The sequence below is a fragment of the Schistocerca americana genome, chromosome 11, assembly GCF_021461395.2.
Source record: "Schistocerca americana isolate TAMUIC-IGC-003095 chromosome 11, iqSchAmer2.1, whole genome shotgun sequence".
In the NCBI taxonomy this organism is placed as follows: domain Eukaryota; kingdom Metazoa; phylum Arthropoda; class Insecta; order Orthoptera; family Acrididae; genus Schistocerca; species Schistocerca americana.
The window spans coordinates 171520214-171664392 of NC_060129.1; the positions used below are offsets into that span (position 1 = coordinate 171520214).

At 43.4% G+C, this 144179-nt stretch overlaps 1 protein-coding gene and 1 non-coding gene across 2 annotated transcripts; one reads left to right on the forward strand and one right to left on the reverse strand.

Moving 5' to 3' along the window:
- Nucleotides 1-1554: 1554 nt before the first annotated feature.
- Nucleotides 1555-110791, forward strand: LOC124553484. The gene is made up of 4 exons (XM_047127340.1): nucleotides 1555-1704; nucleotides 55947-56544; nucleotides 66624-66794; nucleotides 110407-110791. The coding sequence occupies exons 2-4, from the start codon at nucleotides 55958-55960 to the stop codon at nucleotides 110789-110791; spliced, it is 1143 nt and encodes a 380-aa protein (XP_046983296.1). The 5' UTR covers nucleotides 1555-1704; nucleotides 55947-55957.
- On the reverse strand, nucleotides 67228-67302 carry Trnas-cga. The gene has a single exon. It is a non-coding gene; the product is annotated as a tRNA-Ser (tRNA).
- Nucleotides 110792-144179: the final 33388 nt, after the last annotated feature.

Genomic DNA, 144179 nt, shown 5'->3' on the forward strand with positions numbered 1-144179 from the left:
GGTGGCCTGCTCCTCTCGTAGTTCCTCCTGCACCTGTTGTTGTGGCGCGCGCTCGGTCATCGGCTGACCTTGCTGCTCCGCCTCGTCCGAGCTGGCGTCGCTAATCTGCCTTTTGCCTTTTATCTGCGTTTCCTGCCGGCTGGCCCGTAGCGGGGACAGGGACCGGTTCACCCTCGCCCGAGGGGGAGGGCTGCGCGGCCGCCGCCGTTGTCTCCGCCCCGGCTGGGCTGCCGCTGCCCGCGTTCTCCTGCTGTGGCGCGTCCGCGTCCCTAATCGGGGGAAATTCGGCAGCGAAATTCTGTGCTCTCGCAGCGTATGTATCTTCTCGGGGCAGCTGTAGTGGTCTTTTTCGCGGGCATTCATTTCTCATATGTCCTGTAGCGTGACAGATGGAGCAGGTCTGCGGCTGTCCGGTATACGAAACGAAACCCCTGTGCCCGCAAACGTTAATGAAAGACGGGATATGTTTTCTGAGGTCCATTTTTACCGTTCGGACGCCCGAGTCCACCTGTATTCGGTAAGCGCTCCCCCATTTTTCTCTTGTTAGTCCAAAAACATTCCCATAAAGCCTACAGCTCTTAATGATTTCTTCGTCCGGTACTTCAAACGGTAAATTGTAGATTTTGACGTTACGGATCCCGTAGCCAGAAGGCTGCATCTGAACGTTGCTTAGTGACCCATCTCGGTGTTTAAATTTCCAAGTTCCCCCATTTGTATTCACCAGTCTGTGAATTTCTGCGGGATTTCCTATTTTTATAAACAGAGCGTACAGAATAAAGTCCAGCTGAATTCCAAGAATGTCCTCTATCGGCACTTTTACGTCATCAACTATCCAATTGTGGATGTCGAAAGCAGTCGGCTTCTCCAAATTCCTATCAAACGTGCACTGGATCGTGTCTTCACGATTGAGCGTCGCCATGATTTTCCGATTTTTAAACGTTAAAGGTACAAAGTTTTATACTCGCCAAGGCGAAGTAGCTGCAGCTCGGCGTCCACCTCAGGCGGCGGGCGCGGTGCGGGGTCGGTCTCGTGGCCGGCCGGCGACGGCGGGGCGGCCGGGAAATCCTCTGCTACCTGGGACGCAGCTGCTCACGCTAACCACGGGACCACGGCGCTCCTGGGCTCCCACTCTCCTTGATGTTGCCTATCTTGCGCATGGACTACACAGTTTGTATATTTTGCTTATTTTTTTCATAGTTCCATACAACTTCTGCCTGTTTTCTCGATTGATTTGTGTTCAGTTTTTCAAGGCCTATCCACTGTGCCGACTTATAACTAAATCTGAGGGGGGTGCGATGGGGAGGTTCCCTTGTGAGAGGTACTCAAGTGGCCACAGCAGTGTCACAATGAACGTAGAACTGAATTACATTACGTTAAAAGTACATTCAGAAACATGTTACTTTATTTTTTTCAGCTTGTCCGCAATAACAAAATTAGGGCGACAGTCTTCGTATTACATTCGCATGTTCTGCGTGCGGCCCCTGGAACGCGCTGCCCGCTGTGTGAGGCCCCCGTAGCAGGCTGCAGTTGGTACCTGCCGGCCTCGCAGCCGTTGGCAGCACTGACTGCGTGCCACAGCCCTGCCGCTTCAGGCGTCTGTCGCATTTGTAGCGAGTCGTGTCCAGTGTGACGTTCTGTGTTGGGGTTTCGTGCTGCTGTTTCTGCGCCGAGAATTTCTTCTGCTACACCCACAGCCTTAATAAGGTAAGGACGACTGTTTTCATGCGTTCCCGTAGTGTTGAAGTATTTTCTTTGTTTTCTTTTGGTTTGTTTTTGCAAAGTTATGGTAGCTGCAAGGTTTCATTTAGGTTCACTATGGAGACTATCGCGTATAAAGCAAACCGCGTTCGGTTATTACGCTCTCAAAATACTAACGAATTTCGTATTACAAACCTTGTTATTTTAAAGTCCTACCGACATTCCTATTAATTCTGCTGTTCTACGGACTTTAGGCTTGAGAGAAAAGCGTAGGCTCGGACGAGATTTCTACTCGTATTCGCGCCATTTTGTTGAATTTTTTTCCCCGAAATACAGGTTCGTATTTGTACACATGTGATCCATAAAAGAATTATTCTGCGTGTTAGGAATAACACAACAGAATGACGGAACACTGCTTCTGCAAGTAGATAAGATGCTATGGCAACTTCGACTATTGACGAATCAAACAATTACTTTACGTCAGGATAGTCCGTAGACCGTGGTACAGTCTGATCCTATTCCTAATGGTTTGCAATCAAACCAAGCTAGACGCATTTTGACAGTTCCATAGTGGAGCATTGAATCCGGTATTTCCCGAAGCAGTCAGCTCCACGAAAACTGCCGAATTTAGTACAACTAATCTGTTAGCTTGTTTCCCCCAGTCCTGCATTAGCAATCGTCAGCACGTTAAGTCACGCAAATGTGTTTTAGTACAGAGCACTGTTCCATTGAATTTCGATATCTTCACTTTTCTAGAGTAATGTTTTTGGTGACAAGGTAGTCTGTTGGGTAGTCAGTAAGACTGATAAAGTTATCGTCCATTTCGTCTTTGTTCTATATGTGTAAGTGCAGAAATGAATGAATTCTTACGTTGACCTAAAATTGATCCTCTTGCTAGAAAAGTTGTCAAAATTCCCGGCGTTAGGGACTTAGTATTCACTTCTGTTAATAATCGTGCATCTCCAGGCAGTGACTGTGCCGTACACTTACCAAAAAAGTAGTCTGTTTTCTGCTAAGTGGGTATCTGGATGTGGGAAGCAGTGCCCCACGTAAAGGACCAGTACTGAAACACTTTGGCAGTAAAACCAGCCATCCTCAGAATCTTTTCTGATACGTGTTTGTCATTGCTCAGAACGATATCAAGATACAGAGTATCAGCTACAAATCTCACTGCAGAACTCAACTATTATACATATTCTTGATGGAACAGTCCATAGCTGTACTTTCGGTTCATAGCGTGCACGCTGGACACTACGAACAGGCAGTTCACCTGTGGACTGTTCCATCAAAAAATAAGCTGGGAGAAACTGAAGATTCACATACATGTTCCTGTCAAAGCAAACGGATGCTGCTGAGTAATACTTTATTAGGACAAATAAAGAATTATTCAACTGTTGCGGCTTTAAGAAGAACGCATTGTTAAATCTGTAGTTGCCTACAGTATAAAGTGTGTTGCTGTTGCGTAGAGGAAGGAATACACAGTTTATATCACGGCAAGCGGATCTCTTGACATTAATACGTGAAGAGTAATTTCATCGTCTTTTGCGTAAGTAAATGAAAAATGGCAATGCAGGTGTTTGTAGACAAACTTTCACAAAGAAGGGCTAAGTTTTCTTTACACAAAATAGTAAATATTTTTATAGTTAATACTTCATGTCTAAAGATTCATCTATTCAGTAGGAGCTGTCATTCAGGAGGGTCGACAGAAGCGTCCGATCCCACGCGTCGGCTTTGAGCCGTGACGTAAGGGTGTTGTCGTGTGTGACGTCATGACGGCGCGGAGTTTGGTTTGTGTGTGGCGTGTTTGTAGATGTCGTCGTGTTGTGGTTTGTTGTGCTCTCTGATGGTATGTTCAGGGTTTTCGTTCGTGTGGTGTAATGGGCTCAGTTTGCTTTTACTCATTATCCAGAATTGTTAGTGTGTCAGCTGTGTTTGTAGTGGAATTCGTTTCAGTGAGTTAACGATTTTGTGTGAAGGTTAATTTAGTGTTCGCTGTACGTCGTGTGGTAATTTTAGTAAAATTAATCGGTTGTTTTTGTTCAGGAATGGATATGACGGATAAAATTAAGTGCGCAGGTCAAGGGAAGTGTTCGATCCCGATGTGTGGCTGTGTACGTTGGTATCAGGAGATGTTTTTGAGCTATATAGGCCAAAGGAAGTGTTTGATCCTAATTTATGGGATCGGGAGCTGCTGTTGAGCTATACAGGTCAAGGGAAGTGTCCGATTCGAGATGATACTGTTTAGTGGTATTTGGGGAGTTTTGTGATGTCTGTTTTTTCGTCTTTTTGTGTTGCTTTGTATGGGGGTGGGTGTCTAAATTAGTTTATATTGTTTCCCCCCCCCCCCCCACCCAAAACACCCCATTTCCCGCACTTGTCCCGTTAGTGTCATTACGCTTCTTGTGGAAAGTGTGCGTGTTAGTTTTTAGCTGTATTTTCGTCCTCACAATGTGTACATAGCGACTTTATATGTGCCATATTGGAATCGTGTTTTATGGTCGTTTCCGCCATATTTGTGACGTCATGGGTCAAAGCAGACGGGCGGGATCGGACGCTTCCGTATTTCCATAATTTTCTTTTCTTTTAAATGTTGGTTAGATATCTGCCGGATTTTTAATGCTATTTGGCAAATGACCAAATATTTTTGTGGCAACATAATTCACACCTTTTTGTGACAAAGTGAGATTTAATCCAGAGTAGTGAAGATCATCGTTTCTTCTAGTGTTGTAGCTATGCACTTCGCTGTTACTTTTGAATTGGGGTGGGTCATTAATGACAAATTTCATAAATGAATATATGTACATCGAAGGTACTGAGAATATCTCAAGTTCATCAAATAAACGTCCACAAGGTGATCTTCGGTGGGCTCCAGCTGTTAGCCTGATCACACCTTTCTGTGCTATGAATACTTTTCCTCTTAGTGACGAATTGCCCCCAAATACGATACCATGTGTAAGCAGTGAATGAAAATAGGCATAGTAGGCTAATTTAATGATGTTCATCACCAATATTTTGCAATAACCCCAGTAGCGTAAGTAGCTCAACCTAATCATTTCAGCAGATAATTGATGTTTCTTCAAATTCAATTTCTCATCAATGTACACATCCAGAAATTTTGAATACCCTGCCCTAGCAACAGACTTGCGTTCATAGCCTATATTTATGAGGGTTGATATGCCATTTACTGCACAGAATTATATTCACTGTTTCTTCTCAAAATTTAATAAGTGTCCACTTGCAGAGAACCACTTAGTAATTTTGTGAAAGACATTATTTACAATTTCCTTGGGTGTGTTACTGTATTTGTATCATTAGCAAAAAGAACTAGCTTTGCATCTTCATGAATATAGAGTGGCGAGTCATTAATGTATATTAAGACCAATAAGGAAACAGACTGAACTCTGTGGGACACCGTTCTTGATACCTCCCCAGTTAAAGGACTCTCCTGGTTTTCGCAGACCATTTGTACTGTTAATTTCAGCCTTCTGCTTTCTTTAAGTTAAATATGAATTAAACCATTTGTGCACTGTCCCACTCATGCCACAATCCTTAAGCTTGTCTAGAAGAAATTCACGATTCAGACCATCAAAAGCCTTTGAGAGGTCACAAAATATTCCAATGGATGAAGTTTGGTTATTCAGTGCATTTAATATTTGATCAGTGAAAGCACATATATAGCATTTTCTGTTGAAAAGTCTTTCTGAAAACCAAATTGACATTTGATTAGTACTTCATTTTTACAGATACGTGATGCTACTCCTGAATACATTACTTTTTCAAGAATTTTGGATAAAGCTATGAGAGATGGGGTTGGGTGGTAGTTGCTAGCATCAGACCTATCCCCTTTTTTGTGCAGTTGCTGAACAACAGCGTGTTTCAGTCTATCTGGAAAAATACATGTGTGGCTGAGAATCCTACTTATTTGTTGTGAACAAGCTTTCAGTACTCTGTAGCACAGCAAGAGCTGTAGGTTGGTATGGAATAAGGTGGTATGGTTGTGAGACGGGTAAGACAATGAACATGAATGCGAAATAAAGGGTGGGGCTACGGGGTTCGTATGTAGCATGTACTTCATCATAAGAGCAAACCAGATGTAAACAAACGCAAGCGCGGTGACTGGTCAGCAGCCGTGGCTCTCTTACCACTGGTGGTGTTCCGCTCTTGGAAGTAGGTCCAACTTAAGTGTTTGATAGCTCATTAGTATGTCAGTGTGGAAGAACCTTTCAGACATTCTGACGTATTAACAGCCATCAACGTCTGTCTTAATCGTACTTTACCTCTGTAACTTTTATCTTAAAAATTGTGTACAGTCACAGTGTCTCTGTAACCAGTACTTGTGCTCTGATTGTCTCGCTGTTCGTACGTACCGCGAAAATGGACGACACTGCTTCCTGCTTCGTAGTGAAACACGCGCCTGGAACACCGTTAATGGCGAGAAACAAGTCGTTAATGTTCTTCACAAGATTACAGACAATAATCAGCTTTTGACTTTTTCGAGTAGGACTATGTATCAGAAATAAGGGAGGTGTTAACTACATGCGTGGCGTGATAGACAGGGTCGTAGACTGACCATCGTGTGTGCCGGCGGGCGGCGGTTCTGCGCTCCACGTGGTGCGTAATTTTCTTTGTTTGGTTTGAATACCTAAAGCATTTAAATATGAAACTCATCACATCTACATATACATCTATATGGTTACTCTGCAATTCACACTTAAGTGCCTGGCAGAGGGAGGGTTCATCCAACCATTTTCATACTACTTCTTTACCATTCCACTCTCGAATGGCGCGTGGGAGAAAGGAACACCTATATCTTTCCGTTCGAGCTCTGATTTCTCTTATTTTACTATCATGATCATTTCTTCCTACGTAGTTGGGTGTCGACAAGATATTTACACATTCGGGAGAGAAAGTTGGAGATTGAAATTTCGTAAACAGATCTCTCCTCAATCAAGACTGCCTTTGATTCAGTAACTCTCAGCCCAACTCGCGTGTCATATCAGTTACACTCTCACCCCTATTTCGCGATAACACGAAATGAGCTGCCCTCCCTTGAACTTCTTCGATGTCCTCCGTCAATCTTACCTGGTAAGGATCCCCTACCGCGCAGCAATATTCCAGCAGAGGATGGACAAGTGTGATGTAGGCTGTCTCTTTAGTGATCTGCCAACAAAGCGCAGTCTTTTGTTTCGCCTTCCCCACAATATTATCTATGTGATCTTTCCAATTTAAGTTGCTCGTAATTGTAATTCCTAGGTATTTAGTCGAATTAACAGCACTAAGATTTGTGCGATTTATCGTATACCCAAAATTACTCGGATTTCTTTTAGTACCCATGTGGATGACCTCCCACTTTTCTTTTGCTTAGTGCCAATTGCCACTTTTCGCACCATACAGAAATTCTCTCTAGGTCATTTTGTAGTTGGAGTTGATCGTCTAATGACTTCACTAGACTGTAAATTACAGCGTCATCTGTAAACAATCTAAGGGGGCTGCCCAGATTGTCTCCTAGATCATTTATGTAAATCAGGAACAGCAGAGGGCCTATGACACTACCTTGCGGAACGCCTGATATCACTTTGTTCTACTCGATGATTTACCGTCTATCGCCACGAACTGTGACCTCTCTCGGAGAGGAAATCACGAATCCAATCACACAACTGAGATGATACTCCATATGCACGCAATTTGATTAATACTCGCTTGTGAGGAACGGTATCAAAAGCCTTCTGGAAATCTAGGAATATGGAATCGATCTGAGATCCCTTGTCGACAGCATTCATTACTTCATCGGGATAAAGAGCCAGCTGTGTTGCACAAGAACGATATTTTCTGAAGCCGTGTTGGTTATGTATCAATAAGTCATTTTCTTCAAGGTGATTAATAATGTTTAAGTACAGTATGTGCTCCAGAATCCTCCTGCAGATTGAGGTCAGTGATATGGGTCTGTAATTAAATGGATTACTCCTATTTCCTTTGAGTATTGGTGTGACCTGTGCTACTTTCCAGTCTTTAGGAACAGACCTTTCGTCAAGTGAGCGGTTGTATGTGATTGCCAAGAAGGCGGTATTGTATCTGCATACTCTGAAAGGAACCTGATTGGTATACCATCTGAACCGGAAGAATTGCCTTTCTTAAGAGATTCGAGTTGTGTCGCAACACCTAAGATACCTACTTCTATGCCACTCATGCTAACAGCTGCTGTGGTTTTTCAGTGGCACCGTCGTCGGTAACATTTCCATCGCTATCGCGCAGTGACGGTGTTCACTGTTTTTTGCCACTGGTGTACTTTACACACGACCAGAATGTCTTTGGGTTTTCTACCATACTTTGAGACAATATTTCATTGTGGAAACTATTAAAAGCATCTCGCATAGACGTCCGCACTAAATTTCGAGCTTCCGTGAAACTTGGCCAGTTTTGGGGATTTTGCGTTCTTCTGAATTTGGCATGCTTTTTTCGTTGTTTCTGCAACAGTGTTCTGATGTGTTTTGCGTACCGTGATGGATCAGTCCCGTCTCTTATTAACTTAGATGGTATGAATCTATTGCTGTCGATACTGTATCTTTGAATTTGAGCCATATCTGGTCTACACTTACATAATTAGCTTGGGAGGAATGGAGAATCTCTCTTAGGAAGGCATCAAGCGAATTTTTATCTGCTGTTTTAAATAGATATATTTTGCGTTTATTTTTAGTGGTTTTGGTTGATATGGTTTTGAGCCATATATGGCAATTAACTTGTGCATCACCAATTTTAAGAAAAATGCACATCCCGTAGTTTACAATTACGTATCAAGCGAAAATTTCTGGTGATCATTGCAAGTATACATTCTTAATTACAGATATATTATAAAAGATTGCAAAAGATGGTTGAAGATAAAACATTACGTGATTAAATTTTTCGGAGAAAAATTAAAAAGTACTGTTTGAATATGCCCATTGTTTTGTAGGACAGATGTGGTATCACATGAGCCAGAGTGATAAATGTCGCAGAAAGATGGAAGACAATTTTGATGGCGTCGAGCACGCTGTACAAATGGATTATTTTTAGAGTTGTGGTCGTAACACTGCAGTCTCAACCCGACAGAATTGATATGGAGCAGAGTTAAGGGATTTGTCGCGAGGAATAACAAGACACTACGCTGTCAAACGTACTGCAACTAATGCGCGAAGCTTTGTGACGCGCCACTGCCTAACGATGGCGAACTGCAGAACAGCACGTCACGACAGAGGAGGAGGAGGAAATGTGGACATTTGCACACCACGAAACTCTGTGATACATTTTAGGGTACATAGGTATTGCGAAACGGAGACGTCCTTCGCAACTGTGCAGTCCAGGCATGCAGTAAGAGCATTGGACAGTGTCTCCAGTACTTGGAGCTGGAACAACGGTTCTGCTCGCTTGGTCGGCTGTGTTCCTGTGAAGACAAAAAAAGGAAATGGCGGAAGACCAGACTTCATGTGGGCCGTCAAGACTGGTTAAAAAAAAAAAGAAACTTATCACACTGTTACCCCGTGAGTTGACGACATTTGCACGTGACCGTTATAATTGTTTATGCATCAAAAAAAGTAATCATTTGTCATTGCTGCTACTGGATATGAGGCCCTAAATTCCGTATTATGAAACAGCACCGTCTCAAGGCAACGGTACATGGAAGCTTTGTAAAAACACGTCACTTTCTTTCGGATGTGTTATAATCAGACGTCATGTAAGGAAGTATCGGCTGCTAAATCCTTCATTACATTCAGTTTACGGTGCGGGGGCTGATATTCCAGCGGTTGATTGTGAGGCACCGGTTGTAAGCGTTGAGTTACAGAGCAGAGGGTAGCTATGGAGGTGACTTCGCATCCTACCATCTCACCTTCACGTTTGTAAAGGTTCTGGGACTTCTTTATTACGTTAATTGCAGTTAGTTCTTAAATCTTCGATATTGTGTACATATAGTAGTTCCCTTTCTCTGGAGGTGTGCGTATCAGTTCTGGGTTGTCATTGTCAATTTACAAATCTACGTTTTAAGTGTGAAACTCGCAAATGGTAATAAATATTCACACGTTTATCATCTGGCAAAGCAAATTGCCATTCAAAATAAAAAGCATAGAACTGACTGACACATTTGCAACAGATTAAAAAGGTAGCGTAGTCTCAGCTATACATAAAATCTAGCCGTATGTGAAGTGTACAAAAGACAATTTACGGGCTAAGTTTTAGAGGCCACTTCTTTCCCAGACAAAAATCTCCCATTAAAGTACCTCTTGAACCACTTACATTACGCTTTTCTTCATTTTATTATACCAAATGCTACAGATAGTGACGTGTTTTCGGGAGATGCTAGCTGTGTTGTTTCGAAACGGCTTTACTTACTGGACGCAAGGTGAGTGAGCTGATGGTTTACCTCACTAGTTAGAATGGCTGCCCCCCGCCCCTTTTTTTCTGACTCCAACTCTACACGTCAGTTTTCAGATTTTTTTAAAAAAAGTAACTTTTCTTGAGAAACGTTAATGAGCGGGTTATTGGATTCTGTGCTGGCTGGCTTAAGATTCTTTTTGCTTGTAAGTCAGTAAGTGGTCTCACTTTTGATGTTAACGAAGGCGTATTAGCAAAAGCAGTTGGCACAACTTTTTCAGTATGTTTCAGAGCTAATTCTTGCCAACGTTTTAATCCCTCACTTATCCACAGCCTGGTCCACATGAATGCAAAACTTCTGGCGTCAGAATGACGTCACGTTTTCAGAAACTCCTGAGAACTGTAGGTTGCCCTTAACACAGCTGCAAGATCACACCACATCGCTATGTCTGCGGAAGACGAAATATTAATACTAACCTCATAGTTTTTTCAGATGATCCTGTTATCTATGATGTATTGTCTGAAAGAAGCAGCATATTCACTCAGATCTTGATAAGATTTCAAAGCGGTTGAAAGACGGCAACTTGATTTAAATGTTCATAAATGTAAAACTGTGCCTCCAGAAAATTAAAAATAGTATTCCAAGACTATATCATGGAGTCACTGTTGGCATCGGCCGACACATAAAAAGTACCTGGTATGAAATGGAATTTATGGGTAAAGCAGGTGACAGACTTCAGTTTACTGGTAGAATACTGGTGGAGAGCAGTCAGCCTACAAAGGACTTTGCTTACAAATCACTCGTACCATCGGTTCTAGAATATTGCTCAAGTGTGTGGGACTAGTACCAAATACGACTAACAAGGGATACTGAACATATACAGAGAAGGGCAGCACGAATTGTCATGGATTTGTTTGACGCGTAGGAGTGTAACGGAAGTACGCAAGGAACTGAACTTCCAGACTGTTTAAAGACACACCCAGACTATCCCGAGGAAGTCTATTAACAAAGTTTCAAGAACCGGCTTTAGATGGTGGTGATGCTAGGAATATACTTACAACCCTCTACGTACCGCTCACATAGGGATTGTGAGGATAAGATTACAATAAGTACTAAGCGTACAAACGCATTCAGTCATTCTTCCCGCGCTCCATACGTGAATGGAACAGGAAGAAACCCTGACAACTGGTACTGTGGGACGCACTCTCTGCCACGGTCGTTTGCAGAGCATATAGACGTAGATGCAGATGCAAATGTAGAAGATGCTGTTTAGCATCGAATTATCACAGCGTCTTCCGTAGTTTCGGGCAATTCTCGTTGTCATTTTCTTTTTTCATCGCAGTGTATCTTAATTTTCGTTTCATCACAGGCACAGGAATTCTGCTGTAGATTTCTTCTGCACTTTCTCGACCTGGCCTATTCATCCACAGTTGTTCCTACGTGTACTTCGGTCGATTCCAAGTTGAGCTCCCATTTTCTCTTTCAAAATTACCTAATGTTGTTTCTCATTTCAGCTCGCAAGTACTGTGGATTCCTATAAAATGTTAAAGATTCCATTTTAAGTGGACTGCCTGTAGGTATTTGTTATGATTTGCCTAAGGGTTCTGTGCATGTACTGTATTTGCAACATCGAGCGTTTCCTTACCTGTGCTTTCCAGTTCCAAAACTCCTGCTGTTTATTCGCTCCCAAGTGTCTCGATAATGTCCGTACTGGCTTACATACAGGATGGCGCACGAAATGTGTTACCATTTTGTTTTTGAATATAAACTTTATTGTCAATACAATCGGAAAGGAACATTTACTACAATGAGGAGCCGTCCATGGAGATTTGTTCTAAATGAGCACATGCTCAATATGTCTGCCATTGGGGGGCCAATTTTGTCCGTGATTGAAGCGAGCTGGAAACCTGAGTGAAATGATCCGCACGTCGAAATGCTCGTGTAAAAACTCCAATAGTCCAGACCTCAATCTATGTGACTCTTTTCTTTGGGGGTTCCTAAAGGAAAAAATTTCCCCGAAACGTCCACTTGATTTAATGGAGCTCAGAAGACTTATTCTTCAAGCTTGCAGTGAAATTACGGAAGACATGTGCCGTAGGGTAATCACTAACTTCAGTATTCGTTTGAAGGAAGGTCGGAAACGAAATGGTGGGCATATTGAGTATGCGCCGAGTTAGAACAAATCTCCATGGACGACTCTTGATTACAGTATATGTTCCTTTCAGATCGTATTGACAGTAAAGTTCATATTCAAAAACAAAATGGTAACACATTTCGTGCGCCACCCTGTATGTTGCCAGTGAACATCGGCATTTGTTTCAGTAGATTAAAGAATTCCCTATGATCACAATCAGTCACATCCCCCATGCTCCTGTTCTAGCCACCTGGCAACCAGCCTTTCCCGCTCACTCTTTTCTGTTCGCCTTCTATCCCACTCAACCGGTTTCCTACCTCTCCAAGTGCCGCGAGGTTTGAGGCGCCGTGTCACGGATTGCGCGGCCCCTCCCGCCGGAGGTTCGAGTCCCCCCACGGGCTCGGGTGTGTGTGTGTTGTTCTTTGCATAAGTTAGTTTACATTAGTTTAAGTAGTGTGTAAGTCTAGAGACCGATGACCTTAGCTTCTTCAAATTGCGCTGTGTCGTCCTTCATTTTGATTGCTAAGTTCTGAACGTTTCTTCCGTATCATCATCAATTTCTGAGCTCAGTGATTCTACTGTAGTCATTGAGGTGCCATATTCGGCAACGGAATCTCAGTTTAGGTCCTCCTTTGACGCCAGCAAGTCTGCAGTCTGCCTTTAACTCTTCGCTATGTGCTCATTCTTTTTATCAGCGTGGCCAAATTGTCCAATCATGTTCTGCTCAGAGCTACATGCACTGCTGCCCTCTGTTCACTTATCGTTGCTTCAGCCTCGCCCGCACTCACGCTCAGTAAGTTGTGCACTCGACCCCAAACACTGCTAGCTGTGAGTGGAACAGGCTGTGCACGTCCTAAATCTAAACATCTCCGCTGCACCACTGAAGTCTGCCTCACTCATTTGTCTCGCATCGGAGGAACCTACTGTTTCATTTTGCACATTTTCGTCGCTAAAAGTGGGGAGAATATGTCCCTACACTTCTCTGTACCTTCGAAGTCTCTTTTCTAGGCATTTCGTCTACTCACCACCTTTTTTCTTTTCTCCTCGTACTGCTTTTGGAGCGACTACACGTAATTATTTTCGAATAACGCAAATGAAAATCTTATACAGAAAAAACACTATCTGAAACAGATTCACTTAAATAACATGATAAATTTTTACCAAGTTCATCACACTGGCTAAACAAGAGTATTCATCACAAGCAACCTAATAGAATGAAAATGAGCTTCACACGCAATTCCCAGCGCAAAATCGTCACACGAGCATTAATTACATTTAAAAAACTCCCCAATGAAAAGGATTAAGACGAAAAGCTCCCGGAGTACCATAAACACACTTCACACAAAATTCAAAACAGACAACAAAGACGACACTGTTTCATAAAGCAAGCAACAACGCTGATCAACCACAATGAAGTATTTGTGAGAGATCTGTAGAAAATAAAATTTACGTGTTAGTACACCCTAACAATGTCACAGCATCAACATAAGATCCCTGGGGTGACCGAAATCCTGTGCAAAAGGGTCTCGCCATTATGAAGGCTACCTGTTCTCCGCAAAATTCAGATTTAATGGCAAAGTCGGTGTTCCGAATGAAACCTGTTCCTGACTTCAAATACCAACAGCCACCAGGCAAACAGAGGTTATTTTCGTTTTCGTTTCATTGAGCACGCACCAGACACACAAACTTAGATTGTGGCTGAAATTCGTTCAAGTACTGGAAAAATAGCCGAGAAAACCACCACCTGTCAGGCTGTTGTATGAGCTAAGGAATGAAATATCCTCGTACTGGATACACAAGACAACATATTACAATTTTATTGATCGCTATTAAGGGAGGATAAGAACTGAATGATTTTAGCGATCTTGACTAGGAAGCAGAGTGGTGCTGTGAGGTGGTATGTAAAGAGCCACTCGACGTTTACGTCTGAATTAAAACACACGAAAATATTAAATGGTGCTTAAACTTCGGCATAGGGCACGTGTCTCTCGAATGCAGCCTCCAAATGCGGAACCCAGTCTGCTAAATATGGGGTAGGATTTACTTGGTGCAGACACTGACCATCCATACATTATATAGTTTTGAAGAATGCTTGCTTATTCTGCTTTTAAGTACACTGGGACAGAGAGCAACTACTTTAGACAGTCAACTTTTGAGGACAAAGGCCCGTTGCAAGAATTCACTATAAATCCAATAATTAGACAGTACAGTTACTGAATAAGAGCACCTCTACTCTGTACTTGACAAAGAATTTTATGTTCGGTTTTGGCCTCTAATATGAGACACACAACACGTGTGGGGAATGAAGTGGTTCTAGCACTACACATTCCACCCTCCAAAGGGACTTCACAGTTGAAAATATTCTTTCCACAACAATATTTGTGTATAGTACGGCAGGAGCAAAACTCACAAGCGTTTCTATATTTTTTACATGAAGTACCTGTACTTTTAAGTGTGTGGAATATATCACACAGTCTCTTAACTGTTTCCAAATTAGCTTTTTCCAATTCCTCAAGTTTCTGGGATACAATGTTGTTCACGCATCCTATCTCGTCTGAAATGTTGCACATGAGTCTACTGCCTTAAGAATTATCAGAAAATTTAAAAGTTCAGCCCAAGAAACAGTATTTTTTTTTTTTTTTTTTTTTTTTTTGCGTTCTCCAATGAAATGATTTCAGAGGTTGAAGTGGAGAAATCTACTTTTCCAAACAAGTCACAAAAGTGTCGAAGTGTCTTGGAATTGGTAAAAGGCTCGTATTTTGACCGACTGAAAGTACCTTCCTTTTCAAAGTTAATTGAAATGGTATTGATTATTTCATGAAGCCAAGCTGAAACCGTGGTTATTTCCAACTTTTGGATTGAATTTAAAAACATTTTCAATGGGCATTGTGTGAAATGAAGCCAAAGAAGTGATTGTTGGTTTTCGAAAATTTGACAAACTGCCTATTGGCTTCTGTCTCGGGTTCTTCGGCCGACGTTCATCTAATGATTTTTCTGACGTTTCGCCAGCACGAGTGGCTGGCATTGTCAAAGCTTCACCCTCCATTGCCGGTGGTGAACTGGAGGCGAGCTCGCGGCCGCAGACTATATGTAGCTGGCGCGCCAACGTCCGAGGTCTTCTCCGCGGTCATTTCCGGTGCGGTTCTCCTCTTGCTACCTGCGACGGTCGTTCGCTGCAGTACGGGAAGCCAGGATCAGTTTACCTTAAGGCTTTCCTCTTTCTTGTTGAAATTGTTCGCGTGTTTTTGTATTTCTACAGCGCGTGTGATAGTGCTTCTCTACAGCCAGAACTTCCGTGTCGGGGAATTTTATTACGTGGTCGGTCTCATTCAGTGCGTGCTCTGCCACGGCCGATTTCTCCACCTGCCCCAACCTGCAATGTCGCTTATGCTCTTTGATCCTGGTGTTAATTGATCGTCCAGTCATTCCGACATCCATTGTGCTTTCGTATTTTTTATCGCTCCGTCACGTCTCCTCGTTTGTGATTTGCTGATGCAATTTTTTTTAGCACTCTACAACGCTGCATCGCTTTGTTGGGCTGTTCTCGTGTTACTATTTGTCTATGATGAGAGCCCGGTGTGTCGACAAAGCAACGAGTCAGCGATCTGTGAGACGCGCCGTGTTCTGTGCGGCTTGCGCTTCAGTCGTATATTATGTGAGGGAAGGATGAATGTCGGTGATTCTGACGCCGTCACTTACCAGCTTCTTCATTTCACGTTCAAATTACACGATTAAAGTGCAGTGTAGATTTCTATGTGCAGGCACTAATGGCGGCAGAACCTAGATTTAATTTGTGCCATTTCCAGTGCAACAGTTGCGAGAATCGAGATAGATTTGTTGTTAGTTTCCGTCAGAGGGCTGAATCACGTCAAAATTATAACATTTGTGGGGGCATTTGCTAATTATGTTTGACAGAAACCTACAGTAAACATTATTTCGTTTAGCCAGAGACTGTTACAGAAGCCTTACCCGTTATTGATGGTAAGTCACAGTTTCGGAATCGTGGGTGGCCACTGACGTCGCATTTACAGACACTTCGGCGTGACAAAGTACTGAAGACGACCCGTCTTGAAGAGTTCAGAAATGCCATGTGTCAGTTAGACTGCACATCGTCGTAAAACGCAAATTTGAATACCAAAACCATAAAATTGACAATTTTATCTCCGGAAACAGGTAGGTCAACACGACTGTTCAGTGTGCTCCCCTCATCCACTGCCAGCAAAGAACGCGTGACGTCACGGACAAGTGACTGTCGTCACACGTGAGGGACACGATGATTTGATAAAAGTTGCGCGAATTTTATGTATAAAAAGCAACCCGGAATCGGTGCTCTAAATGCCCTTCACTTTCGTGACATGGAACTATGTGTGGTGGTTTTCGTATTTATACTCGCCTATCACAAAATATACAACGCAATTGATGCACGCCGTATTAAAGACCTGTTCAAAGCGTATCGTATGTAGCGAGATAAGATTTGCTGAATTGTATAAAACTGTGGCGTTCACGGATGAACAGCAGCGGCAGCCAAAACAGTTTCCTAAGAAGGCCTCCATTTAATCGCGATTGTGTGGAATCAGCTCTTTAGGTCACACATAGATATCCAATAATAAGGGAGTAAGGTCACTCGTGACTTGGGAATGTGTACAGTGTTTCCGGGTGCTTTCAATTCATTGGGTGTTCTGTCCACCAGTAAAATGTGATAGCCGCATAAAATTTCACATTGTGGTGTCTCACATGGTACTTGGGCCGGCAGTAAACGTGACTCAGCGTGGAGACGGCGGCGAGCTGTCGCCCTGACACGTGGCTGAGGGTAGCCGTGCCCTACCACTGGCTGCTTGTAGTCTCAAGTTGAGCCACTCTGAGGTCCATCGTGGGCTGTGACTGCTGTATGGCAGCGAAACTTGGTGTGCTAATGCGCCCTTGCGGAACCGATTTACACTGGAAAGAAATGTTCCCATATCTAATGCATTGGGAACGGAACGTGCACAGGAAGGGACAAACAAGTGAGAAAGGCAGAATGTCGATATTGTTAACCGCCACTTGCTGAACTTGTTCAGTATGAGCACCGGAGACTTCCGCGAGGTGTTGCACAGTGACAGATTCGCACCTGGTATTGGAATTGATTTCCTCCGGCGCCAACTGGTTTCACGTTAACGCATTAGCATGTCTAGTGTTTCGCTGCGTTACCATACTCACAGACCACAGTCGACTTGGGTCAGTAGCTTCATTTTACTTACAAGCACCCGCTACTTGAATGTCTCAGACGGAGAAAAAAAAGGTTCGTGAAATTTTCGCTGTCGCCTTGGTGGCCCATGTGGTCATAAACCATTTAGTAGTTAATCAGTGAAGAAATCTGCAGTTTTCTCAGACTTCCGTCGTGTGTTTCACTTTTCTCAAAGCATCAAGGCTCTGCAAGTACCCGTATTTCCAGTACAGGCGGCTGCCTAAACTGGAGCAGCTCGCAGCTGCTGATAGCGGGCGTCGACATTGACCCGTGGCGTAATGGTGTGCTGCGTGACGTCACACACACTCACGGATACAACAGAACGCGTGGCTGCTATATTATTTTCTGTAAAGAGTGTTGTGGAGGAAAAGTGATCCGTTGCTTGGCCAGAGTTCTGGTACAGGTTGTCAGGTTACAGTATGGTTGTCACTCAGCGGAGCGAGAGAAGTGGAATGCTACAGTAACAATTTTTGTGTGGCACGTATTTCACGCATGTTAGCTTTCGAAGAGTGTCGTATGTCCGTTTTGGTGACGCACAGTTGGAATCGGCAGGTTCAGTGCTGGACACCGCTTGTCCCTAGTGTGGAGGCAGGTTTACACCTGTGCAACTTTGCGTGTGCGAGAGACGCACGCAGCCTGTGCAGCCAGCCGGCCAGCCGCGCACGCCTCCTGACACGTGAGCACGGCGCCCGTCGGCAGCCCCCACTCTCCGGACGAGTGCAGACCGCGCTCTCCCGCCCGCGGTGTTTTTCTGTCTGTTTTTTGTACTGCGTCTCACGGTTACGTTGCTGTGTTTCGCGCCCTTTCAAATTTTAGCAAGCCCATTGGCCGAGTGGTCTAAAAAGATACAAAATGGCTCTGAAGATCATCGTGCATACATACCTGTGGCGCGAGTTCTCGGTAACATCCAGTATGGCCTCTATTTTGTGTAATCAGTGATCGAGTGGTCTTCTGCTAATATTTCAAGTTCATTTGAGTCAGCCACAGTGCAATGAAACCCTATTTTAATCGCTAGATTTTCGAAAATAAACATTAAGAGAAACAGGGCTGTAGTACAATTATAAACATTGACTTAAATATAGGAGACAACCGCAATTACGATACACACACACAGTTTAATTACACAAACCCGTGACCAGTTTCAGATTTTCAAGCATCCATTGCTAAGTGCTTTTGCAAGCTGATCAGTACTTGCGTTAACCGCCTACGGCCAATCCAGCGATGCGAAATTTCGTCGTTTAGGTAGCAACAAACATCGATGCTCCCTGAAGGAATGAGTAGTCCAAACAACCACAACTGCAACATATCGAGGTAAGATGTACCCGGCACAGTTGTCTCACGGTATTAAAACGGCCCATTCAGCTTCGCCTGTCACACAGCACAGGATACATTAACCCTCGGCGAATCTCCTTCATGCGCCGAAATTACCTGAGGTTTTTCAGTACGGCACACTCTCACATTGCGGAGATAAACTTTTTCAGTAAAGTGTTAGTTGCTTTGTCGCTGAATATCAGCGTGGGGGCGAAATGTCCATCCTCAATTGATCCCTGCAATGTGGCGCAAATGTGGAGGCGCCGGCCGTAACAGTCCGCTTTTAATTGTTGTAAGGGATCCAGACGGTACGGTTTGGAGTGTAACCGCCGACGCACTGTCTTCCACATACTTTGCTGCCGTGTTCAGAGTTCGTGGCTTTTGCGTGCTGTTGACTTGTGTGGACTGCGTACAGAAATCTCGTTCATCCCACCCACCCACCCCCCCACCCCTTACACGGTTTTTTGCACCTGCCACATTTGGTCAAATACCTCGCATGTTACAACACAGGAAAAGTCTTCCCTTGCCTTGTCGGCATTTTGGCAAGGCGCTGAATTCGTAATGGCATGCAATCATATTCGTACATCTAATACTGCGGAAAAATTCGAAATCTGGAAACGAGTGAATCGTTCATAGTAGCCCTCTGTCTCGCCTTTTACCCGTCGTCCTTAGTTTCTGCACCAGTACGGTGCTGAGCAGCCCAACTCATGATCTCGATCCCCTTGCTCATTTTACACAAGGCCAAGAATTCTTTAAATTCTTAGTCAGTCTGGTTGACAACATTGCATTTACGAATTATTTGAATAACGTACGTAATATCTGTACACGTAATGTGCCTCCAGGAACACCCGCGAAATGTTAACCATCAAAGTATTTCTGTGCCCGTACAATTAATCACTGCATCGCCTAATATTTAATTCACCGAATCTGGTACTTTCTGAACACGCTTGGTTACACTTCACGTGCTGACTTTAATCCCAGTACATACACTGTGTACCTTAGTGTCGGGAATCTTTCCGTAAGCAATGAAAGATAATGTACGTAAATGATGAGTATATGCCTACTTCTACTGAACCCATATTACTCCTCTGTGGTACACAAGTTAATTGTGTACGTACATGTAAACGATGCAGTTCCGCGTGTAACTGACGTATACAAAGACGCGGGTATCGTTAATACGTCGAGTGTAAGTGTTTGAATTCTAAAATTGGATGTAGAAGTTCGTTATGTGGAGAGCCAAGTACGGAAACCACTGCATCAGTGGCTTTATTCTTCTTTCAAAATAATGCTGAGAAACTTATACACAAATGCGTTTTAAACGCGTAAATACCTAGTGTATGGTGAGCTGTCAGTGTTGCTGTTCATTAACTTGTAATTCACGCCCTACCTACCCTTAGTTCACTTACAGTATCACTGAAGCGTCGTTCCTTTCCGTACGTAAAACTGCGATTACAAGTTACGAAATGGCACAATAGGTGAAGTAACGCCCTCTATAAAGCACTGCAGCACCTTTGCTTGTCTCTGAGTTGCACACCAGATACAATGAATTTTCGTCTCTCTTTTATTGACGATTAAAATGCGTAATACTTGGGCAAATCTGCTGATAGCAAATGTCGTTCTGCTTACTGTTTATCAAAATATGTCCCCGACCTTCATGCCTTCTTTCTTCTGTCGTGTAAATTTTGCCAACTCCAAGGAAACAAGATGACCGGCAAGTCAAGGATTTTTGTCTCCTTATCTGTGAGTTTCAAACACCTGTTTCTCTTTCTTTTTCTCCTACAAAAATTAGTATTGCGTATTTCTTTATACTTACCGCGTGTACAAATTATTTCCTCTTTTTTACTTATTTACTTAAAAATATGCGAATAATCGTTACCACCTAGATGGACGTAAAACATGAAAAATATATCTATGGACGGTTAGTCTCTAAATTGGCTAAAAGAGAATTACTACCATCTTTGTAGCCTCTTTCATGTAGGTGCTTTAAAAATATATTCATTACATGATGAACGGTGCAGTTTTTTATAAACTCACGCAAAGATTTATTAACGTGACTTTTCTCGACCGAAATATTTCAGACAGGACTAAAGAAAACGATGGCGTCCACTCTTGGCAGTTTTTGTGTGGTGATCCACAGTGCGGACCTTACTGTAGTTAGTTTCTTACTGTGCTTAGTTTGAAGCGTCAGAAATTAAACTTGGTATTTGAACCTAAAGTAATTGCAGCTTGCGGGGATGACGTCATATAGCGATATTTTGCGCGGTTAGATTGTAAGAATTCGTATATTTAACTAAGGGATTTCGAGGGATTTTTTTACTTGCTCTTTCTTCAGTACAAAGCCACTAAATGTGGCACCAGTGCTCCGGTAGTGTAAAACGGAATACGGCGACCGGTCAGTCTCCTCTGCATCAACGAATCAGAGCGCAGACAACAGCCACTTACTGGGAACTGTCGAAAGTGAGCAGCGCAAATATATAAGGGTTACTGCAGAAAACAGCCGCCGTAAAATAAGTTCTGGCCATCGTAGTCGGCGCAGCACAACGGAACAGACAGGGAAAATTTAGGTTCCTCTTCCGCCCACGAATGGCGCGTGGGTAGGGTGATCCTCGGTAAGGCGTCTTTATTGGCCGCAGTTTCTCGATTTTTCTCGTCGTCGTCGTCATTTCGCTGCAAGCCTGGAAGCTTCGAGGAGACGCGCTGGCGCTGCGGAACAGCGGCTTGTGGGCAGGAAGCGGGCGTCCGCGCAGTGCAGACAACTGCGGGTCGCCAGTCCAGGGTCAGCGGGTGACGTCACGCGGCGAGGCTGGTGGAAACCGGCTGCAGTGAGAAACACAGTGGTAGGAAGGGGTGGGGGCAGCAGCGAGACTGACGTCACGGCGCAGCGAAGAACGGCTTCGGTGAACAAAAAGTGCCTCCCTCCATATTCCGCAAAGTCGTGTGAGGTTTGAATCTGTAGGTGGTTACTTAGTTTTACTGCATGCCCCATCAAGACATTAATTTTGTGGTGCTTATGTTTAGATTTGATTCATAGATGAGAAGTGTGTTGGAAAAGAGCACTACAACGTATTACGGTTATGCACATGAGGGTATACAGGTACATTCATGGCGGTGCATTTTGTGTGGTTCATATCGTTTGAAAGATGTTTCACGCTGATACGGAAAACACTGGGGCGTGAAATGTGTACGCCACAGGAAGTTTTCAGGCAGAAGAACGTTTCCTTCAGCTTGTATAAATCATACAGAAGTGTACGTGTTGGCATAATTTGACAACAGTAATTGTATAAATTTTTCGTTCCTGTTTAGATATATAGTAAAAGTTGTCTGTGGACTGGCGCGGACACACACACACACTCACACACACACGAGTGGTCCTACAAGAGTTTAGTTTCTACCGACTGAGCTGCGGAGCCATGGAAACAGAATGAGGTGGCGGTGTTGGCCGGGAGGTTTGCTCCCGGGGTTGCTCGGCCGGTAGGAGAAAGCCGTCCCGTTTCACTCGACTTGGCCCACCTGCTCGGCGGTGAGATGAGCCGAAGTTACGGGGGCGGCGCAAACAACCAGACCCCGAGAGAAGGAAATTAGCGACTCTGTCGGGAATCGAACCTGGGACGCTAACCACGGACTGCGGACACTGCTGCACCGACCGTGAACACGAGTCGGTCTGGGATACGCTGTGTGGGGCTCACCGCCTCTCTTTCCTGCTAGAAGCAGTCAGTGTTCCGAAATTCTTCCGTTCATTACCGCCTTAACAACGTCGCGTTTTGTCTCTCTGGGGGGGGGGGGGGAGGAGCCCAGGGGGGGGGGGGGATGTGAAGATGTTCTACAAAACAAAAATCTACTCGCATTTTGACCTAGAACATGCGAATTTCTTCTCAGATGGGTCTCTGATAAGAGCCGTGCTGTCCGTTCAACGGAAAGAAAGATTGTGTTTTGCGGCATCGAATATCCGCTGACAAGCTTCGGGGTCACGTTCAAATCGCCTACTTTCAAAAAGAAATTCATAGCTCAGATCCTCAATAACAGAATTGCGGAATTGTATACAAAGAAAGATGGGTTAAACGAGAAAGCTTACTTGTTGTATCTTGAAATATTGATGCACTATTCGAAGTCTTAAAATTATCGAATAGATGATTTTTGGGCACTGGCCAATGATTTCATTGGTAAACAGAAAGAAGAAACACGCTGCAAGTCATGCGAAAAAGCGTCAAATTTGTGTAAGGGTGTTATCAGAGGTAACCAACAAGGATGTTCGAATAATAAAGTTGTAAACCCACGTTCTGTGAACGTGTTATTAGTAAAACTTATAATATTTCCAACAGCTAAGACCCAGTTACTGTCCAAAGGGCTGAAATTCAATATCGCACCTGCGATTAAAGAACCACACGTGGTAGACAATTTCATAGCAGGCCTTAAATTAGGTTTGGAGTGTACCAAAACGCCAAAGAATGTTCAAACGCGGTTAGGCTAAGAATTCTGTGAAATCTTAGGAAATGAATTGTCTGTCGCTCAATCAAAGCATTACGTTATAGAACCGTGAAAAGTTTTAATCGTAAACTGGAGAATAATGGCGCCCTAGTTACGAAAGCTGATAACGGGAACTCGTTAATTATAGCTTGCGTATTTCGGTTACTTCGGCCGGCTTTAAACATCTAAAATGTTGTAATGTACTGATTAAGAGGTATAACCTGACACGCAGTAAGGAAAGTATCACATAATCATCTTGTGGTGCAGCTCTTCTTGTCGTCTCCGTGCTTGCTAAGAAAATGGGATGAGAAATTCCGCCTTATGCAAGACACCTTTCTTCTTTGTTTCACACATGCATGTTTCAGCACTTTTGTGCTATCGTCAGTGGGTTCTATATCTCCTTTTAACTGTAAATTTGTTCTTGACATATTAACATTTGTGTCGTTTACAACATTATGTAAAAGTTGCATTTATAACTTAATTGGCGAAAAGTGGGTGTAATCATGAGTAACATGCGTTACATGATATTATTGTCCACTTATTTTGGCAGCTGTTCTGCTACACAATATACAACTTGTCATCTGCAAACAGCAAAACGTAATTTATTTTAAATGCGAACATTTTTAGGTCAGGCTTTACCGTGACTGTTGCTGACATTAAATGAAACAAGTTCACTGTTACCAGTCACCGTTTTATTTATTTCCACGACGCGTTTCGAAGGTTTAAACCTCCATCATCGGGTGGATTTACATTAGTAAGTATTACATTTGTGTGTTGTGTTACGATTTTTTGTTTGTTATGCATTTACGAACGGAAATAAGACTGTATCGCGTTTTCTTTCCGTAACTTACAGTTTTGAAGTTGTGGTGCGTTTCCCTGTATTGTTGGCGAAGTAAATAGGCTTACTTCTGTGCCTTTGTTCGCGTGGCAATGCAGTTTGTCAAAACATGGGCGGAGTTTTCGCTGCCATTACGTGTTGTTGTGGCTGTGTGGCGTTCATTTGTTTCGTAGTGTGTTGTGCTGGGTGAGGCGCGCGAGCTTCAATTACATTTGGCGTGTGTGTGTGTGTGTGTGTGTGTGTGTGTGTGTGTGTGTGTGTGTGTGTGTGTTACTTGTATAGTTCTTCTATTGTACCGAAGAGGGTTTTGTTGCACAGTGATGTGTATTCATTGAGTACTTCACTTCTTTGGGCTCTTGATTTTTGGATGTGGTAGTTTTCCTCTGTAGCTAATTTTTGGTGTAGGCTGCTGCTAGTTTTTAGGATGTGAAGGTCAGTTGTTGGGTAGTGGTTGTGTGCTACCAGGTGGTCTGCAAATGTTGAGTGTGTGCTATTGCTTTTCAGTGCTCTGAGGTGTTCATTATATCTGGTTCTGAAGGTCCTGCATGTTTGGCCCACATACACAGATTGACAGCAGTTGCAAGTAAGTTGGTAGATGCCGGACTGGCTGTATTTGTCAGTGTTGGTGACATTTCTTCCGAGTCTGCTCTGTATTGTGTTGTTGGTTCTGTATGCTATGTTGAGTCCTTGTTTCTTTAGTATATTACCCACCCTGTGTGTGACCTTGTTGTTGCAAGTCATTATGTGCCATTTGTTGCTTACTGCCTGCTGATTTGTTGTGTGATGTGTGTGTTTGATGGTTATGTGCTGTTTGTTTCTGTATTTTCTGGTTTATTTTGTCTACTCTCTTTGCGTCATATCCATTCTCCTTTGCAATTTGCTTTATCGTGTTCAGTTCTTGTGTGTAGTCATGCTTGATTGTGGGTATTTTGTTCAGCCTGTGAAGTAAATATCTGAAGCTGGCTTGTTTGTGAGGTATGGGGTGATTGGATTGGTTATGAATAATGGTGCTGGTGGGTGTGGGTTTTCTGTAGATTGTGAATTCATGTTTGTTGTTTCTCTTGTGTATAGTGAGATCTAAGAAATGAAGTTTTTCATCTGTTTGTGTTTCTATGGTGAATTGTATTTGTGGGTGGATGGAGTTTATCATGAAGTTCTTTTATGCGAAACAGTGGTTCATCTATTAAGCAAATTATGTCATCTATGTATCTGTACCAATATATTATTTTGTACTGTTTTGGTATTACTATTTTGTCAAAAATTTGTTTTTCCATCTGACTGAGGAAAATGTCAGGTAGGAGGCCGCTGATTGGGGATCCCATGGGTAGTCCATCTTGTTGAGAGTAAAATCTGTCTTTGAATGTGAGGTAGTTTTGTTCTGTGATGAGCCGGAGTATGGCTAATATTTCTTGTATGTTTGTTGTGGGTATGTTTCCTTGCAGTTGGAGGTTTCTTTCTATTATGTTGATGGTTTCTTCTGTTGGGGTGTGTGTGTACATTGAAAGTATATCAAATGAAACCAATGTTGCTGTGTTTGGTATGTTTTCACTTCTTACTTTGTCTAAGACTTCTGTTGTCAGTGTATTTGTATATTGTCTGTAGCAGAGTGTGTTTGGTGAAGTGGTATTTTGTGGCTTTATTGAAGTTTATTAAGACATATGGGTATTCTGGGTTTGTGAACTTAAGGCAATGATTTTAGGGTGGGGGCCTTGGGATTTTACTGTATCATTTTTTAAATCTGTGTTTCTGTGAAAATTGTTTCTATGTTTCTCAGGGTTTTCTGTAACTCACTTTGGTATCGGTTTGTTGGGTCACTGGTTAATTCTGTGATGTTGTTGCTTTGGATGAGTTCTAATATTTTGTAAATGTATTCCTGTTTGTTTATGACTACTATTGAATTACCTTTGTCAGATTTTGTGATGATGGCATTTTCTTGTGTTAATTTATTCTGTAGTTTTCTGTAGGTTTTTTCTTCAGGAGTCCTAGTGTTTTCTTTTATGGTGGTTTTGTTCTCTTTGATTATGTTTATTTCCTCAGCAATTAGTTCTCTTGTTAGGTTTGCATTGAATACAGGTGTGTTTAGTCTTTCTTGTTGCTTTATGATGTTTTCAGCTTCTGTTATGATATTTTCTACTGTCCTGTGTGACACCACTGTGTTAATGTTATGTTTGGGACCCTTTTCAAGTAGGCTGCTTTCTTGTTCAGATAATTTTATGTCTGTTAGATTAATCACTCCTTTGTGAAAGGTGTGTTTGTTGTATCGGTGGTGGGAATGGTGGGTGTTTGTGTGATTTAACATTTTTGTGTGTTTCTTTTGTTGGATTGTCTGTTTCCTGCCTATTATGGTATCTGTGTATGCTCTAACCCTGTACATTAGTTCATCAAAAAATGGTGGGTGTGTTATGTGATTAGCTAGTTCTATATGCAATCTGTATAATTCAATATTCAGAGTCAGTTTTTTGGAATACAGAGACCGGATTTCTTGCTTTATTCACATGATTTCTGCTTTACGTTTTGTCTGCTGTGCTGCTGGTGACATGTTGTTTACAGTTATTGTTATATAGTTAGGTACAATTTTAGAAGCCAAACATAGTTTATTGAACTTAATGTTGAGTATGGTTTTATGAAATCTGATGGTTGTTCTGATATATGTTGAAGAGCTGCGATGGAAATACCTGGCTTGGTGTAGAAATAATCATCTTGTGGTGCAGTTCTTCTTGTGGTCTCCGTGATTGCTAAGAAAATGGGATGTATCACAGCTGGAAACTTGGCGTGTCTCGAGGTGACGCAACTCACAGTTCTGAAATACATGGTCGTCATTCACCCAGTACTTCAGAATGATGGCAGTTAGCGACCCGGAACCAACTTCAGACAACATTTCAAACACTTGAGATAATTTCCCCTAATGTCACCCCGCCCCACACACATACACACACGCACATAAACATGCGCGCGCACTGGGAGATTGGCATGTCGGACATTTAGTCGCGCGAGAGACTTCCTTTTGTGTAAAAAGGAGTGTCAACTAGCCACACTGTAATCCAACTGTGTTTCAGAATGAGAGCACTTGTCCACATCGAACACACGTTAAGAATAATTTCAAACCGTTCCCAAACTCCTCTCATACATGCGTAACGTAGGATATCACACGCGTTAACTCATTTATAAAGCAGCCAGTCGCCGGGTGCTGTTTCGTGTGTCGGCATTGCGTGTCCTGTAATCCACTCGCGAATCAGAACCCGTGACGTCATCCCGACATGATTGTGGCGATGAAACGCAGCACTCGCGTTCATTTCAGTTTGTTGTTGTGGTCTTAAGTCCTGTGACTGGTTTGATGCAGCTCTCCATGCTACCGTATCCTGTGCAAGCTTCATCATCTCCCAGTACCTACTGCAGCCTACATCCTTCTGAATCTGCTCAGTGTATTCATCTCTTGGTCTCCCTCTACGATTTTTATTCTCCACGCTGCCCACCAATACTAAATTTGTGATCCCTTGATGCCTCAGAACATGTCCTACCAACCGATCCCTTCTTCTGGTCAAGTTGTACCACAAACTCCTCTTCTCCCCAAATCTATTCAATACCTCCTCATTAGTTATGTGATCTTCCCATCTAATCTTCAGCATTCTTCTGTAGCACCACATTTCGAAAGCTTCTATTCTTGACTAAACTATGTATCGTCCATGTTTCACTTCCATACATGGCTACACTCCATACAAATACTTTCAGAAACGACTTCCTGACATTTAAATCTGTACTTGATGTTAACAAATTTCTTTTCTTCAGAAACGCTTTCCTCTCTACTTCGACATTCATCAGTTATTTTTCTCCCCAAATCGCAAAACTCCTTTACTACTTTGTCTCATTTCCTAATCTAATTCCCTCAGCATCACCCGACTTATTCGACTACATTCCATTATCCTCGTTTTGCTTTTGTTGATGTTCATCTTATATCCTCCTTTCAAGACACTGTCCATTCCATTCAACTGCTCTTCCAAGGCCTTTGCTGTCTCTGACAGATTTACTATGTCATCGGCGAACCTCAAAGATTTTGTTTATTCTCCATGGATTTTAATACCCACTCCGAATTTTCCTTTTCTTTCCTTTACTGCTTGCTCAATATACAGATTGAATAACATCGAGGAGAGGCTACAACCCTGTCTCACTCCGTTCCCAACCACTTTCATGCCCCTCGACTATAAGAGCCATCTGATTTCTGTATAAATTGTAAATAGCCTTTCGCTCCCTGTATTTTACCCCTGCCACATTTAGAATTTGAGAGAGAGTATACCAGCCAGCATTGTCAAAGACTTTCTCTAAGTCTACAAATGTTAGAAACGTAGGTTTGCCTTTTCTTAATCTAGCTTCTAAAATAAGTCGTAAGGTCAGTATTGCCTCACGTGTTCCAACATTTCTACGGAATCCAAACTGATCTTCCCCGAGGTCGGCCTCTACCAGTTTTTCCATTCGTCTGTAAAGAATTCGCGTTAGTATTTTGCAGCTGTGACTTAAACCTGATAGTTCGGTAATTTTCACATCAATTAACACCTGCTTTCTTTGGAATTGGAATTATTATATTCTTCTTGAAGTCTGACGGTATTTCGCCTGTCTCATACATCTTGCTCGCCAGATGGTAGAGTTTTGTCAAGACTGGCTCTCCCAAGGCCGTCAATAGTTCAAATGGAATGTTGTCTACTCCCGGGGCCTTGTTTCAACTTAGGTCTTTCAGTGCTCTGTCAAACTCTTCACGCAGTATTGTATCTCCCATTTCGTCTTCATCTACATTCTCTTCTATTTCCAGAATATTGTCCTTAAGTACGTATAGACCCTCTATATATTCCTTCCACCTTCCTGCTTTCACCTCTTTGCTTAGAACTGGGTTTTCATCTGAGCTCTTGATGTTCATACAAGTGGTTTTCTTCTCTCCAAAGGTCTCTTTAACTGTCCTGTAGCCAGTATCTATCTTACCCCTCGTGAGATAAGCCTCTAAATCGTTACATTTGTCCTCTAGCCATCCCTGCTTAGCCATTTTGCACTTCCTGTCGATCTCATTTTTGAGACATTTGTATTCCTTTTTGCCTGCTTCATTTACTGCATTTTATATTTTCTCCTTTCATCAATTAAATTCAATATTTCTTCTGTTACCCAAGGATTTCCACTAACCCTCGTCTTTTTACCTGCTTGGTCCTCTGATGCCTTCACTACTTCATCCCTGAGAGCTACCCATTCTTCTTGTACTGTATATCTTTCCCCCATCCCTGTCAATTGTTCCCTCCCCCCCAGGGGGTCCACAACTCTTTCGTGGATACGTGCGTGGCGAGCACGGGGCCCCGAGCCATTGCAGCCTTCTTTCTCTCCCGGGCTGCATTTCCTTTCCCTTCCCCTCCTTTCCCCTCCATACCCCTTTCCCCTCGCCCTCTCCTCTCCCTCTATTGGTGTCCTTGCTTATGTTGGCCCCCGCTATCCTCCTGGTTCTGTTGGTTTTACACTCTGGCTTTGTTGCGTAATCATCTCCTCCTTTTGGCATTCCTTGGTCCCCCTCTGGGGTTTGACCTCCATTCCAAAATTTCTCTTCCGTAGTGTGAGCCATTTGGGGAAGAGCACCTTACCTAGTGTCTCCGACGTGTGCCCTCCTAGTATATTCCACCTTTTCTTCTACGTCGTTGTCTGATGCTAGGGTGCATAGCCAGCACGGTAGCCAGCCCGTGTGGTGGGGTCGCTATGTACCCTTTTGGTTGAGCCCCCTGAACACACAGGGATCACACTTCTGATACCTGAGCTGTGACCTCCTCATGCATGCCTTGGAGTGGTTGCTCGTCATCCTGGAGCATCGGAACTCCCGGCAATGGCCGCCGTGCCAGACGGCCCTTGCTGTGGCTGGGTGGCGCCCGTGAGGAGAGCCCCTGATCGGAGTGGGTGGTATCAGGGCGGACGCTATGCAGATGAAACGCATAAGGGTCCAAACCTCTGGCCGCTCTTCTGCGGCAGTCTCTCTGCGTGGTACTGATTCCTCAAGTGCTGCTTCTCTTGCCCCTTTGGCCTTCCCTTCCGTGGCTACCCCCTGGGAGGAGGGTCAGGCCCGTCGTCTAGGGGCAAAACCTTTCCCCCGTTATCTAGTTTGCACCAGGACTGATGGAGATACTTTCACCAGTGTCAAACCTTTATTCTTTGTGGAACACATTGAAGACAAGTTCGGCGAAGTGGACTCCCTGAGCAAGATGCGGTCGGGTTCATTACTGATAAAAACTGCTTCGGCTGCCCAATCTGCGGCCCTTCGTGCCTGTACCCATCTTGGCACAATTCCCGTGTCCATTACCCCTCACCAGTCTCTAAATATGGTACAAGGTGTGATTTTTCACAGAGACCTCATCCTTCAAACTGATGAGGAACTTCGGGACAATCTCGGACGGCGGGGTGTTCACTTTGTTCGGCGTGTTCAGAAGGGTCCTAAAGATAATCGTATTGATACTGGTGCCTTTATCCTGGCCTTTGAAGGGGATACCCTTCCTGAGAAAGTTAAGATTATGGTCTATCGCTGTGATGTGAAGCCGTACATCCCACCTCCTATGCGGTGTTTTAAGTGCTTGCGTTTTGGCCACATGTCTTCTCGCTGTACCCAGGACCCTCTCTGTGGTGACTGTGGACGTCCACTCCATGAGGGGAGTCCCTGTGTTCCCCCTCCTGTATGTGTAAATTGTCATGGTAGTCATTTTCCACGTTCAGCAGATTGCCCAGTCTATAAGAAAGAAAAAAAGATACAGGAGTATAAGTCTCTTGATCGTTTAAGCTACACGGAGGCCCGTAAGAAATATGCACGATTGCACCCTGTGTCCATGACATCTAGTTACGCCTTGGTTACATCTTCCTCCCTTCCTCCCCCTTCCTTACCCCCGTCCCGGACCCCTCTCCTTCCCCCCTCCCCTGCGGCTCCCACACCCTCTCCTCTGGGCGCCGCTCCCCCTCCTCAGCCGGAGAAGTGTCCCACTCCTTCGGCGTCTGCCGGTCAAGGGCGCCTCTCCCGGGATGCCCCTTCCCGGCACCTTCCAGGTCAAAGGTCTGCTGCAGCGCGGCGACCGCGAGAGCCGCGGTCTATCGGCCCCCAGGTCGCCCGGTCTCTTTCTGTTCCTGATCTTGCTGCAGCTGGCTCCATTATGCCGCACAGCCCTCCTCGATCTTAGCCTGAAAAGAAGAAGAAACATAAGTCCCGGGACAAAGAGCCTCTGGTGTCACCAGAGGTCCCTTCACCGGCTTCACAACCGGATTCTGACCTGGCCCAGATTCCATTCATAACCAGCTGCTTCAACATCTCAGTGCTCCACAACGGCACCATCTTCTTCGGGTGTTTAACCGTATCTGGCTCCAGGGTGACTTCCCTCCTCAGTGGAGGGATAGCATTGTGGTTCCTGTCCTTAAGCCTGGTCAGAACCCCCTATCTGTTGACAGCTATCGGCCAATTAGTTTGACCAATGTTGGTTGTAAGTTACTTGAACGGCTGGTAGCCCGTCGGCTCACTTGGGTCCTCGAATCTCGGGATCTATTGTCCCCTTACCAGTGTGGCTTTCGAGAGGGACGATTTCCAATCGATCATTTGCTTCGCTTGGAATCCGCAGTTCGGCAGGCTTTTTCCCAGCGCCGCCATTTGGTTGCAGTGTTTTTTGACCTTCGCAAGGCCTATGACACGGCCTGGCGCCATCACATCTTACTAACCCTTCATCAGTGGGGTCTTCGGGGCCCACTCCCGATTTTTATCCGCCAGTTCCTGATCCATCGGTCATTCAGAGTTCGAGTTGGTACTGCTTTTAGTTCTCCACGGACCCAGGAGACGGGCATCCCACAGGGTTCGGTCTTGAGTGTCCTTCTTTTCCTCATTGCTATCGATGGACTTGTGGCCTCTGTCGGTCCCTTGGTCGCCCCTGCCCTGTATGTGGATGATTTCTGCATTTGGGTTAGTTCCTCCTCGATGCCATCTGCAGAACGGCAGCTCCAGGTGGCTATACGGCGTGCCTCTGCATGGACCCTTTCCCACGGGTTTCAATTCTCTCCTTTAAAATCGCGGGTGGTCCACTTCTGTCGCCGTACTACGGTCCACCCTGATCCAGAGCTCTATCTCGCTGCACAAAGATTGCCTGTGGTTCCACAGTTTCGTTTCCTAGGTCTTCTTTTCGACAACAAGCTCACTTGGCTGCCCCATATCAGACTCCTGAAGGTAGGATGTTTCCGTAAACTCAATGTCCTTCGCTTTCTTGCCCATTCCTCCTGGGGTGCGGACCGTTCCCTCCTCCTCCGTCTTTATCGTGCTCTAGTTCTGTCACGTTTGGACTATGGTTGTCAAGTTTATGGTTCAGCTGCTCCTTCCACGCTGCACGTGCTGGATCCAGTCCACCATCGTGGTATCCGTTTGGCCACCGGTGCCTTCCCTACTAGCCCTGTTGATAGTCTCCTGGTTGAAGCTGGGATCCCCCTTCTTTCTGTTCGGCGGTCCCAGCTTCTGGTGTCTTATGCCCTTACTATCCGTTCTTCTCCCGCTCATCCTTCCTATTCTATCCTATTCCCAGACCATGGACGTCGCCCGCCTGACTCCCGCCCTCGGGCGGGTTTACCGGTTGGGCTGCGCCTTGCGTCTCTTACCCGTGATTTTCGGCTTCCTTCTTTGTCCTGTCTTCCTCGCTCCCTCCCCTCCACCCCTCCTTGGTTAGTTCCTCGGCCTCGAATTCGGATGGATCTCCGCCGCGGTCCGAAAGATTCCATCCCCCCGGTGGTGTTCCGTTCCTTTTTCCGCCAAATTTTATGGGAGTTTCGGGATGCTGTTGTTTTTTACACTGATGGCTCTAAATCTGCTGATCATGTTGGGTATGCCTTCACGTCCTTTGTTGGAACGGAAAATCATCTACTGCCACCCTCATGTGGGGTGTTTACTGCGGAATTGATGGCAATTTCCCGGGCCCTTACCTTTATTAAACAATCCCAACACAACCGCGTTTTGTTATGTACGGACTCGATGAGTGGCCTTCTTGCTATTGACCGGTGTTTTTCGCGCCATCTCTTGGTCTCTGCCATCCATGACCATCTCGCTGATCTTCACCGTGCTGCTTGTTCCATTGACTTCCTATGGGTCCCGGGCCATGTGGGTATCCCGGGTAATGAGCTCGCTGATCGTTTGGCTGGGGGAGCAGTTACTTACCCCCCGTTTTCTGTAACCCCTCCTGCAGCGGATTTACGGCTTCACATCAAATCCCACTTTGCACAGTCATGGGCCAATTCTTGGGAGGCTACTCCACTGTCTAATAAACTTCGTGCCATTAAGGTGAATACAGGCCCATGGCGTTCTTCCTTTAGCCTCTCCCGCAAGGACTCGACCACGCTGTGTCGTCTCCGCATTGGCCATACCAGGCTGACCCATGGTTTCCTTTTGCGTGATGAGCCACCCCCGCAATGTGGTTGTGGAGCCTTCCAGTCAGTGGCCCACATTTTGGTTGAATGCCCCCTTCTTTTGGCTCTGCGTGCTAAGTACAGACTCCCCCACACTTTACCTTTGATGTTGGCTGACGATTCCCGGATGGTCTCTCTGGTTCTAGGTTTCCTCCGGGAGAGTGGTTTTTATTCTCAGTTTTAAAGTTTTTAATCTCCCTCTGGTGTTGGGGCAGGGCGGTGAGTGTTTGGGTGTCTCCCACTGTAGGCAGTGTTCAGAGATTCCCGATTCACCTCCCTGACCGGAATCTTCTTTCCTTTCCCTTTTACTCTGTTTTTACCCCTTCTTTTTAAGGCTTGGTTAGTTTTTCTATTCCCATACGTACTTTCTGCATTATAGCAGTTGTACCTTTTAAGTCACAGGTGGTCTTGCCTATGCTGTTTCAGCATAGTGTTGGGTTCGTTCTCTTGCCAACTTCCCTCATTTGTTTTTACTAATGACAACGTGACTGCCCTTTTACGTTTCCCCTTTATCCGTTTTATTTTTCTGACTATCCTGAGATGTCCCGTTAGCAGAATGGAGTCTATTTGAAACAAGGGACTGATGACCTTGCTGTTTGGTCCCTTTAACCTCAAACAACCAACCAATTGTTCCCTTACGCTCTCCCTGAAACTCTGTACAACGTCTGGTTTAGTCAGTTTATCCAGGTCGCATCTCCTTAAATTCCCACCTTTTTGCGGTTTCTTCAGTTTTTAATCTACAGTTCATAACCAATAGCTTGCGGTCAGAGTCCATATCTGCTCCTGGAAATGTCTTACAATTTAAAACATGGTTCCTAAATCTCTGTCTTACCATTATATAATCTATCTGATACCTTCTATTATCTCCAGGATTCTTCTATGTATACAACCTTCTTCATTTCGGTATTTTCACAATTTTATGGAACTAACGCTGTGGTGAGCGAGAGACCTGCTGCGCTCCCCTGCACCTCGGTTAGACTGAGGCGAAGGCTGGATTAGCAGCAGGCGGATTCTCGAAGTTTTGTCGTGATGTTTTGCTTCGTGAAATCAAATATTGCATACTTCTCTTTTCATCTGTGATGTCACGTCTCCTGCTTTGAGATTAGCTGATGAAAGGGAAGCTATCAGACACAACACTTTTTTTTGTACTATGCAACGCTGCAGTGCTTTGTTTGGCTGTTCTTGTGTTAAAAATTTGCGTGATAAGTCCATGGCGTGCTGACAAAGCAAAGCACAAGGGATCTCTCCGATACGCCTCGAGTTCTGTGTGGCTTTTTGTGCAAAAAATTTGCCGCAGTCGTGCTTGGGCGTTAATAGCATCCTTTGTTACGAAAGAATGGACGACTGACACTGTCACTTACAAACTTCTTTACTTGAGGTTCAAATGACACGATTAAAGAGTAGTGTAAATTTTCACGTCCAGTCTACAACGACGGTAGAATTTTGTCATTTCCAGTGCAATAACGGCAAGATTAGGCGTAGACTACTCTGTTATTAGTTTTCCTGAAGGGACTGCTCCCCACATCCAATCGTGGCAATATTCAGAACATGGTACCTCTACTTCAGCAGAAGCACCTTCCTCCGGGTTTTGTGCGTAAAACGTGCTTGGTGGTGCGTAGAGCTGGCCGCATCTTCGTCGTAAGTAGTTACAGAGTACACAGCAGGCAGGCACCGCATTCTGCATATTTTCTGTATCAATTTTTAAAGGACTGGAATGTGGAAGAGAGAGTCGGAAACACGTTCTCCACAGTTCTTCGACAACGGGATTGAGGATAATAGCAAACCACCTTCTCAGAATTTAGTACCTTGAGACTATAGGGATCAATAAAATCGTGCCTTACGCAGAAGGCATTTCTCCTGCAAAAACATACGGCAGTTTGTGACCTATGACACAAGATTCACACGGTATTCTTAACTTACTTTTCTTCGGTTTGTTGCAAAATACTGTGTTTCGCACAACGCCACCATCAGGTATCCCGTCATTGGTTCCAAAGCGTCCATAGTGAACTCGTAATTTGCGTTTACTGTTGCAAGCAGCACCATGTTGCAGTAGCCATTGTAGTTACCACTCTCCAGGAGGAGGGACGATTAATGCGCACGTGTTCGCCGTCGATATGATCAAGACATTTCGGAACTCTTTTGCATTGTAAATCCATCCATCCTGAGACCTTGGGAACTGTAACATAGGAAGGAAAAACACAGCTACATAGAACGTCAACCTTTTTTTTTTTTTTAATTTACAACCTACCTCCATGTGTTCATTTATCAAAGCATAGAAAACTGCGGCACAAGTATCTGGCATAATTTTCGAGAGACCCAGTTGTGAAATAGCAACACAGTGGTGCAGATGACGGTATGTAGGGCCAGTAGCTAAGTACCTTAATGTTGGCGCTGATTTCTCATGCGGTGCCGCAGCTCTCCCCATCTGTGTCGCCCGTCTTTGTAGTAAAGGGCTCACGAAGGGGGAGCAAGTGCTGGTAAGTTTCTCCATCCATTCTTAGGTAATTGTCGATATCACCACACTCTAAAACTGGCAACATTTCTGGATGAGAGACTATCCTCTCTTCTTTGCAGCCATTCCTTCGTCGAAAATGTTGGTGTCCTCCTCCTCTTCTTGCTCAAGCAGCCGTATAGTTTCAGAGCCGGAACTGCGCACAGCGACAGCGAAACGACGTCGTCGTCCACCCTGTCCCGCTCCACACAGCAGACTGACAGTCGGTTCTGCCACCGAAAATCCGCGCGTTTTCTGCCGGGAGAAAGTGTCCTGTGGGACAGCGCTTCGTACCAACAATTTGCCCGCGGCGGGAAATGCGCGCACTCCCGCCTACGCCCTGACAGCTTCCCCTGCCGGCAAACCGCGCATTTTCCCCCGCGGTAAAACGCCGTGTCGCATAGCGCCGACGGGGAAACTGCCCGGGACGCTGAGCGCAGAGACGTGCTGTGGGCGGAAGGGAGGGAGGGAGTGGGAGCCGCTCCACGCCCTCAGGAGTGGAGGGACGGCAGTCGGGCTGGCAGAGGCCGAACCACGCAGTGGGGTGGCGAGTGCCAGTTTCTTCAGCTCTTCCAGGCGAATTGCGCTGCTGGACTCACGGATAGTAATATTCCCGTGTCACGACAGGGTGGCGAGCGAGAATGTTACCGGATCGCTGCTGAGTGGCTGTTTCTGAGACACTCGCCACTGGCCAATCTCTATTCTCAGAGTGCGTGTGTCCGTGACGTCCACAAATGCGCCAATACTTTGTCAGTTGATTTTGATTCATATATTCTGCTAGGAAAACATTATCTCATCTCTTCTTCAGTAGCGTTCGTATATGAGCAACTTACTTTCTGGAGTTCAGGTTTAAGAGTGCCGTTGGCGGCTGCTCCACAGGTGGTACAGGGCAGCGCGAGGCACACACAGACTGTTTCTGCAGCGTCGTGGCGTGTCCCCAGTCCAGACCAAATGCTGCCGAAGCTGCCGACGCAGGCTGCTTGTAACACTGCAACCGGTTGTACGTAGCGTGTGCAATCATACCAAATTTGGTATATTACGTACTATGCCCCAAAAGAGCAAATAGTCCTGTCCCGGAAAAGCCACGTATAACACTTCTGTCAAATACACCTACTGTCATACCGTAACCTCAAAACTGGACGCAGTTCGTATAATGAAATTATTTTTATTCAAGCAGTTATAGTATAAAGCAACGGAGCAGTGTTACCCTCTGACAGGAATTTTGTTATGTTGACCGTGTTGTACCTAACGGAGGTGGTTTATCGGAAGTGAAACACAAAATTACGTAAATATTTAAACAGTAACAAACAATATCTTACCGATCTACACTGTTCAAAGAATAAAGAAAACGGTCGCCAGCCTAATTAGGCAAGAGAACGATTGACATTCTTGTTCAACAAAATAGGTGTGAGTAACTTCACTGGACCAACACAACCTATACTTCGCCACACGTGACTGCAATGAACTCTGGCACCTGAATACAGCATGTTCACGTTAAGGCTGGAGCTACCAAATCAGAACAAACTATTTGCATAAATATAACACATAACAAAACACACTATTACCTTGAAGACTTGGTCAAATTGAATGCTCTCAATATCGTTACTACTAATATTCACTGTAGAATCGTAAATTGGACACAGATTTAATATTACTTTTCAAACAAATTCCTATCTGACATGAAATATGGATATGGTCCACAGCAAATTTAGTTACTGTGCGTAGATTTAGTCTTTCGCTACTAAGCACCTTTCTACTTAAAATGAAAATTAAATGGAATTAACTAACAGATTACTCCTCACTGTCTTTTGAATAAAGAAATTGTTTTCATAGATAGTGGTCTTTCTATGAATCGTTATCTAGCATGGGCACAATAGACAAACTGTTGCTCCTGTTACACCATTAACGGTCACTTTTAATACACAAGAGGAACCCAGTATTGTACAGAATTTCACTTGAATAGCAAGAGTAGTAGAAACTACTTTGAGCGGAGAGGGGCCCTTAATCATGACCACTGTAGCAGAGCATACTAAACACAATTTCAATACACTAAAGAAACAAGGCCTTAACAAGTATGAACACGTAACCTTCAATAGTATTAGTTCTCAACTCTTACTGCAGTAGAACACAACTCGATGTGGTTATAAGACAATAGCTCGCCTTTGGTTGATTTTCAACAGACTGCACTGTCATCATTTACTAAGCAAACTTCATAAGCCGCAGTTTTGAGGACTTTCACTTTAGAAGTTGGCAATAAAATTTTGATAAGCAGTTTTAATAGAGAAATTACTTTCAGCAAGCATTATTTACTATGTTACTCAGTTGTGCTAAAACACAGAGCTTTAATGTTCTTTCAATAAAGACACTCCGTAATCACTTTAACATGGGAAGGACCCTAAGAGGTTGTGTGACTACGGATAAAAAAATCAAGGTAGGTATAAGAGAGTATAAGTTACCTTGTATTTGTCCGCACTAAAACATCCAGTGAGCTGATCCTTCACCATACACTTCTACTATTCCTTGGTTCCTTTTCAGTGGCTGCGCAATGTGGTGGCGATTGCATGTAGGTAGGTGGATTTGCAGGTAGAACTGCTGGACTCTGTCATTTCTTGGTGGAGATGATACATATCAATTCAAAATTAGCTCCAGCTCTTTATGCATCCATCCATCCGAGGCATTGGAAAGCGCCACGGAAAGCCTCTCTCGGTACCAGCAGAATACACAACTTTTACATGAGCAGTTGACAGTTTGGTAGCTCGGCCCCGACTGACTCTTGGTTCCACCTTTCTGTCCATGCCCACCACGTTTAGCGCGTGCTACGGAGTTCCGTTCCCGAGGGGAACCACAACACCTTTTACATATGAAATAACTTAAGAACCCTAAATGAAGGTCAGTAGTTTACATAACAGCAAACAAACGTTTAAAAAAACAGAACATTAGCATATATTGACATTTCTACAAAAAATTATTTAAACAAAATTACAATTATATACATTAAGTTTCGTCTCCCTCCGAATGAGACAAAGAATTTAAATGATAGATACACTACATTGCATAGAATCAAACCATGACATCAGAGTTTTTACAAAGAAAGGACTATACAGTTTTGTCATCGATTCAATCAAACATCATTTACAGAAACTCGACGATCTGACATTAAATAAAACAAAAGGCAAAATGAATCAGTAGAGCATTAGAGCTATGGTGTTAGATGCTGCATATCGGCGGGCACACTTCTCTGTACGACATGCAGCCCGTCTTGTTCTCTCTAGTGTGTTAACTTTATTCGCAAAAACGTGATACCTCTTTTCGGTAGTTATATGCAGACATCAGTTTAAATACGTACAAGCAGAGACGAATTTCAAAACTATCGACATGTGCTGTGTTTTACCTGTAAGGAAGACGCAGTTTTCACATCGTTTAAGTGACATCAGAAGACATCAATGTGTACGACACCGCCCTGCTAGCGTCATTCACGAGTGCAGTTTGCTGCTGAGCTCGGAATGGAAATGAAAGAAAATTACAGGTTGCCTTAGAAACGTCCTTCCTTCTGTGCAAGGAATGACAGCTGAAACTACCGCTCGCGAAGCAGACAGCGTAATTTCGAAGTAGAGACAAATCGCTATCAAAGTACAAGTGGGCCACGTCACACGTATGCGCTTGTTCGCGCCCTGACAAGACTGCTGTGGGACATCTTAACCCAATAGTCTCCGTCTCCGTCAGTGCACGATAGTTCCAACTGCATATTCCAGTGTATTCAACTAGATCCGTAATCGAGCTAATGTAACGCCTAGATACTCTGAAACAAATAGAACTCGATGGTTACAATGGCTGTGTCAATACCATCTCTGTATCACATTACACTGCCCTTGGGAGATGCATACACTCTCGTCTCACGATTACAGCTGCGTAAATAAAGCGAAATGGATTCGCATTTCACGAATCTGGATTTACGTGAGCCGTTTGTGGCACATGGAAGTTTGTGCGGGATTTGGGTTCGAGTCCCGCTCCGGCAAAACGTTTCATGTTTCGCAAATAGCGGACGTCAATTCGGATTCGCGAAATTTGAATAAATTTCACAATAAATGTAAAACTCTTTCCAAGCTAGATGAACCACAGATCGATGGTAACGTTTCTACTGAGCTTATGTTTCTCACACGCAAACAGATTGTCTATCGGAAAAACATCACAAATTGCAATTTTGTAAGTTTTTTTTAGTGTGTCAGATGTGACGCTTGCATATCTTCCGTATAAAGGAGGTAACAGAATGAACCGTGAACGCTGCAGGGTAGCGTATACTGTTGTAAAACTTGCTGACATTTTAATTTTGTGACGCACGACAGATGAAGCTTGCGTATCTGGACATGTTTAAAGTTGTGTCGTAAGGCGTGGGCGGCTAGCTCAGCTGGCAAGAGTGAAGGTTCCGCGCTGGAAGCCTCTTTCGGGGCACAAACGACACAACTCGGGTGCGGCTGGCGTCCTGTTGACAGACAGGCGCGGAAGTAAACACTGTGTCCGCAAGCCTGGACACTGGGGAGACACACAACACAGCCGCCGGGAGAGAGCGGTCTGCCGCCAGGGAGCGGCCGTCCGCCGGTGGAGACATCTGCGTCCGCTGCGGCCAGCCCGGGCTGCACAGAGGCCGGGACTTCCCCGAGCAGCTGACGCAATGCGGCCACACCCGCGGTAAACCACTGGCAGTAGTGGGTGAAGGAGGGGGGTGGGGGTGGGGGGGGGGGGGGGAAGGGGAATGTGCGGCAGGCAAGGCGGCGCGCCGGCGGAGCGCAGAAAGGCCCTGGTGCTGAAAGTACCCTCCACCACACACCGTAAAGCGGCTGGAAGTAGGTTACTTTCTCCTTTTGGATCACACCCCAGCTGTGCCGTGGGATTAGAATTTTCTCAGGTACTTGGCAAAGTGAGTTATGACATGGAAGTTGTATGCTCTGGATTTTCCGCAATTTTGTGATTAAACTGCCCTTAATCCACTCACTCGGCTCGTACTGCTTCAGAGAGCAATTTCCAATTATTTTACACCTTGTCCATAATTCCTTCACGTCCATCGTATCGAAATTAAATGATGCCTATTCATTGTCTTAAGATACTAATACCTCGTTATTTACTATATCCATCATACATATTCTCCTAGGCTTCGTGAAGCATGTATTAGCTTCAGTAAGCATCGTCCCTACGTTGAAATAGAGATCATCAATTCCTGTCCTTATAGTTGCAATATCTATAAAGTCAGGTCACTTTGTAGTTTCATCGTCTAAAACATTCCCAATGTGTGTGGGTTCCCGAAATAGCGGCTCAAGACAGTTCTCAGAAAAAGCGCAGTAGCACTTTCTCTTGCGATTCCACTTGGTTTTCTATCACATGGTCGCATCTTTCGATATCTGCTATTTTGACGTTTGTGCGATTATTAAAGGCGGAACTACGGACCAATATTCGTCAGTGAAACAGTTTTGGGAAAGGACGTTTAGTATTTTGGGCTTTTCTCTGCAATCCAAGGTTTTGAGGTTTTCTGAGGAATTGGAAGAGAAGTTAAACGTAATGGACAGTGCCGTGGAAGGAAGATACAAGATCAACAACAAAAGCGATACAATGTAGCCAGATCATATTAGGCGATCCTGAGGAAATTAGATTATGAAAAGAGACGCTGAAAGTAGTAGGTGACCTTTCCTAGTTATGCTTAACTGATGGTAGACAAAGTAGAGAAGATATAAAATGCACACTGGTAAGGGTGAGAAAAGCGTTTCCGAAGAAGAGAAATGTTTAAAATTCGAATATAAATTTAAATATTAAGAAGTCTTTCCTGACAGTATTAGTGTGTAGCCTTTTCTGGAAGTGAAATGTCGACGATAAAACGTTCAGACAGGAAAGGAACAAAGGTTTTAGATTGCAGTGCTGCAGAAGAATGCACAAGAATTGATGTGTAATCACGTAAGTAATGAGATACTGAATAGAATTGCCGCGCAAAGAAATTTGTGACACAACCTGACTAGAAGAAGGCATCAGTTGACAGGACACATTCTCAGACAGCAAGGGATCCCCAATTTAGTAGTGGAGGGAAGTGTAAAACAGGGGGGTTGGGGTGGACAGATGGTTTCGACCTATTTATTCACTTAAAGCGGGACTAAAACTTCCTGGTACCAGTACATCCTGTCAAGTTGGTAGACAGGATTTGCCTTCTAAATTCGTTGAATGCTGCACATAAGGCTCTCCTTACTCTAATTTAGTTCTGCTGTGGGGTTTTGGCCGCGCGTAGTTTTGCAGTGGAGCCGTGTTTGCCTCCTAACGCTGGTGCGGAACCTCGGCGGGTGTCGGCCCTCCGTCACCACTCTGGCCGGCGCACCCGTGCCGGAAGCGTGTCGCACAGTGCTGCCGAACTCTGCCCACTGGTGCTCAAGACAGCCGCTGGTCATATTTTCATGCTGACCCCCCACATAACCTGCCGGCCTCTGTATGCGTATTTACAGCCGTACTGAGTGATGCTGAAGGGTACAGTTACCAGTTTGATCTCTTGCTTCAGACGTTGTTCTACAGTGCAGTGATACTTTAGAGGTGATTAATCTTCTACTTGTTGAATATTCTACTTTGGTAAAGTAATTAGTCAGCATCAAGCCACGTCCGATGGATCCCGTACAACCACTCACACGAAGAAACATACGTAGCTAAAGACGGGAAAGTCGCACGGGTCACACCAATACTCAAGAAAGGAAATGGGAGTAATGCGATGAAAAACAGCCTCACATCACTGGAATCATTCTGCAGAATAATTTTGAAAATGAGTTACCTCAAAGAAAGCGATTTGTTCAGAATAAATTTCTTGTAAAGCACAACTAGCTCTTTTTTTCACACCAAATAACGAGCGTTGTCGACAGAGGATCTCAAATCTATTCCATATTTATGAATTTCGAGAAAGCTCTTGACAGCGGTCCTCACATGCAACTTGTAATCGAACTGCGTGTCGCCGGCCGCTGTGGCCGATCGGTTCTAGGCACTTCAGTCCGGAACCGCGTTGCTGCTACGGTCGCAGGTTCGAATCCTGCATCGGGCACGGATGTGTGTGATGGCCTTAGGTTAGTTAGGTTTAAGTAGTTCTAAGTCTAGGGCACTGATGACCTCCGATGTTAAGTCCCATAGTGCTCAGAGGCATTTGAACCATTTGAAACGGCGTGTCCAGGGAGTGCCTTCCCAGTTGTGCGACTGGATTCGTCATTTCCTCGCAGAAAGGTCGCAGTTCGTAGTCATTCGAGGAAAGTCATCGAGTAAAACAGAAGGTACATCTATTGTGCTCCGAGGAAGTGTTGAAGGTCCTCTGCCGTTCCTGACGTACGTAATAGCTTTACTAGATAATCTGAGCAGCCATTTTAGACTGTATAAAATTATCACATTTACCGTCTGGTAAGGTCAGCAGAACATGGAAACCAAATGCAAAATGATTTGGAGACGGCAACTTGTTTGTACGGATACTGGCAACTGATCCTACATAATGACGTGTTAAGCTTTATGCAAAACCGGCTGAAATTACCATTACGGACAACTTAAATTGGAAAGAACACATAGAAAATGTTGTTGTGAAGGCGAACCAAAGAGCGCATTTTATTGGCAGAACACTTAGTAGATACAATAGAGCTACTGGAGAGACGGCCGACACCACGCTTGTACCAAGTTACTAAATTACTAAATTGGTGATCCCTTGACGTCTCCTCGTTCGGAATGTTTGCTGTGGTGAAGGGATGCTTACCAGATGCGATTGACGGAGAACATCGAAAAAGTCCAAAGGAGGACAGTTTGTTTTCTTTTATTACTAAGTAGGGGAGAAAGTGTCACGGATATGACACGCGAGTTGCGATGACAATAAGTGAAAGGCCATTTAGTCGGGGCGAGATCTTTTCATGAAATTTAGTCACCAGTTTTGTCCTGCCAATACAAGAATACTTTGCTGCATAGTGAAATGACCATCTCAATAAAACAAGAGAATTAAAGTTGTCGTCTTGAAGTGTGCATTTTTCTCGCGCGCTCTTGGGAAAGTATAACGGGAAAGAATTAGTCGCAGGGTAATTCGATGAACCTTCTGCCAGGCTCTTAAGAGTGAATCGCGCCGTAATCATGTACACGGTGAAAATGTTGTGTGGCATAAATTATATGAATGACTCATCTGGAAAACTTTGTTGCATATTGCATGGTAAAATGTAAGTAAGTTCTTGATGCGAAATTGGACGAGAAGCGTATCTATATTTTAGGGGTATCTTCGATGTACATCACCTGCGGAAGTACGCAGTCTTACCTGTCGGCTCAGAATTAATTGGGGTGAAAGTCTGTCTACTTGATATGAGAATAAGGAGCTGATTTTTTATCTTTTTATTAATCAAATTTGTATTTGATGTTTATTATCTTTATAGCAGTTTACCGTCGGCTGAGAACGAGTGGTAGCAAAGCTAAACACTCGAACCAACAACGATAGTGAATAATAATGAAAAATGCAAAAATAATTCTCAGGCCCGTCCTGTGTGGCCGCGGTCCAGCAGATACCGCCACGTTCTTACACACCACGGCGGGGCGCGGATTTCTGAGCAGGAAAGCAACTGCTGGGAGAGAACCCACGACCCCTTACGCCGGTCCAGTAGTCAGGACTCTGTAGAGGACACGGCAGTCAAATACTGTCTCGACACGAGCAGAGGTCACTGGGAAGGTCTTGAAAAAAGTGTAGTAATTGGTGTGGTAGGGTCTGTTCTCACAGTATGAGATGCAATACCCACTCTTTACATGACGAATAGTACAGTGTTTCCAGCTGATGCCAAAGTTTATGAACGTGGCTTTTCTGGAACGAAATTTTTCAGGCAGGACTATACAAAAGTACTATGACGTCAACAGTTTTGTGCGGTGATCCACAGTGTTGGCCTTACACTGAAGCGGCGGAAATTAAACTTGGTATTTGACCCTAAAGTAACTGCAGCTTACGTGGATGACGTTTTGGTATTCGGTTATTTTGCGCCGTTGTATTGTAAGAAATTGCGCAGGTATATCGAGTGTTCGGTGGCCTTTTTTGCTTTGGACGTAAGTTTCAATACAAAGTGAGCAAATGTGGCACCAAAGCGCCGATAGTATGAAACCGGATACGACGACTGCTCAGTGTGTTCTGCCTCAGCCAATCACAGCACAGATGACACACTGTTATTACGAACTGTTAAATATTACTACCGCTTACTGCAAAAACTGCTGCTGCAAAATAAACATTTCGACCGTCGTACTTTGCGCAGTACATAGGAGCAGACAGAAAATTTTAAGCTCTTGCATGGACACCAGGGCAGCAGGCAGTCAACTGAAACGCTATAAGATGAATGGCCAGATCATGCGAATTAATTACGTTATGTACTTGTGACCTATGAGCTTCTCGGTTAAGACTGAAATCAAAATAACTACGGAAAATACAGGCGATGACGTAGGGAGAAGCCGGCCGGAGTGGCCGTGCGGTTCTAGGCGCTGCAGTCTGGAACCGAGCAACCGCTACGGTCGCAGGTTCGAATCCTGCCTCGGGCATGGATGTGTGTGATGTCCTTAGGTTAGTAAGGTTTAACTAGTTCCAAGTTCTAGGCGACTGATGACGTCAGAAGTTAAGTCGCATGGTGCTCGGAGCCATTTTTGAACGTAGGGAGAAGCGAGCGACGGAGTTGTTCATTCGTTAGGCAGCGTTCTGTCGCAGTAAGCGTTGCGTGTGCTCGCTTCTGGGAGAAGGGAATGAAACGCTGCCACGAAGCGCCAAGGTCGTGGCGTTGCTGGCGGCGGAGGGGTCACGTGACCTGAGAGCCGCTGCCCCGGGCCGGCCCGGCCCGCCGGTTGTGGGACAGCGAGGCGGCGCTCAGTCGCTTTCCTACGGGAGGGCGGGCGAGTGTGCGTGTGGGCGCAGGAGCAGGTGGGGACGACGCGCAGTCGCCCCGTGCTGTCTGAAGGGTGCGAGATTTGTTTGCAAAAAATGTTGCAACTATTGCCGGTACTGATAGTTGAATTCAGTATAAAGAGCCGCAAAGTACAGACAGCTGTTACAATTGACAGTATGTACTCAGTTTAATCTCAAAACAAAAAAATTTTTTCGTTGTAGTGATCTGAAAAGGCAGCAACACAACTAATTTAGGTACAATAAACTCAGCTTGCTACTAAGTGACAGAATAGAAATGAAAGAAAATTACTTGTTCCCTCAGACACGGCCTCTCGCGAAACAAATTTTATTGCACGCAACTTCCTGGCAGATTAAAACTGTGTGCCGGGCCGAGAGTCGAGAACTCGGGTCATTTGCCTTTCGCGGGCAAGTGCTCTGCTGCGGAAGTAGAGCTATGAGGAGGTGTTTTGAGTTGTGCTTCGGTAGCTCAGGTAAGCCGGCACGGTAGCTCAGCGTGTTCGGTCAGAGAGGTGTTTGGCCTCTGTAATAAAAAAACTGAGTCCAAGGATCAACAAACGAACCTGACCGAATGTCAAGTGACGTAGTGACGTACACAACGATCAACAACGAACAAAATGCAAAAAAACAAGTGGTAGAGCACTTGCTCGCGAAAGGCAAAGGTCGGGAGTTCGAGCCTCGGTCGGGCACCCAGTTTTAATCTTCCAAGAAGTTCAATATCAGTGCACACTCCGCTGCAGAGCGAAAATTTCACTCTGGAAATTTTATTCCATGTTCAGAAGTGAAACTGTGACTGAAAGTACTCTTGTGAAGTAAGTAGGATACTTCGGACTCCGTCTTGACAAAATAAAATTCGTTTATATCGACAAGCCTACATCAAACTAGAAATGGCCCACGTCGTCTGTACAAGCCTCTTACAAATAGTTACGTAGGTGAACCTATTTCGTTAAATAAGGCTCCTCAAACGACTTCTGAAGGCAACAAAAATTTTATTCTCAGTATTTCACTCTGTTATCCGCGTAAACTGCTCGCTAAGAGGTACAAACTTGTGTTTAAAGCCCTCTTACAGCGAGACAAGTATTACGCTGAACGAGACAGATACGGAGATTGCCATCGCATCTCGTGGAGCCCAAACAACCCACGATACGTTCGTCCATTGTCTGGGAATGACAGCACTTGGGAACTTGCAACAAAGTTTCAACAGAGACAGTGGCGCATTTGTAAAGTAATAGATTACACGTGTAGTATAAGTGCGAGTTTGTAGTCTCGACAGAATCGGGCGTGGCGTGGGGTTTATACTGGATGTGACTTGTGAGACCTCTGCACTGTACCTCATGCCGCTGTAGGACTTTCAGCAAACTTTAACACCTAAGTCTGTATGTACGTGCCGGCAAGCCGCGTGGCAGTGTGTGGCAGAGGGTACCACTGACTGCTCCCATCCGCCTTGGCTGTGCCGCTCGCGAGTGGTACGTGGCTGGCGTCGTCGTCGGTAAGCCCGTGTGTAGGCTGCAGTTTCTCGAATTTTCTCGTCTCGCTCATTTCGCCGCAGGCCTGAAAGCGTCGAGGAGACGCGCTTGCACTGCGGCACTGCGGTTTGTCGGCAGGAAGCGGGCGTCCGCGCGGTGGGTGCAGATAAGTGCGTGTCGCCAGTCCAGGGTCGGCAGCGGCGGGAGGTGACGTCACGCTGGCGATAGTCGGCGGGGGTGGGCGGGAAGCCAGCGAGGCGCAGAGTAGAATGGCCTCGGTGCACGAAATACCCTCCACCACACACCGTAAAGTGGCCTTAGGTTTGAAGATGCAGGTGGTAACTTACTGCTGCTACATTATGCATCGCAATATTAGTTTTTAATACTTCATGTTTAGATTTGATTGCTACGGCTAAGGGGCGATGTAACGAATTAACAGTTATGCAGATGAGAGTATACCGGTACATTCGTAACAGGAAACACTGGGACCACTTAAAATTTACCGTTTACGGGTGGAACAACAGTTTCCTTCAGATCGTATAAATAATACAATTGTTGACATGCTGGCGTACTTTGACAACACAAATTGTACGGTTTTGTGGTGAATGTGGTTCGTCGATTGGCGGTCGGCGTCCTCCTTCCTGCTCCACGCTTCCGCAGTGCGTTCCTGCCGCCACCGAGTCCGCGACACTCGCACCAGAGCCCCGCTGGTGCCAGCCCGCCCGTTGCTGAGGAAGGGCCGTCTTTAGGCCTAGGCGCGACACGACGCTACAGCGCGACGCGCACGAATCACGCGTGGCGCGCAGGTCGAGACGCGTGCACGTGTTTTGCACGCGCCGGCTGACGGCGCTCCACGCTGACAGAAACGAAGCGCGCGCACACTGTAATCTTTCTCAAACGATTTTACAGAAACTACTCGGTAACATTATTTCATTTTTTACTTGCTTGTTGCGTTATATGGCAGCTTCGTGGCCAAGTGCCCATCATCTCGCTAATTGTCATACTTATTTCGATATACACATTATAGTAAGACGCTACGCAAACTTCGAAAAGCCTGCAATGAAAAATAAGGGTCGCTATGATTTTGCGTTTGGTTAAACCATATGTTGTTGCGTTTGAAATTTAGCCAACATGCTGAATTTTTGTTTAGACTTGGGAGGAGGTCTCTATCTGCCTCCGATCTCGAGAAAACGGATCCTATGTAGCGCGCTCACTTCCAGTCTCACGCCCGCGAGAATGAAATACGCGCAACATCTCTCGTATCTCCTAAACCGCTCGAGACATCGAAACGAAAGGTTGGCGAATGATAGCGCACAAGGAGAATATTTTGCTAATTCGTAAACACAGGGAACTCTATCTTTGGCGATATATCAGTACTTATACTTCCCTTCTTATTTTTTTGACTCCATTGGTACTAATTTCTTGAGTTATCGACAGCTAGCGAAACAAGATTTTCGTAGTTTTTGTTGCTGTTGTGGTCTTCAGTCCTGAGACTGGTTTGATGCAGCTCTCCATGCTACTCTATCCTGTGCAAGTTTCTTCATCTCCCACTACCTACTGCAGCCTACATCCTTCTGAATCTGCTTAGTGTATTCATCTCTTCGTCTCCCTCTACGATTTTTACCCTCCACGCTGCCCTCCAATACTAAATTGGTGATCCCTTGATGTCTCAGAACATGCCCTACCAACCGGTCCCTTCTTCTAATCAAGTTCTACCGCAAACTCCTCTTCTCCTCAATCCTATTCAGCACCTCCTCATTAGTCATGTGATCTACCCATCTAATCTTCAGCATTCTTCTGTAGCACCACATTTCGAAAGCTTCTTTTCTCTTCTTGTCTAAACTATTTATCGTCCGTGTTTCACTCCCATACATGGCTACACTCCACACAAATACTTTGAGAAACGACTTCCTGACACTTAAATCTATACTCGATGTCAACAAATTTCTATTCTTCAGAAACGCTTTCCTTGCCATTGCCAGTCTACATTTTATATTCTCTCTACTTCGACCATCATCAGTTATTTTGCTCCCCAAAGAGCAAAACTCCTTTACTACTTCTAAGTGTCTCATTTCCTAATCTAATTCCCTCAGCATCACCTGACTTGAATCGACTACACTCCATCATCCTCGTTTTGCTTTTGTTGATGTTCATCTTATACCCTCCTTTCAAGACACTGTCCATTCCGTTCAACTGCTCTTCCAAGTCCTTTGCTGTCTCTGACAGAATTGCAATGTCATCGGTGAACCAGGAGAACAGTTTGTGCCGAACATGCGTGTAAAAGTCGACGGTTTGCGAAACTGTTAGCGCGTTACGGAGATGATAGATAAACTCCAGTGGAAGACTCTGCAGGAGAGACGGTCAGTAGCTCGGTACGGGCTTTTGTTTAAGTTCGAGAACATACCTTCACCGAAGAGTCCAGCAGTATATTGCTCCCTCGTACGTCTCGTGAAGAGACCGTGAGGATAAAATCAGAGAGATTAGAGCCCACACAGAAGCATACCGACAATCCTTCTTTCCACGAACAATACGAGACTGGAATAGAAGGGAGAACCGATAGAGGTACTCAGGGTACCCTCCGCCACACACCGTCAGGTGGCTTGCGGAGTATGGATGTAGATGTAGAAAGAATTTTCTACGCGTAACATTTTTTTCTGTTACGCAAATTAGCCATGTGGAAAACAAGGAGTAAAATTCTACAGAACGAAAGCAACATTCATTTAACGCTAAGTGTGTGTGTGTGTGTGGGGGGGGGGGGGGGGGGGTCAGCGTAAACACCACTAGTCCTGCACATTTGTTTTTTTTCCTTTTTTTAGTCCAAAGTGAGTTTGTGAAAACGTGCCTTCACATTTTTGAGGAAATAAAATTACTATTTCCGCTGGATGGGCAACTAGTTTAAATGTTAAGTCATTTTCTATTACTTTCAAAAAATACATTTTCATTAAAACTTAATCTCCCTTTGTACTGGTTAAAGAAATCTACGCCAATTGGCATTTTTATACATAGACCAGCGATTATAAGGAAGTCATGGAGTACACGATTTATTTTCAATCGCAACAGAACTTCCTGTTTAACAGGTTTTCAACTTTTCCTGTAGCTACAATTATCTGCAGCCCCGTTACTGGCATTATTACAACTTCATTTCTATTTGGCAACGATCCTAACAAACTTTTACCCACAGCACGTAAACCACTGCCACTATCTGCCAAGCACTGCACTTCTTCGTTCCACACTTGCAGACTGATTACTGGCTGACTCAACACCTTCCCTTCATTGCTGGTGTCAGAACCCTGCTCCAAAAAATCGTTCACAACCTCTCTTCTATCGAAATCTTCCCTGTTTCCAGAAATTACACAGATTTTTGCAGAATTACCCACATCACTTTTCTCCCCCATACTATTTATTCTGTTCACTAATGACAGCTCAAAAATTTTTTCCGGCGTTTCGCCATTCTCCGTGTTCTCCTTCCCCACCGCCCCAATCTCTCTCTCTCTCTCTCTCTCTCTCTCTCTCTCTCTTTCTTTCATGATTAGTTGGCTGACCGCCATTTTGGTCACAATTTTCCTGCCTCTCCCTTATAGCCTCACAAATGTCATTTATAGACAATAGTATTTCTTCTATACTGACATCACCAATCTCTTATAATTCTGCAGCTTCTGTACTTATTCCTTCCCCAGAACATGACTAGACTTCAACTTGGTTGCTAAGGACGTTCTCCGCTAATTCATCACCCGTTTCGTCAGCAATACAGTGCTTATTTTATGTCTGTCCAAAAAATCTCCTAGATATCCGTTAAATGTACAGATGTGTATATAGCTCGTTTCGTCCGTTGTTACTACCTTCTTCTGCTCCTCACTCACAGTCCCAGCCTGTTTAGTTCTAACACGTACAAAGGGTTTTGCTAGCGGGTTCAAATTACTACTTCCCATCTTGTAAACGCTAGCCCTTTCACAGACGGCATTTAGTTTAACGGATTCTGTACCATTTCTTAAGTTTACCACCATTTGCTGTCACCTTGGCGCATCATCATCCTCTCGCACCGGAGAATACGGCCGATAATTGAGCACCTGCTCCCCATTATTTCGCCTATCATTTGTTGGGTAGCGCCACCTCCTGCTGTTTCCGGGGTTCACACCAATTCTGTTAACGTTTGCATTCTGCCGCGGTTCTGCATTATTTGGTGGTCTGATGTTACGATTTGCATGCTCCTCCTCATGGAACAACTTGTCAACTCTCTCCAAACAGCAATGAATTTATAAACGTCATCCCTAGGCGCTGCAATAATTTTGTTTCGCCAGTTCATGGGCAATTTACCTTCCAGGCCCATAACAATTTCTTCTGTCTCGGCTTTGTTGTTTAAATATGAAAAGTTTGTCGTCCATTTTAACGCAAACTTTCTTAAGCTTTCCTTCCTAGGATTAAACGTTTCCCTAGCCCAGAAGCTATTTAGCAACTTCATTTGTTTTTGCTTGCCCCAAAATTCTTTAAAAAACGCCTCTTTAAATATATATAGAATATCGTACTGTTTAGTAGCAATAACCCCCCAAATTCTAGCCTCTTCCTAGAATTGAGAGGTAATGAACCCTATTTTTTGTCTGTCTGGCCACAAACTAGGTAGAACTCCTTCGAAGTCATTCCAAAATTCTTTTGGATGTACATTTTCTGTTGAATCAAAACTGCCTGTTAGCGACATATGATATTTCAGATAATGCTGCTACAAAACTACACCCACTACTGTTTGTTCCATATCTGAGGTTAGTTTCAACTTGGCATAATCTACTGCTGTGCTCACCAGACTTATTTTCAACCTCTTCTACCTGGTTAGTTAGCTGAAGAACATTTTCTTCTGTCTCGCCCATTCAGTCGGACACACTTCTTACTTCAGTCATACATTTGGCATATTCAGAACTGATTTTACTGCCTAACAGTTTGTGATCTTAAAACACACACACACACACACACACACACACACACACACACATTACCGCCGTTATTTTGACCTAGTTTCTGCACTCTATCTTTTATCACATCTGCCCTTTGTTTGTTTCCAATAGCAACTTTTTTCAAGGCATCTGTTAATTCTTTTTCTACAGTTCTAGTGGATTGTTGGCAGTTATTCTCAACTTCAGAAATTTTGCCATCCACTTTACTTTCTAACGACTTCAGATCATTTTCCCACATATATTTTAAAACCGCAGTCTGCTTTTCAAGTTTTCCATTGATGTTCTGCTCAGTTGTTTCAGCCAAATTAGTATGTCCATCTTTCATAGAATCCATTAATGCTGCAAACATATCCTCTTTGTTCTATTTTCTGCTTTACTGTTCCCTGTTTATCTTTTTCCTTCGGTACAATTCCGAATTTGGTATCCACATTTGATTCAGTAACACTACCAATATTGTCATCATGCAATTGATTTTTACCGATTTCATGCGTAATGTGACTTTTTTCAAATTGCTCTGAGCACTATGGGACTTAACTGCTGTGGTCATCAGTCCCCTAGAACTTAGAACTACTTAAACCTAACTAACCTAAGGAAATCACACACATAGATGCCCGAGGCAGGATTCGAACCTGCGACCGTAGCGGTCGCGCGGATCCAGACTGTAGGGCCTAGAACCGCTCGGCCACTCTGGCCGGCTTAATGTGACTTTCAGGATCTTCATTGTCTCCACTAGTTACATCAACTGACGTACTTGAAGCAAAGTCTACTTCACCGTCCGTAAATAACAAAGAAACATCCTCAAAAACCTCCTCTTTTACTTTAACATCTACTCCTCTCTGTTCAAGCGTGCTAGTTTGTGAAGCACTTCCACTGAATGAGAATCCTTCTTTTTTCGTATTTACAAAATCTTTATCACTTACCATGTTACTCAGTCTGCAGCTCGCGCACACACACACACACACACACACAAACACACACACACACACACACACACACACACAAAACAGTTCTAACAAACTCATCTTTCGTCGAATGCTGCAGCCTCGGCGTGCAGAAACTGAGTGTCAGACCTCCTCCGTCTGCCGCCGTCCCAGTTTCAGGGTCCCCGCTTGTCGTGTAAGTTGGTAGCGCTGCCCTGCCGTATTGCTGCTCGTTGATGCCGCTATGAATGAATTTATTTACCTTAACTGTAAAGCACTTTTGAGACATGTAGCACATGTAGACATGAAACTGGCAAACAACTACTTCCTTCGGAGCTCATACTACACACGACCGTACCATTGAAAGGCTGGGATCTGACTTCTTGGATTGGTGTAAGCATTCTCCATTTGCAAGAGAAGAGATGCGTGAAGAATACTCTGTTGTGATTGCTCAGTCTGCATTAAGGCCAATACAAAAATATTATTCTCCTGTGTTAGCGCGCTTTTTTCATGACTAACAAATCAATAAACAACACACTCGAACTGTACTTTTTTCCAAAATATTTGACATTCTGATACTTTATTTATACTTTACATTATTAACTGTTTACATTTACACTGAAATTAGCTTCCCTTTACCATAAACATACTTGACACACTATAATACAAAATTCCCCGTCGTCTTAATTCACAGTGTATTAAAAATTTCTCACGTTACTTCGTACGGCGTTTGTCACTATAACAGTGATCTACATATTTACTTTAGACCACATTCACACATCATCCACACTACTAAAAACATACACAAAACTGTACAACCATAAAAGAAAAATCCTTCAAGAAATAAACAGTACAATTCACTGTTTCTTGAATGTGTCTGTCCGCTACTGTACCCTGGTGGATGACAATTTGAACTACGTACTCGGCTGAACCCACTTCACGACCTTTCACTGTGAACGCACGTCAGTCTCCCGACGCACGGGCTTCATCCCCTGTGTGAAGCAACTCCTGCAAGGGTACACGCATGACTGCTTGTTAAATGACGAATAATACAGATTCAGGTCATAAAACAGTGTTGTTTTCCTGAATAACAGGAGAAGTAAAGAGAACATGTCGTTGAATGGAGTAATACTATAGTTCTGTACAGCCTATTTAGTATTTTGGTAGACGTCTATTTCAAACCATTTCCATACCAAATAACATTGCACTGTAGAAAAAAAGATGGAAATAATGTCCTTGCCGCTTCTGGAGCTTGTTCTCCAAATGAAATATGCTGAAAGAAAAGGTAAAGCTTGAAAATGGTATTATTAAAGATCTGCTGTTATTCACCAATGGCATCAGTCGGACAGAAAGGGTGTGATACTGCTGGAACCGACTAAGGATGGACTGTACACGGTGAGTCACCTAACGTTACCGCTGGATATATTTCGTAAACCACATCAAATACTGACGAACCGATTCCACACACCGACCGTGAGGAGAGGGGCTAGTGTAATTGTTTAATACAAACCATACAAAAATGCACGGAAGTATGTTTTTTAACACAAACCTACGTTGTTTTTTAATGGAACCCCGTTAGTTTTGTTAGCACATCTGAACATATAAACAAATACGTAATCAGTGCCGTTTGTTGCATTGTAAAATGTTAATTACACACGGAGATATTGTAACCTAAAGTTGACGCTTGAAACATTGTCCCCACTTCATTGCAGGGGCCCAAACAGCTGCAACATACATCGCGTTTCTACAGAATGATCTGCCAACGTTCCTCGAAAATGTCCCCACTGGAAACGCGTCGACGTATGTGGTATCAGCATGATGGTGCACCTGCACATTCTGCAATTAACACTAGGCTGGCCCTTGACAGGATGTTCGACGGGCGTTTCATAGGACGTGGAGGACGCATAAATTGGCCAGCCCGTTCTCCTGATCTTACATTTCTGGACTTCTTTCTGTAGGATACGTTAAAGGAGAATGTGTACCGTGATGTGCCTACAACCCAGAGGATATGAAACAACCTATTGTGGCAGCCTGCGGCGACATTACACCAGGTGTAATGCGGCGTGTACGACATTCATTACGCCAGAGATTGCAATTGTGTGCAGCAAATGATGGCCACCACATTGAACATCTATTGGCCTGACATGTCGGGACACACTATTCCACTCCGCAATTGAAAACGGAAACCACGTGTGTACGTGTACCTCACCCCTCATGGTAATGTACATGTGTGTCAGTGAAAAAGACCAATAAAAAGGTGCCAGCGTGTGGACGTAATGTGCTGTTCCAGTCTCTTCTGTACCTAAGGTCCATCACTGTTCCCTTTGGATCCCTACGTAATTCGGTGCTCTCCGATACAGACGATTGAACAACAGAGGAGTGGTATTCAAGCGTCAAGTTTAGGTTACAATATCTCCGGATGTAATTAACATTTTAGAATGCAACAAACGGCACTGATTACATATTTGTTTGTATGTTCAAATGTGCTAACAAAACTAACGGGGTTCCATTTTAAAAAAAAACGTAGGTTTGTGTTAAAAAGCATACTTCCGTGCGTTTTTGTATGGTTTGTAGTAATCAATTACACTAGCCCCTCTCCTCACGTTCGGTCTGTGGAATTGATTCGTCAGTACTTGATGTGGTTTACGAAATATATCCAGCGGTGACGTTAGGTGACTCACCCTGTATTTATCAACTGTCGCTGGAGACAGATGTGGCTGTCACTCGTAGAAGTATTATCAGTCACCTGTATGCTGAAAGGGCTGCTCCGTGTTGCCGTGTTTCAGAATCGTCCGCAATGGAAGCAGTTAAGGACATCACAGAGACGGTGGCTGTGGACCTGGGGGACCTGTTGGACGCCGGGGACGACGCCATGGTGATACTCGAGGCAGGTGAGACTCGGCTGGTGGTGCACAGGGCCGTCCTGGCGGACAGGAGCCCTGTGTTCGCGGCGATGTTCGCCCACGACACCCTCGAGGCGAGCACTGGCGTGGTGAGGATTGCCGACATCGGGGGCCCGGTGCTGAGGCAGCTGGTCTCCTACCTGTACACCCAGCGGGCCCCCCAGCTGCCCGGCGCGGCCCCCCAGCTGCCCGGCACGGCCCCCCAGCTGCTGGCTGCAGCAGATAAGTACGGGGCGTCGCGGCTGAAGGCGGAGTGCGAGCGGCAGGTGGCCGCTCAGCTGACCGTCGAGACCGCGGCGGCCGCAGCCGTACTCGCAGTCCGCCACTCCTGCAGTGACCTCAGGCGAACCGCCATCGAATTTATTAAGGCACGTACCCACGAGGTGATGGCCACTCAGGGGTGGGCAGATGCGATGCTTCATCAACCTAAGGACTTGATCGAAGTGAGCAGATTGCTGTATGATCCACCACCACAAACCAGGTAAGTGTGAGACAACCGACTGATTAGTGTCTCTCGGTTCTAGGTGTGTGTATTTCCAACTGTATAATTTTTCCCACTGAATTTTCGTAGACGTGTGTCTGCTGTAAAATACACCATCATAGACAGTCATTTCACGATAGCTCACAATGCTATCATTACCCTCGTGTAGAAGTTTCAGCGAACCCCTAAACTGAACAGTGTTCATTACCAGGTATGTTAGCTAACAAAAGCCATCAAAGAGCCAGTTTGTGGGCATTATATTAAACTACATGTATACAGAAAGTGGTTGTTTAGGTTTTAGCATCAACTGTCATGACAGAGGGTACACTCACTGTGTGAATAGAGCATGAGGCAGACTGCTGTGGACACAAAGCTGTATTGCCCAGCACAGGCTCAGACACAGTGACGGGTGTAGTTTGCAACCGGCAGCCTGTACTGGTTGCTGTAGCCCTGTTCCCATGAAGTGGTCTCTAAAGTTGTCCATTGGTTCTGTGGCTGATGACAATGAGACACCTTTGAATAGTGCCTCACTGCATGAAGATGATGACCGAGTAAGTCACTTACAGCCGACACCTCGAGCAAGGTAGTGTACTGCAGAATGATTAGAGGAGGGCGGCAACTTATCTACAATTTTATATTGCTGATGTTGACCTGTGGAATTTTCTTTGTGTAGTAAAGGAGACTATCCGAGTAATCGTTATTCACACCTTAGTATTACAGCTTTGGCTGTTACATAGTTGTCTGTCACTTTCTTTCCACGTGCAAGCCATATGCCAGTAACTATTCCAAGATAATTCTTAGTTCTCTCCAAATCCAGACAGTACACGGAAGATGTTAATTGCTCTAAAGGCACATAATATAAAAGAATGCTCTGCTGGGAGGGCTTGTATGGAAGATGTTCAGAAAACCAGGTGAAGTAAGCATCGGTGCCCCAGTGGCTGACTGCTCACACCTCTTGCAGCGCAGTTCCAGCTGGTCCCATAAAGTTGAGTCTTCCCACCTCATTTTGTTCGCCTCTGTACTCAGCATTACATAAAGCTCACGCAGTGCTTGGATACGTTCCCTTCTGTGACACACAGAATACCGTGCTTTACTGTGTATTCGACAAACAGGTGTCCACCCCTGTGTGTGTGTGTGTGTGTGTGTGTGTGTGTGTGTGTGTGTGTGTGTGTGTGTTTCAGTGGATCTATGGCTTTACTAAAGCCACCCAGTGAACACTACAGGCTTCCATTCTCCTGTGGCACACCTTATGACATTATCTATCCCATCCATTGTTGTTGCTGTTCCACCTCTGATAGTCTGTGATGCTTAAAGTGGCTGTGCGACCAGAGTTACCATTTTTCTGCACCATCTTACAGTTACATATGTTCATACAAGTCTAATAGCCACTAACACTGATAAGTGATCATTTATTTTTCATTTAGATTTTAATACTTATGCAGTATTTCAGTGTTCTGCTCATGGGTGATTCTAACGCTAGGATTGGAAATTGAACAGAAGGGTATGAAAAGGTTATGGGTAAATTTGGAGAGGATATGGAGGCCAACAGGAACGGGAAATAACTCTTGGATTTCTGTGCCAGTATGGGCTTAGTAATCACAAACTCCTTTTTTAAACATAAGAACATTCACCGGTATACTTGGGAAGGCAGGGGAACCAGATCTGTCATTGACTATATAATAACAGATCAGGAATTCAGGAAGGCTGTGAGGGACACTCGTGTATTCAGGGGATTCTTTGATGACACTGATCATTATTTAATCTGCAGTGAAATTGGGATTGTGAGGCCAAAAGTGCAGGAGGTCAGCTCCATATGTAGGAGGATAAGAGTGGAGAAACTTCACGGTAAGGAAATCAAGCAAAAGTACATAACAGCGATCTCAGAAAGGTACCAGTTAGTTGAATGTAGTCAATTACAGTCATTGGAAAAGGAATGGACAAGGTACAGGGACGCAGTACTAGAAGTGGCTAAAGAATGTCTTGGAACAGTAGTGTGTAAAAGTAGGAGGAAGCAAACAGCTTGGTGGAATGACACAGTCAAGGCAGCCTGTAAAAGGAAAAAGAAGGCGTATAAAAAATGGCTACATACCAGAACCCAGGTAGACAGAGAAAGTTATGTTGAAGAAACAAAGCCAAACAGATAATTGCAGCATCCAAGAAGAAATCTTGGGAAGACTTTGGAAACAGGTTGGAGACATTGGGTCAAGCTGCTGGAAAACCATTCTGGAGTGTAATTAGCAGTCTTTGAAAGGAAGCTAAGAAGGAAATGACAAGTATTTTGGACAGGTCAGGAAAACTGCTGGTGAATCCTGTGGATGCCTTGGGCAGATGGAGGGAATATTTTGAAGAGTTGCTCAATGTAGGTGAAAATACGATCAGTAATGTTTCAGATTTCGAGGTAGAATGGGATAGGAATGATGATGGAAATAGGATCACGTTTGAGGAAGTGGAGAAAATGGTCAATAGATTGCAGTGCAATAAAGCAGCTGGGGTGGATGAAATTAAGTCGGAACTCATCAAATACAGTGGAATGTCAGGTCTTAAATGGCTACACAGGATAATTGAAATGGCCTGGGAGTCGGGACAGGTTCCATCAGACTGGACAAAAGTAGTAATCACACCAATCTTTAAACATGGAAACAGAAAAGATTGTAACAACTACAGAGGTATCTCTTTAATCAGCATTGTGGGTAAAATCTTCTCAGGTATTGTTGAAAGGAAAGTGCAAGTATTAGTTGAGGAGCAATTGGATGAAAATCAGTGTGGGTTTAGGCCTCTTAGAGGTTGTCAGGACCAGATATCTTTAGCTTACGGCAAATAATGGAGAAGTGTTATGAGTGGAACAGGGAATTGTATCTATGCTTTATAGATCTAGAAAAGGCATATGACCGGGTTCCTAGGAGGAAGTTATTGTCTGTTCTACATGATTATGGAATAGGAGACGTTGGGTTCATGATTCAGAGTAGTTTCAGGGGTAGGACAAGGCTGCAACCTGTCTCCACTGTTGTTCTTATTATTTATGGATCATATGTTGAAAACAATAGACTGGCTGGGTGAGATTAAGATATGTGAACACAAAATAAGCAGTCTTGCATATGCGGATGACTTAGTTGTGATGGCAGATTCGATTGAAAGTTTGCAAAGTAATATTTCAGAGCTAGATCAGAAATGTTAGGACTATGGTATGAAGATTAGCATCTCCAAAACGAAAGTAATGTCAGTGGGAAAGAAATATAAACGGATTGAGTGCCAAATAGGAGGAACAAAGTTAGAACAGGTGGACGGTTTCAAGTACTTAGGATGCATATTCTCACAGGATGGCAACATAGTGAAAGAACTGGAAGCGAGATGTAGCAAAGCTAATGCAGTGAGTGCTCAGCTACGATCTACTCTCTTCTGCAAGAAGGAAGTCAGTACCAAGACTATGTTATCTGTGCACCGTTCAATCTTTCGACCAACTTTGTTGTATGGGAGCGAAAGCTGGGTGGATTCAGGTTACCTTATCAACAAGGTTGAGGTTACGGATGTGAAAGTAGCTAGGATGATTGCAGGTACTAGTAGATGGGAACAATGGCAGGAGGGTGTCCACAATGAGGAAATCAAAGAAAAACTGGGAATGAACTCTATAGATGTAGCAGTCAGGGCGAACCGGCTTAGATGGTGGGGTCATGTTACACGCATGGGGGAAGCAAGGTTACCCAAGAGACTCATGGATTCAGCAGTAGAGGGTAGGAGGAGTCGGGGCAGACCGAGGAGACGGTACCTGGATTCGGTTAAGAATGATTTTAAAGTAATAGGTTTAACATCAGAAGAGGCACCAATGTTAGCACTGAATAGGGGATCATGGAGGAACTGTATAAGGGGGGGCTATGCTCCAGACTGAACACTGAAAGGCATAATCAGTCTTAGATGATGATGATGATGATGATGATGATGATGATGATGATGATGATGTAGTATTTTATGTGCTATTTGACATATCAGAAATCTTGTGTTCGAGATGACACTGTGCATTCCCTGAACCAATTGTAATGAACATAGAGCCAGTGTTGTAAATCATTCAGTGTCTTTCTCTTTTATTCAATAAAGATTAACATCAAAATTCCTTGTTTAAACATCAAACATATTACAATTGTTTACATTCTTGAAAAAAATTTAAAACAGTATATTATTCCAAACTCGTTATGCACGCTGTGGGAAATTACTCAAGCTCTTATGTTTGAAAAAATTTTTGTTAACGGGAATCTTTTTACTAGCAGTAATCTTTGTGTACATTTTAAAAATTCTCTTCATGATGTATAATAGATTCTTGTCGTGATCTTCACCTAGTTCACTGCCTCATACTTCCCACACTATTGGGTGTCACTTACAGACAGATACACAATGTTTGGTTCTGGAACTGCCTCTGTCTTTCAATGATTCCACTCAACCCCCCCCCCCCCCCCCCCCCAACCTCTCAAAATTATACATAGTGTCACACTCAAATTTTATACACGACAGGTGCCTATGATTTTAACAATAATTAAAATAAGATGTATAAAACCACGTGTAAGCAGAATTATTTTTTACTTCATACAGTGTCCACTTCACACAGTGAAGTGATACAGTGTTTTCCCATTTTTTGGGGAGGATGTCTCACTATCCCATGTTCATCCTACTCCCCCTTGTATCCATGCCAGCCCTTCTAGATAGACATCAAATTCTTACGGAATTTACCATTCACACCTACTGTATGTGGAGGACAAAACATAATTTTATTTCAGTAGCAAGTTCACAGCACAACTTACATCATCAATCACAAACATTGCTCATCACCCCCCCCCCCCCCCCACACACACACACACACATTAGTGTGTGTTTTTCCATCACTGGGGAATGACACAGCTTACTTCAACTACCCCATGGTTTCATGTGTGCTTACAAAGTGAGGATGCTCACTTGAAAAATACTTAAATTCCTGTCAACCATATTTAATGAATGAAATTTAGAAGAATGTGGTAATACTGTTATGACACGTAACTGTTGCACAACCACAGCCTCTTTCTGTTGTCAAATCACGAGGTTCACCGTGCCTTACTGCCCGCTGTACTGAATTCCTTCTCCAGCTCAATTTGAAACACGCTGTCAACCATTTTGTAGCTGTACCTTTCAAAGACCAGTTTTAAGACAGGCTTTGAACGATGTCTGATGATCAAAGTATCACATTAATTACAATACGAAATGTTTGACAATCAGACGAGTGTCGTGCCTGTCAAATTTATATGCGTGTGTTACCATGCTCAGAAGCAGCCAAATTTCCTGAACTGCGTTCCACCTGGTTTGTATGCAGCCACATAACTTTCTTGCACTTTGTCTATTATCGTCCATATGAAAACCAATACCACAGTAATGTAAATATCAGAAAGCCCTTTACCAGAGATGACGGTCCTCAGTGCTTGTAAACTGAAGTGAATTACAATAAATGAGATTTCAAAAAGCAAGATTCAGCTTCAAACTACATGCTTTTGTATTGGACTGCGATCCAGGACTCCAGTCCGGTCACTACAGATCTTAACTATCATTGTAACTGCATGTGACATCATATGCACTTTTTCAAACTTGATATGATGGGGCATAAAGTTTTGTTTTGGGCAGGGATTGTGAATGAAGCACAATAAACTGTTATAATTTTATGTATCGAAATTTTTCACCGCTAGAGGGATGATGAAACTGAAATGATTATACACCAAAGTATTCCCCTGCTGCGTTTCGAACCCAGCATATATCATGTTGTTTTCTAGCCACATATAGATACACAATGTCGGTTTATTTCACCACCAGTGAGATATGCTCATGTCTGAACTAGAAATTATGCGAGGAAAAGTTCTGTGCTGACTGGGACTCTTAACCCTGTATATGCTATCACCACTGGCTACACACCTGTCAAATACTTTTCCACCAGCCACTAGGACTGGAATTTATAAATCTGAAATGATAGGATAAAAAGTTCTCTGCCTGTTTCAGGGTCAAAATTGGCACGAATTGTTATTGTTGACATTGCATGCACAAATGCTAAAAATCATAATTGCTTTCCACATATTACTTGCAGTGCGAATGCTACAACTTGAAATCACACAGCGAAAATTTTTGTACCCAACCAGTATTTAAAACCAGACCTTCCCCTTTCATTGAAACCTGGATAACTATGGAATGTTGGGGACCCAACAAAACGATGGAACTGTATTGTCCGAAAAATGTTCAAAATGGCAGAAAGAGATATCCAAGTTAGATTCCCAGTTCAGCACCAACATTTTCAACATTTTAAGTTCAAATAAGTGTGCTGTGACTTTACATGACAATTGTTTCAGGGATGAAGTAACATTTCTGGTGCAAGAAAGGTTAATGGTGAGCTTCCACTAGCCGGACGTCTGCCTCTGTCATGGCCCAACATACACCGACTCTCCTCCAGCAGGTAGTGAAGGAGTGTCGGCTTTATTGTAGATTAGGAAGGAAAGTGGAACCTTATGTTGTTCAACAGAAGTCACCGGAGGCAAAGAGGGTCTGTTAATACTTGTTAAGTGTTTGGCTGATCAGTGACTCGAACACAGAGCTTAAGCAAATGAAGGTAGAGAAATTTTAACAAACCACCAAACTACTTTCAATGCAGTGCCACTGTTTTGCTGTTAACGAAGGATGCTCGTCACTGGATGAGCGTTCCGTTTCCCTGGAGGTTCATTACAGCCTTTACAAAACATTCTTTTCCTTGTTAATCCATATCAATGGCCACTAGTTGCCTCAGCTACCTAATATGTACTTTAGAGTTGTTTTTGTAATCACTGAAATAAAATCACATAATTGTCAGCTGCACTACTGGCATTATTGTAGGCTACAGAAATTTCTGCAGGAAGTGTTTTTTCCCACCTGAGCTGCTGTGATCTTGTAAGAGTTTAAGTTACACCAACTCTAGATCGTACAAAACAAACTCAGCAACAAGTATCAATCAAACTTCCAGAATGTTCTCCATTGTCACATTTATAACTGCAGTAGTGTGCCATTGTGTCAAGGAACGTTAATTATTTTCTAGTTCTTTATTATTGTGATAGAGGCTTATAATTTTACTAAAAGAAGAGATGCATTATTATAATTTCTTCTGTTATTATTAACACCATCAATCTTGGCAAAGACGAGGCTTGTCTTTAGTAAATGTAGCTCATGTAGCACAGATAATCCCTCCATATAAATTCCATGTGGAAAAAGGAGGCCTAAAAATGTACCGTGCAAGTGCGTAAAAGTCCATAAATTTTCCTCATGTAGCATACTACATTGATGCATGTAGCCTAAAAGGACCACCCATAATTTAACTGAAACAGGTAGATTCATGCATAATATCATAGACTTTTGTCTGACATGTTGTCATGCAGGTTGGAATAAGTATATTTATCAATCATAATTTTTTATTTGTAGCTATAAAGTATTCATGGAGTGACTTATTGAATATTGTACTCTTGAAGGTCATGAGGATTGTTGTTTAAACCTTCGAAAATGGTGCATGAAGTATTTTGTGCGTCACAGTATATTGATAATTTTTACTTATGGACCATCTGACAGCAACTGAATAAAACACAATTTTAGTGCCATACGCGTTTTGAGTTTATTTTGTGCAAGGCGTTATCAGTGGCCTGGAATATGTACATATGTTAGCTATTTAATTTACATTTTTGTCACTGTGCCTATATGTTATAAACAGGTCTGGTGGTTGGTATTTCCTATTAAGTAGTAATGTTTTGAACTGTACTTACAGGTTGTGTGGACAATTTCTTACATATTACACTTCCATTGCATTTTTGGTGTTGTTCTTCTTATGAATGCCAATTTGCAGTTTTTTCCCACACTCCACAGCACTATGAACTGAAAGATTGTTTCAATGCAATGTTTTGGTTTCTGTTGCCGACTGTCAAATGTTTTTACCAAAGATCGAATGTTATTGCCAAACTTTCGAGTGTAATTATTGAAGTATGTCATCTGTTTGTGTACGTGTGTACGTGTGTGTGTGTGTGTGTGTGTGTGTGTGTGTGTGTGTGGTATTTTTTTTATTTAGTTTATGTGTGTAGGTCATGGTGTACTATCTGGTTCTTTTCTGTGTGGTGTTCTCAGTGTGTGTTTGTTGAGTGTGTTTGTAAGTTTTCAGCTTGTGAGTCCTTTTGTATTCTGGAAATGTTTGTTTTGTTGTATTATTTTGTGCACGTATGTGGTAAGTGTGTCAAAGAAATTACGTCAGGAAATAATTTTCTCATTTTCAGTTGGTTGGTTTTACCAGTATGGCTCAATCGATTACTGCCAAATGTTTTGAAATGTGGCCAATTAGCCATCATGCGGCACTTTAATTCAATAGGAAATGTTGAGGAAGAAAGAAAGAAGTAATTAAGTGTCAAACATCCCATCGACTGCAAGACCATTAGAGACAAAGTAGAATCTACAGCTCTCAAATGTTAGAAAGGAAATAGATAGTGCCATTTCAAAGGAAAGGTCACAGTATTTGCATTGCTTAGTTTAAGAAAATAAAGGAAAACTTAAAACAGGATGGTTGGATGGGCATTTGAACTATTTGGCTTTACCTTCATAAAACAAAAATGTTTGGTCCTGACAAAAAAATGTAAAATCAGAGGCTAATGTGAGTCCTCAGAATGTAACAGTACACATCTGGTGTAATGAAGCTCTTTTGTGTTACGAAGTTCTTCCCACGGATATGTCCATAGTTATTAGCATCCATTGTATTCATGGTTGTCTGCAATGATTTTCATTGTGTCGTGCACATAAAACCAGAGGAGAAAAGCAATTTTGATTTTTATCGCCTCTGCATGTCTTGTCAACTATGACAGCTGGTGTCGATTTCAAGTCTGTCACACAAAACTTTAAATGATTGCTTGAAAAGTTAAAACACATACCTCGTAGCAAGTGGCAAAAAAGAATTCGATAATCAACATCATCTTGTGTGCAGTCAACAACGATGGTGCATGCAGCACACGGGGATAGATTCCCACCCTACACAGAATGTTCCGTTAGGTTATTTCCAGTACATACATGGGCACATCCTGCTACAGCTAAACTAAGCAGATGTTAAACATGTATTTGTGGTTAGAAAACAATGAGAGGTGGTGGATTCAGATCCCAGCAAAGGAACAAAATACTTTTTCTCGACAGTTCAGATTCTCATATTGCTATATTTGCATATGTAATGTTTTATTGCTCTTAGTTAACAATCCTATTAGTTGCTAGGTTTGAATAATCAAACACAATGCGAAGTCATTTCAACATTTCAACATGCACCCATACACACATGCTTACATGTGGCTGAAATGATATTTAAGATCTTTCGTACTTAGTTAACAGAGACAATAGGTGCTCAATTGGAATCCTGGATGGTAGTCTTAATACAAATGTTTTCGTCACTTAATTTCAAGTTGAAACTTAGTTTCCAAAAAGTCATTTATTGCAATAAACTTGAGTTTACAAGCTGCCATCTAATTATAACAGGTTTCGATATTCACATTATCGTGATATTAGTCTGATTGTGGACTCAGTGTTACAAATCAGTTGCTTCAAGTGGGGTCTTGTAGTAATCATTTTGTAGAGTGAAATGTCCATATCGAAAAGAGATCAGAGGAACTGCAAGACAGTAACATTATGTGGGTGCATTCGTCGTTCCCCTACACTCTGTCGAGGAATATGGCACTTCATCATCATCATACAATTTAGGTGGAGTGGAATTCAGGCCGTTTGGATAGTTTTGATGGCGATTGCACCTGAGCTAACATGTACAGTAATTCTGTAATTATGTTTTGTGCAAGTATTGGGCGTTGTATGTACCTTCTGGCTGCACCTAGATTTGAACTACCTGTTGTATGGGGTTGAGCGACTGCCATGGAAAGCTCAGATGGTACGACTGATTGTTATTAGCTTACTGGTAATTCATTTGTATTAACTGGAGCCCTATCCCCTGTGTGGATGGTCCCTCAGCAGTGCTGGCAATAGTGAGCCACCTCCACATCCCCACGAGGACACGCCCAGCCAACTCACACCCTGCCTCTCTGTATGTGCAGTGCACCAGTCATTACAGAGCCGAGAACCACCACCACCAGCACCACAACCACAACCAGAACCGCCACCACCACCGCTGCCACCGCCACCTCTGCCAGCGCACCTCACCAGACACCTGCTGCTGCGCGGCCCACGACTCCTCCACCTGATGGGGCCACTGTCTCTCGAATGCGGTGAGTTCCCTCAGAGCGCGCGCGCGCGCGCGCGCGCGCGCGCGCACACACACACACACACACACACACACACACACACACACACACACACACACACACACACACACACACACACAGCATTATATGGTAGATAAGATATAAATACTGAAAAGCAAAGTGTAAATGCTCAGTCTAGACTTAATGAGGGTCAGCAAAGTGAACTGGGAATAAAATCAAAACATACAATCAGAGGTGGTATCCCCACGACTAGATCATAGTATCATGGGAGAGAGGTTGGTTAAGAATAGGTTGGTAGGAAAAATAGTTATTGTCAACAGTTCAGTGTCTTATTCATCAAGACCAGCAAACCAATGCCAACAATAATTCAGACTGAGATTTTCACTCTTCAGCGGAGTGTGCGCCGATATGAAACTTCCTGGCAGATTAAAACTGTCTGCCGGACCGAGACTCGAACTCGGGACCTTTGCCTTTCGTGGGCAAGTGCTCTACCAACTGAGCTACCCGAGCACGAGTCAAGCCCTGTCCTCACAGCTTTACTTCTGCCAGTACCTCGGCTCCTACCCTCCAAACTTTACAGAAGCTCTCCTGCAAACCTTGCAGAACTAGCACTCCTGAAAGAAAGGATATTGCGGAGACACGGCTTAGCCACAGCCTGGGGGATGTTTCCAGAATGAGAGTCGTGCTTGGGTAGCTCAATTGGTAGAGCACTTGCCCGCGAAAGGCAAAGGTCCCGAGTTCGAGTCTCGGTCCGGCACACAGTTTTAATCTGCCAGGAAGTTTCAATAATTCAGACAATGTCATGCCCAGAAAATTTAGTGATGGGGAGAGTATGAGTGCACTGAATGTGTAACACTGTCAGATGAGATAAATGTCTATTACTTTAGATGTATTGGAATGGTCTAGCAGAGGTCACACATACACACACATTTATGAGACCATTTTTGGTGTTTGTCAGGAATGAGAGAGGAGAAAGAACCCAATAATTTGCTATAGTTTCTGTTAGTAACAAGAAATATACTCGGCAATCACCAAACAGAAGCAAACGCCAGCAGAGCCTCAGCTTGCCGGGGTGTGCACCACCTTGGTTGCCCCACTGTAGTCTGCTGTAACAGCCAGTCTCGGTAACCACAGACATGCAAAGGGGAAACTGTGCCTTCTGTTGACAATGTGTCTGTCTGTCTGAGCAGCAGAATTGCAGTGCCATGAGCTCCCAGAGTCCACAGTTACATGCCTTCCTATCTCTGTCTTTCCCTACAGTTTTTAACCTCAGCAACCACCTCTAGTTCCACAGCGGTTATTCCCTGATGCCTTCAAATATAACTTACTCTGCTGACCCTTGTACTTGTCACAGTTTTCCACATATCACACTATCCTCACCTATTCTGCAGAGATGTTCGATAGTTCTTCTGTTACGAGTTCACCTAGTTTAAACATCCGTCAATAGCACTGCATTTACAATGCTCCGATTCCCCTCTTGTTTTTTCCATAATCCATGATTAATTTTTATGCAGTACTCTGCTCCAAGCATACATTCAGGTATGTCTAACACAAATTAAGGCATATCTTTGATATTAGTAACTTTGTTTTGCGGGGAATCTCCTGTTTTTCCATGCTACATTATTCCTTATAACAACCGTGCTTTGACCCTCAGTGTAAATTAGCATCACATGTACCAGAGTCCGTACAAGTGGTCTACTGTGTGGTCCTTAATTCTGTAAACTTTGCCACCAATGTTACTTCTGCCACACCCCAATACTTTCCTCTTTCTTCCATTCATTAATCCTGATTTGGCACTCATTCAACTGTTTATTACATTCACCAATTCTGGTGATTGTCTGACTTTCGGTGAACACAGAAATATCACCAGTGAATTTTATCAATGATATCCTTTTCAACTTCAGTTTTAATTAAATTGCTATAAGTTTCTTCAGTTCCACCAATGATTCTTCAGTGTTCATCTGAACGTGTGTGGAGATTACCTGCATCCTTATCTTTAACAATCTTTAATTCAGAATACCAATTCTTGTTGATTATTGTACATATTCTATGTTACCTGCTGTTCAATATATCTTATATGTACCTTTTAAAAAAATTTCACACACTTTCATTATTTCATGCTGTCAAATGTCATGTAAAGATCTTCAAATCCAATAAAGATACCTTGATTTTTCTTACACATTCCTTCCACTATCCCTGGATCCTTTACTCCAAATTTATCTTCCTCAAACAGATAATCACCTTTGTCTTCCATTCTTCTTCATGTTGTTATTTTTTCAAAAAGCTCTATTCACGAGCTGTTTAGCTATTGCACTTACAAGTGCTTGGTTGCTTCTGTAGTATCTGGATGGTGTTTCTCTGGCATTCTGTTGCTATGACTCCTGTCTCACGGATCATGCAGACAAATGTGGATACTCGCTTGATTGCCGTTCATTATCACGTTGTCTAAAGCCTCGTAGAAGTTAAAATTCCCATTCCATTCCTGGGTACTTCACTATCCTATTTATTTACACACTGAATTCTCATAACAGTTCTCTTAAAATTTAGTTAACTCATTATCATACCTGAATTGTGCTCCGAGTGTACATCTGTTGCTGGATACACCTTACAATTCAATACCTGACTCCAGAGTGTGTGTCTGGTTGTGATCTACTCCAGCTGGAAATGTCTTTACCAACTAAAGCTCTGCCTTCCTCCTGAAGAGCTGAAAATGCCAAGATACCGAAGCAGCCATACAAATGTCACAGAATACAGGGCACAGCCTTGCAGAAAGTCAGCCACCCACATGTGGTGGAATTGTGCAGGAGGGCCCCTCCAAAGGGACTGCTTTTAGCGGTAATGTGGCCAACCATAAAAGGCAATCAATGCTAACCTTAAACCGCTGTGAGGAATTTTTGAGAAAGTTGTGACCACCATATAACCTAATGGGAACAGGACAAACAGACTGGGATTCGTTTCCAAAACACTCCAGCAGAGTATAACCAACACTTAACATTTGTGTGAGGAACAGATGTTCTCCAGCACAAAAGCAAGTCTTATTAATTACATATTAGTTATGTATTAATATCAGTCGCCGGCCTAATTAGGAATTCTTGTCAAACAATGTAATAAAGCAGAAGGCAGTGCTAAGGCTAACCTAACCTTCCTTGACACACACACACACACACACACACACACACACACACACACACCTGTTTCTTTATATCTGTTCACATTACACCAGAGCAACGTAACCTTGCAGATAAATGTAATACTAATTTGGAGGTCAAACAAATGGCCAATAAGATTGCAAACTGTAGCATATGCCTAACAACAACATGTACCTTGAATCAGGGCTTAATTTTGGCCACAATGCATTCTGGCACCTCCCAGAAACTCCCTTTCTTCTAATTCTCTCTTTTCTCCCCCCCCCCCCCCCCCTTTTTTTAACAGTACAGTACCGGAGATTTGAAGTAGTACATGTGTATTAAATCAAACCGTAACCGTAATTTTCCGCTGCACCAGCACAAGTGAACATGACAATGGCTCGCCAACATGATGTGACGGGCAGGAGGTAGAGAGTGTGTGTGTGTGTGTGTGTGTATGTGTGTGTGTGTGTGTGTGTGTGTGTGTGCACGCACGTACAGTATACCCAAGATAAGTGGAGTATCATTCTAAAGTTGTGATTGGTGCATATTGCCTTTTGTATACGACTGCCAACAACCTCAGCAATGTAGTAGCAAGGCAACATCTCATGTTATGTGTGTTAATGAGAAATAAATAATGTAAGCCATGTTTGAATGTGAACGTCTTTATAATGTGCTTTCACGAAATCATTTTATTCCATGTTGTAATTTACGTCACAGCTAAAAATCATATGTGCGAATGGAGCAAACATGACTAAAAGTTGGCAGCCTTGCGACCCGATATGTCCCTTTGCCCACGGCACTCTTGACCTTTGTCTTTATCTGCCCGCACCCTCGTTAGAACATGGTTGACGCTATACAGTAGAGGGGAGCTCCCACAGGGGGCAAATTTGAATTCCCAATGCAGAACGGACATGTATATGTTTGACCCTTAAGTCTGTCTGTCTGCCCCAACATAGTTCTCAAACGAAAGTTCCAATTTTAAAGCCGTTTTTTTATTTGAAAGCTGGTTTAATGGGGACGGTTCTTAACTATATTTCTGAAAGTCTGTTCAGCCGTTTAAATGTCATCAGCTATATGAAGTAAAAATGTTTTCTGCCAGCATGCTCTCTTGAAATACATTACAGAATCCATAAGAACTATATCACGTTATGTAGTACCAAACTGTAGAGCTCAAAAAGATGTACCTAAATAAAAGATTAAGGTTGAAGAATAATGATGATTTTTGTCTTCTGAAGTCAGCTGTTTAAACACCCACAAAGCAGAAAAATTGAGTGTGACTCAACTGTGAAAGACAAACATATGCTCTTGCTGACTTTTTGTGGTTCTTTTTGAGGTCTACAATTCATTAAAAAATCAAATGATTTTGCTCTAATAGTGTAAGGAGCACGACGGCAGCCCAGTTTCTTGCGACTTGACTTACAATTATAGCCATAGCTTATTTCTTGTGCTACCTAAAGTAGCTAAATATATAATAATAGATAGTAAATGAATATATCTGTGAGTTAAAGAAAGAAACAAGTAAATCCCATAAGTGGTTCTCGCATTACAGTTGCCTGTCTGTATGTCTCTATGTGAATTCAGTCTTTTTAGTCCACGATTCAGACAGGTCGTGTCTATGGCTTTTTCAATTTGAATCAGTTTACCTTGTTAGCCATCGCTGCCTCACAGAGAAGCCAACAAACAATCCAACAGGCACTTCAGGAATTCACGTTCAACAATATTACTCAATCACTCTCTGTACGTCAATCGCTTGCAGTGCAGTTGTTCTGCTCAGAACCGACAGCATTGTTTTGGTTTGTTCGTAGTGTTTATTTACACATTGTGACTCAGTGGACAGGAGAGTTTAATAGTAATGTATATCTCTACAAAAATTAGTGACTTCTTTAAACCTAAAAGACAAAACGTTAGTGAGGGCAATGAAAACCACAGTTTAGATGTAGAATCCATGACGTCAGCTGTGGCTGGAGAAGAAGATGCAAACAACAAAGCAGACAATCCTTCTCCTATGTCATTGTTGCAAAATGAAAATTTGTATAAGTTGGTGGATATGGATACAGACAAAACATCTATGGACAGTATTGATAATTGTAATGATGATGAAAAGCCAGATTGTCGGTCTGTCGAACAATGTACAGATTATAAAGCTAAAAACCCGTGGTTGATTATTAAAAAAAGGCCAAGTTTGTAGATATACACTAGGTGCTGAAAAAACAAAACGGTTAAAACTGAGTGAGCAATGGCTTTTAGGAACTGTAAGCTCATGTGGGACATGATCAAATAACGTCTCTTAGGAAAAAACTGTTTGATCACTGCACATTTGAAGCTCACGGTTTAGCAAACAAAATCCAGACTACGCAGAAAAATATCACATTAAGAACTCCGTCGCTTCCACAGTAAAGGAACAAAAAGTTGTTACTGAGGGTATTTTTGGACAGCTTATAAGCAAGCAAAGTTAAATAGACTGTTTAATGAGTTTCAGACAGAAATTGATCTCCAAATTAAAATTGGTTTGGATATGGGCCGAATACTATGTTCAAATGTTGCTTGATCTAATATAGTGATTCATATTTCTGATCAGATGACATCAGATCTAATAAATAATTTAATAAAAAGTGACTCCAAATTTTCACTTCTTTTGGATAAAGCCACTTCACTTTCACACAAAAAAGCTTTGATTGTCTAGTTCAGAACATTGTTAAAAGGGAAAACGCCATGACAATTTCTTTGCGACTTTTTGGGCTAAATGACACAACAGCATCTGATATCTTGAAAGAACTTTTAAAGCAGTTAGAATCACTAGGACTAGGCTGTGAGTTTTTGAAAGACCATTTAATCGCTTTGACTTGCGATGGAGCTTCTGTCGTGTTAGGAAAAAAGTCTGACCTTGCAAAGCTGATGTTTCCAAACTTATTCATCTGGCATTGTTTGAATCATCGTTCAGAACTCACCATGCATGACACGATAGAAGAAGTGGTGGGAATTAATCACTTTAAAATATTCATGGATAAAGTTAGAAATATCTTCAGCTGCTCCCCGAAAAACAGCAGTGAGTTGGCAGTTGCTGCTAAAGGTTTGGAGCTAGAAATTTAAAAATTGGTCATGTGTTTTGACACTCGTTGGGTGGCCTCCAGTTTATTGGCAGTAAAAGCTGTGTGGAAAGATTGCAGGGCTCTGTACAGTCATTTTTTAGAAGTATCAGAGGACACGAAATGAGACTCAAAACAACGGTCTTCTTACAAAGGGCTTTGTAATTGTCATCTACAACTTTCGTCTCCAACCTAGCTGTAATCTCTGATGCCTTAGAAGAGTTGGCCGATCTATCCCTACAGCTTCAAAGATCAAGTGTTAACCTTGCTCAAGCTCACGACGACATTACACTTTTATTAAAAGTGTTGGAAAGTCTGTTTGATGCAATGGGACAACATGCAAATGTAGCTAACATTGCACTGGAAAATATGAACTTTCAATGTGTTAAACTTTCTCAAAGAACAATTATTTCTAAGATTCCTGATGAACAGTTTAATCGCAGCTTGGCAAATAATTTGTGATCCAGGTTGCTATCAACAGTGAATGCATCTGAAAGCTACGATGATGATATGAACTACATGAAGGCCATTCACCTGAAATTGTGGCCTAAAAACATATCGATCACTTATGGAGAAAATGAGATTTTTCGAATGTGTGAAAGATTTAAGATTAATAGCCCTCTGAAATAATGAAGAACTTCAGGGAGTACAAACAGGGTCTGAAACCACTACTAAGTGAAGAAGTGCCAACTGTTCTTCTACAGCCACCAATGTTCAAAAATTTTGTATCAATAATAAACAGCATTGCAGTGTCGATTGCAGAGTGTGAACGTGGCATTTCTGCAATGAACTTAATTATGACACCACTGAGATCGTCACTCTACATCTGCACTGTTTGTAGTTCATTACGCATCAGACTTCTGGGACCACCTGTAGCTAGATATGAAAATGGGCGTCTTGGATGGTGAAGGGATATCATTCTGCACTTGCTACACATTCAAAAGCACGAAGTGATAAAGTGTATAATGAGGATAATTCTGTATTATGGAAATGTTTTTCGTAATCCATCTCCATTGATTGTGTTTAAAGTAATTTCACAATGCTTACTTTTTCTTCCTTTATTTGAGCCACTGAGTATGAACTTAGTTAAAACTAAGAGTTCAGTTAATAATACATCCTAAAAAGGTACTTTTTAACAATAAATACACAATGTATATTCTGTATAAACTGACTCCTCATATGCCACTGACTTTTGTCAGGATAACAGATGTTTGTCATTTTAAGTTAATACACTATGTTGAAAGTGTAATAAAATTTAAAGGGAAATATTTAAACAAAGTTGTATACCCTTAGGTCAAAGATATATACTGCATGTTGACAGGACTTGTTATTTTATGAGTGAAGGGAAATTAAATTCATATTTCAAACTACAAAACTGTAATCTCAAAATTAACGCTCGGTACAATTTATTATTAATGTGATATTCTTGATTTGGAATCATTTGTAATTTTATCATATATGAGTTAACAGATCGATACTCAATCCCACCGATTCAGTTTATTGGTCATTAGCGGTTTAATTGTTGAACGGCAAATCGAGCTAAAAATCTACTGAGATGTGGGATTCTTGAAGTTTTCAACTGCTGTTTGAAACAGTATAACATCTTCGTACAGCCCGCTGAAGTAAAATTGTTTAAATAATGGTTTAACGTACAAACTAATTTTTTTATATACACAGTATGTTATTGGAAATGAAAAAGTAATTTTAACAGAGCTATAATGGAACTCGAGAAGCTTTGACATTTTTGTAAAATATTCGCCAAAGATGGATGATTGTTATAAGTGCGACTTTGACTGAAATGGTCGACTTCACTGTGAAGCTGATTTTAATATAAGTGCATGTTTATTTTTGTAATAATTCTCTCCCAATGCCAAATGCATTGATTGCTTTTCCTACAAGATGTATTCTACATGTAAAACATTTTTCGGTCAGATTGCAGCAAATGTGTTAACATTTATAATAACAGGTCCCTTTTGATTTTTTGTGGTTTAATAAATAAATATTCAGTTTGCAGTGGCTACCCATGAAGTGTGTTTTTCTCAGTTAAGACACCATGGGCTTATGGAAAAGAACAAATCTGCCATCTCTATGACGAGTTTATCATTTCCTGATTATTATAACATAAAGAACACTTGCCCACAAAAAGCAAAGGTCCCGAGTTCGAGTCTCGGTCCGGCACACAGTTTTAATCTGCCAGGAAGTTTCATATCAGCGCACACTCCGCCGCAGAGTGGGAATCTCATTCTGGGAACAATAGTGTTTTTTCAGTTCAATTTTTACACGTAGGGTCTCATGTTAATTAAATGGTAAAGACCTTTCTCTTTGGCTAGTAACATAGGAACAACTAAATTTTTTACGAGTGTAAAAGTTAAGTCATAGATATTTTTAGTCTATTAGTTACATTTTACATTCAGAAGGGAATTTATTTATTACCTGTATAAATAAAACTTGTGATTTCTTTTTCACTCACTATCATGAAAGTTTCAAATGACAAAATCTGACTAAAGAACATTACATATAGTCTTTTCCCATGGCAGTGTAACATGTGGGGAGGAGAGGAGACGAGAGGAGAGGAGAGGAGAGGAGAAAGATTACGGCAGCCTCAGGGTGAGGAAGTGGGAGGGGGGAATGTTTTAACTTTATCTTGCATTGTTATCAACTCAGGCGCGACGCAACGATCAGCTGCTATGGTACAAAATGCTCACAGAATTAACATTGCGTGAAGACGTGGGAAATCGAAATTGTACTAGACCCAGATGGAGCAGGAATATCTTAGTCATTAACTGCTAAATGCCTTGTTGATGAATACTGAACACACGTTCATAGAGCAGCTACAAAGAAACTGTTTGAACGTTGTGGCTGGCAGCATTTGAAAACGTGATGTCGTGAGTATGACTTGGTGCCAATACGTGTGAAGCAGAACTATGGAGCAAAGTGACACTGGTACGGCAGGTGGTGGAACCTTGTGGTGTTATGTTTTTGATTATAAGATATTATGGTTTACAAACCTGAATTTCAGAACTGTATTTAAGAAAGAATTTCTCATTGTAAGTCTTATCACAAGTCTCTCTCTGTGGTCAGTGGGGGGAGTGATAGAAGGGGGCGCCTTACGGCACCTAAAAGTTTAAAAGTTAAGCCCTGCCTTGAATGAACTAGATGCAGCAGTTTATAGAACCAGTCACCAACACACATGATACTAATAGCAATACTAAACAGGGCAGAGCATGAAATGATTGATTTAAATCAGGAGGTCTATTATGATCCTACCATATAACATCATTGCTAGTACACGGTCTCTATACCTTTACGTTACCCAGCTTACATTTGAGTAGCTAATGCAGTAAATATTTCTTTATTGGACACAGTTTGAAGCAATTAAACAGAATACAAGTCTAACTACACTGGCTGTGGAGGTACCTTTGCTTTGCTTCATTAACTAACTAGTTCAGTACATGAGGGCCTCAAAGTTTCATGGTTGGAAGAGCCACGCTCATTAACAAATCTTCACAAGTGTGTATGGAAAATGGTGAGTATTCTCATCAATAATTATTCATTAAGCGAAGCACAACAAACTATAACTCTTCAAATAACAAATGTGCTTTGAAAAGTAGTCTTTTAACCTTCTCAAAATATAGTTGGGTGGGCAAATGCCAACACCATTAAATTAAAGTTCAAACACCTTCTCATGGAATGAACAGTAATAAAACTTTGTAATTCTGATCAAAGTGCATAAATGCAACAATTAATAATCTTTTTCACTTCTAATTAGTATTATTATTATTATTATTATTATTCTTTTAACTAACAACTTTACTATTTTTGGACAGCTTTTAAGTAAGCCAAAGTATTTAAGAAAAGTAATGCAGATCGATTTAAAAATGCACTGGAAGTGGTGTATTTCTCAAATTATTAAACTGAACTTGAAACACAATAACTCCACACATTAGAAAGCAATCACAACTATTTTTACGGCTGCTGAATAGTCTTTTCATAATAAATTAGCTCACTCGGAATTAAATTCACTAGGATAGGATTCCTGGTGAGGTTTGTGATTTGGGATAATCACAGGTGCAAGATAGAGCTTTTAGCAATACCGTGATTATTATTAAAATCAACCAAATTTCACAAATACCTGGTCCATTTACAGAGTGCCAAATATAAACATTTTGCTGGAAGGCTGGTGGCACTGCCACTGGTGGCATGATTTGCAGTGGCTGTTAACATGGCAGCGATGTAGTCATCGCAGTACTGTTGGCCCCGCCCTGTTATAGACCTTCTGAATTATATTTTTGCAGGGCCAAAAACAATGCCTTTATACATGGTATCACCAAATGCAGCATCTGAGGTCCATATGTAACACTCTTTAAGTTCCTCTGCCTCAATACTCCAAAAATATGAACTACAATGTTCTGCTACTGCTAGCGAGATATTAACCACAGCACTGCTCAAGCCAGACTCCTTAGCCGTCGCAAGGGACGAGTTGCCGCTTGCGTGAACGACACCTTTTCCATTCTGCCAGGCTACTTCTGTAGCTGCAGGGATTCCCCACATTTTTTACATTCAACCCTGCATTCCCTAACTATGGACCAAGTCATTTACAGTACATTATATAATAATCATTCCGGGAGTTATTTTCATTCATAAGCATAAATTGAACATTGTTCAAAAAGTTCACATAACTGAAATATGTATACATTGTCTAAGAATTTCCGTGACAGGTAAAACACTCTGCATATGACAGATACAGCACTCTACATAAGCAACTCTACAAATAGAAATATCAATACAAAGTAGGTCAAAAATGGATGTTACATATGCCCCATGGTTCACTGAAGATTCCTGCTACGCAAACATCAATAACACCTTAATGGTGCCAAGCAGTCAAAAATAATAATCACTTCATCCAGAGTTGAGCATGAAAAGAATACATTGCAAAACACATTAAAACACTATACACTCTATACACGTAATTACCAAAACAAGACATAAGCAACATTATTCAATTATTTACACCTGTCACATCTCTCATTTTGTGAAACAGTAAGTTGAGTAGTAAGCAAAATTTATCTGTATTGCCAAGAATATTGAGTAGCATTTTGTAAGCATTAAGAAATGTAGGTATACACATAAAAGTATACCCCCTACAAATATCACAAGCAATTTGACATTGTACATGCAACACATCCTATAGCATGATTTCGAATTTACGAAGGAGGAAACTATCAATGCTGATTCTAATAATAGTAGTCCATTCTTTGATATTTACATAAACAAACATATTTAAACTGAACCTACTATTCTTTTCTTACTGCCTTTATTTGAAACACAGTCCCTCTTTGAAAACTGTAGCAAAACACATACAACACTAACAGATATGAAAATAAAATGATTTTGCTACCTGCAATAGCATCTTGCACTGCATTTGACAACATTAACAAATTACATATCACATTAATCAATTGGCTGCCCATTTTGGGTTTTGGCAGTCTATTATAAACAGTTTTTTTTCCCCACTTTGGCAAGTCTTCTATGCTGCCCATTCTGTATTTAAGGCATTCCACATTTCTTTTCAATTTGGCAACATTTGCTTGTAGCCCTTTCAGTACAGGGTTTCACATATTTTACAACAGGTTTTAGAATCTGAAACTTCTAAGATAGTAACAGCAATTTTACATAGGTAACAACATTTTTATAGGAACATAAATTACAGTTAAATACAGTATGGTAGCTTCATAAGATAGATACATTTCATCTACAGCATAATACACATTTTTAGTCTGGTATGATTTCTTCATTTATTCATTCCTAGGTACATACAGTTTGAGATCCACTACATTATGGACATCAAGGAGCTTCTTCGACTCTGGGTAGATTAAATAGTAGGCATTGTTGTGAGGTGTGTCTTGTACTGTGAATGGCCCATTATATATACATAAATTTAGAAATTTCGTGGTTAAGTTCACCTGATTATTCATGGGTCTTCAGAAGAACATAGTCTCCAATTTTGAACATGGAAAACTTCAGGTTGCTCATTTTAGATCTCGTTTCGGCTTTGTTTTTTCTTTTACCAATTCTTTCTTCTGGGCTAATCCCAAATCTGTAAACGGTGGGAACTCTAGTTTTTCCTCATTTAAACATTTGCTCTTAGTACTGAGCAGAATTTCCCCAGGTGTGAACTCAGTAAACCCATGAGGCAATGTCTTCATTAATATATTTAGTTTCTACACCATTCTGCTCCATTCCATCTTTCCAGGTTTTGAAATTAAATTGGGGCCATTATTGGGCAGTACTGCACTGGGTTTTCCAATGGTTCTCAAATACTGAATCATCCTATCGAATACTGACATTGCTGTCACCTTTTTCAGGAGATACAATTTTATAAATGTAGAAAATACTTCCGAAATCACTAAAATACATTTACAATTACCAGAAGTTGTGGGGAGGGGTCCATACAGGTCCACAGACAGTAAATCCACGGTATCTTTAGGTAACGTGTTCTGCATTGGGCCTTGATTAGTTCTATTGGTTACCTTAGCTATCTGGCAGATGTCACAAGACCTAATACGTTCAGTTACCTTTCGACTCGTACTATTGGCAATCACTATAACACTAGCCAATTTATCTAGACACTCCTTTGGCCCAATGCTAGTGAAAATAATCTGACATCTGTATCAAATTGGGTTGGCCAACACACCATCCATTCTTCAGTAATGAAGCCTTTCCTCTTATACAAGATACTTTTAAAAATCAAAATTTACTTATACAGATTTCCAATTTGGTTGCTCATTTTGATAATATTGCATGGTTTTGCAAATCTGTTCAGATTCATTTTTGCCTGATCTTCTTCATGTAATTAATTTGGAAAGTTCCATCTCCATTGCATTCCTTGGGTACATCAGTACCATTGGGACAATTCATTGCCACATAATTTTTTGTACCCTTTACATAGCAGATTTCATAATGAAATTGTTCCAGGTATTAAGCCCATTGGGTGAGCCTGCCATTTAGAAGGCAACAACCTTTAAGGAATGTTTGAGCTTTGTGGTCAATGTGTGAAGATCGTAAAACCCCACCAACCTATAAATTTCTTTAGGTCCCATAATATGGCCAAGGCTATCTCCTCTGATATGGTATGGTTCCTTTTGTTTCCTGTCAATGCCCTGCTGGCAAAAGCTATAGTTCTATGTGCTAAATTTCCTGTACCATTTATCTCCTGGAAAATTTCAATACCAATCCCATAGGTGCTACTGTCAGTATTCATATTGAAAGTCTCTGACAGTACTGGGTGATGTAAAACATTATCATGTCAAAGTTTAATCTTTAAAGATTCACAATCCTGCCGACTCTGATCTGTCCAAACAAAAGCACTAAATCTTTTTATAGATTGTTCAAGTGTGGATTGTTGAAGGGTTTCCCCTTAACAAATTTTCTGTAAAATCCACACCAACCTAAAAAGGCTTACACCTGTTTCCTATTTTTTGGTGGGGGAAATTTTTCTAAGGCACGTAGCTTTCTCCAGGTCCTTATTAATGCTGGTAGTAGTAATTATATGGCTCAAGAATTTAATTTCTAATTTTACAAGTTCACATTTCTATAATTTTAAAGTGATGCCTCCTGCTTGAAGAGCAACAATTTGGAGCTTTTTTTGCCAGTTTTCATTGTAGATAAATAAATCATCTACATAGATAGTTAACCTGGAACTCAACTCCTCTCCTAACACAGTCCAGAGCTCTAATAAACACTGCCAGAAAGGTATTCAGCCCAAATGGAACTACTTTGTATCGATAACATTTCCCAGTAAACAGGATTGCTTTATATTCATGCAATTCTAGACTTAATGGGATTTGCCAATAGCCAGCAGTCATGTGGAAACTGGTTAAATACCTCATTATGAAATTTTTGCAACATTTTGTCCAGATTTTCAGGCCTGTGCACCTCTCTTTTTACTTTGTTTAGAGTTTGTGCATCAATGGCCACATGTACTCCTCCATCCTTGTTTACAATGATAAGTGGACTGATATATTCGCTGTTACTGTGTTATATCACTCCTCATTCCATAATCTTATCTGTTTCATTCTGTACGACCTGTTTTTTAGAAAAAGGTACCGAATACGGTTCCACAAAGAATGGATCCAGAGTTGCAATACAGTATCCAAAATTTTGAGCCAGTCCGGGTTAGCCGAAAATGATCTACTGTTGCTTTCTAAGATAGTAATAAATTCCGCTTTCTCAGAGCCGGCCAGAAATTCTGCACGCGTGCGGTGCTCCTGCACATGTGCAACTTCTGGGTCACAGCGTGCATGCCGCAGCCGCCAGCGTTCATATAGTGCACGTTTCTATGCACAGATGTCGCTTTATCCACTTGCTGGGGTACTCTGTACCAGTGCATTCTAGTGCTCTTTCCACAGCATGCAAGCCAACCATGGGGAGGTATTTTGCGTATTAAAACATTTAAAATACCGTCACAGTCTACTCATTGAGACGTCTACTTTTACGTTACCAGTTTAACCCAGTAAGACAAGTAATACAGTTAACAACCGTGGGTTTTTATTAAGGCAGCTTGACTGACGGCACGCAAATACGTGTAATGTTTTTGATCTAGTATTTAAGAAAGAGAGCAGTCAGTGACTTCCAGCGAACCTTATTCATGATTTCAAATAACATTAAACTAATGCAAGGTTTCCTATAACTAATTCTCGGTGCCCTCAGTTACACCCACATAATTTCTGTCTCACTGACCTCTGAACAGAATGATAACCGCAGACCTCTCGATCACCTGCTATTTCAATACTATTATCAGTTCCGTCTAAAATCTGCATAATAACAGACAATTAGATGAAGGTTATTGTTTATCGACTTTAGCTGAGCGTAGCCCTTCACACATTAAAAAAACCCTAAATGTAAGTATACATTGGAACAATCGGTTTAATGAGCAATTTTCCTGATAATAATGTACCATGGAGCAGAATGATGCAATAATGCACAGTTAGTAAACAATAATTTTTAATTATGAAAGGAATAAATCCAAACACGTTTATCACTGGTCATGAGGAATGATATAGTTAATATCGGGCGTAAAGGATTAGCTCATTGACGAACGCAAGCAGTTGTGTAGATTTTCATAACTTATGCTTGACAGAAACCTTGATTTATTCATTTTCATCACCCAGAAAAACCTTTCACAAACATATGTCAACCCAAACATGGACATAAGTCTCGCGGCATCTTTGTGCAGGCGTGGAAATTCTTGTTGTGAAAAATTTTCGTAGAATTCTTTTGAACTTCCCACTTCAAAGAACTTGTCCTTCAGTCTTGTATTGCACTGTAGGTCGATCAGTTCCCTCTGTAGAACATTCGGAGCATCTTCAACTGACGACGAGAACGGTTGAGCAAAGAGGCCAATGGCAGGAGACAAACTCGTATCATCTGCAAATTGTGCTCGAAATTGTTCCTTAATTTTTACAATTATTGATATGTATTCTTGAAATCTAGCACTTTCATGGACCAGTCCAAGAGTCGGGAAATGTGCAGTGTTTTCTGTCATTAGCTGGCGCTCCCAAAGCGCAAGCTTCCTTTCAAAGGCATTTACTTTTTCCAACATGTCAGAAATTATTTTCACCTTGCAAACTGATGTTCAGGCTGTTCATGTGAGACGTAATGTCCACAAGAAATGCAAGGTCTGATATCCAACAAGGGTCTTCCAACATAGGTTCACTTTTTCCCTTCTCATGTAAGAATGTTACTATGACCAAACGTAAATCAAAAAATATTTTCAACATTTTACCTCAACTGATTCAGCCTACTTCAGTATAGTAAGCTATGTCGCCGTACTCCGCTCCTAATTCCTCCAAGAACCGCCGAAACTGGCGATGCTTATGCCCATGTGTCTTCAGGTAGTTTATAGTATGCACAATAATTTGCATGACGTTTGCTAACGTTACTGATTTTGCACAAAGTGCCTCTCGATGCAGAATGCAGTGAATTTCATACGTCCCATTTGTGCACCCTAGCTTTTGGCGCATCCGTGCTATGAGTCCTCTCCGATGGCCTTGCATTGATGGTGCTCCATCTGTGGTCACTGAGACTCACAGATTTCAATCCATACCGACACCATCAATCGCTTGGAGTAAGTCCACACCTGTAGTAGTCCCTTTCAAAGGTACTAAGTCCAAAACGTCCTCTGTTACACAAAGTGCGTTATCGACACCTCGTATGTATATCACAACTTGGGCTGTATCTGTAACATCTGTTGCTTCATCGAGCATAACAGAGAAAGCAACAAAGTCTTTTGCCTTATTTATTAGCTGCCTGTGCACATCTCCGGCCATAGCACTGATACGTCTTTGTCACTGTTTGTTTGGATAGACTGATTTCTTGAAACCTGCTAACGTTCGTGGGACACTCAAGTTCTGCAGCATCAGTGAGACACCCTTTCAAACACTCCCCTTCCTAAAAGGGTTTCCCAGATTGCGCAATTCTTAATGCGATTTTAAAACTTGCTTGCAGTGAAGATATAGTGTGGTTGTCATTCTGGAAAATTGAAAACAGTTCATTGTACAGCATACAGTAAAATAGACATAAATGTAACACAAGAAACTAAGAAGTATCAGCTACTCTGACGTACTGTAAAATCGAGTTGGTGTCTCGTCCATTTTCTTAAGGACATTTAATTTTGCTTGCCGTTCTTCACTGTTGAGTACACTATACTCGTCTTTGTGATATGTATTGTAGTGTCTTTCAATTGAAAACTTACGTTGGCTGCCTATTATTCGGTGGCACAGCACACACTGAGTTTTCACCAATGGCTACAAAAAAGAATTGCAGTACCCAGTCATTTTTAAACAACTGAGAACATAGATCTACATCTACATACATACTCCGCAATCCACCATACGGTGCGTGGCGGAGGGTACCTCGTACCACAACTAGCATCTTCTCTCCCTGTTCCACTCTCAAACAGAACGAGGGAAAAATGACTGCCTATATACCTCTGTACGAGCCCTAATTTCTCTTATCTTATCTTTGTGGTCTTTCCGCGAAATACAAGTTGGCGTCAGTAAAATTGTACTGTAGTCAGCCTCAAATGCTGGTTCTCTAAATTTCCTCAGTAGCGATTCACGAAAAGAACGCCCCCTTTCCTCTAGAGACTCCCACCAGAGTTCCTGAAGTATTTCCGTAACACTCGCATGATGATCAAACCTATCAGTAACAAATCTAGCAGCCTGCCTCTGAATTGCTTCTATGTCCTCCCTCAATCCGACCTGTTAGGGATCCCAAACACTCGAGCAGTACTCAAGAATAGGTCGCACCAGCGTTCTATAAGTGGTCTCCTTTACAGACGAACCACATCTTCCCAAATTTCTACCAATCAACCAAAGATGACCATCCGCACAACTGCCATTACATGCTTGTCCCACTTCATATCGCTCTGCAATGTTACGCCCAAATATTTAATCGACGTGACTGTGTCAAGCGCTACACTACTAATGGAGTATTCAAACATTACAGGATTCTTTTTCCTATTCATCTGCATTAATTTACATTTATCTATATTTCGAGTTAGCTGCCATTCTTTACACCAGTCACAAATCCTGTCCAAGTCCTCTTGTATCCTCCTACAGTCACTCAACGACGACACCTCCCCGTACACCACAGCATCATCAGCAAACACACACATTGCTATCCACCCTATCCAAAAGATCATTTATGTAGACAAAAAACAACAGCGGACCTACCACATTTCACTGGGGCACTCCAGATGATACCCTCACCTCCAATGAACTCACCATCGAGGGCAATGTACTGGGTTCTATTATTTAAGAAGTCTTCGAGGTACTTACATACTTGGGAACCAATCCCATATCCTCATACCTTAGGAGTCTGCAGTGGGGCACCGAGACAAACGCTTTCCCAAAGTCAAGGAATATGGCATCCGTCTGATACCCTTCATCTATGGTTCGCATGATATCATGTGAAAAAAGCGCAAGTTGCGTTTTGCAGGAGCGGTGCTTTCTAAAGCCATGCTGATTCATGGAGAGCAACTTCTCTGTCTCAAGGAAATTCATTATATTTGAACTGAGAATATGTTCAAGAATCCTGCAATAAACCGACGTTACGGATATTGGTCTGCAATTTTGAGGATCTGCCCGTCTACCCTTCTTACATACAGGCGACACCTACTCTTTTTTCCAGTCGCCCGGGACTTTACGTTGGGCAAGAGATTTGCGATAAAAGCAAGCTAAGTAAGGAGCCAATGCAGTAGAGTACTCTCTGTAGAACCGGAATCCCATCAGGACCTGGCGATTTATTTATTTTCAACCCATTCAGCTGCTTCACAACCCCAGGGATGTCTATCACTATGTCCTCCATATGGGAATCTGTACGAGGCTCAAACGGTGGTATGTTTGTACGATCCTCCTGCGTGAAAGATTTCTCAAATGTTAAATTTAAAATTTCAGCTTTCGTTTTGCTGTCTTCGGTTGTCAGGCCAGACTGATCAGTGAGTAACTGGATGGAAGCCTACGACACGCTTACCGATTTTACGTAAGACCAGAATTTCCTTGGGTTTTTAGCAAGATCTTTTGCTAAGGTATGACGGTGGTAGTGGTTGAATGCTTTGCGCACCGCTCTTTTTACAGCAGCGCGAATCTCTAATAACTTTTGCCTGTCCTCATTCTCCCGATCTTTCTTGCACCGTGAGTGCAACTGCCTTTGCTTCCTGAGCATTCTCCGAATTGCGCTGTTAAACCACGGTGGGTCTTTCCCGTCCGTAACCCACATTTTCGGCACACACTTGTCCAATGCGTGATTTATAATGTGTTTAAAATTTGCCCGTAATACTTCCACGTCCATCGTACCGGAAGTCAATGAAGTCGATTCATTTACTAAGTGGGATGCTAACAACTGCTTATCTGCTCTTTCTAGTAAGAATACTCTGCTAGCCTTCTTGACGGACTTTTTAACTTTCGTAACCATAGTCGTAATGACAACATCATGATCACTAATCCCTGTCTCAACACTGACACCATAAATAAGGTCTGGTCTGTTTGTGGCTACCAGATCTAAAATATTTCCATTACGCGTTGGCTGTCGATTCAGCTGCTCAAGACAGTTTTTGGATAATGTGTTGAAAAGTAATTCACGCAACGGCTTGTCTGTACCACCTGTAATGAATCCGCAGACATCCCAGTCTATACTACGTAGGTTGAAGTCGCCTCCAACTAATATTGCATGATCCGGGTACTTCTGCGATACAGAATGTAGACTCCCTTTGAATGATTCTAGAACTGTTACGGTGGGACCTGGTGGCCGGTAATAACACCCCACAATTACCTTTATTTCCCCTAGCCCTGTTAAACGTGTCCAGTAACTTCACTATCACACTGTACTTCGACCTCGGTAGACACAATATTTTTGTCAACTGCATTGAAGACACCACCTAGTATGGTGTCTAATCTGTCTTTCCGATACACGTTCCAACCCTCACTAAATATTTCAGAACTTTCTGTCTTGGGGTTCAGCCAGGTCTCAACCCCGAGAATAATTTGCGCGCCACACACTTCCTGGAGGGCAGTAAATTCAGGAACTTTATTCTGAACACTCTGAAAACTTACTGCTGATATCTTGATAGCTGAAGTGTCTTTACACAGAGCGCGTCCTGATTTCTCTGCCTGCACGTCGACTGGTGAGCGTTCATCAGGACACCTCGCACTACTGCCTAGCCTAAACAAAACCCATGTGCATGCCACAAGTACTCTGCTACCCGAGTAGCCGCTTCCTTTGTGTAGTGCACCCCTGACCTATCTAGGGGCGTCCTAAAATTCCCCACCCAAAAGTGGAAGTCTAGAAATCTGCAGCCAAGACCGTCACAGTCGACGAAGCCTCCGGTTGAGACCCTCCACTCGGCTGCAAACAAATGGACCCCAATCTACTCTGGGAACGATGCTGCAAATAGAGAGCTCTGCTTGCACCCCGCGTGCGAGGCCAGCGGTCTTCACCAAATCCGCCAGCCGCCCGTACGAACTGAGGATCGCCTCAGAACCCTAGCGACAGGCATCATTGGTGCCAACGTGAGCAACTACTTGCAGGCAACTGCGCCCCGTACGCTCGATAGCCGCAGGCAAGGCCGCCTCCACATCTCGGATGAGGCCCCCCGGCAGACAGAGTGCACGTTGGAATTCTTTGCAGCCCTGTACGCTGCTTCCGTAAGGGGCTCCATTACCCGCTTAACGTTGGAGCTCCCAATAACCAGCAAGCCTTTGCCCCCGTGTGCCTGCTCGGGCCCTGCTGAAGGAGCGATCACCTGCCCACTGACTGGACGAACGGGCGAGGCCAGCCGGCCAGCCTCCACATTGGCCCTCCGCCTAGAGAGACGCGAATGCGTTGCAGTCCGCCACTCGCCCTGAGGTGAGTCCTTTGCTTTTTCGCAGTACCTGCCATTTCTCAGTACTTCTGTCAAGGTTTTGGACACCAGGGGTAAACGGGACTGGGTGTGTTGCCCTGTTGCTTGTACCACATAAACAGGGAAGTGGAGCCGCCGCCGTTCATTTAGGACACACGTCTAATAACAGATGTGACTGTAGTTTGCTGCCGCACATGTGCGCACATGATCAACACATCCGCGTGTCTGCACACTCATTTCCACTTTGACCTTTTTAATACATGACACATGGTCGTGTGACTGTTTTCATTTCTGAAGAAGTCCAAAGTACGATACATGTGAATGTGATGCTTTCAGTTTATCTTGTTCTCATCGTGACAGCTGGTTAGTCCAAAGACTGTGTTTATGCATACATTTTCTGGGAATTACCTTCTTTTTGAGTAAAGAGGTCCACGTGACAGTTTTAGATTATGCTCCGGTAGCGCCGAAAATAAGCTGTTGCGATCCCGCAGTTGCTATACTCAAATTCCTATGTTTCATGCTGTCCATCCACCCTACACTTTTCGTCAAACTCTTCTTCCGCGCCCTTTATAATGTTGTTGGATGGCAAACCTCGCTCCACCAGCACTGCTTTAATTATTCATTTCTTAGGTGCGTTATGCATTATCACTGAATGACGGCCAACCCGGGCGTCCGCCTGTATTCCGCCAAGCGTCAGCAGCTCGTGGTCTTGCCGTAGTGTTCTCGGTTCCCGCGCTCGGAGTCCCGGGTTTGATTTTCGGCGAGGTCAGGGATTTTCTCTGCTTCGAGACGATGTTGTGTGTCCATCATGATGTCATCATCATTGGCGTCAACTAAAAAGGATTTGCAGTACGGCGACCCAACTCCCACGCGGGGGGCCTCCCGCCCAACAATGCCAAATGAACATTTTATTTCATTCCGCCATGTCACTAGAAAGCCAGCACACTATCTACAAAATCATGAAACCAGCTCCATACTTGAATAGTGACACATTACTGATTGTGAGCACATTCAGAGATTAATCACAAATTCACGTGGTAGTAATGCAGAAGCCGAGTTGACTTTTCCGTTAATTCCCCGTGTAATGCAGCCCACAGACCTTTGTCGCTACCTCAGCGAATGATTGTTGCCGCTAGCGCCGAGGAAAGTTGAAATTTTAAACTCTCCCGCAAGGACCAAAGACACTCTAAAGTTAGTACATACTCACAGTACTGCGTTGGGCAAAGTTCGAACATAATGTACGAGGTAGGACTGGCAGCTTGCATTACCAAATACAATTTTTTCTTCTGTTTGACACAGTTGCACTCAAAGATTTTGATTTGTGGGGGCAATTTCTACATAACATTGTCCATCTCAAACACGTGCCTGCAAACAATTTATAGCTGTTGATGTGATCTTCACAAAATGTTTCATGCCAGAAAATATTAGATGTTTCCCATTAGTGTAAATAACATTGGACTCTGTCGTTGCAAATACTAATGTACAAAGCAATTAGGGCACGCGTATATAATAGCAATAACTGGTATTTTTATATTTGTACGGATTAGTAACGCTTATTCAGGTTCCAGTAACGTTACTAAGACAACTGGTGTAAGTTTCATCTAAACGTACTTGTTGTACAATATACTGAATACGACACTGCAGAGCCCGTGTTATTCCGAATCACAGTGTGAAGTTCCGCTGCATATGCTTGCGTCTCCAGTGGAACAGGCACTACGGCGGCTACAGCGTGTGCTCGTACATCTGTACAGGTGAGACATTTTACCTGCAAGTCGTTTGCCTGATGTCGGCGAATAAATACGATATTGCGACCGGTCGCGATAAGCGGGAAACACGGCTTCGAGTCCCGGTCCGACACAAACTTTCACTGTCGTCATTCCACTGTACATCTGATGGTTGTCCGTATTCGCGACTGCGGAAGCGTTTCTCGTATTTCATAGCACCTGTAGTCGCCGCTTCGCCCGTTCCTTCGGAGGTGCACAGGAACTTTGCATCGTAATTCTGAATACCACAGGCACTGTAATAACGCAAGTAAATTCAATGTTAGTGCGTATCTGTAAAGATAAGATTGTGGCGGTAACTCTGTCATTGACGCAAACTTCCGATTACCCTTCCAGGAAAAAAAGTCAAATGTAAATACAACGCATCGAAAGAAGCAGAGCAATGGGCAATTCCGTTGAGTTTTTAGTACTCAAAGCGACATCAGTGAACCCCTGTATCGTAGATCGTATCTCTGCGTAGCAACGTAAACAGAGATCGCAGTTTGGTTCGCACTGCTAAATAATTTAAAAATATATTTGGATACGGACAGTTGTACTTTGGGCGGTGTCCATTATCGTTCATAGCCTTTCGACAAGCAATTACACAAAAGTTTCGTTTGTCTGGGACCAGAATAGCAGAATAGCGGCTTTTGCGGCCGTCCTGAGCGGGCGCGCTGTGGCGCTTCTGTTTGGGTTTTACGACTTTACGTTCAGTCTCCGCGTTACAGTGTTGTGTAAAACTGATTCTGGTGATGCAGCATTTTAGTTTCCTTGTTTTCCCGAGCTGTTAACTGCTGACATGGCAACCACGTTTCCCAGAAAGCTTACCCCCAAGATTTGGATTTGACAAAGCAGGCCGTAATGTTCAGCCAAGTTAACTGGAAACTCGTGACTGGATCGTTGACGTTATTGGCGTTACTTCGGACCAGACGCACACTGCTTATTATAACTTGGAGCAATACTGCTTTTTTGTGAAGCTGCTTTCCTCGTTGGTGCTGGAACGGATTTTGCAGAAATTTGAAGTAAAAGCCGAATTCCGCCATCGCGATAATTCGGTGAGTAGAGTTACCATTTCAAATGCTGATGTTGATTATAAACAAGTCAGAGAATTTAATTTGCCCCCTGAGGTAGAAAACTGCTACTTAAAAGACTTATTATCTAAATAAGGTGCCATCAGGCAAATTTGTAATGAACGATGGTCAAGCCAGCATAGATTTGTTCTGTCGATATGCATGTCAAACAGAACATTCCATCTCATATTTTGGTTTGTGGCTACAGAGCGCACGTTATATACAATGGACAGACTTTGATTTGTCACATATGAAAGTGGGCAACTCCGGCAAAACTGTCCAAAAAAAGTGTTTGTATTGCAGAATAATTTACTACAGCGTAAAAGGTTATCACTGGCTGATCTTGTGACCGAAAATGAATGACGGGCGGTCACCTTTCCAGCATTACGGGAAATGTGGACGAAAGGCCACAAAATACTCTTGAAGCATTTCCACCTTTACTCAGGAAAGACACTGCAGACAATCTGGCTGGAAAAAGTAGTATAGCCACTAACAAGAGACGTCGAACTTGTAGCGACAGTAGCACAGATGAAGAAGGTATCAGCCTGTCGCTGAAAGCTGTAGGTGACGTTCAGAAAACAGTACTGCGAACTACTGTTTCAGACAATATTGTCAGCATAGATTCAAACTCTTGAGTCAAGTGCATCAGTAGACAAATCGAACCCGCCACCATCACCGGAACAGGTCAAAGTGACACTACAGCCCCACTCTGTAGCGCTGGGCGCGCCGGTAGATGGCAATGCGCTCGTCTTGGTGACGCCACAGCCCCGCGCTGCAGTAGCCGTACGTCGACCAGCGCAGACAGATTCACTCGCAGATGCAACTGAAAGCAAACGTGACGAGGTAGCGAGTGATTGTCAACAACAGGCGACGTCACAGCCCAAATCCCAAGGCGAAGAAGCGGAGTTTTACAGCAATAACACACAAACAGCAGACGAAAGTGATCATAGAAGTGACGGGGCGTTGGAAGAACGTTCGCAAACTGCGTGTGCGCCGCCTTTGGCAGACGAGACGAGATGGTGGCACACGACTGCCCCTCAGATCCACCGACACCGCCCTCAGTGGAAAACTGCTCAGGGGGTGGGCGGAGCAGACATTCGGTGAAGGCCAGACTCGATGCAAATCGCAAGAAAAGTATAAAGAAAGGTTCTAATGCAAACCGGGACGGTGGTCTCCAGTCAGATTCTCAGGAAGTATCCGGCATCGAGTGGCATCAAATGATAGACTAGCGGGAAAAGAGGTCACTCCCCTAAGTTTGTCATATATGATTACCACGCTAAACATTAATAGGATACAGTCGGATGTTAAAATAGCTGCTCTGAAACAGTTTCTGTATGAGTCAGCGACGGATATTGCTCTCCTACAGGAAGTGGTATTCCCACAATTAAATTTGTCCAGTTACGTCGATTTTTACAATATTTCCACTGAAACGAGTGTTGCACGGCCATTTTAGTTAGAGAAGGCATCCCCGTACATGCTGTTGTTGTGGTCTTCAGTCCTGAGACTGGTTTGATGCAGCTCTCCATGCTACTCTATCCTGTGCAAGCTTTTTCATCTCCCAGTACCTACTGCAACCTACATCCTTCTGAATCTGCTTAGTGTATTCATCTCTTGGTCTCCCTCTACGATTTTTACCCTCCACGCTGCCCTCCAATACTAAATTGGTGATCCCTTGATGCCTCAGGACATGTCCTACCAACCGATCCCTTCTTCTAGTCAAGTTGTGCCACAAACTCCTCTTCTCCCCAATCCTATTCAATACTTCCTCATTAGTTATGTGATCTACCCATCTAATCTTCAGCATTCTTCTGTAGCACCACATTTCGAAAGCTTCTATTCTCTTCTTGTTCAAACTATTTATCGTCCATGTTTCACTTCCATACATGGCTACACTCCATACGAATACTTTCAGAAATGACTTCCCGACACTTATATCAATACTGGATGTTAACATATTTCTCTTCTTCAGAAACGCTTTCCTTGCCATTGCCAGCCTACATTTTATATCCTCTCTACTTCGACCATCATCAGTTATTTTGCTCCCCAAATAGCAAAACTCCTTTACTACTTTAAGTGCCTCATTTCCTAATCTAATTCCCTCAGCATCACCCGACTTAATTAGACTACATTCCATTATCCTTGTTTTGCTTCTGTTGATGTGCATCTTATATCCTCCTTTCAAGACACTGTCCATTCCATTCAACTGCTCTTCCAAGTCCTTTGCTGTCTCTGACAGAATTACAATGTCATCGGCGAACCTCAAAGTTTTTACTTCTTCTCCATGAATTTTAATACCTACTCCGAATTTTTCTTTTGTTTCCTTTACTGCTTGCTCAATATACAGATTGAACAACATCGGGGAGAGGCTACAACCCTGTCTTACTCCCTTCCCAACCACTGCTTCCCTTTCATGTCCCTCGACATCATGTCGAGGGACATGTCCCTGTCCCCGTACATAACGTTGATAAATTAGAATCGGGGTGAGGTATTCGAATAAACGCAGCAGGAGTCACTATAGTCAGTTTACATGCTTCTTCTGGCAGCAGTAATAAAGCTGCAAGAGCCACATTCTTTAATCAAAGCGTAACTTCTTTACTGAGGAAAAACCGCCTCCAACTTAATAGGAGGAAATTTTAATTGTGTATTGAGTCGAAAGGATCAAATCCACAACTTCACTTACTCAAGAGACTTAAGACGTCTCGTTGTTGAAAAAAATAAACAACCTACGGCCGATTTCGCTTTTAAATTCGGATTATAAAATTATAGCTCGAGAAATTAACAAGCACTTTACACCATGCACCGCTGACGTCATAGACCAACAGCGGATTTGTGCTTTCAGAAGGACGATTTTACAAACTGCGGCTTTGTATCGCGATGTCATTGCGCTAGCGCAGGCAAGTAACATAAAATGTGGACTGCTTTTCATAGACTTCCATAACGCGTTTGATCAAATTAATCACAAATACCTGATAGAGACAATGCGTCGAATGGACTTCCTGCCAAAAACCATCGACATCCCCGAGAACGTGGCTATGGGCGTTACTGCACAAATCTCTGTTGGCTGTCAACTGACAAAAAAAATTGAAATAAAAAGGGGTGTTACCCAAGGAAGCCCCTTATCCATGCTCCTGTTCGTTATATCGCTGGAACCTCCCCTGAGACAGCCACAGCACAGGCTGACAGGCATTACCATTGAAGGAACAAAGGCCGTGGTAGGCGCTTACGCTGACGATGCAGGCGTAATCATCAGAGACCAAACAGATGTGACACAACTAGAGATGGTACTTGCAAAATACTGTTCCGCATGGGGTGCGAGGGTAAATGAAAACAAAAGTAAATTTCTAGATATAAAGCGGCTTGCTAACTTGCGCATTGAGTGGGTGAACCATGTTAATGAATGCAAAGCTCTTGGAATAGCATTGACAACTCCCCTTTTAAAAATGATAGCAATAATTTGACGGGAGCTGGCAAGAAAAATCAAGGGAGCTTTGATTGAAAACTGTCAACGTAGTATAGACCAGTTCCAGAGAATACTGTTTATCAACACGTATATTTTATCCAAGGCCTACTACATAGCACAGGTTCTCCCCATTCCATCAATGGTGGAGAAGGCGATCATGTCCACCTTAGCAAAGTTCTTGTGGAAAGGGGAATTGTTTCGAGTGCCGGTGAAGACAGCAGTTTTGGATCCAAGCAATGGAGGAATGGGTCTGACATAAAGTATAAAGCGATGGCATTGTATGTTAAACGAACATGGGGCATAATGTGTAATGATCCAGGGTGCACTACAGCAAAACTATACGACATTGTCAGGCCAGAAAGTATAGATCATCATCATCATCATCATCATCATTTAAGACTGATTATGCCTTTCAGCGTTCAGTCTGGAGCATAGCCCCCCTTATACAGTTCCTCCATGATCTCCTATTCAGTGCCAACATTGGTGCCTCTTCTGATGTTAAACCTATTACTTTAAAATCATTCTTAACCGAATCCAGGTACCTTCTCCTCGGTCTGCCCCGACTCCTCCTACCCTCTACTGCTGAACCCATGAGTCTCTTGGGTAACCTTGCTTCTCCCATGCGTGTAACATGACCCCACCATCTAAGCCTGTTCGCCCTGACTGCTACATCTATAGAGTTCATTGCCAGTTTTTCTTTGATTTCCTCATTGTGGACACCCTCCTGCCATTGTTCCCATCTACTAGTACCTGCAATCATCCTAGCTACTTTCACATCCGTAACCTCAACCTTGTTGATAAGGTAACCCGAATCCACCCAGCTTTCGCTCCCAAACAACAAAGTTGGTCGAAAGATTGAACGGTGCACAGATAACTTAGTCTCGGTACTGACTTCCTTCTTGCAGAAGAGAGTAGATCTTAGCTGAGCGCTCACTGCATTAGCTTTGCTACACCTCGCTTCCAGTTCTTTCACTATGTTGCCATCCTGTGAGAATATGCATCCTAAGTACTTGAAACCGTCCACCTGTTCTAACTTTGTTCCTCCTATTTGGCACTCAATCCGTTTATATTTCTTTCCCACTGACATTACTTTCGTTTTGGAGATGCTAATCTTCATACCATAGTCCTTACATTTCTGATCTAGCTCTGAAATATTACTTTGGAAACTTTCAATCGAATCTGCCATCACAACTAAGTCATCCGCATATACAAGACTGCTTATTTTGTGTTCACATATCTTAATCTCACCCAGCCAGTCTATTGTTTTCAACATATGATCCATAAATAATATGAACAACAGTGGAGACAGGTTGCAGCCTTGTCTTACCCCTGAAGCTACTCTAAACCATGAACTCAATTTACCGTCAACTCTAACTGCTGCCTGACTATCCATGTAAAGACCTTTAATTGCTTGCAAAAGTTTGCCTCCTATTCCATAATCTTGTAGAACAGACAATAACTTCCTCCTAGGAACCCGGTCATATGCCTTTTCTAGATCTATAAAGGATAGATACAATTCCCTGTTCCACTCATAACACTTCTCCATTATTTGCCGTAAGCTAAAGATCTGGTCCTGACAACCTCTAAGAGGCCTAAACCCACACTGATTTTCATCCAATTGGTCCTCAACTAATACTCGCACTTTCCTTTCAACAATACCTGAGAAGATTTTACCCACAACGCTGATTAAAGAGATACCTCTGTAGTTGTTACAATCTTTTCTGTTTCCATGTTTAAAGATTGGTGTGATTACTGCTTTTGTCCAGTCTGATGGAACCTGTCCCAACTCCCAGGCCATTTCAATTATCCTGTGTAGCCATTTAAGACCTGACATTCCACTGTATTTGATGAGTTCCGACTTAATTTCATCCATCCCAGCCGCTTTATTGCACTGCAATCTATGGACCATTTTTTCCACTTCCTCAAATGTGATCCTATTTCCATCATCATTCCTTTCCCATTCTACCTCGAAATCTGAAACATTACTAATCGCATTTGAGCAACTCTTCAAAATATTCCCTCCATCTGCCCAAGGCATCCACAGGATTCACCAGCAGTTTTCCTGACCTGTCCAAAATACTTGTCATTTCCTTCTTACCTCCCTTTCGAAGACTGCTAATTACACTCCAGAATGGTTTTCCAGCATCTTGACCCATAGTCTCCAACCTGTTTCCAAAGCCTTCCCACGATTTCTTCTTGGATGCTGCAATTATGTTTGGCTTTGTTTCTTTCTTCAACATAATTTTCTCTGTCTACCTGGGTTCTGGTATGTAGCCATTTTTGATACGCCTTCTTTTTCCTTTTACAGGCTGCCTTGACTGTATCATTCCACCAAGCTACATTTACACACTACTTTTCCAAGACATTCTTTAGCCACTTCTAGTACTGTGTCCCTGTACCATGTCCATTCCTTTTCCAATGACTGTAATTGACTACATTCAACTAACTGGTACCTTTCTGAGATTGCTGTTATGTACTTGTGCCTGATTTCCTTATCCTGAAGTTTCTCCAGCCTTATCCTCCTACATATGGACCCGACCTCCTGCACTTTCGGCCTCACAATCCCAATTTCACTGCAGATTAAATAATGATCAGTGTCATCAAAGAATCCCCTGAATACACGTGTGTCCCTCACAGCCTTCCTGAATTCGTGATCTGTTATTATATAGTCAATGACAGATCTGGTTCCCCTGCCTTCCCAAGTATACCGGTGAATGTTATTATGTTTGAAAAAGGAGTTTGTGATTACTAAGGCCATACTGGCACAGAAATCAAAGAGTTGTTTCCCGTTCCTGTTGGCCTCCATATCCTCTCCAAATTTACCCATTACCTTTTCATACCCTTCTGTTCGATTTCCAATCCTGGCGTTAAAATCACCCATGAGCAGAACACTGTCCTTGTCCTTTACTCTAACAACTACATCACTGAGTGCCTCATAAAAACTATCCATCTTATCTTGATCTGCCCCTTCACAACGCGAATATACTGACACAATCCTAATTTTCTTGCTAGACACTGTCAAATCTATCCACATCAGTCGTTCGTTTACATACCTTATTGCAACTACGCTGGGTTCCATTTCTTTCCTGATGTAAAGCCCTACACCCCATTGTGCTATTCCTGCTTTGACTCCCGACAGGTAGACCTTGTATTCTCCCACTTCCTCTTCTTTCTCACCCCTCACCCGAATGTCACTAACAGCTAAAACGTCCAGCCCCATCTTACTTGCAGCCTCTGCCAGCTCTACCTTCTTCCCAGAGTAGCCCCCATTGATATTAATAGCTCCCCATCTCATTACCATTTGTTTGCCAAGTCGTATCTTAGGAGTCCCTGGTTTGTCAGTTAGAGGTGGGACTCCGTCACCTCCAAAGGTCCGAGGCATTTTGCTCTGATTGTTGCCAGCATCATATTTAAAGTACCAGGGAAGCAGGTTGCTAGCCTTACTTGCCCCGAGTCCCATTGGGTTTTACCGCTAACGGCTGAGGGACTAACCGGTGGATTTGGTAGTCTTTTCCGTATGAGCACAAAGGTGACCACGACTCAGAATACGTCCGAGATGCCCAGCCTTATTCCGAAGTAACTGGTATCCCGACTGTCGGGACCACTTACTTGGCCACTCATACGTTGCCCGTGGTTCATGGACTAGGACATGACTACAGGAACCCACACCATGAACCACTTAAGCCGCCGATAAATATACAAAAAATAGGTTTTAAGCTAAAACACATTAGGGAGTATAATCTGTAACTAAGTTCTCAGCAAAAAGCTTTTAAACTCCAAAAAAGTTACAGCAAAGGCGATTTTAGCTGAAAGATGGAAACATGAAAATATGGAAAATGAATTCGAGAAAATACTGAAATATCAGAATCACAATAAGAAATGTGGTAACATGCTCCGAATTGTTTTCAAAAGAATGGGTATTGGTTAGAAACTGGATTCCTAGTAGAGAGGGAATGGGTTGAGTTCACGTTCCCAACCTCACCTGCAAGTCGCACATGAAAAATAAATCAGTAGTACAGCAGATACAAGAATATGACGGCAAACATCTGGTGTCTGATACAAAGAAAGATCTTGAACTCCCCAAGGATGCGTTTAGAAGGCTGGAACTGACAAACATAAAAGGCAGTGAAGGACTTTGCGATGTCGCTGTTCGGGACTGCTCCTCTGTCCACGTAATTTACTCTGGAAGGAACACACGTCAAGGATTTGCTGAATGATTAATTTGGGTCTGGGAAATGATGAGGAACCTCAGGCTGCAGAAGAAGAAAATGTGCGTGCTGAACTGCCGCCAGCTGAAGGCGACAGTGAAGGTGCGGATTTGTGCTACTGCTAAAGACTGAATATGATTCCTCATTCTTTGAATGTTGTAATTTATGACTGCAATTATCTGTCACCTCATCTATGTCATTTCTTTCTTTTTGTCCAACAACACAAATCATGGCAGTGGGTTTTCCATTTTCCATTGTAAAGTATATGAGGAGAAACATTGGTTTTTTATCAGAATAACAAAGTCGATTGGGAAAAATTCAATTTTTATACATATAATAATTATAAACTAGAACTGCAGTGACAATTATCGTAAAAACAAAGCAATTTTTGCGACATCTTGCGCAACAAATGAAAACGGGCGTTTGCAATAAATCTGTACAAAAACATGCCCCATTAACATTTACGAAAATGTTCCTAGTTTGATAATTTTGAGGGAAACCAGTCATACTGAATCATGTCTCGGAGTATTGGTGACGATGATTGATGGAGAATTATAGAACGAATTTTGATGCAATCTTCCCGGGAATTATTTCACTTTTCTCCTGTTAAAATGCGCTGCAATTTTGCAAGCGCTTTACGAAATTTTTAACTTGCCTGTAAACGTAAACATCACAAGGTTGCACCAAAGAAGTGCATTTTTGAGGTAAGACTTTGAGACCAAGTTGGCATATTTTCGTCATCTTGAAAAATTGCATCATATGTCTCCGGAATCGTTTGAACTCCCCAAGAGTCAATGAGAAGTAAATATTTACTCTCCCCGACGAAAGATTTTTAAACATTTGCGGAGAAAATCCATGTATAAAACTGTTGTTCCTTACCCGGACTGCGATGATGTTACGATGACGTTCGTATAAGTATTGCCATAGCCATCTATTAATTAGTGAATACGAGGTCCGAAACGACGGGTCGCTTCTTGTAAGCATATGAAGACATGTGGCAGCAGTTTTCCGGATAATGTTATTGAATATTGTGCAGTGTACGAATGCGTCACTTTATTCAAATCCGACTTTTTCACGAAAACTGTTTTACTTACTTTTTCAGTGAGATTGATATTGGTATCCTAAAACAATAGTATTTTTAATATTAAACAATATTCGAATGTGAGGTCCCGAGTTCGAGTCTCGGTCGGGCACACAGTTTTAATCTGCCAGGAAGTTTCATATCAGCGCACACTCCGCTGCAGAGTGAAAATCTCATTCTGGAAACATCCCCCAGGCTGTGGCTAAGCCATGTCTCCGCAATATCCTTTCTTTCAGGAGTGCTAGTTCTGCAAGGTTCGCAGGAGAGCTTCTGTAAAGTTTGGAAGGTAGGAGACGAGGTACTGGCAGAAGTAAAGCTGTGAGTACCGGGCGTGAGTCGTGCTTCGGTAGCTCAGTTGGTAGAGCACTTGCCCGCGAAAGGCAAAGGTCCCGAGTTCGAGTCTCGGTCGGGCACACAGTTTTAATCTGCCAGGAAGTTTCATATCAGCGCACACTCCGCTGCAGAGTGAAAATCTCATTCTGGAAACATCCCCCAGGCTGTGGCTAAGCCATGTCTCCGCAATATCCTTTCTTTCAGGAGTGCTAGTTCTGCAAGGTTCGCAGGAGAGCTTCTGTAAAGTTTGGAAGGTAGGAGACGAGGTACTGGCAGAAGTAAAGCTGTGAGTACCGGGCGTGAGTCGTGCTTCGGTAGCTCAGTTGGTAGAGCACTTGCCCGCGAAAGGCAAAGGTCCCGAGTTCGAGTCTCGGTCGGGCACACAGTTTTAATCTGCCAGGAAGTTTCATATCAGCGCACACTCCGCTGCAGAGTGAAAATCTCATTCTGAATATTCGAATGTGTATGTAAATATCTTTTTCTATAATTAAATTTGAATTGATATATTTTACATCGGTAAACATTTTGTACGCAGAAAACATGTATTTACCTGTTTGGTCAGTATTTATCGCATGATCCTCGTCGTGGTATTGAGGGATTAACCGGCACGTCTGCCGACGAAAGGCCTCCGCAGACGCCTGGATGGCCTCCATTGACGCCGCCTCTTTTTTCGAAACCAGTTTCGTGAGCTTGCGTTGTGAAATTCTGTGCTTCTGTTTAAATGCCGTGACCTATCGATCAGACGCCTTGAATTTGAAATCGACGAATTGTGCAGCCGCAGCCAATGTCCATTGCCGTAAATTTTTTGTCGCAACTTGCTGATATTGCTGTCTTGCTTCCACAAAATTCACGACTTTGTGGGCAAAGGGAATCATGTCACTTTTAAATCTTTTCGGTGACGGTTTATATTCGTCTGGAGACGAATCATTTTGTGGCACTTCGAAATGTCGGTCGTTCTCCTCACATTCTTCACAATCCTCTTGAGCGTGAATTAATTCCTCTTCAGTTACGAATGTTTTTGCACCCAAAAGTTCCAGTGTATTATTATAAAGTTCTCCGGCCAATAACATAGCATCGTGAGAGATTTCTTCCGAAGATGTCGATGCAATTAAAATATTTTCCGTCGACAGCTTTTCATAATACATCACTGCGCCCTTCAATCGTAATTTTGATACGTCACTATGAACGGATTCTTCAGGAATTTCTTCTCCTATTCCAGATGAGCCAGCAACTTCTTCAGTCGACGTGTTTAACCGCGGATCGGAATAACACGTCGAAATTTGAAACGGGCATGTCTGTTCACGACGAAGTCGAAAAACAAACTGCCGTTTACTTCTCACGGCTCGCGCACAGTCCTATGCCCAGATGGCCGTTACAATCCCAAGGGGGCCCTTACAAAGCCCCTCTAAACCTCGAAACCCCATGAAACGAAATAGAATAACGAGCACGAATATTTTTCAGAATGAAAAACTTTACATTCTTGAGCTAAAATAGTGTAAGTTTGAGAAACTTTTTGAATAATTGGTGGAATAACAAAAGAAAATGAATCAGAAGAAAAAGAACCCAAGGCCTCTGGCATAAGAGTGCGAGCTCTAACCATTTTTTTAAAATTGGTCATAACATTCCACAGAAGTACATAATTATCAGCTAACATTTAAAAGTAATAAAACAAACGAAAATTAATTACAGGTTCCTTGACATTTTAGAAGAAATCAAGGCCTAAACCAGATAGTGATGTTCGTCACTCGATCGTATTTGGTTTTCAAAGATCAAATTGTCTCTCGTTTCTTCATGTTCTGAATCGCATAATCGAAAATAGAGTTCACATGACGCTTCTTCTGAGGAAGTTGGCGTATGTATCATAGTAATTATTTATGTGTAGTAGCTTGTGATGCTGATCGGAGATTAACGTCCAAAAATCTCCTTTGCTCCTTTCTTTACTGGACAGCAGGTAAAATACCGCGTGTCCCTTCAACCAGTTGGGGGCATTTGTCTTTGAGGTGGGGTATAAGTCCTCTTCCGGGTGTAAAAGGCACGTTGGCGTTATCAAATACGGCGGTTTTCTCTGCATAGTTGCTAATTTTTTTCTGATTGACAACCATATATTATCTGCATTTCCACAGACAAATTGATGTTCATCTCTGTCAATCAGGTTGCAAGTGGTACACGAAGGGGAATCAGCCAGGTGAATGGAATGTAGTCTGGAGTTCGTAGAAAATTTCCTATTCACAAAATAATACCACACGGCGGCTCGGCACTGGACCAACATTTTATACTCATAAGGCACCTGAGAAACTTTGGATCGATTTTTCACGGGATTTTCCGAGTAGTGCGTTCTAATATTTTAACCACGTGAGGTGTTACGGGTCCACGCAAAATTTCGGACAAATCCCCGACCCCGTGGTCGTGCCGTCTCCTTGTGAGTTGTGGTGGGCAGGTGGCTGACCTCCACGTGGCCTGCGTTTACGTTTAGTGGTTTTGCTGTCTCCTCTTCGTTTATTGCTCTCACGTCAAACGAAAACAAAATTGATTTCTGTGGCCGCGAGCTATCAAGCGAAGTAAAATACACTGATGAGAGTACAGTACACTAAAATATGTTGTTAGTTTCAGATTTTATTTTATTTCCACCTTCCTGACAGTCGGGCCTTAATCGCCTTGCAGAACAATACTTATTTGGCTTTTATTAATCTTCCTCGCTGAGGCAGTGAAGTTATTTTTTTAAATCCACATTATTGGCTAGTTTCAGCTGTTTGCTGCATCTCAAAAGTGCACGTTTTCATCCAACCAATTATTATGTTACTAGCACCTGCAAACACGATTTAAGTTTTGAGAGAAACTTGTCCAGTTTTTAGGTATAATTTACCCTGGTTGCTTACATGCTTCAGTACTCTCCCCATAAAATTCAGCAGGAATGCAATTATGCGAGACGAAATGCAATTTCGAAACCAAAGACGAGAGTATGTTCGATATCTGGTCTTTGGGTTTACACAAATTTATGAATAGACCCGAAATACTATGAGCGTAGAATCGCAAGTGGAGAGACACATCCTGCAGAAATCTGCGCACTATACCGTGTTGCCCGTTCGTGGTTGGTTGGTTGGTTTGGGGCAGGAGACCAGACAGCGTGGTCATCCGTCTCATCGGATTAGGGAAGGAAGTCGGCCGTGCCCTTTCAAAGGAACCATCTCGGCATTTGCCTGGAGTGATTTAGGGAAATCACGGAAAACCTAAATCAGGATGGCCGGACGCGAGATTGAACCGTCGTCCTCCAGAATGCGAGTCCAGTGTCTAGCCACTGCGCCACCCCGCTCGGTGCCCGTTCGTGCAGCTGCCTCTTAACGTGATTTCATTTCGGCGATAACAGAACCAAGTCAGGATCACGCCTTAGGCAGCCAAGGTGGCCAGTGACTGTCGATATGGACCAACAAAGAAATGTTTCGAACAGGTTGTAATCGACCTCCATGGAATCGGAATTTTCCATTAGTGTGCAAAGGCCTACATAAAGAGACAGTCATGAACCAATGCTCTGTCCAGACGGGTGTTCATTTGGAATGATTCTTGTGATGGTCGGGGCTAGGTTCTCACATAAGGCAATCAATTTAAGAAGTACAAACAGCACATCTTCACCTCTGGTGACGGCATTCGAAAAATGTAGTGTTGCACTGTGGTTCCAAACGGACATAAGAGACGTCACTTTGCTACTTGTTGCGCGAGAGTCCTTATAGGTTGGGCCATGGCGGAGGCCTAATCATGCCAGGTTGAAAGCCAGTCACCAGTAAGCTTTCTTACGCGAGAGTGTTTTTTGATGAATGTGCCACTCATCGTGCAAGATCACTGGGCAGCTGAATCTTATTTTATTTCGGCATGAGATGTGCAAAATATCGGTGCTGGACTGAGATTCGAACTCGGATCTCCCTTTTCGTCACGTCTGATGCCTTTGTGTTGATACTTCCCACCGTTCGCCGCGCGGTCTGCGCGGCTGCCCCCGTCGGAGGTTCGAGTCCTCCCTCTTGTATGGGCGTGTGTGTCGACCTTAGCGTAAGTTAGTTTCAAGTTAGATGATGTGGCGGAGGGTACCGTGAGTACCTCTATCGGTTCTCCCTTCTATTCCAGTCTCGTATTGTTCGTGGAAAGGAGGATTGTCGGTATGTCTCTGTGTGGGCTCTAATCTCTCTGATTTTATCCTCACCGTCTCTTCACGAGACGTAGGAGGGAGCAATATACTGTTTGACTCCTCGGTGAAGGTATGTTCTCGAAACTACAACAAAAGCCCGTACCGAGCTACTGAGCGTCTCTCCTGCAGAGTGTTCCACTGGAGTTTATCTATCATCTCCGTAACGCTTTCGCGATTACTAAGTGATCCTGTAACGAAGCGCACTGCTCTCCTTTGGATCTTCTCTATCTCTTCTATCAACCCTATCTGGTACGGATCCCACACTGCTGACCAGTATTCGAGCAGTGGGCGAACAAGCGTACTGTAACCTACTTCCTTTGTTTTCGGATTGCGTTTCCTTAGGATTCTTCCAATGAATCTGTCTGGCATCTGCTTTATCGACGATCAACTTTATATGATTACTCCATTTTAAATCACTCCTAATGCGTACTCCCAGATAATTTACGGAATTAACTGGTTCCAGTTCCTGAGTTGCTATATTGTAGCTAAATAATATGGGATTTTTCTTTCTGTGTATTAGCAGCACATTACACTTGTCTACATTGAGATAAGATTGCCATTCCCTACACCATGCATCAATTCGCTGCAGATCCTCCTGCATTTCAGTACAATTTTCCGTCGTTCCAGCCTCTCGATATACCACAGCATCATTCTCAAAAAGCCTCAGTGAACTTCGGATGTCATCCACAAGGTCATTTAAGTATATTGTGAACAGCAACGGTCCTACGACACTCCCCTGCGGCACACCTGAAATCACTCTTACTTCGGAAGACTTCTCTCCATTGAGAACGACATGCTGCGTTCTGTTACCTAGGAACTCTTCAATCCAGTCACACAATTGGTCTGATAGTCCATATGCTCTTACTTTGTTCATTAAACGACTGTGGAGAACTGTATCGAACGCCTTGCGTAAGTCAAGAAACACGGCACCTACCCGGGAACCCGTGTCTATGGCCCTCTGAGTCTCGTGGACTAATGGCGCGAGCTGGGTTTCACACGATCGTCTTTTTCGAAACCCATGCTGATTCCTACAGAGTAGATTTCTAGTCTCCAGAAAGTCATTATACTCGAACATAATACGTGTTCCAAAATTCTACAGCTGATCGACGTTAGAGATATAGGTCTATAGTTCTGCACATCTGTTCGACGTCCCTTCTTGAAAACGGGGATGACCTGTGCCCTTTTCCAATCCTTTGGAACGCTACGCTCTTCTAGAGACCTACGGTACACCGCTGCAAGAAGGGGGGCAAGTTCCTTCGCGTACTCTGTGTAAAATCGAACTGGTATCCCATCAGGTCCAGCGGCCTTTCCTCTTTTAAGCGATTTCAATTGTTTCTCTATCCCTCTGTCGTCTATTTCGATATCTACCATTTTGTCATCTGTGCGACAATCTAGAGAAGGAACTACAGTGCATTCTTCCTTTGTGAAACAGGTTTGGAAAAAGAAATTTAGTATTTCGGCCTTTAGTCTGTCATCCTCTGTTTCAGAACCATTTTGGTCGCAGAGTGTCTGGACATTTTGTTTTGATCCACCTACCGCTTTGACACAAGACCAAAATTTCTTAGGATTTTCTGCCAAGTCAGTATATAGAACTTTACTTTCGAATTCATTGAACGCCTCTCGCATGGCCCTCCTCACATTACATTTCGCTTCGCGTAATTTTTGTTTGTCTGCAAGGCGTTGGCTATGTTTGTGTTTGCTGTGAAGTTCCCTTTGTTTCCGCAGCAGTTTTCTAACTCGGTTGTTGTACCGCGGTGGCTCTTTCCCATCTCTTACGATCTTGCTTGGCACATACTCATCTAACGCATATTGTACGATGGTTTTGAACTTTGTCCACTGATCCTCAACACTGTCTGTACTTAAATCAAAACTTTTGTTTTGAGCTATTAGGTACTCTGAAATCTGCTTTTTGTCACTTTTGCTAAACAGAGAAATCTTTCTATCTTTTTTAATATTTCTATTTACGGCTGAAATCATCGATGCAGTAACCAGTTTATGGTAGTTGATTCCCTGTTCTGCGTTAACTGTTTCAAATAGTTCGGGTCTGTTTGTCACCAGAAGGTCCAATATGTTATCGCCACGAGTCGGTTCTCTGTTTAACTGCTCAAGGTACTTTTCAGATAAAGCACTTAAAAATTTTCACTGGATTCTTTGTCCCTGCCACCCGTTATGAACGTTTGAGTCTCCCAGTCTATATGTGGCAAATTAAAATCTCCACCCAGAACTATAACATGGTGGGGAAATCTAAACATTTTCCAAATTATCCTTCAGGTGCTCAGCCACAACAGCTGCTGAGCCAGGGGGCCTATAGAGACATCCAATTACCATGTCTCAGCCTGCTTTAACCGTGACCTTCACCCAAATTATTTCGCATTTCGGATCTCCGTCAATTTCCTTCGATACTATTGCACTTCTTACCGCTATAAACACGCCTCCCCCTTCACTGTCCAGCCTGTCTCTGCGGTATACATTCCAATCTGAGTTTAGAATTTCATTACTGTTTACATCTGGTTTCAGCCAACTTTCTGTCCCTAGTACTATGTGGGCATTGTGACCGTTTATTAATGAGAGCATTTCTGGGACCTTGTTATTGCCCATTGCGTTTTGGCTACTACTACCTTGTCGCGTCTCAGGAGGCGTCTTGTCGGGCCTAGGGAGGGAATTCTCTAACCTAAAAAACCCACATGTGCACTCCACACATACTCCGCTACCCTTGTAGCCGCTTCCTGACGCCTGACCTATTCAGGGGGACCCTACATTTCTCCACCCGATAGCGGAGGTCGAGAAATTTGCACCCCAGATCTCCGCAGAATCGTCTGAGCCTCTGGTTTAAGCCTTCCACTCGGCTCCAAACCAGATGACCGCGATCGGTTCTGGGGACGATACTACAAATAGTTGGCTTAGATTCCACCCCGCGAGCGAGGCTTTCCGCCTTCACCAACTCCGCCAACCGCCTGTACGAACTGAGGATGACCTCTGAACCCAGACGGCAGGAGTCATTGGTGCCGATATGAGCAACAGTTTGCAGTCGGGTGCACCCAGCGCTCTCTATCGCCGCCGGCAGGGCCTCCTCCACATCTCGGGTGAAACCCCCCGGCAAGCAGACAGAGTGAACGCTGGCCTATTTCTCAGACCTTTCCGCTTTTTCCCGAAGCCTAACGTTGGAGCTCCCAACAACTAATAAACCCCTCCCCCCGTGTGCCTGCTCGGACCTTGCTGAAGGAGCGGCCACATGTCCACTCACAGGCAGAGCGGGCGATGCCACACGGCCAGCCTCCACATTGACCCTCCGCCTCGTGCGCCGCGAACGCTGCTGAACCCCCCACTCCCCTTGGGGAGAGGGTGGCCCAACCGCGCCCAGTAGCCGCGAAGATGTCTCGACAGCAGGGACAGTGGGTGACGCATGTGTAACACCTGGGGTGTACCTTGCGACGCACCAGACTCCCCACTGCCGCTACACTCCGAGGCAGCAGCCTGAAGACGGCTGACCGCGGCCATCAACACGCTCAGCTGTTCGCGGACAGTGGCCAGCTCCCCCTGCGTCCGTACACAGCAGTCACACATCCTATCCGTCCTAAGGAATCAACTTACTGTAGAGAGTTAATCAACTTTAACTAGACTGCTAATTCACTAAAGGCGGCTGATAGTTGACTGAACTGTGGTTACTAGACACTTCTTATAGAAAAAATGAAAAAAGCACTACCTGTCTAAGGACTGTATTGAAAACACTAGCACTGCTGGCACTGTGGCTGACTAAAGGGACTCTCTCTGACTATTCAAAACAAACACGAAATCTATGGAACACTCGACAGTTAAAGCTTCCTAAATGCAAAAACACACGAAAGAAGCATTGACAAGTAAAAAAAATACAGTTAATACTTAAATTAAGGTAGCTCGCTGCACAGCAGACGTGACGCAGACTGCAGTTACGACGACACTGACACTATGGCTCACTAAAGGGACTCTTGAGATCAGTTACTTCCCTGAATGGTGGTTACAGATAATGCATGAGGTGACTGGCCCGTATCGAACTACGGTGGGTAGAGGCAGATAAAGTATTCAAACTGTCCGTGAATATAGCGACATGGTAGCTGCGGCACATGTTGTCACGCTCGAGTGCGCCGTAATGTCGCTCGATTTCGGGAATGCTTTCGGTAGGGTGAGTCACCAGTGCCTTCGTGAAACAATGGCCGTACTTGATTTTCTGCAATATTTTGTCAAGGTAATTGGTATAATGTTGAAGAACAGCAGTTTGCAAGTCATGATCAGTGAGTGGTCAGCTAACCAGGCAGCTCGCACTCAAAGAGTTGTGTGCGCCGAGGTGGTCCTGTGTGGAGGGCCTCGTTCGCCACTGCCGCTGAGGCCCTGCTAGCCGCTCTGCAGAAACTGCTGCGAGGGCTGCACGCACACACACACACACACACACACACACACACACACACGTCGCCAGAGTATCGTGTGTAGGGCGTACACAGGTGACGGGGTCTCGTGATCTCCGGCGAGAGCGAGTCGCAGAAGGCACTGCAGGTCACCAGCAAATACCAACTTGCGTCAGGTTCAAAGCTAAGCAACACTAAAGCACACGTCATGAATGTGGGGTGCGGAATATCTTTGCGAAACATGCGATACCTCAGTCCAAGTTCTGGCTCTGGACTACAGGTCTAACGTAAATCGTACTGCAGCTGCAAACTCTAAGAAAGTGCTTGCCAGCGTGCCAGTTGGAGTCAAAGAACATAGAGAAGGCTTGACGACATCCAAAGGCCACACTTTGCACATATGTAGATCGTCTCTAAAGTCAACTGTGTGGCACAAGTTTTACCCATAACAGGTGAAACAGCAGCAAGATTTCTGTCAGCTTTGCGCCATTTTGTAACTCGTGGTAATATTTTTAAGATAAAGTTTGACACGTTGACCATCTCGGGCGGAAACGGGGGAATTAAATATCGCCGACTTTCGGAGAAAGTGAGAAACTATATTCGTGTGTAACACACACGAGATGCGGAAGAAGACACACACACGGCCCTCACGCCGCACTTACCAGACGAAATTACTCCCACTGTCTGGAATCCACCCACAGATGTACGGCACGTCGCCAATGGCTTTTATCATTTTGAACAATTTTGATTCCAACTCTGTTATACTCAAACCAGAGTTGGCCGTCGAATATGGTAAAAGTCAAGAACATGTACGTGGAATTAATGAGAAGCAAAAGCGGAAACGTGACTGTACAAAAGTAGCCGCACTACAGCTGGACGGCCATCTGTACAAACATTGGCACCCCTCACCTACCAACAAGTGTGAAAACTACTCGGTAGAGGGCAGTAAACAGGAAAGTAGCAACCAAAGCGAAACTTGAGGCAGTCCACCTGGGTGGTCGGCAGCACGTGAGAGAATTACGACCTGACAGCAGGCGAGGTTCGTACGCGCTCAAGTGAACGACATCTGGTGAGTTATCAGACAATTGTTGGCCACAATAACACGAACTCTACTCCCAGTACCTTGCCTTCCAAATTTTTTTTAATCGTGGCGACGTGCCGCGTGAATAAAGGAATGCTGTAAACTGGCTAAGAGGACAGACAACGCACCACCTGCCAGCAGAGGGAAGCGAGACGGGCGGGCGCTGGGTGGGTCGCCGCACGCACGCCGGGCACAAGCGGGCCACGGGGCGGCGCGTGCGTCGCTGAGGCGGGAAACTGCGAGAGGAACTTCGCAACATGTTTCAGTACATACAGTTACGTGGTACAGTGTGCAAAGTGAATAGAAAAAGGCGTGAACATCATAATGTATCGTCCTTAAGCTCTTTTGTGTTAAACGGTGTTTCTTACTGCCTTATTTATTTTTAAGGAAACAGAAATCTAATTTGAAATACATAGGTCAGAAGCACTCTATTTTGTGTTGAAGGAATCTCGAAGGAAAAGCTGGTCCTCACGACAGAACACGTGGTACTTTTTAGTACACTTTATTTCACTTCATTCTGTATGTTAAAACTCCTTTTAACTGCGCTGATTTCTGCTGTTCTGCGTTACATTCATCACGAAGCCAACAAAGCACAAGTGTAGCTGTTCTGTGTGTGGAAGTGTGATTCAACGTACACATCTGGCACAGTTCTTCTTCAATAAGGCAAGAAATTTTAAATATCATTTATACTGAAGTAATTAAAGAAAATAGAAATACTATAATTACGCAAGAAAACCAGAATTACACTCTAATACAAGAAGACAAGCCAGATGCTTTGTTGACTGAACCTGTAATGACGCATTATTCAAGACATTGAAATAATGAGAAAAAAAGCGAGTTTTGTTACCTTCATATACATTGATGAAAAGCACTCCAATCATTACAATACCTCGCGTAGAACAACATCTGCTGTTTAGCCCATCAAACAACTGCATAAAACATGGAACAAGCACTCCCTACTAAAACATCTCAACACCGACTCGCTACTACCACATCTCAACAAGCACACTCCACCACGACATCTCGACAAGAACTCTTTACTACGACATCTCAGCAAGCACTGACAACTGCCACATCTCGACAAGAACTGCCAGTGGAGGCGGCGGAATAAAACTCTTTGGTGCAATCTCTGGCGCTGTGGCTCAGTGTAGCGACCTTTCAACTTGCAGGAATGAGTGTGACAAAATGTGGTAATGAAATTCTTTCAGAGGTTGTATAATGCTATTTGTAATGGACGATGAATGAAGATTTTCTTATGAGGGGGGTAGAACAGATTTGCTGTAATTTAATACATACACAGAATTGCGCACTGTTTTGTACTGTGGGAGGGGGAATACGGTAGGTTTGTTTCAGGACAGATTTGTATTCGCAACAGTTGTTTCCTCGTGTGGCTGTTTTCCCCATTCTGTGTGTTGTGTGTTTGCAGCAGAGAGTGGCAGTTTGTGTGTTTTGTGCAGGAGCCTCTCTGCTAAGGAGAGGGGCAGGAGGCTGCTCCAGGCGGCTGACCGGGGGGCAGTGGGGGAGCTGAGGGCGCTGATCGCCGCAGGGGCCGACGTGGGGGCGAGGGGCAGGTGGAGGTGGACCGCCCTGCACTGGGCAGCGCGGAGGGGAGACGTCGAGGCGGCGAGGCTGCTGGTGGGGGCGGGTGCGGCGGTGGACGCCAGGGATGGGGGTGGCTGGACGCCGCTGCACTGGGCGGCAGTCAAAGGCCACGCAGAAGTGGCGGCTGCGCTGCTCGTCGCGGGGGCCGACAGGGGGGCCACAGCTGGTGATAGTGGGCGGACAGCGCTGGACCTCGCCAGGCAGAACAAGCACAGGCGGCTGGTGGAGATGCTGTCATGAGGCAGGCAGTCCAGCGAACTCTGTGCAAAAAAACAGGAACTGAAAGAGTTTGTACCAGAGCAATATTCATAATTTTTTAAATAAAGATCCAAAAAAGTCAATCCTATTGTGACTCACTAATTGCAGGCCTCCTCAAGTAACATACAGCACACACATACTCTAAGGAACGTTGTAGCAAAACTGAGACAACGCCAGATAACAGCAAAATAATTCAGGTAACAACGGACAATCCTTCTCTCAAGAAAAATGTCCCGAGTAAAACTTCCAGACTAAACTTGGCAAAAGTCCACAGTTCATTGTGAACAATCACAACTGCTCTATAATATCTGATCGCTGAAAAGTATTTCATACCAGTCAGCAAGGTGCTGCATCAGACTATTCTAATTTGCAACATACCGAGATTAATGCTATATCAGTTGTATCACCAGAATTCTCGCTCCTGATACCAGACTCAATTTACTTCTCCATATTCAGCAAACATTCTACTCTACCGTACCTGTTGTGTTTAATAACAATGACATAGTAGTAGCGGTATTCACACCACATAATGCGACTATCATCTGGAACCATACAGTCAGTGTACATTGAACTAAACACAATCAGACCACAACATGACACGCATACAAAATGTGAAGGAAATCCTCTCTATCTGGTACTGTTGTCTCTACTTGACGTAAAAGATTGCAACGAGCAAAGCAATCCTAGTTGTATTGGAGACAGAACACCGAGGCCCGAGTTTCAGCACACGAAAGCAATTTCGCGACGACGCACACGAGTCTCCACACTCATCGGTCACAACGGCACAGCTGAGACGGTGACGCAAGTCGTGGAGCTACAGGTAAGAAAATTACACTTACTTTGACTCGTACATCGAGTAAATAAGTGCAGTGGAGAGTGTACGCCTGTCAACTCAGCTGCTGTCGCCTCACTTCACTCCCTGCGGCCGCAGCTGACGCAGCTCGCCGCTCCCCGCCACTCCGTGACTCCTGCCACAACTGTCAGCCGCCCCTCTGCTTGTGAGGCGCCAGCAGGCAAACGGCACAACAGTCCGTGAGGCCGTCACTCAAACTTCACTCACAAAGAGTACTGACAAGGCGCAGAAGAAATGCTCGGACACAACATTGCCTTCACGAATCTTTTCAACAGTAAAATTTCTTCTCAGAGACCCTCGATATTAACGTCTACACTGTAGCAAGATTCGTCGTTTCCCACAAGCTCTTGGACCGGAGAATCGTGTTCGCTTACGTAGTTCCACGGGAAACGGAATGTGTCCGTGTTGCGTGTGGCTGCACACGGTACAGTCAAGTTCCCTACAGCTGTGTAATAACGTGGCAAACATTTAGCTGAAAACTGTTCTTCGAGCTTTGGTTTAAATCGTCCCCTGATGCTTCATCAACAAAGCGTTTTCTTCTGCCTTGCCGTTTCTCTCCGGCATCAATCATTACATTCACTTCAGGTGATATTCCAATATTTTCCGCTACTTCGCAACTTGATGCGTAAATAGTATCTCAACATTTCTCAGCTGATTTAATTCTTCCGCGAGACTCTTCTTACTACTACTTGAAACATCTGTTTTTCTGGTTTGAAGTACAACTTTACGTATGTTTATTGCAGCCAATAATTTCAAATACTTCTGAATGCTCCTTAGTTCAATGTGTTGCTCCCGCAGTCCAGGTTATTAGCAAGTTCAACCGCCCATTGTAATCCAGGCCAATTCTCGGCAAATGGACGCATGGCACCTACCCACACAGACCCTCTCGTTGCCGATATTTTCTTTTAAAACTTTCCATAGCTGCCACTTTCATTTTAAATGAGTTTCTTAGAAACAGCAGTTGTACTGGAGACAGAGGAGAAACGTCATGGGGAAGTATGGCAGTTAACTCGAGTGCTTCTTTTTGCCGCGTCTTCCCCACATGTGGCACATGTAAGCTGACGTTTCGTTGCTGTGTGTGCAACTATCACTTCCATATCAGACACAACCTTACACGCCTCCGCCGTGATATTAAACGCTCTTTATGGAGGTAACAGAGAGCCATGTTATGCATCTCGCCGAAAGTTCGGGACGCGCCTGACGCCCTCCAGCTGGTGCTGCCTGCTACTGCGGCTCACTGGAACGGCACAGCACGCTACAGCAGAGGGGAAACAGCCCAGAACTCCATCCCGTTTCCTCGTATCGTCAAACACGCCGGAATTCACTGCTCATATCGCTCAATAACCGGACGCTAAATAGTCTGAAACGTGTTCCTGTTTAAACTCGTGTATGTAAACGTCTGGTTGGTATCTGAGCAACTGGTAAAATTTATGTTGATATGTAAATAGGTTAATCTCAGAGCAGGGCAGCAAAACTGTTTTAAAATTAAATTTTGATCGGAAGTATGTGAAGCACACGCTACACGATGCGAAATCCAGTCGAGCCACCACGTCAAACAATTCGCCTGCGAGAGAGCATGGTGTTTTCAATGAAACTTACAAGTGCTATTTCATTGCAAACAAATGACTCAGGTTAAAACGTTGGTCCTGAATGTTGTTAATGTTTATCTTCAGCCTCGCAAAGAATCACTGTACCAGCAGTTTTACGGTAATTACAGAGCAAATGAACACAAAATTTTACGCATCCAACTTTGTGTTAAAACTGTTTCAAAACTCACGAGGTAACATCTGTCTCAGATCATCTACCGATTTGAAACCTCTGAAGTGATGTACTTTAACAGATATATCCCGACAATTGCACTATCTGACAGTGGGCAATGGTAATTAAATATGTTGGCCTACCTCTGAGAACGGAAGGTTCGTTTCTTCTGCAACCTATTTAGTATTAGTATAATGACAGAACTGTCAAAAACCAAAAAAGAGGAACTGAAGTTAACGACTGAGAAATGAGAGGAAGGTTCCAAGTATAACTATGCCTCACTAAGCCACAACAGCAACACACCCTTCCGTGAATTACTCACAACCACACATGCCAGCACACTCCCTAGTGCGACGCGCTTACATACTACGAGTAAAATACTTAAAACGACTCACCACGCAGGAACTGGAGAATCTATTGTGATTTCGCGCGCTGCGTTGATAGCTACAGTGCTGTGCTATAATGCAAAACACATTGCCCACCTTGCCACCATGATTGTTACATCATTTCATATTTCGAATATTTTGTGGTATGTTATTAGTTTCGGGGTAATTTCTACCTTTTGTGTTTTTGCTGATACGTCTGTAGTTGACAGCCTCCAGCTGTTCCAGCACAATGTCTCCAGAACTGAGTCTGAATGCAGTGCTGCACGGCCCAGACCGTACATGAGAAAATCATTACGAAATATTATCAGCCCTGTATATGTTTACTTACAGCTGCACAGTAAAGGCTGATATTAGGAAAAATACTTTGTTTTTCTCGCATCTCCAGTTATAGAACAGTTCTTACAGGTAGCGACAATCTGTAGGAGACTAGAGAACAATCAGGTGAAGAAAGGTTCAACCGTAATTTCGAAAATGTAATGTATTTCAAATGACGCAACGGATATCCAATTGTGCAAAAAATGTCTTAGAGCTGAAGTGGAAAAATAATTAACATAATCGGTGTTGAGCGCACCGCCTTCGAAGAAAATGGAAAAATCTACAAAGTAATGGAGCTAAATAACTACAAATATTCCAAGGTTTAGTTTTCGACCTCTTTCCTTTGGCAGATTCTTAAAATAAAACGTGGTATGTATGTCTGTTTTCATCTCTGCAACTGAATGTAGCCCAGTCAACTGGTTGTTGTCCCATAACGAAACTGCGGAAGATCTTTTAATGACGTGTTTTGGCCTACTAAATAATAATTTCGTGGTTGCTGCCTTGTAGCAGACTGGCTTCACAACGAGAGATCCAGAAAGCGTCAAAATTTTCACTCTTCTCAGATTTTCGTTCGTTTCACGAAGACTATGCGTTTCTCGGAGTTGAAAACCCTGAACAAAATTACAGTAGCCAAACTCTTCTACAAAACGCACCAATCAGGTCTGATTTTGTGACGACAAGCGGTGACGGCGCTAGAGCGCGCTGAAGAACGGCGACTGCCGAAAATTCGGAACGCTCCTTTAACGGCCTTCGTCTGTTGTTCTCTGGTATTACGGCGCACTGCAACGGTACGGCACGCTTCAGCAGAGGGGAAACAGCCCAGAACTCCGTCTGCGTTCTTCCCATCACCAAACACAACGGCATTCACCGTATATATCTGGCGATGAAACTAAAGTGATATCTTTTGAAACGCGTTCGTATTTATTTAAACTCGTCGGTTAAAGTGTCTGTCTGGTGCCTGAGAAATTATTGAAATTTATTTTGATACCGAAATATGTAAATCTCAGTGCAGAGCATCAGAAATGTGTAAAAATAAAATTTTGAACAGAAGTATATGAAGAACACGCTACACGATGCGAAACCCAGGCTAGCCAGTACATGAAACAATTCGCCTGCGAGAGCGCAGGCGGTTTTCAGTGTAATTTATATACGCTACTTGTCTACAAAACAAATGACTCAGATTAAAATGTTGGCCCTGGATACTGTTAATCCTTATCTTTAGACATGGAAACAATGACTGTACCAGAACTGCTTTTGTATTTATAATGCAAATGAACATAAAATTTAACAGATCTGAGTTTGTGTCAAACGGCTTAAAAAATTGACAAATAACACCTTTCTGAAACAATTTACCGATCTGAAACGTCTCAAATGGTGTGATACCTTCACAGATGCATTCAGGTGTGTGACGGAGGATACTCTGAGTACCACAGGTGTTTCAGCCTTTTCCTGTTCCAGTCGCCAATGTGTTGTACTCTCATAAAAAAGTTTGAAATCGAGTGAAAAACTTCACGTCCAAAGGAGTAAACAGCTTTCATAAGTTTCAGCTCAAAGTATCAGTTCCAATTACGATTAGCAGAAGTGCCGAGCGCATCCTCCACGTACTTCCGTTCAAAATTTAATTTTTGTACAGCTCTGTTGAACTGTATTGAGATTATGAAATTGCATTGTCCTCCTTTTCCTAAAAGCTGCTTCACAACTGTAGTGGACAAGGTTCACTCTCAAGCTAGGCTTACTGTAACTCAGGAAGCAATCGAGAACGGAGCTGAGATTCTGCCGTTTCTGTTGACGTGCTTCCCATGTATCAATGATTCGGAACGGAGGACTGTAGAATATTTGGTAAGTGAAATGCTGTGGCAGGTTAGTCCTCAGGGACGGTGCGAGAGACATCTTTGGACTACTCGTCTATTAAGAGCTCTGTCTGGTTTTTCGTCCTTTGGCGACAGACCGACGTTGGGCGGCCATTGCTCCCAGAATCCACTCAACTCGTGACGTGTTTATTACAACCGATCCAGCGCCGTCACGCATGCAGCACGCTATAATCTGGAGAACTTGGCCTTGAATTGTTCTCACTGTCTCGACATGGTATTAGTTAACTGCAGTAGCGTCTACGGAAAGTTCTCAGAAGTAATCTCGCTTATAAGCAGTAACAATGTCCACATAGTAGCAGGGACAGAAAGCTGGGTGAAACGCGAAGTCAGTAGCAACGAGATTCTAAATTCCGGTCGAAACGTAGGTCGTAAAGAGAGGTCGATCGCTGGTGTTTAAAGCAGTGAGAAGTAGGATTACATTAGAGAGATCAGTGGAGATCCCGAATGTAAAATAATTTGTATCGACAGAAGTGTTAAGGTTGGCTCAAATGTGGTAATGAGATGCTTCCATAGACTCAGCGGCAACAGCGGCGCAACAGTTTGAGGGGAACCTGGAGAATGTTTCGCGTGAATTTGCTGGCCATTTTAGGTGGAAACTTTATCCTGCCATCTATACAGGGAGACAGGTGGCTAAAACTGGTGGTAGGGCCAGAAAATCATAATAAATTGATCCAAGTACTTTACCCAAAAACTACCCCGAGCCATTAGTCTGAGAACCGACTGGTGAAGATAACATCTTACACCTGCCGGGAACAAAGAGACCCGAACTTTTCGTATCTGTTAGGGTAGAACAGGGAATCGTGGATCACAAGGCCGTTACAGCATCACTGAGGATGACTGTAAACAGGAATACAAAGAAAGGTGGGAAGGTCGTTCTGCCTAGCAAGAGCGACGAGAAACAGGCTTCAGACTACCTGAGCAGTCAGCACTAAAATTCCCTCTGCAGCACAAACAGCGCGGGTGTCAGTGGGAGAAGTTGAAGAGTATCGTACAGTACGCTTTAGGATCACAGCGATGAGTTTAAGGCACCGATCTGCATACAAGTGCGCGTCGGCGCACGCCAGAACACGAGAGAACAGCACAGAAATGACAGAGATCCGAATGTCATCAATGGAACTCGAGCCAAAGAAAGAGTTCTTTGTGGGAAGCGATCCACACCTGTAACATGTTGCGTTACTCGCTACGTGACGAAAACCTGCGTAAACATTCGGTCTGGTGGTTTAGGCAAAAATGCTTACGGCACTTTTATCCACGTACAAGTAGCTGCAGGGGGCGACATTTACGCCGCGGGGAAAGTCGCAGGTGGGGGCGCGACGCGGAATGTGGGGAGCGAATCCGGCCGAGGGCCGCGCATGCGCAGAAGCGGCGGGCGGGGCGGGAACAGGCGGTAGGGGCGCTGCGAGCAGAGAGACAGAGAGAGAGAGAGAGAGAGAGAGAGAGAGAGAGAGAAGACCGGCCACGCGACGGGGACGCCGAAACTAAATCGGGATTATCACTTAGCATATAAAATCTGCAACACTGTTTGGCGATTCGAGCTCCAGTTCTACTCAACAATTCAAAATTCAGCCGTGATCGCAGACACCAGCGTCCGGCTAATAGCTAATGTCACGATATTACAAAGGTATTTTCTTCTGCTCTACCAATAATTTCGCCGTTGTATCTCAGCAGGTTACATCTACCTAATGGCCGTATACGGTGCACTAACACTAAACGCTATTTCGACAACAGTTGTTTCACTTACGAGACAAAACGTTATGTTGCAATATGAAATTTCTTGTGCAAACTTCAGCCATACGCAGTGTCATAAAAATAACAAACTACACAGTTGAAAGTATGTGAAATACGGACATGTTTTCATTATTCGAAGTATGTCGGTACAAAGTCCCCCTGAGCTAACGCTGTCTCCAGCACACGGCAGGCCGAGTACACAGCCAGACCGCCCGACACACACACTGCCTGCTACTGCCGTGAAAGGAAGCAACACCCGTGCTGTCGGCAACAGACCTACAACGAATATGATTACAACGATACTACAGAAGTTGAGTGCATTTATCAAATTCACAGGTTCATTCAGATTTATGGCCCAAAGTACTTGAAAATTGACACAGCAAATAGGACACCCCGTTTCCATTTCTCATTTAATTGCCAACACGAGATATTTCTGCATTATGGGAATTTTCCAAAAAGCGTGAGCCTCCAGTTTAGTGGCAGTATCAACTCCTGAATCCAATCGGGGGTGGAACGGAGTGGAGTACAGTAGAGACAGACCAACACTTCACCACCACTTACACACGTAATTTCATTGCCGCATGCTGCACAGTGCAGGGCGGCCATCCTTGCATAAAATATCGCCCGGTTTCGGCAGACAGTTGTGAATTCTGTATGTCTGGAGAGACGCCCACACGGCCGTACCTCTTTGAATACACCGATTCTCGTCCGCCGACCCAAGTTTTGTTCTTTCGCGTCCTCTCATATTTATACCCAATATTGCGATAGGAACTGCATTACACATTTCGTACCACGTCGCACGCAATGTTCCACACCGTTGCCGTGGTGCTGAACAGCATGTGTAGAGGCGACACAGCGCACTCCTGTACCCAGCTGCCGGCTGTAGCGAGGTGTGAGAGGTTACGGCAAAACACAGACCGCGTCCTCCAGAACTCAAAGTAGTGCCGTTAAGTCGATCTCACGTCGTACACAATTCCCACCACGCCCACTGCTTACACGTTTCGTCATTTATCCACAGCCACAGCTACACAACGCCCAGCAGAGAATAAATCTGTACCATCGCCTCATGAGCGTAATTCGTGTTCAAAAAATTCTTCGCGCTCAGTCTCGACACACAGGTCATAGGGAGTGCCGTAAATGTTTCGCAGCTTGCTACGGAGATTTAGGATTGGCGCCAACTGAATGCATCGAAATGAAACACGCATCAAAGGCAAACGCCTGTAAGGACTGTGTGAAGAACAAAATTGTTGTTAACCTCCCAGATGAGCGTTTAAGTGGTGCAGCATGTGGTTCGTTGGGACTGAAATGCTCGATAAAACCGACTGCTGGTTCTCCGAAGTGAAGAAATCGCAGGCAGTTACTCTCCTAAAGAAACGGCCAACCATAGTGACGTGCTTACATGTTGGTAGCCATGATGGAAAGCAATCCGATGAATAGGGAGATGCAGAATAACGTGAAATCCGGTCGTCAATAGTCGCGACGTTTAATGTACACACTTTGGACCTATTCCTATGAAGCAATAGAAAAGTCAATCAGTGACAGAAACACCATCTTGCATGTCATGGTTTCTCATATTGCTAACGATATAAGGAGCGAAAGAATTTGTGCTTGACGAAGTTGGACTACCCGCTTCCAAAACATCGCAGAAAATCACGTCTAGAAAGATAATAAAGAAGGTACCGAGAAGAAGGTCTTAAAAGTATATAATTCATATTTAGGTGTTGGTACATTTTGTCTGATATGTAAGGAATAGGACCGCTGCTCACAGTGAGTCTACCGTGAACAATGAAACCAGTCTCTGAATTTGCGATAAAAGGACGCTTTCATTGAGAGGCGTTAAGAGGCGGATACAGGGTAATACACATTATCACTCTGGGTGGGTCAGGTGTTCATTGTTACCTGAGTCAATCGGCTGGAAAGTGCAGGACTTGTGCAAAGGTCAACGTCACCCACACACAAAGTAGTGATAGACTCATCGACATCTGGAAAAATGGCAACATGAGTGTTGTTACAGTTTTAATGCGTCACGCTTTTCTTCCGCTTTCAGGAAGCATATCCATCTTCTTTGTAGATTTGTGTTTAGCTTAACAAAATGAAACTAAAAAGCTACCGCCATTCACAACCGGAACTAACTATCGCAGTGTTGCCAGAAAACAGTTCCACTCTTCCGCTAAACAGCTACTTTGTACATTCCGCGTCATACGCTGATAAAAATTAAATTAAGTTCAGCCTGTGTCACATCTGTAACGGAAAAAAGTATTTTCTATTTCTGGCGACAATTTTGTGGGGCCTTTCGTCTCGCTACGGCTGCTTACGTACGTCTGAGCAGCTGCCAGGGAGCGCCAGGAAACAGGCGTCACTGCGCACGCGCGGCGGCGACTGCGTAGGAAACCCGAGGTTCCTGTGAGCAGTTGCCAGCGAGTTCGTGCGCATGCGCAGAGCTGAATTCGCGTATGAGCAGTGCCTTCTCCCGCTCCTGGCTACTTGAAACGCGGCTGTTTCCCGTATGAGTAGCAGCCAGATGCTACATCGAATTTTGTTTTTAATAATGCCAGATTCGCGCATGCGCAGAGCAAGCTGAGTTACAGTGGGGGCTCATTCTTCACGTGACCCGTGTGTATGTTTCGTGATATTGCCGGTCTCTCTTCCTTTACAGCTTCCACGTCAAATGAAAACAAAACACATTTCTGTGGCTGGGAGCCATAAAGTGAATTAATATGCATTCTCATAATCATGAAAGGGCAAAATAAGATAGTAGTTTCAATTTTCTGATTTTCTACTATTTCCACGTTATTAACAATCAACCATTAATGTCTTAATGAAGCTATTTCTGTCACATCTGTGGAGAACTTTGCTTCTATTAATTTTTTTTCGGTTGAGGCAGTTTATTTGAAACGAAGTGTTTCGTTCCGCACTATTGGCGACAACAGGTATGAAGCTGACTAAGCACGCAAATTTGCTCAATAGTTTTGAACTAAATGTTTTGTTTCAAATACACACATCAAAAAAAGTTTTGCGTCACCCCGGTTCCCAGAACTCCTGAAGACAGACGTCGACTGTGGATATTGTATCAGAGACACGGTCGCTTTGACTGTTCAGAGATGTCACTAAACCGACCAAAAGATCTAAACAACGATGCATGAGCAGCGCCAAGTAGATGGAGCGGGTCCGACAGCTGATCAGTTTGAAATGTCTCTTGCAGCGGTCTCTCCGCGATATTTTCAGAAATTTTATAAATAATATAACTCTGTACACATCTCGAAATATCTCTTCTTATCTTACCGATTCATAAACTTTAATATACTATGATTATCAAAGCAAAGTAGTTTCAATTCCTATTATTCGTTGGACCGTGCATTTACTCCATGGAATAGCTCCTCTGCTGTCTACGTTTTCTCTTATGAAAAGAAGGATTCAGATCTTGCCCATCAGCCGTGAAAGAACGAAGATGTATATGTGTGTATTGTTGAGCTAGTCGCCATCTTGATGAGATTCTGTATGAGAAGGAATTTAATACATGAACTAAACTAAAGTAAGTGTGTTCGCGTGTTATTTAGCTGATTATTACTGGCAGTGTCTGCTTACTACGCTGTGTTGCACGGGATCAGTGGGGAACGTCTGATTTACACTGGACGAACCTGCCGTTTTGTACGCTCAAGATATCCAGTTTATTACATTCAATAAATGGGCTAACACGCTCTTACCAGCAGATCTCCGGTCTTCCCCATGTGGTCACCGAAAGTTAATAATTATTACAAATGTTTTCAGGAGATGGACTGACAATTTTCATCGCACCGAGACTTCGAAATTGCTTCACTGCCTTATGCAATTTAAGTTAAGCTCAATTTAATCAGGATAGAACAGTATTGAACTGTGTGAATGTGATAAGCCTGCTTTGTGAATGAAAATTTCCTTAATATACGAATGTTTTTTGCTATCCTGATCAGTGACGCTAAATCAGGCCGGTGTGAGAGAGGTTTTTAAATTTCAGATCCCACAAAAAATGTTAAAAGTTCCAGTCATTCCACCAGGAAGGAGGTATACGGCTCGTGTTGTCTGTAGTCCAACCACGCCTAGACGGCCAGTACCGCGGTTCGATCGCGTCCGTATTGTTACTTTGTGCCACGGAAGGGCTCTCAGCAAGGGAAGTGTCCAGGCGTCTCGGAGCGAACCAAAGCGATGTTGTTCGGACACGGAGGAGATACAGAGAGAGACAGGAACTGTCGATGACATGCCTCGCTCAGGCGCGCAAGGGCTACTACTGCAGTGGATGACCGCTGTCTATGAATTTTGGCTCGGAGGAAACCTGGCAGCAACGCCACCATGTTGAATAGTGCTTTTCGTACAGCCACAGGACGTCGTGTTGCGACTCAAACTGTGCGCAATAGGCTGCATGATGCGCAACATCACTCCCGACATCCGTGGCGATGTCCATCTTTGCAACCACGACACCATGCAGCGCGGTACAGATGGGCCCAACAACATGCCGAAGGGACCGCTCAGTATTGGCATCACTTCTCTTCACCGATGAGTGTCGGATATGCCTTCAACTGGACAATCGTCTGAGAGGTGTTTGGAGGCAACCTGGTCAGGCTGAACGCCTTAGACACACTGTCCAGCGAGTGCAGCAAGGTGGAGGTTCCCTGCTGTTTTGGGGCGGCATTATGTGGGGCCGACGTACGCCACTGGTTGTCACGGAAGACGCCGTAACGGAGGTACGAAACGTGAATGCCGTCCTCCGACCGATAGTGCAACAATATTGGCGGCGTATTGGCGAGGCATTCGTCTTCATGGACGACAATTCGCGCCCCCGTCGTGCACATCTTGTGAATGCCTTCCTTCAGCACAACATCACTCGACTAGAGTGGCCAGCGTGTTCTCCAGACATGAACCCTATCGGACATACCTGGCATAGGTTGAAAAGGGCTGCTTATGGACGACGTGACCCACCAACCACTCTGAGGGTCTACGACGAATCTCCGTTTAGCAGTGCAACAATCTGGACCACCACCTCTGAAGGTCTCTCTGTATGGTGGCACAACATGCATATATGTGGTTTTCGTGAGCAATAAAAAGGGCGGAAATGTACAGTTTCCGGCACTCTCGGAACCGAGGTGGTGCTTTTAATATATAGAACGTAATAGTAAAAATGTTAACCAGATGCAATTACTTACCGAATGGAAGAAGGAGGTACTGATTCCTGTGTGTTTAAAAGCGTCCTTTCGGGCAGAGCATCTTCATTTTGCAAATAAAACACAGTTGTTGACAGAAAAAATAGTGGCAGCCAGAATAAATTCATAAATGTGCTGAAAAACAACAGGAGAACAATGCTATTAGCGCAGTTCATAAGGGAATCTGTAGACAGAATTGGAGATAGCAGAATGTAATGTTAAAAATGTAGCCAGATGTAATTACTTACCAGAGTAAAGAAGGACGTAATCATTTCTCTACATTTGAAAGCCAGCTTTGCAAATAAAACGCAGTCGATGGCAGAATAAGTGGCGGCACCCATAAGATGCTCATTAACCTGCTGATAAAGAGAAGGCGAACAAACCCATTGCTACATTTCATACAGGAATCTGTAGACAGCATTCGAGGTTCCAGGATGTAATATTAAAATCGTTAATAAGATGTAATCGCTTACCAGATGAAAGACGGAAGTACTTATTTGGCCATATGTCAACACCAGTTTTCCAGTAGCTCATCTTTATTTGGAGTTAAAGCCCAGCAGGTGGCAGAGTAAATGGAGGCAGCCAGAATACACAGCTTAACCTGCTGAGAAAGAGCAGGAGAACAAACCTGTCACTGAGCAGGTCTACTGGGAGTCTGTTATTTGCACTTCTGGATTTTGTACGTACTATGTGTCTCAGACGCTAAGAGACACTTCTGAATCGCTTATTATTCGCTCGCAGGCTTCGCTCAGAGCAACTGTGTCGCTGGAAGGTGTGCTCGTTTTTGTCATCGCTGCTGGGATGAAGGAAACATTTTTTTATTTTGTGGCACCGCAGTCGCGCGTAGTTAGATTCATTGTTGAATCTGACAGCCATGTGAAGGGAATTGAGATTTTTCATTGAAGATTGTTTAATTTTCACTGTAAGGGTTTTTTTCATGTCTGTCAATTATTTTTCTAACAATTGTGAGAGTAAGCATTTGACATCAATGTTGTCCTTTTTCAATGTTAGTGCATGTTGTAACACAAATTTCATACAGTTAATAATACATCAGATAATGTAAAAACAGTTTGTTAAACGAATATTTCACCTAAGAGCATTGTCCACATCCTCGGTCCAAGTAATTTTTATTTAAAAGAGTCTCTCACTCAGTGGTGTGTACAACACAGTTTACTTCCTGGCTGGAGCATCGGCAGTAAGCTCTCAGCAACTGCAGTCAGAAATTTGCAACTGGCGTGCGCAGAGAAGCAAGCACTGCGTCTCCAAGCAGTTACATTACGAAGTGAGACATTTTGATTTCACGATCTGTTTGCTACGAAAATGATCAGCGCACAGGGACCATTTCATGTACAACATTATTTGCCAGATCATTAAAGCACAGGGACAACTTGGTTTAATTCAAGAGATTAACAGTACAGTTTCAGCAGAGCATTTCTATCGAGCAACAGGAAATTAACAGATTGGAGCTTTTTCCACGCACAAACAATACACAATGATATACACAATTTTTCACTGACACGTCTTTTGCTCTCGCCAATACAGGTGAAGAATCAAAGCCAAGGTAGACACTTGTGAAGCAGCAACAGACGAACCAAACAACACACTGAATGGGACAGATATTTCAGCACACCGTTCATAGAATTCCTAATGATTCAACTTTGCTCTCGCCACATTTAGTTTTGAAGAATAAAAATCCGCCAGACAAAATAAAAGAACTTGTTTCTCTCCGCAAGTCACAATGTTTACGTCATCGTGAATTGATTGACATTGCAATTACTAATACAAAGAAGGCAGCTGAGAAAAGGAAAATGCTAATAAAGAAGGTAAGTCACAATAGAAAATTCAAACTTGGACAAAAAGTTTTAGTTCGAGCGCACCCATTGTCTTCTAAAGCAAAGAACAGGTGTCAAATATTTGTATTCCTGTATAATGGACTTCCGAACGTAGTACATCTTGAAACACTCAGAACGAAAGTTTCCAGAGGTTTCCATCACCTCACCAATATAAAACCTTTCATTGTATAATTATTTGACTTTCTACTCTTCCTTGAGATGACTACACCATACCAATATACAACACTTATGTTCTGACAACACGTATTTCATTTTCTTATGACGTCAAGCGTTTGCGAGTAGTAGTTAAGCTTTTTCTATAGGTTTTCTTTCATTGACATGTATGTGTACATGAAAATTACAATTTTTTCTCATCCAGTACTATAAGTACAAGCCACTTTGTATGTTAATTTTCACTGTCATGATTTTTATGTAATAGATACAACAGAGCACATATCACGTCATGCTCTAACATAACTCACCCCGATCTTCACAGTACATCATTTTACAAGCAGAGATTACGTAAAAGAAGAGAGCAATAATTTTTTTCCTCAATGACAAAGGCATCACTGAAGATAAAAGCAACACGAGAAACAATAACTCGAATTTTGCGCGTCGTAAAGCATTTTCTCTTACAGCCTAACGTACAGAAGTATGCAACAACGGATTCCAGACAGTACTGATAAAACAGGTAGAGTATATATTTTTTCACAGGTATACCACGTACTGTCAGTAATCGGAGGAGATATTGAATTTAAGCGTCTTGCACTGAGATACTCAAACCCTGAGATATAACCAGGATTTCTTCATTCACTGTCAGAATTTTATTGTAGGTGTCGTATGGGAAGTGAAGACTTAAGGCTTCATTATAGATGAAGTATGTGTAGCAATGATTTATAGATTTTTATAATGACAATACGATCAGATAATAGGAAGTGAGAATAGCGAACTTTTTATGATTATTATGCAGACGTTTATTATTTATGATATGAAGTGGCATATCGATGTTGGGGATTGTCACGGACTACGTGACGATTTTGCCCTTGTTGCATGCTTTGTTGATTATGTTTTGATGTGTATCTCTGACGAGTAGTACTTCTAATGGTTTGAGAAAAGGTGTTGCAAAACGATAATACAAGGGTATGAATTTACAGGAAGATGAACACATTGTTTCAAAAATACGCATTTTTTTGTGAACAGCAATGAGAAGGTTTGAAGACGCTTATTACGATGTACTTGCTTCGATGAATTTCTGACTTTGCTTGCGCTAGTGTATTTTTTTCTCATTTACAGGATAATACCATTTCCCATTCTTTTTCGCCTCTAGATAATAGACTTAATCGGAAAGAGATAAATTCTTAATTGTTTTCGTTCTGCACCTTGACTTTACTTGTTCATAGATATTACGTACTCTTCCTGATACCACTTAAATTTTGCATTTGGGGCAGTTTTAAATAATTGGCACGTGGATAGCTTAAGGTTTCGTGAACACATTTGTATTTGCTTTATGTTTTGTGTCACAGGCAAAAGACATATGAAATAATTTCTTTTTCTTTTCTCTGCAGAAGTAAAATATTGTTCACACTTCATTCCTTTCCCTCCCTTTAGCCTGTATCCTTATGGGCATCTACTCGAGTACATAAAAACATACACGCTGCAGAAATCAGTATTGTACGCTTGCATAACAACACGAGTGGCAGACGCACGCTCGTGTGAAAAGTTAGAAGACAGACGGCAATGTTTGCCTACTGATATTCTCACAACGCATTGTACATGTAGTGGTTACTATATTTTAATGTTTCTTTTCTCTCACAGCGTGAAACCGATTTTGATTATGATTATTCTGTCTGACATGTCACTGCCGACACAGCAGTGTAAATTGTGATTTGAATATTCGTAAGAAATGCTTGTTATTCTTTGTTTTTTAATCTGAGAATTCACCATATGTAGTTTTAGATAAATGTAAAAGATTCATTTTCTTTCACTGCGTTGTAGCTGGATACATGTACCTTGCGAAAACAGCACATTGATGAACTCGGGTGTAGTTATTCTCTGCACAGTGAGACAGTTGGACGTATTATGGACGTTTTCTTTACGACGGCGTGCCAAATCGATTATCGTGATTTTAGATGGCTTCACAGACATTGTGTTAAAGTGACGTGGAGGTACCTTTTGTGAGCGGTCTGGCTCTGAGTTGTCTCTGGGTTCATTGTGGACAGGTGCAGCGTCCACCAAGTCCGCTCCCAGCCGCCTCCCACACAGTCAGGGTACGACGCTCTCACCTGGTCAGATATTACAGCGTTGTGAGTGCTGGAAGACACTTTAGCATGAGCTGCATAGCGCACTGTGTACACTCGAGCCAGCAGCTTCGTGTACGAAAACCACGAAAAGACATTGCTTCGATACACATTTGCTACGACAAGCAGACGACGTAATCACAGCCAGTCTCACGACATTTTGTGCAAAATAACGACAAAGAAAAATGCCGTCAGTGTCATTTTTCCCACAATTAATGACTTTACAACTAGTGCACACTAATGTAGTGGACAATTTTCTTTAACTTGTGCACACTGCTTCCAAACGGAATGTAGCGTATTCTAAATACACAACATTTGTAACTTTACTTGGAGTGCACCTGAGCAATAAATGGACGATGATTTTTGCAAATTAATTTATCAGCGACGGAGCACTGCCACTTACAAAACAAAAAAGTTTTTCATGACTTGTTTACACTGCATATATGCCAGTCACATGTATATATTGCATATTCTGTTATCTTTTTATGTTTCTTTATAATATACTACACTACTTCCTAGTTTTCTACTATTTTTGTGTAATATTACGCAGACGAATTTTTCAGTACCATCTTTGACATGTGTAGACATCCTCGTGCAAAATTCTGGCTGGAGAGGCTGTGGGATAGCGAAATAGATTGTGAAATAGGTCTACTGTAAGTTTCTTCTTCTCCTTCTTCTTCTTCTTTCAAATAACCTATTTGGAGGGTACGATGAATCAACTTTGGCTACTCTTCATTGTATTAGATTTCCTTAGTTTCCAGATTTCCTTCCTCCTTTTAGTGTGTTGTTCCCTTTCTTGTTGGGTCCACTCTCGTCTAGTTGTTTTCTTTCCCTCCTGAAATTCTGCCTTTTGTACTGACTTTCTGAAATGTATTCTGTTTCCTGTTGTGTGTATAGTAATTCCAGCGTTTTCCATGTCCTTTTCACTCTCTATGAACCATGCGGGTTTGGATTGGTAGCTACAGAGTAATGTGATTCTACGTTTGGTTAGTCTGTTGTTATCCATTCCGAAAATACCTCCAAAAAACTGTAGTCTTCTCTTCCACATTACATCACTTAGTTTTTCAGTTTTCAAGTACAGCACTATGGTCTTAACGTATATTCAGCATTATCATCTCTTTTAGCTCCCAGTATTTTCCTTAAAACTCTTCTTCCGACCTTCTGTGAGTTTGTCATTTGCATTTCAGTACTTTATACGTACTATGTGTGTCTGAGACGCCAAACGACAATCTTGAGTCTGTTATTCTTCACGGGCAGTCTTTGGCCAGAGTCTGCGTGGCAGCGAGGAGCGCGGGAGTTGTGACGTCAGAGGGGTAGCGAGGCAGGCGCCGAGCAGGGGACTCGTGGCAGAGCAGCCGTGGAGGTGGCCGTGGGTGCGTCTGAGTTAAAGTGAACTGTGGCTGGATATTGTGAGACAGGGGGGGAAGATTTGACCAGTGATTTGGAATGAAATGAGATCAGGGAAGAGTATGAGGGGGAATGAAGGCAACATTCCTTATTTAGCGACACCGCAGTCGCACGTAGCTAATGAGACATCCACATGAGGGAACTTCAGGTTTTTCATTAAAGATTCTGTAATTTTCACTGTGAGCTGTTTTTCATGTTTATTGATTATCTGTCTAACGTTTGTGAGAGTGAGAGTTTGGTATCGGTGTCGTCCTTTGTCAGCGTTAATAAATGTTGTAATATGAACTGCATACGAGTAATAATATATCAGATAATTTAAAAAAAATGCTGGTTAAAGAGACATTTCATCTACGAGCATTGTCCACAACCTCGATCCAAGTCATTTTCATTTAAGGACTGCCTCACTCAGTGATGTGTGTGAAATAGTTTACTTGCTGTCTGGAGCATTGCACTGGACTCTCAGCAACTGTAGTCAGAAATTCGCAACTGGCTTGCAGAGAGCACCAAGCACTGCGTTTCCAAGCAGTTAAATTACCAGGTGAGATATTTTCATTTCACGATCTGTTTGTTTGCTACGAAAATTATCAGAGCACAGAGACCATTTCATGAACAGCATTATTTGGCAGATCATTAACGCGTAGGAACAACTTAATTTAATCAAAGAGATTAATAGTAAAGTTCACATTTTTAGAACGATTATGCAACATGTCGCATTCTGGCAGACAATTATATTACGTTTCTGTCGCTGTTGGAAATGCAGCGAAGGCTAAACAGGAAACTAGTACGAAATCTCAAATAAAATGAAAGCAATTATTTTAAAGGAAACTTTCAAAATTACATTTCACATAGGAATCTGTAGATATTATTTGACGTAGCAGAATGTAATATTAAAAATTTTAACCAGATCTAATTACTTAACATCCGATAGAAGGAAGTACTCATTTTTCTACATTTGAAAGCCAGATTTCGTGTAACGCATTTCATCTTCGCAAGAAAAAGGCTGTCGATTGCTGAGTAAATATTGGCAGTCAAAAGGAGGTCGTTAACCTGCTGATAAAGAAGAGGAGAACAACCCTATTACTACGTTTCGTACAATGCAAACCAGACGTTATTACTTACCAAACGAATCAAGGAAGTACTCATTTCCCTACCTCTTGAAGCTATTTTTTGAGTAGGGCATGTTCACTTTCCAAATAAAACGCACTCGATATAATAGTTCTTTTGGAGAAACGCTATTCAGAAAATTTAGGAAACAGGCATTCGACGCTGACAGCCGAACGATTCCAGTGCCACCAACAAGCATTGTTAGTAAGGTCCACGAAGAGAAGATACGAGAAATTAGGGCTCATACAGAGGCATATGGAGAGTCGTTCTTGCCTCGCTCTGTCTGCGAGTGGAACAGGAGAGTAACTGACAAGTAGTTGTACAGGGTGCCCTCGGCCACGCACCATACGGTGGCTTCAGGGGTACCTATGCAGATTTACTACATTTCTTATAGGAATCTGTAGATATCTTTTTCATCAAATGAAAGAAAGAAGTACTCATTTCTCTACCGCTCGAAGCCAGTTTTCGAGTATCGCATGTTCTGTCTGCAGACAAAAAGCAGCCGATGGGAGAGTAAATGGCGGCAGCCAGAAGACGCTTGGTAACCTGCTGTGGTAAATCAGTGGAGAACAACTCTGTTACTACTTCTCATATATGAATCAGTAGAGAGCATTTGAGGTAGCAGAATATAATACACCCAACAGCGAAAGAAACTGGTACGCCTGCCCAATGGCGTGTAGGGCCCCCGCGAGGACGCAGAAGTGCCGCAACATGACGTGGCATGGGCTCCACTAATGTCTGGAGTAGTACTGGAGGGACCTGACACCATGGATCCTGCACTGCTGCCCATAAACCCGTTAGAGTACGAGGGGGTGGAGATCTCTTCTGAACAGCACGTTGCAAGGCACCCCAGATATGCTCACTAAGGGGCGTTTGGCGCCCAGCGGAAGTGCTTAGACTCAGAAGTGTGTTCCTGCAACCGCTCTGTAGCGATATTGGACGTGAGGGGTGTCGCACTGTCCTGCTGGAATTGCCCAAGTCCGTCGAAATGCACAATGGATGTGAATGGATGCAGGCGACAAGGCAGGATGCTTATGTATGTGTCACCTGTCAGAGTCGTATGTACAGGTATCAGCGGTTCCACGTTACTCCAGCTGCACACGCCCCACACCTTTGCAGAGCCTCCACCAGCTTCAATAGTCCACTGCTGACACGCAGCGTCCATAGCTGTACACGTCAATCCACTCGATCAGTTTAAAAGAGACTCATCCAACCAGGCAACATGTTTCGAGTCATCAGCAGTCCAATGTCGGTGTTGACGGGCCCAGGCCAGGCGTAAAGGTTTGTGGGCCTTCGGCTCCAAATGCCCATATTATGATGACAAACTGAGAAGGTGGTTAAGATAGAACCCGGGGAAATATGTTATGTTGTGGCAAATCTCATCCTACGTGTTTGCTGCCAACATGAGAACTGCAATGAACTGATTTCAGAAGACTGGTCTTTGTCCAACGATCCTCGACGCCTTTTCAGGTGGTGACTTGCCACCAGCCGCGACGACTGGTATTCCGCCGCCACCCAGAAGCCTTCAGCCGACCGTTCAGCAAAACCCACGCACTGACGCTCCCGCTGACTCCCCCGACGCATCTCGTGGACTCGTGCAAGCTGACTGCAGCGCCAGATTATAAAATACTGAGCTGGAGCAAAGCCGTCAGTGTTCTTTGACGCCTGACGCTCCAAATTCGTCCATAAGTAACTCCACTGGGTCAACCGTCCCTGGTTTTACCCCGGAAAATGTCAAGCCAGTATCCAGAGCACCTGAGAGTGACGAGAAAGACAGGTCGAACCGCTATTCTCACATCATCTGCCTACGAGAATGAGGTACAACAAGAGACCAAGAAACCACTTAAGCTAAAGAATCTGAACAGAATAGAGCAGAGATCAGGCTGCTGGCTGGAGAAGAGAAGAAGAAAGGAGAAGAAACATGTCTTCCCTTACAGGAGAGGAACACAAAAGAAAAACAAATTGACTCTACAGAAAATGAAACATGCGAAGACGACAAAGATGCGGCATGAACATATCGCAAGGAATTGTACTGGACTCCAACTGAGGGACGGATTGCCTGACAGAAGAGCAAACAGTGGGCTGGTGACTCGTGTGCTGGCACAGGCAGCGAGGACGGTGGATCCCAGCTCACCTCTAAGACGTGTCATCGAAGAAACTTAAAAAAAAAAGAGGAAAAGTCGAGGTCCATTCCACCCTGTGTGGGGAGCGGAACGGCCTTGAAAACACTTTCCTAGTTGGTTGGTACAACAAAGTAATGTGTATTATTCTACTTTACTTTCGTTTGCGGAGTGTACTACAAAAACGTACCGTCCCTAAGTTTCCGCACCTTGCTCCAGACCTGAGGGTCCCCCCCCTGCCGCTGGAGCAGCTTCCCGGCTGCGTCCCCCGCGGACTCTGCCACGCCGTGCTCGCCCTACGAAGGCTTTCCTCACGAAGCAGCGCACTACACCGGCGGCGCACAGCTGCGCACAGCTGCGCACGAGGCGAACTTCGGTCCAAAGCTTCCAGTTCGAGGGCTGCCGCAGCCGGCTGCTTCGTTCTCCATTTCTTGTCTTAATGTCCTCGTGTGGTGCACTCTACCTACACGCATCACTCACCCTTACAAACCCTCGTATGCCTCGAATGTAGAAGAAGGAGCACAGAATGTCGTTCGCTGTAATCCAGTAAACTCAACGATATTACTTTCCCTGTCTGTAAACACAAATCTACGACCTACCCATTTTCATAGAGGACATCTTGAAGATGGAAAACTCCTGAGAGAGAAAGAGTCTGTTGTCCTTGTGTTTTGCGGTAGTGCTCGTCTCTCCTACATCTCTTTCACCAACACGGAGTATTTCGCCACTGCCCATTTCGTATAGGGTTCCATTCGTTGTGCCGCTCTGTTAAGCTTCGTACAGAACACACTGCTCTGAAACCTAAGGTACTTTGCCTCACTTTTATCTACTCCGAATATAGCGCAGAGACGGACAAGGCGTGGCACAAACACTGTAACGTAATATCAAGTACCCATCTAACACAGGGGTTTCCAAACGTTTCCTCTGACGGAACTCTTCGAGAATGCTGGTACTTTTACGGAACGCCTTTTTTGTTTTGAATGTTAAAAAAAACTTTAAAAAATGAGAAGGATTTGTTTTATTCAGTGATTACTTCAATTTAACTCATGACTAATAACACAGTAATCATAATAAAATGAAATAAAAATTAATATCGTCAAGGTGTTCACGAAAAAACTGGCCATGTTATAAACATTTTTTCGTGGAGCACATATTCTGTCCTCGCGGAGCATCAATGTTCCACAGGACACAGATTGGGCAACCCTGCTATAAGAAAATGCTCTGTGTTGAGTGCAGGGTGAAAGAGCACCGGTTAGTTTGAGACACACTGCGAATCTGGTTGTCATCCTCAGCAGACTAACAAAACACAGTTGCACAGGTGCGTCTAATTTTGGCTTCCACGATGACATTTTCACTCTGCAGTGGAGTCAGCACTGATATGGAACTTCCTGGCAGACTGAAACTGTGTGCCGGACCGAGATCGAATCTCGGCACACAGTTTTAATCTCCCAGGAGGTTTAATTTCGGCTTACTGAAAAAGACGCGCCGTGCAAAATACAGGGGCGAAAAATTCATTAACTGGATAGAATTGGAGTAACATTTTTGCCAATACGTATACTGGGTAACGTGGGACTAGTACCATCGCCGTAGTTGTTCTCAAATCGACAGTTCGATTAACTTTTTTGTTATGACTGACAGTAATCATTGAATTACGTTCGCTACGAGACTGTTTTTCCCGTCCCGGGCTACTTATCGTTACAGCGCAGGACCACTGTAACAGTGTGTGTGGGTGGGGGGAGGGAGGGAGGGAGGTGTTGGTGCTCGGTTCCTGTCTGAGCTGGCTGCGTAGGGTTAACTGCCTTTGGTTTACTTCGAACCGGCGGCCATTTGTGTAGCCATTCGACATCTGTCTTAGTGCAGCTACGTTACAGAGTAATGTATTAAGCGAGATTCGAACGACGACCCCGAGCTGGCGCCCAGGCAAGTTGTGGAATGCGATTAATTCGTTTTGCAAAAGATTTTAATTGGGATGAAACTAGTGCACAGCTAATGGCACCATTTGTAGTTGCAGCGATAGCATTTTGCGTGCAACAGCATTCAGAAAAAACGTTTTTCCGCGAATTTTTTGAAACGTGCAGCTTCTGTACTTTTAACTTGCATAAATGGGTTCAAATTTTGCACGAAGGTAGGTAAATGGCTAAAGTCAAAACGAGCCAAGATACTAGGTACACCTGGATTCAGTTTTCATCTCCACATGCGCCAGTTGCTACGACGTGCTATTTTAGGTGTCCACACGTGCACCTTTACATGTGTAAGTTGACGTGCGCGGCCGATACCTGCCCGTGTAAACCCCGCTTAATGTACCACTCTGTACCTCCCGAGGTCTTTAGCAAACTAAAGAGAGACAAATACGGCGCAGTTTTTTAGTTGATGCCGATTTTTACTGCACTACACGCGCTGCCTCTTGTGAAAACTGTGTTGTAAGTCATCACACACACACACTACTGCCGGCTCTCATCCCCTATCGTCTTCAGGAGTGCTGGTTACTGTCCGCTTGGGGCGCTGCCGTCGCTGTGCATAAGGAAAACGGGCACCAGTGTGGTGAGAGTAACCTGTTAACTCCAGACTGTGGTTAGACAACACGCAGCCGCTGCGACGCGATATACACAAATACACGTCAGGTGTGTCGTAGGATCCTCAGTGCCTTCTGATCTTCCAGCAAACGGCCTCGCCGAAGTGGTAACACCGGTTCCCATCTGATCACCTGAGTTAAGCGCTGTCGGGCTTGGCTGGCACCTGGCTGGGTCACTGTCCGGGTCTGCAGAGCGCTGTTGGCAGGCGGGGCGCACTCAGCCCTCGTGAGGCAAACTGAGGAGCTACTCGAGTGAGAAGCAGCGACATAGGTCACCAGAACTGGCAACAGCCTGGAGAGCGGTGTGCTCTCCACATGCCCATCCCTACCTGCATCCAGTAATGCCTGTGAGCCTCGGATGACACGGCGGCTGGTCGGAACCGTTGTGCCTTCAAAGCGTGTTCGGGCGGAGTCCTTTTTGTTCCCGTGGTCCGCAGATAAAACATCTTGACCACAAAAAATTTATCGCCAAACCATTTCTTGGAATAGCTGAATTCGAGAGAAATCACTCATCATTATTACACGCATAATAATAAAAAGATGTATTGTATGAACATAATGTGTTCGCTTTTCTGCATCTACGAAAAATGGTCAGATGCAGGGGTGTCACGTAAGTTGGTGTGCCAAAGAGTCGAAAAGGTCGAGAAACGCGGCTCTAAAATCTTATTTACTCCTTTTCGGCTTTAGTCATGGTTGTTCTGTAATAGACACCTGCATAAAAAGAGAATTCGAAGTTACTAGTTTTCTTTTAAAGAAATCGGTAACACGAGATTTGAATTTCAGTTCTCAGTGTGGACAAGGAAGTTTTCTCGGCGCAAAGGTAAGAATAATTCACCAGTCAGCAGGAGAGCGGAGACAGCTGTGATGGTAACCAGTCGCAGTTGCGAATTTTTGCGGTGTGAGTTACTCGCCTCCAGATCAGGTGGGAAATGAGCTGAAATGTTCGTATGTAGTTCGTGACATTTGTCTTACGCCATTTAACATGTATGAATCACATATGTGCTCGAAAAGCAGATAGTTTTTAGCGTTTTGTCTCTCTCTCTCTCTCTCTGTTTCTCCCTGTTCCACAATAGTCAGTATACATTACAACCTTCATAGGCAGAACCGATACAGTAACTATTGATTGTCTTTCACAACAAATAGAAAACTTTGATGTGTTGTCGTCAATGCCATAACAGCATGCCTTTCTGGGCATATCGAATGCCTTTTGTGGCTTGGGTTTTTCCGATATGCGAATCAGGAAATACGTGTTACGAATTTGATGGCCCCTACTTTGACGCTGACGACATTTTTATCTTCATCATACCTTGCGCGGCACACGAATGATCTGAATTCGAAAACGCTGTACTGAACGAATCGATAGCTGTGGTGCTGTGGTGTCGGGTTGGTGACAACCAGTTGGTGCAGCAGTGCCGCCAACTATATTGTGAAGCCTGAAATGACTGCCGGGCTACTGTTAGCGCTACAATATACCTGACAGACACAAATGCAGAAGGTGTCTCAGCAGGGACCTTCGATATTCGCGGATATTCCAGCGGCAATCACTCGAAACAAAAAAGCCTTAGCAAACGTGTGCTCTAAAGCACTTACCTTAAGAGCTGTGACCTCTTCTTCATCTTCGATACCGTGAAGCAAATCGCTTCTACGGCCAGCTCTTTACTTTCCGTATTTTGAGAGGAGCTGTAAATAGCGATCTAAAAATTTCAGTATGAGGGTGTTGCTGCAAAGAATATGAAAGCCAGCATGACTCCGATGCTTGTATGTAATCACCGACGTGTAAGGAAGGGCGTAGTGTGTTGATACAAACTAATGTATTATAGTGATAAGTGGATGTTTCGTTATGCTTCCTTTCGAACTGTTACCCAATAATTGTAATGTGTTACGTCTCAATCGAGCGGGTAGGTTAGACAATTTAAAAAGGTAAATGGATAAGTTAAAGTTAAATATAGTGGGAATTAGTGAAATTCGGTGGCAGGAGGAACAAGACTTCAGGTCAGGTGAATACAGGGTTATAAATACAAAATCAAATAGGGAGCAGGTTTGATAATGAATAAAAAAATAGGAGCGCGGGTAAGCTACTACAAACAGTACAGTGAGCACATTATTGTAACAAAGATAGACACTAAGCCCACGCCTACCACAGTAGTACAAGTTTATATGCCGACTAGCTCCGAAGATGACGAAGAGATTGATGAAATGTATGATGAGATAGAAGAAATTATTCAGATAGTGAAGGGAGACGAAAATTTAATAGTCATAGGTTACTGGAATTCGATAGTAGGAAAAGGAAGAGAAGGGTAAGTAGTAGGTGAATATGGAATGGGGGTAAGGAATGAAAGAGGACCCCACCTGGTAGAATTTCGCACAGATCATAACTTAATCATAGCTAACACTTGGTTCAAGAATCGTGAAAGAAAGTTGTATACATGGAAGAGGCCTGGAGACACTGGACTGCTTCAGGTAGATTATATGATGGCAAGACAGAGATTTAGGAACCAGGTTTTAAATTGTAAGACATTTCCAGGGGCAGATGTGAACTCTGACCACAATCTATTGGTTATGAACTGTAGATTAAAACTAAACAAACTGCAAAAGGGTGGGCATTTAAGGAGATGGGACCTGGATAATCTGAAAGAATCAGAGGTTGTAGAGGGTTTCAGAGAGAGCGTTAGGTAACAATTGACAACAACGGGAGAAAGAAATACAGTAGAAGAAGAATGGGTAGCTTTGAGAGTTGAAATAGTAAAGGCAGCAGAGGATCAAGTAGATAAAAAGACGAGGGCTAGTAGAAATCCTTGGGTAACAGAAAAAATAGTGAATTTAATTGATGAAAGGAGAAAATATAAAAATACAGTAATGAAACAGGCAAAAAGAAATACAGACGTCTCAAAAATGAGATCGACAGGAAGTGCAAAATGGCTAAGCAGGTATGGCTAGAGGACAAATGTAAGGATGTAGAGGCTTATCTCACTGAGGGGAAGATAGATACTACCTACAGTAAAATTAAAGAGAACTTTGGAGAAAAGAGAACCACTTGTATGAATATCAAGAGCTCAGATCGAAAAAAAGTTCTAAGCAAAGAAGGGGATGCAGAAAGGTGGAAGGAGTATATAGAGGGTCAATACAAGGGTGATGTACTTGAGGACAATATTACGGAAATGGAAAAGGTCGTAGTTGAAGATGGAAAGGGAGACATGATACTGCGTGAAGAGTTTGACAGAGAACTAAAAGACCTAAGTCGAAACAAGGCCTGGGAGTAGACAACATTCCATTTGAACTATTGATGGCCTTGGGAGAGCAAGCTCTGACAAAACTCTACCATCTGGTGATCAAGATGTATGAGACAGGCCTTCAAGACTTCACACTTCAAGAAAAATATAATAATTCCAATCCCAAAGAAAGAATGTGTTGTCAGATGTGAAAATTACCGATCGATCAGCTTAATAAGTCATGGCTGCAAAATACTAACACGAATTCTTTACAGACGAATGGAAAAACTGGTAGAAGCTGACCTCGGGGAAGATCAGTTTGGATTCCATAGAAATGTTGGAACACGTGAGGCAATTCTGACCCTACGACTTACCTGAGAAGATAGATTAAGAAAAGGCAAACCTACGTTTCTAGCATTTGTAGACATAGTGAAAGCTTTTGACTATGTTGATTGGAATACTCTCTTTCAAATTCTGAAGGTGGCAGGGGTCAAATACAGGAAGTGAAATGCTATTTACAGTTTGTACAGAAACCAGGTGGCAGTTATAAGAGTTATGGGGCATGAAACGGAAGCAGTGGGTGTAAAGGGAATGAGACAGGATTGTAGCTTATCCCTGATGTTATTCAATCTGTATATTGAGCAAGCAGTAAAGGAAACAAAGGAAAAATTTGGTGTTCAAATGGTTCAAATGGCTCTGAGTACTATGGGACTCAACTGCTGAGGTTATTAGTCCCCTAGAACGTAGAACTAGTTAAACCTAACTAACCTAAGGACATCACAAACATCCATGCCCGAGGCAGGATTCGAACCTGCGACCGTAGCGGTCTTGGGGTTCCAGACTGCAGCGCCTTTAACCGCACGGCCACTTCGGCCGGCAAAAATTTGGTGTAGGAATTAAAATCCATGGAGAAGAAATAAAAACTTTGAGGTTTTCCGATGACATCGTAATTCTGTCAGAGACAGCAAAGGACCCGGAAGAGCATTTGAGCGGTATGGACAGTATCTTGAAAGGAGGATATAAGATGAGCATCAACAAAAGCAAAACGAGGATAATGGAATGTAGTCGAATTAAATCATGTGATGCTGAGGGAATTAGATTAGGAAATGAGACACTTGAAGTAGTAAATGACTTTTGCTATCTGGGGAGCAAAATAACTGATGATGATCGAAGTATAAAAAGTAGACTGGCAATGGCAAGGAAAGCGTTCCTGAAGAAGAGAAATTTGTTATCATTGAGTATAGATTTAAGCGTCAGGAAGTCGTTTCTGCAGGTATTTGTATGGATGTAGCCATGTATGGAAGTGAAACATGGACAATAAATAGTTAAGACAAGAAGAGAATAGATGCTTTCGGAATTTGGTGCTACAGAAGAATGCTGAAGATCAGATGGGTAGATCACATAAGCAATGAGGAGGTACTGAACAGAATTGTGGAGAAGAGAAATTTGTGGCACAACTTGACTAGAGTAAGGAATGGGTTGGCAGGACATGCTCTGAGGCATCAAGGGATCACCAATTTAGTATTGGAGGGCAGCGCTGTGGGTAAAAGTCGCAGAGGGAGACGAAGAGATGAATACACTAAGGAGATTCAGAAGGATGTAGGTTGCAATACGTACTTGGAGATGAAGAAGTTTGCACAGGATAGCTGCATGGAGAGCTGCATCAAACCAGTCTCTGGACTGAAGACCACAACAACAACGCATAATACAATTCCTCAAGTAGAAGTGGATGAATTCAACAGCTGAACACAGACCGTACGTTTTCGGCCACGGGTTTTTGTTCAAAATATTATGTACCCACTCCCCTCTACAAGTATTAGAAGTTTGTAACCGGAAATTCCGAACAACCTGTAGCTCAATGCCATTAATCCGCGATCGCATTTATTCCGGTAGTTCCAGATTTTTAGTATGTTATATTAACTTACCCCTGCTGTAAAATCTAAGGTCTCGACATTAGAGCGGACGTGTGCATGTGGTCACATTCGAAAAACCAGCCGAAATCGCGACAAAATGTTTTTCCCTATATGTCTACTTTCCAGTGGAAATTTCGGTAGAAGCAGTGTCAATAGATTTTGTAGAGCATTTTTCTCCAAACTTGCATCTACGATTTTTTTCTCTCTGTTATGGGTTCCTGGATATTATGCCTTAAAAATGTGTACGAGTTAGGAGAAACACGCATTTTTCACGAATAGGTTTGAATTGTCACGAGTAGTTCTTTCCAGGGAAATTTTGAGAAAAATTAACTGACAACAATGTAGTACAGCATAAAATACCCATAATACATATAAGCTGCGATGTGTTAATCCTGACGCCTTGTTAGAAATACCAAGATAACGGAAAAGGAAGAAGAGCAGATAGTTTAAGTCTGAGCACCATTTTAGTTGACATGTTACAATTTTCAGTCGGTAACATCCCAAAACAACGTTAATACATTTAAAATCTTGTTTTTCTGCGAATATTAACCGACATGCGAGATTTTGCTCATCACTCCACGTAATTTCCGGTAGCAGGTGTTCCAGACCTAGTGGCGTTCGAATTACTGATTAAAATTGCTATATAAATCGCTGGTGTGTTTTGTGACCAATTACTGGCAACAATTGCTCATGACATTGCCAGCGAGATATTGCTCATGCGTAGGCTGCTAGATGAACTCGTCGTCGGCGAACCTATCAGATAACAGTACACAGAAGTGTGTAAGAGGTCACGGGTTAATGATGCTCACTGCTGTAAATTACATATCACCGAAATGAAACACAGCATTAATCAATGACGATCACAGCTCTTGAATGATACTTCCGCCTTCTGACTGTACAGACTTCCTTGTCCTATATTAATATCATGGTTTTGTTCTTAAGTCATTATCACGTTCATTCGGTATAATTAGACATTGTTAAGTGAAGTCATCGTTGAGATCTATTGAAATGGATGTGCAGCATGCAGAAAATCCAAAATCGTCTAAATATATGACAAACAGGTAGCAAATATGTTTTCCAGTCATTAAATAATCGAGCCACAGAATGAACATTAGTACAGTAGTTACATGTTTGGGGAATTTGGTCTGAAAATATACTATGGAAGATACTGATTGACTGATGGCCACAGATGAATAGCATGCATTGTATGTCCCTGTACGATGACATGTTCACAGGAAGATCATAGGTACATAAAATCATACATCTTTGGAATAACTATGTTTTCTGTGAATACACTTACAAATACATCTTTGGAAGATGAGTGTTTTCTGTGTCTACAAGGTGTAAACAGCACTTCATAGCATGAAAATGTGACACATGGCAAAAGGAATACCCACATCATACACAGGTTTAAATGAGAAACATGTCCATGTGTCATATGTACCATACTACAGAAAAGTACGAGAATTTGCCTTTGCCAAAGTCGACAGCGAAATGAATCAAAGTATCAGCAGCTCGAATTCGTGCAGTCTCTACTATTTCAGTTCCAGGGAGATGAGAAGCCAACATAACGTGACAGCATTGCACAGGTGTTAAGGATACGAATTTCATTGGCGCAAGGACGATAAAGACGCCTCATTTAATGACACACAAACGGTAAAAAAGCAATGAATAAATTCTAGTGTCCCGTTTCACCCTCGGCTTTGACCACAGGGTGAGCATTCGGATGCACGGATTTAATTTTCTGTTGTCGACACACATTGCCACAGTGGGCACGTGACCTCGGGGCGGCGTATGTCTGTCCGTAAAGTTGGAATGCCGCCATATCCTTAGTACCGACAGAGTCCCTTCGTAGGTGCTGCGCATTTGGGACAGGCGTTTTGTAGACGCCATAACAAATTGCATTCGATACCTGGAATAAATTCTTCTCTCAGCTTAGATGAGTAAAATGAGCGGGCGCCGTCTCACTGCACCGTCACGTCAGCGTGTGTTCACACTGTCTGTCACGTCATGCAGCGTCAGTTCCCTTAGTCTGTGTGAGAGTATAGTATTGCCACTGAGGAAACAAGGTTGTTAATGGCCAAAGCAAACCTCATAAGGTATGTTCTTTATCAGTTTCGTTTGTGCTAAGACGTGAAACAACATTTCAAAACGTCGACATATCTGCGCTGTGGGATAGTGGGCATCTGTTCTGTTACTGTCAAACCTAAATAAGTTTGTCGCTTTCGGATATCTCACACTGCTTGTGTAAAAACATCCAATGCAAAAAACCTGCAAGTCAGCATGAAACATTTACAATTTGCCCCGAAAATAAAGCACAATAATAAAAGAAATATTAAGAAGATACAAAGCACAATATCCACTACTATAACACACGTGAGTGCGGCAAAATAGGTTAACTTACGACGTTAGCAGACGATGATACTGTCGACATTTCCTTCCCGGGAAACCTTGACCTGCCGTGACGTGACGAGACGTTACGGTCTGTTGACGACTTGACTGAATGCCGCCATTTGAAATGCATTGTGGAACGTTTTGACGGGACTCAATGGCCAAGATGAACTGTTCTTAAAAAGAGTCATGCCGAGATCACGTGATAATTTCTGCTTAATGTTGACAACGTGAGCATCACGCAGTGCACACTCCAGAGATTTTTCTACTCTATGTCTTTGTTCGACGCCATATCTAAGTCACAGACGCTACATCTGAAGGCAATGAGGTTTATTCCTAAAGCAAAGAATGTATCGCAGAAAAGAAAGATAGTAGACATACATACAATAAAATTTCATAGCAGCTCACGCGAATTAAATCGCCACAAGTTATATCGCAAAGAAATTGAGGTAAGAAAAAAGAAAGCAACAACATTAAAAACAAACAGGCATAAAATAATTCCAGAATGAGATTTTCACTCTGCAACGGAGTGTGCGCTGATATGAAACTTCCTGGCAGATTAAAACTGTGTGCCGGGCCGAGACTCGAACTTACTTTTTTTTTTTTTTTTGAACGTATATAGACTTTTATTTTCAAAATAACAATTTTCGTTTTACAATTACAGTTTGCGTTTTACTTGTAAAGACGAGACAATCCATTCTTTGCTTTTATTTTTCTATTACTGTACTGTCCAGGTAATTATTTCATTTGGTGCTTTTTTTTATATATACACTCCTGGAAATGGAAAAAAGAACACATTGACACCGGTGTGTCAGACCCACCATACTTGCTCCGGACACTGCGAGAGGGCTGTACAAGCAATGATCACACGCACGGCACAGCGGACACACCAGGAACCGCGGTGTTGGCCGTCGAATGGCGCTAGCTGCGCAGCATTTGTGCACCGCCGCCGTCAGTGTCAGCCAGTTTGCCGTGGCATACGGAGCTCCATCGCAGTCTTTAACACTGGTAGCATGCCGCGACAGCGTGGACGTGAACCGTATGTGCAGTTGACGGACTTTGAGCGAGGGCGTATAGTGGGCATGCGGGAGGCCGGGTGGACGTACCGCCGAATTGCTCAACACGTGGGGCGTGAGGTCTCCACAGTACATCGATGTTGTCGCCAGTGGTCGGCGGAAGGTGCACGTGCCCGTCGACCTGGGACCGGACCGCAGCGACGCACGGATGCACGCCAAGACCGTAGGAGCCTACGCAGTGCCGTAGGGGACCGCACCGCCACTTCCCAGCAAATTAGGGACACTGTTGCTCCTGGGGTATCGGCGAGGACCATTGGCAACCGTCTCCATGAAGCTGGGCTACGGTCCCGCACACCGTTAGGCCGTCTTCCGCTCACGCCCCAACATCGTGCAGCCCGCCTCCAGTGGTGTCGCGACAGGCGTGAATGGAGGGACGAATGGGGACGTGTCGTCTTCAGCGATGAGAGTCGCTTCTGCCTTGGTGCCAATGATGGTCGTATGCGTGTTTGGCGCCGTGCAGGTGAGCGCCACAATCAGGACTGCATACGACCGAGGCACACAGGGCCAACACCCAGCATCATGGTGTGGGGAGCGATCTCCTACACTGGCCGTACACCACTGGTGATCGTCGAGGGGACACTGAATAGTGCACGGTACATCCAAACCGTCATCGAACCCATCGTTCTACCATTCCTAGACCGGCAAGGGAACTTGCTGTTCCAACAGGACAATGCACGTCCGCATGTATCCCGTGCCACCCAACGTGCTCTAGAAGGTGTAAGTCAACTACCCTGGCCAGCAAGATCTCCGGATCTGTCCCCCATTGAGCATGTTTGGGACTGGATGAAGCGTCGTCTCACGCGGTCTGCACGTCCAGCACGAACGCTGGTCCAACTGAGGCGCCAGGTGGAAATGGCATGGCAAGCCGTTCCACAGGACTACATCCGGCATCTCTACGATCGTCTCCATGGGAGAATAGCAGCCTGCATTGCTGCGAAAGGTGGATATACACTGTACTAGTGCCGACATTGTGCATGCTCTGTTGCCTGTGGTTCTGTCAGTGTGATCATGTGATGTATCTGACCCCAGGAATGTGTCAATAAAGTTTCCCCTTCCTGGGACAATGAATTCACGGTGTTCTTATTTCAATTTTCAGGAGTGTATTTTTCGAGAGTCTGTCAGTCACATTTCGTTAGTTGTTTCTTGCACTGTTTATTGTTGCAGTTTAGCTTTTTCTGAGTCTTTGTACACTACATCTGTACGTGTGGCAGAATGGATTGGGAATAAGCATTGATTGTACGATCTAGTTATTTTCAGAGAAAAATTAGCAAAAAAAAGTTATTTTATGGAAAATTTACTCATTACTAGTTATGGTATTATTATTATTGTTATTATTTTTGTAGATATTTTGAGTTGTGGATGTGCTCTAT

What these genes read in the sequence shown, in the direction of transcription:
- LOC124553484 (XM_047127340.1), top strand. Translation starts at nt 55,958, where the DNA reads ATGGAAGCAGTTAAGGACATCACAGAGACGGTGGCTGTGGACCTGGGG. An exon ending in GATCCACCACCACAAACCAG is followed by an intron (nt 56,545 to 66,623) that starts GTAAGTGTGAGA and finishes CTGTATGTGCAG; the next exon opens with TGCACCAGTCATTACAGAGC. An exon ending in GCCACTGTCTCTCGAATGCG is followed by an intron (nt 66,795 to 110,406) that starts GTGAGTTCCCTC and finishes TGTTTTGTGCAG; the next exon opens with GAGCCTCTCTGCTAAGGAGA.